Raw genomic sequence first — 116932 nt, 5'->3', positions numbered from 1 at the left:
CTGAAGCTCACTTTCCTTCTACTAGAGATAAGAGAGTTTGCCTGCATTCATCTCCAAGATCCCATGAGGGAACCAGTATTGTAGTACAGTGCTGGGATCCCATATGAGCATTGATTTGAGTCCTGGCTGTATCACTTGTGATCAAGCTTCCTGATAATGGGCATTGGAAACCAGCCAATGACAGCCCAAGTTATGGGCCCCAGCTACCCACAAGGGAAACCCAGTTGGAGGTCTTAGCTCCTGGCTTCAGCCTGGTCTAGCCCTGGCAAGTGAAAGATCTGTATATCTCTCTTTTTCACTCTGTATTTCAAATAACTAAAATACATGTTTTTTAAAAAAATTCCCATCCAGGAAATATTTTATCATTAAAATATAGTTCTGTTCAATGGCTCATTTTTTAACCCATCTGCAAAACTCAATGAAATGTAATGGGAAACATTAACTCATCCAATTTGGAGGTCAAAGCTAAAGAAATTTTAACAATATTGTCATTGTTATGAGAAAATTAAAGGTCTGGGCATTCAATAAACCCATAGCATAATAATGCTATTTCAATGGGAATGGAAAACTACAACCATGATTAGGGGCACTGTGTGGATGAGAGTTAGAAGTGGCCAATACTAATACTTATGGCCAGGTGAACAGGAAGATGGCCTCACCCAACTATGATGCCAGTTGAACCACACAAATCTGGCCTACCTGGGGGTAGATAGGAGGTAAATTTGCTAATCTGCGAAAGAAATCACTTCATTTTGGAGTATCAGAGCACATGAGAAGTTAGAAATGCTGGGAATTCATTGTGCAGGCCCTTGTCTTATCACTTCCATCTTATTGTGATTCCCTTTTATGAACTCCCTTCAAGCTCTAAATCCTGACTCAAGAAAACCAAGTTCATCCTTGTTCATGACTGGTACACAGATGAATCAGTTTCCCTCAAGGAGACCAGAAAAGTGCTTTCAAGAGGGATTGTGTTTGAGTTCTGGGACTCCATTGCTGGTATGTGTCCTAACAATCCACAAGGCATGCCTTTGCTCTCAATGTGCAGATGGCCTCGGTGACAATGGAATGTGCATTTGTTAGAATGGCTTCCAAGTCCCAATCTCAGTTCTGCTCTAATACCAGTAAACATGATGGGCCTTGCTGTGACAAAAATAAGTGGTGCTTCCAAAGCTTCCCTTCCCTGGATCCTACTCCTGCTTCAGTGAGCTGACAGTGTGTGTGTGTGTGTGTGTGTGTGTGTGTGTATATATATATATATATATATATATATATATATACTAAAATTAGGGCTTTATGATAGAGTAAAATGAACAGAATACAATGTCTCATGGAGTCAGGAAAACCTGAATCTAAATCCCCATTTGACAACTTACTGGCTGTGTGACCTTAGAAGTCTCCCGTTTCTCCATCTAGAAAATGAAGGTAGCATCAGTACAATTTTTCCTTGATTTGGGGAATTGGTTCAGGTCCCTCTGCTACCTAGCAATCGCACATATCCTATATACATACTCCCATATACTTTAAAACAGCTCTAGAGTATTTATAATACTTCATACAGTGTAAATGCTCTATAAACAATTGTTATGCTCTAAAACCTATGAAACAATGGCCAAAGACATTTCGTTTTCATGTTTTTTTCTGTTCTCAGATGGTATTCAGCTAGATTATGATCTAGAGCATGCACCTGGCAAGTAGTCCATAAGAAAACCACTCAACTCTATCTCTACTGACTCCACACACCTGTCACCAACACTTCACTGTACCCCTCCCTTGCCTTGTTTCATCCTACAGCTGCCTCGAAATGGAATGGAAGGCATGGCACAGCAAGGCAGGGCTGATGAACACTATTCTGCTGTTCATTTGGTCAAGAAAAGATTTCTCAGAGAGGAGTGTTTGGACTAACAGTTAAGATGTCCATATTAGAGAGCTTTGGAAATTGTTCCATCTTAGTGCTAATAAAAACCCTGGGGGCAACAGGTGATAGTTTGAACACTTGGGCCCCTTCCACCCACATGGGAGACTTGGTCTGAGTTCCTGTACCCTGATTCCAGCCAGACACAAGCCCAGCTTCAGCCATTGTGGACATTTGAGGATTGAACCAACTGATGAAAAACTCTCCCATGGTCTCTGTCTCCATGTACCACCACCCCAAATAAATTAATTTTGAAAAAAAATTCTGAGAAAATTGTCATTTTTTTCTAAGCCTGATGATGTTGACATTTTACACCCAGCCTGTGGGTAGGGCTGTCATTGAACTTCCAGCTCTAATCCTAGTTATCCCAAGCCTACAGCTGATCATGATCTCATCAGGGGCCTTTTCCATAGCAAACAGGGCCCTGAACTAACCTAAAATATTATGAAGCTTCTCTGCTTTAAATCCAGCAGTGATCTTCCAGCACCTTCACTTGTGTGTGTCTTCATCCTGGACCTTTCCCAAGGCACACATGCAAATTCTTTTCCCATCAAATCCTTTCTGGAGATTATCCCCAGAGTCCTTCCTGTCTGATGCTGCAAAAATCCAAATCTGTGCCCCCTGCCCTTGACAAACTCTATGCCTTCCTTTCCACTCCTATAGGCATAGGGCTTAGTCTGATGAGCTGGCTAACAGCTAAAAGTTGTGATGGTATTAGGGGTATGGGCATACAGTTAATATAATTATCTTCTCTGTCTTCACACAGTAGCTCACAGATAAAGACTTTAAAGGCCCAGGTTCAGGTCCCCACTGGGCAACTCAACAGTGAATTAGGCAGTTTTCCTTACCTCCCTGGACCTCCATTTCTTCATCTGGAAAATGGATGTTATTCAAGTCCTTACCTCCTGGGACTGGTGACTGTCAATTATGTGGTGCATGTGAATGGCTGACCCAGTGCCTTGAATGAAGTTGGGTCCCAAATATTACCATTGATTATCAATATGACCAAAAACAAAGAGTGAACATGTGAGATACCAACTAGGGTCCTACTAGTATGAAAAGTAACTTCTATTCATTCCATAACGTCCTCATGAATAGCTGAACACTCTCACCACAAAGCAGTAGAGAATTGAGTTTGTTGATCTTTTTGACCACATCACAGCCTACCCCCATTCCTTTGTTCTACATATCTATACACATAAAGTAACCCTGAGACCAAGTTTTTCTCCTGGTTAGGGCGGTCAATCTTGTCATAGGTTGTCCCAAACCCTCAGAGAAAAACTTGAGCCATAGTAGCATAAATATAAACAAACAAACAAAAACTAAATCACAGTGGGCTACAGAATTTAGCAGGGCCAGAAAGAAGGCTGCTGCATGAGAAGTGATGAGTTCCAGAAGCAGGAATACCAGCAGCATTAGCACTTCAGCCACGGGAAAGAATAGATGGCTGATAAGGATCCCATTCCTCATCCATTCCACCTGTTCCCATCTCACCTCAGGATATGAGAAGCAGGTGTGTTTTATGAGACTAAGAGATCAGAGACAAGAAAATGGAAAAAAAATTTGAAATTATTACCTATCCTTTGAATCTTAATGCAATTTCTCACAATTAATGATTTAACATTGACTTCTTTTTAAAAATCCAAATTATTTTCTACTCTAAAAAATTTGTTTCTTCCCATGATGATGGCTACTGCTCATGTGTGTTCTAATCTTGTTCACAATGAACCTCATGTGCATCCCTTCCAGAACTTTTGGTTTTTGGCCCTCTCAGTTCTGTGCACATGCAGATTATCAGAGAGACAGAGCTTGCACGGAAGATGATGGACACTAACACACATCTGATACCTTCTATTTGTCACCATGGGTACTACACCCAGAGGCAGCTCAGGCCTGCTTAAGGGTGTCAGAGAATGAGGTATCTAGACCCTTCCCCTACAGGTGTCACCCCTTCTCCCTCTGATCCTTCAGAAATAAGGGACTGGACTTCTGACGGTGTCAATGGATGCCATAGTGGTCTATTTTACCTGTAACAGAGAATCCAATTATTGTGCACAACTGGTGAGAATTTAGACAATATAACAGTTCACCGAAGAAATTAAAAATAAAATTACCATATTATTCAATATACTGGATACATGGATATTTCCAAAAGTTCATGGAAAATGCAACTAAAATTTAAGTCCATTTTTATGGAAAATTTTGAAATCCATGAAAATGAAAGATCATCAAAGTTCATAAAACATGTTTGATTTCATTCAAAGAAGCATCATTAAATCATTTCTTTGATACTCAAAAGCAAGATTAAAATAAACAAATTTAAAATGGCAAAAAAGAGTTTGCATGGATTTCAAAATTTTTGCACCAAAATAAGCATATTTTAATTCAGCTTCTCAACAAGTATCTTGAAGTATCTTCATATAGTAAAATGAATGGAAAGCAAGGACTTAAAAAAGATGTATACATTTATGTGCACATAAGCATTATTCACATTAATCAAAGGTAGAAGCAACCTAATTTCCTAGAAATAGCTGTGTGAACAGACAAGATGTGGTCCATCAATAAAACTGAATATTAATCAGCATTAAGAGGGAATTTCTGACACTTGCTTCATCATGAGTGAACTTAAAGTCATGCTAAGTGAATAGGATGGTCACAGAAGGACAGATATGGTGTAACTCCTCTTCTATGAGATCTCTAAAGTAGTCAAATTCATAAAGACAGAAAGCAGCATGGGGAGGAGAGAAGTCACAGAGACAAGGGTGCAGAGAGCAATGGAGAGTTAAATTTCATTGCTGAATTTTAATTGTATGAGGAAAAATGTTCTAGAGATGGATAAAGGTGATGGCTGTGCAACAGTATGAGTGTAGTTAATGCCACTGAAGTGCATATTTAAAAACAGCGAAAATAAGAAAGGTACCTCCTTCTTTGATGGCCCTGTTCTTTCCACTGGGATCTCATTCACAGAGATCTTTCATTTAGGTCTTCTTTTTTTTATGAGATCCCAGTGGAAAGAATGGGGCCATCAAAGAAGGAGGTACCTTTCTCTGAAGGGAGGAGAGAACTTCCACTTTGACTATGACCCTATCGGAATAAGATCAAAGTCAGCGAACTCTAAAGGCTTCCATAGCCCTGGCAACTCATGACTAGAGCCTAGGGAGATTACTGATGCCATGAACAGGAGTGTCAAATTGTTAAGTCAGCAACAGGAGTCACTGTGTACTTACATCCCATTGGGATCTGTCCTTAATGTGTTGTCCAATGTGAAGTGATGCTATAACTAGTACTGAAACAGTATTTTTACACTTTGTGTTTCTGTGTGGGTACAAACTGATGAGATCTTTACTAATTATATACTGAATCGATCTTCTGTATATAAAGATAATTGGAAATGAAAAAAAAAAAACCTGGTGTTAAATTGGAAATGGCATAGAAAATTAATTAATTAAAAAAAATATTATGTAGAATGTCTGTCTTTAATGTGCTGTACACTCTTATTTAATGCTATAACCAGTACTCCAACAGTATTTTTTCACTTTGTGTTTCTATATGGGGGCAAACTGTTGAAATCTTTACCTAATATATACTAAACTGATCTTCTGTATATAAAGAGAATTGAAAATGAATCGTGATGTGATTGGAAGGGGAGAGGGAGTGGGAAAGGGGAGGGTAGTGGGTGGGAGGGAAGTTTTGGGAGGGGGAAGCCATTGTAACCCATAAGCTGTACTTTGGAAATTTATATTCATTAAATAAAAGTTTAATTAAAAAAACAGCTAAAATGATAAATTTCATCATGTGTATTTTAGAATTATTTCAAAGAGGGAGAAAAGGAAAACTTAAGGCAAATTTGTCAAAAAGGAAAAGGAAACTTTTGGCTCACAACTCTGAAGTCCATGTGTGGGCCTAGCTGTAAAACATTATGATCCAGCTCTCAAAATCAAATATGGTATCTATATCTTGACCTTGCATTGCCTAAGGAACCTTGGGATAAGGGCAGCCCCCAACACTGTCAGACCTACACCGCTGCCACACTCAGTTAAGCAGGAAAGATTCATTTTCCTTTTTGGCTCAAACAGGATGCTATCACATCCCTCCCCATTACTTGAAATGCCAATAGCCCTTATTACACAATTACAGAAATTAGCCACTCTGGCAAGAGCATAGAATGCGGTGATAAGCTTGGACTCAGTGTTGGGGCATATCACAAAGGCTGCCATCACAAAGCACCATACTCTGGTGATGTGCCCCAACGCTTGGCTGGGGGAACCAGCCACATTTTACTATAGAGACTATGAGGGTGGGAGATGATGTTCCTTAGGCCAAATGGAGATGCAGTTTCCAGAAGGAGAGAGAACAGAAACATATTTATCCATTCATTCACTCCATCATTTATTCAACATTTCTTAGTGTTTTGTGGCTCAGTCATTGGACTTAATGTGGAGATGAAAGATGACCATAGCCAGGGCCTCAGCTATCCCTGGAGAAACATAATCTTGTGCAGGATGACAAAAATATGTAGGTACTTCAAAAACTTGAGAGGGATGGCATTTGGTATAGTGGTTAAGATACTGATTGAGATGTCCACATGCCATACCAGAGTGTCTAGGTTCTAGTACTGACTCTCCACAAGCAGCAGCAGACATTATGGTATAATTGGTTGGGAAACATGAGTTGAGTTTCTTGCTCTGCTTTTAGCCTGGCACAGTTCCAGGTGCTGTGGGCATTTGAGCAGTGAACCAATAATTAAAGATTGGTCTCTCTCTCTCTCTCTCTCTCTCTCTCTCTCTCTCATTATCTTTCAAATAAAATAAATTATTTTAAAGTCAAGGTAAAATGGTACTATATGATTTGCTCCTCTGAGTTGCCAGTTTGCATCTGAGAAAATGGCAAGAATGCCTTTATGCCTGTTGGTTTTCCAGGGCTGCCATCACAAAGCACCATACTCTGGATGGCTGCTTACAAGACACATGCATTGTCTCCCAGATCTGGAGTCTGCAGGTCTGAGATCATGCTCAGCCAGGCTGGCTGTTTCTGAGAACTGTGAAGGGCAATATGCTCCAGGCCTCTCTCCTAGTGCCAGGTGGGTTACTGGCAATCTATGGTGTCCTTGGTTTATAGACACATCCCCCTGATCTCTGCCTTCACTTACACATTGCATTCTGACTGCCTATGTCTGCCTACAAGTCCATTTCATAAGGATGTCATCCATATCAGATTGTGACTCACCCTGCTCTAGTATAACCTCACCCTAACTGATAACAAATGACCTTCCTACAAAATAGTAGAGTACTAGAGGTCATAATTTCAACACAGAACTTCAGGGTTAGGGGGCACAATTCAGCCTTGGCAGTGACTTTCTCCTGGCTGATTTATCATCCTTGTTTCACACAAATTTGAAAAAAGGAGATCGAGAAAGAGGAGCATCTCCTTATGTTGCTAGACATGACACAGAATCTACCATGTCTACAAGTGCCCTAAGCAGACTCGAAAGCTTCTAAAGATTCCAAATAGGCATTAAGTCTAATTACCATGACTGTTACCTTTAAAAAGCAGGGACAGGCATTTATTCTAGTGGTTAAAATGCCTATTAAGACAGCTGCATCCTATATCAGAATGCCTTAATTCCATTCCCAGCTTGATCTCCTCACTACAGCTTTCTTCATATGCAAATCCTGGGACACAGCAGTTGATGGCACAAATACTTGGTCATGGCCACCTACATTGGAGAAACAGATGGAATTCCTGGCTCCTAGCTTTGGATCAGCCCATTCTTGGCTATTCCACCTATTTTGAAAATGAACCAGGGCATAGGAGAGCTCTGTCTTTTGTCTCCTTTATCTCTTTCTCTCTCTCCCTTCCTGCCTTCTCCTCTCCCTCTCTCTCTCCTTCTCAGGTAAATAAACAAAAAACAACTTTAAAAATTAAAGAAGGCAAACCATGTTAGGGCTAAGTAGACAAAGAAATTGTCACCGAGAGTTGAAGGTACTTCCCCAATTCCAGGTGAAGAAGATTAAACACTCTTGTCCGTAAGGACTTGCTCTGCTGTACACAGCTCATACATGTGAATAGTATACTCATACATACATAAAAGACAGACACTTTTTCCTTAAAAGCATACACAAAAGGTTACACTTATACCTTTAATTTTAAAAACTGAGAAATTCCAATGAATTCTTCTAATATAATGGGTTGTTGTGTATCAATTATGGGGTACCTGCATCTATTTTTGAGCCCACTTTCTAAATAACCATTCTCTCATTAAACAAGCATGCTTCCCCACCTCTCTTCCTTTATCTTGACATTTTCCCTTAGCATGAATGCCTTCCCCAAGTCTCCTGTCCTCATCCAAGTTCCTGCCACATATCCTATCCCAGAAGAACCTGCACAGTCCAGTGCACCTCTTCAGGGCAACAGTGGTCTTCATCACATAAGCATCGCAGGGTGCCAGCAAATCTTTACCTTAGAATATCTGTGATTTCCCAATGTTTGTTAAGGTTGGGTTTTCACGTTCACTTTTTTTGTTTATTTGAAAGGCAGAGTTACAGAGAGGCAGCGGCATAGAGAGAGAGAGAAGTCTTCCAATTGCTGGTTCACTCCCCAAATGATCGCATCAGCAGGAGCTGGGCCAATTCAAAGCCAGGAGCCAGGAGCTTCTTCCAGGTCTCCCACACAGGTGTAGGGCCCTAAGGACTTGGGCCATCTTCTACTAGTTTCCCAGGTGCATTAGCAGGCAGCTGGATTGGAAGTAGAGCACCTGGGACTCAAAATGGTGCCCATATGGGATGCTGGAACTGCAGGCAGCAGTTTTACCTGCTACAAAACAATGCTGGCCCCTCATGTTCACTTTTTATCCTTTGAGCTTTTTGAGATTTATTGTGGGTTTTGTAACAGTTCCAAAATACTTGTTATTTATGTAATCCAGTGAAAAATTCCTTTTAAATTATGTTTTAAAATTTAAAATTTTGCTAAGGTTTTAGACAACAATCTGTGTGGGTGCAAACTGATGAAATCTTTACTTAATATATACTAAATCGATCTTCTGTATATAAATATAATTAAACATGAATTTTGATGAGAATGGAATGGGAGAGGGAGCGGGAGATGGGAGGGATGTGGGTGGGAGGGAAGTTATGGGGGGGAAGCCATTGTAATCCATAAACTATACTTTGGGAATTTATATTTACTAAATAAAGTTTAAAAAAAAAAGCTTAAACACACAGTGCTCCCATAATCACCATTTATATGTTGATAGGTATTTTCCAACTTGTCTTTTATTTCTGTTGCTTTATATTGTTGTAATCACCTACACTTTTATTGCCTCCTAGATGACACTCAGCACAGAAATTTGATTATTTTTTCATATCATCATCATATTTAAGAGCTGCATGATCAGGGCCACTCTACCTTCTTATTTAGTTTGTGTAAAACACAAAATGCCCCAGAAATGCAGAGTAGGGTTTTTGAAAAGTTGCTTTCATCATGCTCATCAAAGCACACATCCTGCCTGGTGTGAACTAAACCTTCACAGTGGGAGTGGCAGTTTTTTGTTGAATGAAGATGCTGTCCACATGTTGAGATATTTGCTTTTGAGTTGTCCAGGTGCAGGTGATGCCTTACTGAAATTCCTCTACTGAGAGATGGGGCTTTTCTCAGGTGAACAAAATGCTTTCCACTAGCAATAGACTTTTGTATGGATATACCTCAAATAGGCACCCATATGTGTTTATCAGTTCTTTCTTAGGAAGAGAGATCAGCATTTCCAATGCAATGCTTTCTGGATTCTAAGTTATCTTGTAAACAGTCTTCATAGGTCTTTCTGGAGTAAAGAATTTTAAAAAAGAAAGTACCAAGGAACTATAAGATTGGATAATGCATTGTGGAATATGAAGACTAACAGCAATGAATTCTGAATTATAAAAATCAAAAGATATTATTGTTCTCTAGGAGGACTGAATAGCTATGGTTTCCTTACTCACTTTCCAGGGCCATTTGAGGAAAAGGGGTGCAAGGTACTTGTATTCAGTAATCCCCTCTAACTCTGTTCTTGGTATTCCAGAAGGAGTGAGTATAAGAAAAGGTTTTGGCCGGCGCCATGGCTCAATAGGCTAATCCTCTGCCTGTGGTGCCAGCACATGGGGCTCTAGTCCCAGTTGGGGTGCTGGATTCTGTCCCGGTTGCTCCTCTTCCAGCCCAGCACTCTGCTGTGGCCCGGAAGTGCAGTGGAGGATGGTCCAAGTCCTTGGGCCCTGCACCCGCATGGGAGACCAGGAGAAACACCTGACTCCTGGCTTCGGATCAGCGTGGTGTGCCGGCCGCAGCGGCCATTGGAGGATGAACCAATGGAAAAGGAGACCTTTCTCTCTGTCTCTGTCTCTCTCTCACTGTTCAGTCTGCCTGTCAAAAAATTAGAAAAAAGAAAGGGTTTTAAGGAAATGAGATTGAATAAGAACCTGAAATTTCTTGGTTGCAAAACTTGGAAATTTCATCCATAAGTGAGTTATATCTCCTTTTTCATCTCATATTTAAATAAAACTTGAGAGAAAAATACAGCTAGGTTTATCCTAGTGAAAGTAGTGGATAAAATCTCTCCTACCCCCAAGGGAAGTCCCCAAGCAGAATGGGAGTAATTCATCCAACTTTTGCTCCCTGGTTTACAGCAACCAACAAATGGTTGCTAATAAAATTCAGAATTCTCAGTTAATTTAGGATTTCAAACAAATAACAATGTTTTGGCACAATTAATTCCCAAATATTGCAATGAAGAACACAATAAAAGGTATTCATCATTTATCTGAAACTAAAATTTATTTTTTAATTGCTAAATCATGTGAGAATGAAAGAAATAATTTCCTTATAGTTAAATAAGGGTGCACAAAACAAACAGATAAAAACCTGTCATTGAGGGGTGCTGTTGCTGTGGCATAGCAGCTAAAGCTCCCATCTGAAAGGCTGACATCCAATATGGGCACCAGTTCACATCCTGGTCACTCTGATTCTGGTCCAGTTCCCAGCTAATGGTCTGGGAAAAGCACTGGAGAATTACTCAAGTGTTCAGGGACTTGCTACTCATGTGGAAGACCCAGAAGACAATCCTGGCTCATGACTTCTACCTGGCGCAGCACCAGCCATTACAGTCATCTGTGGTGCAAACTAGTGGATGAAGGTCTCTCTCCCCTCTGCCTCTGTGTGCGTATGCATGTATGTGTGTGTGCTGTGTCTCCCTCTCTGTGTGTAACTCTGCCTTCCAAATAAATGAATAAATATTCATAAAAAGATATCTGTCTTTGTAGTGCTCAGGATCTGGAGTTACTTCTATTATCCTTCAGCCATAATATTGCAATTCTTACCTGAGAATTAACCTATTTTTGCAGGGTGTCCAGATAAGAAAAAAAAAACACATCTTTTCTCTTATTTTTTGTTAGGTGACCCTTAAATTTCCTGTGTCCTGTGTCTGGATCTGTGTCTGCCTTGAGTGATGTAAAGGTAATGGGCTCCTGTGCTAAGAAAATTCACCAGCAATAACCACTCTGCAAAAGTACAGATGATAAAAGCAAAATCCAGAGGGAAAATGATTCTCTTAGCTTAGAGGCCTGTAAACTGCTCCTTATTTGCTCCAGAAAATGTTTTCTGAAACAAATGTGGCTTATTCACCTTGTAGTTCACACACTTTCTTCAGGCTGAAGGGGGACAACTTTTATTAATATCTGCTGTGTGCCAAATTGTTTTGACATTTTTTGATAGTCTACCTACATAACCTCTGCCTGGGGCCTAATTGGACACCCTGTCTGAGTTAGGTACCTGAGTATCCAACATAACCTGTGCCTACTCCCATCTTTGGGGCCTTATGTGTGCACATGAGTATGAACTCCTTCTGTGTACTAGACACATAGCCATGCAAACACATGCTTCTGTGAACATCTTTGTGTAACAGGTGCATATCTATGTGTACATGTTAAGGTGTGGGAATGTTTGTATGCCAGACACACATTCATGCAGGCCCATGTGCAGGTATAGGTTTGTGCATTCACATGTGTCTGTGTGTGAGGTCCTTACAGGTATCTGGCACACATCCAGGAAAATGCACATGTGCTTGTTGGGATGCCTTTGTGTAAATGCACACATATGTCTGTGTATGTTCAGGTGTGAGCACTTTTATGTACTAGGCACACATCTGTTTACCAATCACTTTTACTCACAGCAAAATCCCAACATCATTCTCAATGTGATGCCACTACTATGCACATTTTCTAGATAAGAAAAAAACAGAGTGTTAGCCTAAGTTCCCTCAATTGTAGAGGGAGGAAGATGATCCCTAACTGTCCAACCACTTAAGCCTTAACTGTTGAGCCCCAGTGTAGACTACCTCATTGTAGACTACCCCACACAATCACATAACTAATTAAATCCAACAACACTTCAGAAAGATCATTCACCTAGACCAAGTGGGAATGATCCATGCTATGCAATGATGGTTGAACATTTGCAAATGATATATGTGATAACATCACATTCACAAACTGATGAACAAAAAACATAATATTATCTCAATAGATACAGAGAAAGCATTTGATAAAATACAATACCATTTCATGATAAAAACTTTTATAAAACTGGATATAGAAGGAACATTCCTCAACACAATCAAGGCGATTTATGACAACTCATATTCAACATCTTATTGAATGCAGAAAAGTTGTAAGCATTCTCACTAAGTCCAAAACCAGACAAGCATCACCATTCCTGTTTAATATAGTCCTGTATGTGTTAGCCAAGGACATTAGACAAGAAAAAGAAGTCAAAGGGACACAAATTGGAAAAGAGGAAATAAAGTATCCCTATTTGCAGATGACATGATTGTACATAACAGAGATCCAAAAGACTGCACTGAGAGACTATTGAAACTCATAAAAAGAGTTTCATAAAGTGGCAGGATATAAAACTAACACACAAAAAGAAAGCCTTTGTATACACAAACAATGCATTGGCTGAGAAGGAGTTTTTAAGATCAATTCCATTCACAATAGGTATAAGGAATTAAATACATTGGAATAAGTTTACCCAAGGATGTCAAAGATCTCTACAATGAAAATTACAAAACACTAAACAATGAAATAGAAGACATAAGTTGAAAAATGTTCAATTTTCATGGATTGGAAGAATTAATATCATCAAAATGTTCATTCTACCAAAAGCAATTTACAGATTTGATGCAATCCCAATCAAAATACAAATGAAATTCTTCTCAGATCTAGAGAAAATGATGATGAAATTCATATGGAAACACAAGAGACCCCAAGTAGCTAAATCAATATTATATAAAAAATCAAAGCTGGAAGCATCACAATATCAGATTTCAAGACATATTACAGTGCAACTATAAGCAGAACAACCTGGTACTGGCACAAAAACAGACATATAGAGCAATGGAACAGAATAGAAACTCCAGGAATCAATCCACACTTTAACAACCAATTTATCCTTGACAAAGGAGCTAAAATCAGTCCCTGGAGCAGGGACAGTGTCTTCAAAAAATGGTGCTGGGAGAACTGGGTTTCTGCATGCAGAGATATGAAACAAGACCTCCACCTTATACCTTACACAATAATCCACTCAAAATGTATCAAAAACCTAAATCTATGATCCAATACCATCCAATTACTAAAGAACATTGGGGAAACTCTATAATGCATTGGCAAAGCCATTTTGAAAAAAAAACATGGAAGCACAGAGAATCAAATACAAAATTGGCAAATGGGACTACATTCAGCTGAGAAGTTTCTGCACTGCAAAAAAAAAAAAAAACCCTCACCAAAGTGAAGAGACAATTGATATGATGGGAGAAAATGTTCTCAAACTATGCAGATGATAAATGGTTAATAAACAAAATCTATAAAGAGCTACAGAAATTTAACAACAACAAAACAAACATTCCAGTTAAGAAATGGGTGAAGGACTTGAACTGGCATTTTTCAAGAGGTAATTCAAATGGCCATCAGATACTGAAAAAAAGGCTCAAAGGAAGTGCACTGTGGCAAACAGGTGAAGCCACTGCCTACAGTGCTGGCATCCCCTGTAGTGCCAGTTTGAGTCCTGGCTGCTCCACTTCCAATCTAGCTCTCTGCTATTGCCTGGGAAAGTCATAGAAGATGACCCAAATGTTTGGGCCCTTACACCTGTGTGGGAAGAAGCTCCTGGCTCCTGGCTTCAGATTGGCCTAGCTCTGACTGTTGCAGCCATTTGGGGAGTGAACCAATGGATGGAATCTCACTCTCTCTCTCTCTCTTCCTCTCTCTCTCTTTTTCTCTTCCTCTCTGTAACTCTGCCTTTCAAATAAACTGATACATCTTTAAAAAAAAAAGAAAAGAAAAAAGGCTCAGGGTCATTAGCAATTAGTAAAATGCAAATAAGACCACAATGCAATTTCATTTCACTCCAGTTCAAATGGCTGTCATACAGAAATCTAAAAACAACAAATGCTGATGAGGATGCAGGATAAAAAATGTACCCTAACCCAGTGTTCATTGGAAGGTAAAGTGGTCCAGCCACTGTGGAAGACAGCATGTATATACTTCAGAAATCTGAATATAAATCTATCATATGATGAGGCCATCCCTCTCCTGGGAATTTACCCAAAACAAAATAAATCAGCATATGGAAGTGTTATCTTACCTACATGTTAATTGCAGCTCAATTCATAATAGCTAAGACATGGAATCAACCCAGATGTACAGCAGCTGTTGATTGGATAAAGAAATTATGGTATAGAGTACCACTCAGAAGTTTAAAAAAATGAAATCCTGTCTTTAGCAACAAAACAAATGCAACTGGAAGTCATTATACTTCATAAAATAAGCCAGTGCTAAAAAGACAGATATAATGTGTTTTCTCTGACCTGTGGTAACTAATATAGTATCTATAATGTAATCCACTGGAGTGAAATGGTTATGTTGAGATTTGATGATTGTTTATAGCCCTGTCTCTTCTGTTGAGGAACATTTTTTTATTTTACACCAATTGTTGAACTCCTTATTTAATGTAGGATTAACCTTATGAGTATAAAGTAAACTGAAAATGGATCCTGTAAAAATTATGAGTTGGAATAGCAGAGGTAGGAAGGAAAAGGGTTGGAGTATTGGTGTGACAGAGGATAATGTGGGGTGTATCACTAAATTTCTAAACCTGTATAGGATATGCATGAAACTTTGGTAACTTAAATAAGATTTTTTTAAAAAAATACAAAAATATGTAGGTTTTGCTGGTGAAGGTTCTTATGGAGCAGCTGAAGCAACCATGGACTCCACCAAGGTCAGCAAGAGGCTGATTACAGGCTCTGCATAGCAGAAGCTTTCAGAGACCTGCTGACCACAAAGTTCCCTAGAAGCAAGCAGAAATAGATGTTGATGGCTGGGGAAGGTGGAAATAGTTCTGCTTCCCAGGAAAATGCCTCTAAGACTTCCAAACTGAAATCAAAGAGGGATGGTGATAGTTGAAATGGCAAAGAAAAAGGAAAAGGTTCACCTAACTCACAAGGATCCATGGACAAGCCATTAGGGAATTGGGGATGGTGAAGAGAGATATCTTCCATCTGCTGGTTCATTCCCCAAATGACTACAATGTTCCAGGGATGGGCCAGGCCAAAGCAATTATCCAAGAGTTCCTTCAGGCACACTAGTAGGGAGCTGGATTGTGAGTGGAGAAGTCACAGCTCAAACTCCCATATGGGATCCCAGTACTGCAGATGGTGGCTTAACCAACTGTGCCACAGCACTGGCCTCATGGAACTACATTTTTAACTCCCTTTCCTCATAGCAAATGCCGGCAAGCCCCAGGGTCTCCATTTTGGGCTAGCTAGTGAGCCTACAGCAAGACTGTTCCAATGATTAAGTGGGCCCAGATCCCTTAAACTAACCATACTTTTCCTAACAATGATGCTTTGAATAGATGTGTACAGTGTATGTGCACTTTTCAAAGTCAACATCCAAACCTAGAAATCATATGTAAGTATGCCGTTCTCTAACATAGAATCACTCAGTAAGTTTTATGAGATGTTTCTAATATATTGTGAGTCAAGTCATGATCTCAATTTCTGTAATGTTACCTGACTGATTCAAGATACCATTACTCTCTGTTGCAGAACTTCTACTGTCTCCTTTCTGTGTCTTAGCATTTACTGTTTCTATCCTACTGTCCAGTCTCAAGAACAAGTGATCTCTTCAAAACATATGTGACAAATAAAAACACCAAGTAGAACACCTTCCAATAACTTTTCATTTTTTAAAAATTTTCATGTACTTACTTGAAAAATATATTATATTTTTTATTTTAAAAAATTAAAATATAAGCATCATATATATATTATGAACAATGAGGATTTCAAAATTTTTGTGGAGAATGAAACTAAAAGGTAAGTTTATTTTGGTGCTAGAAAACTGGAAATTTATGTATAGAATAACTTTTCCAAAATTAATGGAATGTATATTTTTGAAAAACGATACATTCATTTCAAGATTTTGCACAGAACATAATATATTTGCAGGAACCATAGCCATTTCGCAGACATGTAAATGGTAGCTGATATGTTGTGATTGCCTGCTCTTACAAGATGTGAAGAATTTGTCTCTAATGTTTGAAGCATTAATTTACCAACCACAACAGGTGTGTTTTAGGCACAAGAATGGAAATACATGTAGACTGTGATGGCTACAGTCACATAGGAATGGTGACACTGGGAAGTGGCCAGGCTCTGCATGTATAGGAATTGGAAATTTATGAGGGAATAAATAGGCTTCAGATAAATAAACACTTAGAGTAAACTTATAGCTTCTATGAATATGTTAGAATAAAACACTAAAAATCAATCATTATAGCTTCCTGATCAAGAATTAAAAAGAAAAAGGAAACCTGAAAGTATATAGAAGAAAGGTATTCAAAATGATAATAGCAGATATAAATGAGATGCTTTTCAAATACCACAAACCAGGACATATTTTTTAAATGTTAACAAAATTAACATACAAGTAAAAGTAATTATAAATACAAATGGAAAAGTAACACTAATATCAAGTTTAAAGAATTAAAATAATTCTTCTAGATAATATATCCTTGTCAGAATGCTAGGAGATATTTGTGATAGTCTTAGGTGTATTTGACGAGAAGTCAAAATTCATTATATATTGAAAACCAAATTCCCAACAACACAAATATAACATAAAATAGGAAAACTCCTACTTAAAACAAACAAGTTGAATCACAACTTGAAAAATAGCAAACAACCAATAAAAAATTTATAGAAGAAAAATTTCAAATCTAGAATTATAAAATATTCCAAATATTTAAGAAAGAAAGAAACACATCTATGTTTTCCACACATATTCATAGTGGAAATAAGCAGATTATTTTAAAATTTCTTTTGGAAAGCCAGCATAACATTGATGAGGATGCAAGTTGACCAGAACTTGAAATACAAATTAAGTATCCCTTTCATAAACAATTAAATATATTCTTAGTAAATATTAGGTTAATAAAGGAAATCACATATGAAAACATAATTAATAACAAGTGAGATGTAATAAAAATTTCAAGAGCTGTTAATTTTGGTAAACAAGCCATGTAAATTTTCCAGATAGTTGATAAATTCAAGAAAATTGCATGATTATTTAAATATTGAAAATAATTTTAATAATTCAACATCTAGTTAAAAAAACCTTCTAGCAGTATAGTAAAAGCAATGGTTTCCTTATTCTGATCGAGATTGTTTAAAAGGATCCTATAACAAACAACACAATTAATACAAGATCATTGAAACCTTTTTTCCTGTAAGTAAAGCTAGAACAGGCTTCCTCCACTATCTCCAACTTCTTATCAGAAAAGTAGTGGAGGAAAAAAAGGAAAAAAAAAATAACAAAGTAAAGATCAATTTCTAAGCAATATATGGTCAATATATTGGGGATATTTATATAGATTGTCCATAAAATCTAAAAACAAATACAATTGCTGTATGAATTTATCAGATTGCTGGAAAGATTAATATATAAAACCCAATAGATCACCAACTACCAGCAAGAAACAAATAGAAAATATGAAAGATCAACAGGCAGAGTAGAAAACAAATATTGACAGAAAAAAAGAATTAAATGTGATATCTTTACGCATTTTTAAATCAATATTTAAAAAGCAACACAAACGACCAAAAAGAAAAATGAAGAAAAATATGAGGGAAAAGAGAGGCCCATAAGCCAAAAGACAAAATTCTAGCTCACCTGAAGCAGGTTACCGCAAGCTCCAGAAACAATCCGCCAGGGAGGACAGCAGGACACAGGACGACACAGCAGTGGCAGCAGGGAGGTGAGAGGCCCTCCCACAGCAGGGAGGTGAGAGGCCCTCCTGCACAGGGAGCAGGGCCCAGGAGGGGCAGTTTCCCACCTGCCCCAGGCCTCCACTCCTGCTGTTTCCATCCACACAACCTGAGTTTAGGGCGTCCCAGCTATGGAGGATGCTGATTGGCTGCGTCGTTTGTGACGTGTCGTTTGTGACGCTCATGCAAACTGTCCAATCAGGGACGGCGACATCCAGGAGTCTTGACGCCATAGTCGTCTGTCCTACAGTTCTGCCAGTGTGCCAGGTCCTAGGAGATGGCGCCGCTGCCGCGAGGCTCCCAAACCAATCAGAATCCGCCGCTTTCCACCTTCACTGACGGTGGGGGGCTGGAGGGCAGCGACGCTGGACACCTAGGAAGCTGACCACCACGACACGGTGAGTGTGTGTGCCCGGGTGTCTGGGGGGAAGAGGAGCCACTGGAGCTGCTGAAGGGCCAGGAAGACGCGGGCCTCCCAGAGGTCATCTCTGGGATCTGTGGGCACCATACTGCCGCAGATTCAGCACTTTTCTTGGTCCCCGCTGACCCTGGGTTGGGGAAGACTGGCGCCGGATACCCCCGACACCCTGGGCCTTCCCTGCTCACAGAGACTTCTCATCCCTGGAGCCATCCCTGGGCAGCTGTGTAGCGGCAGCCCCGCATCTCCCCAGGTGTGCAGTGGGGCCTGAGCTGTCACTAGGGAGGCTGTGGGTTCTGTGTGTGGGGTTCATGCGGGACTTGAGCTGTCCTAATGCGGCCCTCAATTCCTCCTTCCTTCCCTGTTAGGACTTGATTCCCCCCAGTTTTCTAAATACGTGTGCAGCAGGGTCTTGTCCAGGATGCTGACCTCTTTGCTTAGCTGTTTCTAGAGGGGTCTCTGTTTTCCGTTTCCAGTAACGTAGTAACACAGATTAGATAAGATAAAAAGAGAAGTGTTGTTTGACTCTGGGTTTTTATCCAGGTTTTAGAGAGGCAGGAGGGCCTGTAATTTGACACTTGGCTATTATCAGCACTTACAGGCTCCCTTGACAGGCTGTCGTCTGTATTAACACTTTCAAAATAGAAATTTTGGCTACTTAAATTTATGAGTGTTTTAAAAATTTTGCTCCAAGAAAGCCTTTACAATCCCGAAGATATGTCTAGCTTACTGTTATTTTGAATTTATATTTTCATATAGGAGCCTATTTCTTTTTGCTTGTTTAAATATTGCAAGATTGTTGGAGTATAATTGACAGAATGTGCGTATATTCAAGATATGAAACCTGATGTTTTATATGTGAGGGGATTTTCAAAAGTTATGAAAAATTCAAATTATCTTTTAATCCCATTTTTTCATAAACTTTTTGGAATCCTCTTGTACATATACAAGAATCATTATGAAATGATCAGGACAAGGTAACATATCCATAACCTTACATTGTTACATTTTTAAAGAATACATAAGATATTAGCAAGTTGTAAGTAATAGAGTATTCTTTTAAATACTGTGTTGAATATTTTGAATACTATGTTTAAGATCTTGAATTAATTTATCTCATAACTGCAAATGTTTTCCCATTTCCTTTCCTCTGATCCCCTGACAACCACCGTTCGTTCTTTTCTGTGATTGTGATTTTCTTAGATTTCATACAGTTGAGATTGTGTGGCAATTATCTTTTAAGGCCTTATTCCCAATAGCCTAATGAGCTATTCCTATTTTTGGATCCATGTTTTGACAAAATGGTAGAATTTCCTTTTTAAGGTTGCATATGATTCCTGTGTGTGTGTGTGTGTTTCTGAGTATGTCACATTTTCTTCATTCATCTGTTGACAATGTGGTTATTTTCACATTTTGTATTTGTAGATAATGAATGCAGTGATACCGGTATTTCTTGGAGATACTGATTTCCTTTGGAAACAAATGCAGTTGTAGGTTTTTCATATGTTCTATAATTAATTTGTTGGGAGTCCTATGCAGTGTTTTTGTATTGGATATACCAATCTTTATTCCCACCAATGATTTATATATTCCCCTTTTTCCACATCTGGTCTAATTTATCTTTTTATTTTTGCATAATAGTCATATGTGCAGTAATAACCATTGTGGTAATTAGCTTTGTAGTCTTGAATAACAGTGTTGAGACTCTTTTCAGTTACCTGTTAGCTACTTGTTTATGTTCAGTGGAAAAACTTATCAATACTTTGTGCATTTTTATTGCAATATGTGTTTTTGAGGTGTCTGTGTTCCTTCTATTGCTCCCTTAGTCAGACTGAGGTTTTCCATTATTCTATTCTTTGGGTTATCTTTTCAGTTTTACCTTTAGCATGCAGAATGCTTTTTTGTTACTTTTTTGTAGTCTTAACTTTTGTTTTTGTCACCTGTGCTTTTAGTGTCACATCTAAACAATCATTGTTGAGATTAATGTCAATGAATTTGCTCCCATTTTTAAGGAGTTTTAAATTCTCAGATCTTGTATGTAAGCCTACCCTTTAAGTTGAAATTCTTGCCTGGTGTAATAAAATAATATTATATTTCAATTTTTCGCATGTGGAAGTCCGATTTGCCTCCATTTCAAATGTCATCACAAAATAATGAGTAGCCACTTGGCAACTGTTGTATCACTTGCTGGACCAGCACCCCAGAAGATGTGCCTCTGATTGCACAGGAACTAGGCAAAAAGTGTCAGAGTCCAGTTTTTCCCTAATCTCACTCATCCCCCAAACCCATCTTGCTGTACTGCTGTTCCCTGTCTGTAGTAAAAGACTTCAGAAGTGAGCATCCAGGGAGAGAGACACATGAAGTCTAAAGGATCACTCAGGAGTCTACCACTGGTTCATTGTCTGTGTTGACAGTACCTATCTGCCCTCCAGCTACTACCTAACATCCACCTGTAACACTAAGTGGATTCCTTCCTTCTGAATGTTATACAAGAGGAAGATGCATCATGAGGCCTCACATTTGCAATTGAACTGGCCTTGTCAGGGTTATTGTAATATCATAGATCTACACCAATGGGAAATTTCAGTACCATGTTGTAGATTTTTCTCCATCCTCTGTGTATGGCCTTTCTTGTCTTCTCTCCTTCCGCTTTAAGAAGGCATGAATAATAATGGAAACATTGGGGACTGATTAGCCAATTAGCCCTGTGACTTATCTAAATTACTTAAGCTTTAAAGTTTCTAAGATTGGGCTGGTGCCGCGGCTCAATAGGCTAATCCTCCACCTGTGGCACCGGCACACCGGGTTCTAGTCCTGGTCAGGATGTCGGATTCTGTTCTGGTTGCCCCTCTTCCAGGCCAGCTCTCTGCTATGGCCCAGGAGTGCAGTGGAGGATGGCCCAAGTCCTTGGGCCCTGCACCTGCATGGGAGACCAGGAGAAGCACCTGGCTCCTGGCTTTGGATCAGCACGATGCGCTGCAGCACGCCAGCCACAGTGGCCACTGGAGGGTGAACCAACGGCAAATAAAGACCTTTCTCTCTCTCTCTCTCTCTCTCTCACTGTCCACTCTGTCAAAACAAACAAAAAAAAGTTTCTAATATTAGTTGTCACAACATGTAAAATGCCCATGATAAAATGATTTATTTAATAAGTTTGCTGTGATAATACTCTGATAAGTGGTGTGCTGTGGCTTGGGGTCCACATGCCTTCATCAGGATCACTAGACTGTCCTTATTTTGCCACCTGACAGAAATGTTAGCTCTTGGTGGTCTTCTTTTGAGTTCTCTCCTAGGTATCATCTCCATATCACCCATGATTCTGTTCTTCTGAGTGGATACTATGCCTAAAGAATGAAAAATCTTCTTTTTACTTGAAACTCAACTTTTTCTGAAGGGGCATTGCAACCTCAGAACTTTTTGTGAGTTTAAATTAAGCTTGTATTGTGGCTTAATCATACCTAAGCTTCTCATTTGCTGATATACTTTCCTCTCCAGCAAGTCTTTTCCAATATGTCTGTTGAAAATTCCTGTGTCAAAGTCTTTCTCGTCTAAAGAAAGAAGGTTAAGAGAATCTCAAACTCTTACTAGCTGCCAGATAAATTTTTGTTGTTATTTATTTACATATTTAATTAATTATTTAAATTCAAAGTTGAGAGAGAGAGAGGGCAACAGGGAGAAAGATTGATTTTCCATCTGTGAGTTATTCCTCAAATTTCTGTAATGGCCAAGACTGGATCAGGCAGAAGCCAGGAGCTTCTTTTTGGTCTCCCACATGAGTGCAGGAGCCCAATAACTTGGTTCATCTGCTGCTTTTCTAGAAGTATTAGAAGGGAGTCAGATCAGAAGTAGAGTAGCTAGGACTCAAATCAGTGTCCATATGGGATGCCTGCCCTGCAGATGGCAGATTAACCTGCTCTGCCACAGCACTGGCCACTCTTGTAACTCTTTAGAGAATAAAATAACTTATTATAAGAGATTTTCTAGGATATTCATCACACACTCACACTCACACTCACACACACACACAGGCACACACACAGAGAGAGAATAATTCATAGTTGTATCATGAGTAGAGGGAATAAAACTATCCCAAATTCTAAATAAGAAAAAATGGTTGTTTGACATTTAAACATTATTTTATTAAAGTGTGCTCTAATTAGGTTGCTCCAGTGAAAACTGAAGCTTGTTATTTAATGATTGATTCTCTTGAATATTGTGATTTTTGTCTCTATGTGTTTGATTGTTTATGTTAGACATTTCTTTCCTATAATAAAACCCAGTTTCTTATATACATGATGAATTGCTTTTTTTGACTCTCATTGTTACTTTCATAATGTATTAAATAAAATTTTGTCAGATGCTTACTATTTGTGTGAAAATAGTGTCTTTAACAGTCCTTCTGTATGACAAAGTGTGTTTCTAAATATTTATTTCTCAAGGGCAGCCTAAAGTTTCATGGGAGAAATTGGAAAAGGTAAGTCAATACACAAGTTAGCCAAAAGCTACTATACTCAGTCCAAACTTTGATTATCATTTTGATATATTTGATAGGGATCTCATAAAAAAATTCCATACACTAAGTGGCTTAAAATAAAAAAGAACGGCAGAGAGAGAAAAATTTAAGAAAAAAACCCACAGAATTTAATGTCTTAGAGTTATGGAGCCTTGACGTCTGAGATGGAGGTATCAGCAGGGTGAGTTTCTCTGAAGGCTGGGGTGGTGAACTGGATCTGCATCTTCCTGGCAGCCTTGGGCTTGCCTTCATTTTCATATGGCTTTCTCCCTATATGTGTGTCTGCATCCAGACTTTTACTTTTTACAAAGATGCCAGTCATTCTGGTTCATAATACTCTCCTGATGGCCTTGTTTTGTCATGATTACATCTGCAAAGTATTTATTTCAAATAAGGCCACATTCTGAGGTCCTGGTGTTGGGACTTCAAATTATGAAACTTTGGGAGAACACAATTTAAGCTGTAACAGTAAGATTATGTCCTCTCCACCTCTAAAGATGACTTTTTCCCACAAATAGCACTTTAAGGAACAGAATATTATTAACTTATGATACACTCTCAGATAAGAAATCTCATCTTTTTTAAAAATGGACTTCATTGTCAAACTTTTTAATTGTGAAATAATCAGCAACCTCAAATGTGTGTATTAGTGTGTTGTGTGTGTGTGTGTGTTTATCACAAAATCATTTAGTTATTCATTTTTGCAGCGCCATCTTAAGGAAATCTAATTGTGCATCATTTCAAGATAACTTTTTTTAGTATTTCTGAATTTTGTGGAGCTCTAAATTTGCCTCTGCCTTTTGAAAGCTGACATATTTTCTTTATTTCTGTTCATTGATATCATCTTCAATTTACATTTCCAGGAAAATTTCCTCTTTTAATGTAATTTTAATGGCCTTTTTTGGTAATGTTTCTTTTATCTTCTATAACATTAGTATAGTTTCTAAAATATATCCATTTTTCTTACAGTAATGAAAGTATTTTGAATTTTATTTTTAATACCTTGACACTTTTGCTTTTTTTGTCTTTGATTTATACCTATCATCTCTATTAACTATTTAAGTTTTCAATAACCCAGTTTTAACCATTATTTACATTGTAAAACTGATGCTTTCTGGTTTGACTTTTGTATCTTGAAGTTATCAATATTTGGTAACTTGAGGTGGCAATATTCAAGTACATAGTTTTACAGAAGCACCTTAGGGCATGTGATTGCCTATGTAATCATTCACCATTTCCAGGAAATATGTTTCTTACCTTTTATGGATGCATATGGGATTCTAAATATTCCTTTAATTTTGAAGGTTAAAGTAGTTGTAATTGTTCTTAATTTCCCCTTTTTAAAATTAGTTTCATTGGTCTATTTTTCACTCATGATACTTATGTCTATTTTTCAGTCTGTTTCTTCCACTGAGTTAGTCATTACTTCTCACTTAACCACAATATATTTTACGTCATAAATCTCCATTTTTTTATTTTTCATCTTGTCTTTGAGATTACCACCACATCCTACTCTAAGTTGCACTATTGTTAACCTGCTGCAAATTTGACTGAGTTTTTACTATGAGATCACAAACTCCATCAAATTTCCTTATCGTGTCCTGACAACTACCATGAACATGTATTACCGAGGCAACTTAGGCCTGCCTGATAATTCAGACTTTCCATATTAATACATTTTAACTTATCTGAATTTATCTGAGACTATATTTAGCATCAATGTATGAAAGTTTAAATAGAATACATCCAGACACTGGCTTCTTTAATATTATGATGCTAACTGGTTTGATCTTTGACTTACATTTCATAGAAACTTTTTCCTTCATTTTCCTTTATAAGGTAATTGTAGTTAAGTAGTTCTCAGCCAGTTCCTTACATCTACTTATTGTTCTGTTAATTCTGCAAAATTACCCAGTGTTTCATAACATCTACTTCCTTATTTAATATTTTGGTTTGAGTTTTTAACTGTCACCTCCATAAATTGTTAATATCGTTTTTAAGCAAATCTGAGTATGTGAATCTCAGGCCATCTTATTTCATTTTTCATTATGAAGATGTTGATTGACACAATTTTGTTTAAGTTCTAGGAACATTCATGTACAATTTTCATATGCATTTTAGGTAAATGTGGTCATTACCACCCTTTAGGGTGTCATATTTCTTGGCAATTGTAAATGTTTATAAAACTATGAGATTAATTTTGACATTTTTGAGATTGTCAATAGATTAGTTCTAAATATGGTTATCTTATTATTCTAGCAGATGTTTATTTACATTTCATGGAAAAATTAATGTTTTATTATAATTGTAATAATCTAATTGTTCTTTATATCTATGTGTAATTATTTTATCACAGGAAATAAGTTGTTCTCATAATAATCACAACATACTTTATTATGTAACACCTACACTTATAGTTTATTTTTGTATCTGAGTTTATAGCTAACACCAACATGTCTCTTTAATACTGCATTGTAGGCCAGTAATAACACTGTGAATGCATGGCCATCCTGATGATTATTTTAATTATAAGTTCATCAATTCCATCAAAATATTACAATTTTTCAGAGAAATCTAAGCTCATCTGTTCATTCCTTCCACATAATAAAATTTTATTTCTTTCTGAGTTTTTTGAGAATCTTCATTTATTTTTGATTTTTGAAAGTTTTAACAGAATAGTTCTAGATATACTCATCTTTTCTTCAATATCATTGTAGTAAGTCATAAGATCTTTGGTTTAGTTTTCCTCAATTATTTTTTTAATTTTGATTTTTTTTCTGGGTAGGTTTATTGGCCTATTTCACACTAACTTCTTTTATATATCCTTTTTAATTTTTTTTTATTTTCCACAGGCAGAGTGGACAGTGAGAGAGAGACAGAGAGAAAGGTCTTCCTTTACCGTTAGTTCACCCTCCAATGGCTGCTGTGGCCGGTGCACCACACTGATCTGAAGCCAGGAGCCAGGTGCTTATCCTGGTCTCCCATGTGGGTGCAGGGCCCAAGCACTTGGGCCATCCTCCACTGCACTCCTGGGCCACAGCAGAGAGCTGGCCTGGAAGAGGGGCAACCGGGACAGAATCCAGTGCACTGACCGGACTAGAACCCGCTTTGCAGGCACCGCAAGGCGGAGGATTACCCTATTGAGCCACAGCGCCAGCCCCTGTTATATATCCTTTTTTACAATTATGATTCTTCCAAATGATTAATTTCTCCCCAGTAATTATCAACTTTTTTTATTTCATAAAACATCCATGATTTCTTAACATATCATTGATTTACATTTCCTAGAAAAGTTTTTGTTTGTTTTCCCCTTTTAATATAATTATTATTGGATATTTTTCATCTCTTTCTCTGAAACTGGCTTATTACTCGACTGTTGGTTTTAATAAACCACTTATTTTTTTCACAGTAATCACAGGATGTATAGAATAGCATTTGCATTCACTTACCATTTGTTTTTGCCTTGGAAATTGTAACCACTTTTGTGTATCATAATATCTAGTTTAAGCTAATCCTGGTACTCAGAGGCTGCCAAGCATATATGTTGGCTTTTTCCTTATATATGTCATAACCTCCCTGAAATTATGTAACCCTATCTTTGCAACTTCTATGAATGCAATTGTTCAGATAAAACCTAGGCAAGGCCAGGTCAATCACCCTGTCCAGACAACACATTTTGCAGATATTGTTGATGATTTTTTGAGACTTTGTTTACCTTTTAATTTTGAAACTGTGTACATAGTCACAGATAATGGAAACTTAAGGTTTTTTATGCATTTTTATTGTTTTTTTCATTTATTAAACTTTTATTTAATGAATATAAATTTCCAAAGTACAGCTTATGGGTTACAATGGCTTCTCCCCTCCCATAACTTCCCTCCCACCCGCAACCCTCCCTTTTCCCGCTCCCTCTCCCCTTCCATTCACATCAAGATTCATTTTCAATTCTCTTTATATACAGAAGATCAGTTTAGTATATATTAGGTAAAGATTTCAACAGTTTGCCCCCATATAGAAACACAAAGTGAAAAAATACTGTTGGAGTACTGGTTATAGCATTAAATAAGAGTGTACAGCACATTAAAGACAGACATTCTACATAATATTTTTTTAATTAATTAATTTTCTATGCCATTTCCAATTTAACACCAGGTTTTTTTTTCATTTCCAATTATCTTTATATACAGAAGATTGATTCAGTATATAATTAGTAAAGATCTCATCAGTTTGTACCCACGCGGAAACACAAAGTGTAAAAATACTGTTTCAGTACTAGTTATAGCATCACTTCACATTGGACAACACATTAAGGACAGATCCCAATGGGATATAAGTACACAGTGACTCCTGTTGCTGACTTAACAATTTGACACTCCTGTTCATGGCATCAGTAATCTCCCTAGGCTCTAGTCATGAGTTGCCAGGGCTATGGAAGCCTTTAGAGTTCACTGACTTTGATCTTATTCCGATAGGGTCACAGTCAAAGTGGAAGTTCTCTCCTCCCTTCAGAGAAAGGTACCTCCTTCTTTGGTGGCCCCGTTCTTTCCACTGGGATCTCACTAACAGAGATCTTTCATTTAGGTCTTCTTCTTTTTTTTCCTTTTCCATGATATCTTGGCTTTCCATGCCTACTTGCTGACACATTGTTCTCTGGTGACTGTCGCCAGAGAGGGGACTCCGGACGTGCGTTGGGGACATGGGGACAAAGTGGGCTTCCAGTGGAAACTTAAGTTTTTAAAATATATGTTATTGATCTTGTTTTAGATTATTATTATTTTTATTTATATAAGGTGGGCAAATGTCTTTATTTAAGAAAATAGTGATACTTCCCAGCCTACCCCTCCCTGCTGCCCACATTCTCACCCTCCATTCTCCTTAATTTCTTATTCTTTATTTTAATTTTTACAATGTCATGTATTTTGTTTATATTATACTATTTACATTAATCCTCCTCTTCCTAAGTAAAGAATTCAACACATAGTAAGACAAAAAAAGAGTTCAACAACAGTAGAGACAAAGGCTATTAACAAGAATAAATTCTCAAAATATCAGTTATACTCATACACATTATTTTTTATACTCTCTTAGTATACACACAGAGGAATATTACTCAGACATAAAAAAAGAATGACATCTTGTCTTCTGCAACAAAATGGATGTGATATGAAACTCTTATACTTATTGAAATAATCCAGTACCAAAAAGACAAATAGCAAATATTTTCCTTTATCTGTCAGAACATCAAATATGAATAAAAATTATAAATAGAGTGTAAAAAGGACAGATTAAAGCAGAGAGAGTGGTGTATCCATCCACTTGTTTGCCCTCATAATTTCCATAACTACTGGTATTCAGACAGCCCAAAGCTAGTAAAAAGAACTTTACTCAGGTCTCTCATATGGATGGCAGAAAACTAAGTACTTAGTACCTCCAAGGTACATTAGCAGTAAGGTGGATCATTAGAGCTAAACAGAGGAGACTAAAGCAAGGCACTCCAATATGGAAAGAGGAAATCCCAGACGATGAATAAATCCACTGCACTACAGCAACTGCCATTTGGCATCTTTAACTTTGTAATAGGTGGCATGATCTTTGGTTCCTAAAACTCTAGAAAAATTTATTATTTTATATTCATTTGTGATGTAATTGTGATTGTTTCAGCCAATTTGCCTATATCTACATTTTTCATTATTTCTCCCTCCAATTATTAACTTTTTCTCTCAGTAATAACAATAGTTTTTCATAACTGCATGTCCTTTTAAATCCTTACTTTGTTGATATATCTTTAACTAGTACATATATGCAATATCTTAATCGAAGCCAACCCAGAGCCATGAAACTGTGGATTACTTGGCTAGTATTTTGATTGTCAAGTCAGCAACTGAAAATCTGGTAGGTTTCCTGGAAACTGCCATTTGCACAGCTTCATGGAGATGTTAGTCTACTGTGTTCATTCACTATATTCAGGTAACTCTGGATGTTTATGGAACTCTAAGTTTGCCTTTGATTTTAAAGCTTCTCTAGTATAACTCTAGACATTTGAATTTATTCTTTCTATGTTGTAAAATCTGGCATGGTCTTTGTTTTGTTTATGTTTCTGAGATGTTTTTGTATTTTCCAATATTAATGTAACTACTAACAGAAAGTTCCCTATACCTGCTTTTAATACCACCATTGTCCCTTTCAAAAAGCACTTCTTGGTTCTTGCAGTAATCACATTGCATCTGATTCAATAACATGTGCATCCCTTTTTATTATTGTTTTTTTTTTAGTCTATTCCTGTAACCTGTGTATATCACCAACATCTTAGAAAACAGTAGTGATACTGTGAATCTGTGGCAGTCTTGGTTTCCATTTTCATTGTGACATCATCAGCCCATTCAAATTTCTGATCTAAAGTAATTTTAGTCTTTAACACTCTTCTTTAGCCTGCCTTGATTTTTATGACTCCAAAGTTATCAAGAAATTTTCCAATATGCATCTCTAGATACAATTTATCATAGAATTATTCCAGTAGGTATAATGTCACTTTTTATATATTCATTGTTTTTACTTTTACATTCACTTCAATTTGAATTTAATGCTTTCAACAAATTCCATCATATCTACTTTTAAAGATAATTTATAGAATGTAAATTAACCTTTGGTTTTAGAAATTTTATAAAATGTAGTTTGAGATTTTAGAATGATTCCTTTATTTTTTAAAGTGGCTTGATCATTCCTTGATGCAAGGTATGGGAAACGTTCTTCAGTTTTCTTTCTTCAATGTAGTGAAATATTTTCCATCAAAAACTCATATATGTTATTGTTTATATCACATTTTCAAGATTATGCTCATAATAATAACATAAAATACCTAATTCATGAGCATTAACTTTTTTTTATTTTGGAAGATTTTGCCCATGAAAAAATTCTATGTGTACATAGCATTCATCAAGTACAGCCTTTCATTAAAAATGGGAACTGTATTGAGGTCTTGGGGCCATAGGACTTCATCAGCAGGTTGACCTGTGGGGGCAGAGCCATAAATGACCTTCATCCTGTGGCATAGGTTGAGTATGGCTGCATTTCTCCTTGGCACAATTGAGAGCATTGGGATGTGGATGAGTGTAACACTTGGACAAGCTGGCATAGGGAGAGCTCAGTGATGCCACCTTGCAGGAGGGAATCTTTCTGGATGTTGTAGTCTGACAATGTGGAAATCCTCAAGCTATTTGCCTGCAATTGTGAGGTGCATTGGTCAGGTGAGATGTCCTCTTTGTCTTGGATTTTGGCTTTGACATTCTCAGTGGTGTCACTGGGCTCACTCTCGGGGGTGGGGGGTTGTCTTGCCTGACATGGTCTTCAGAAATATTTGCACCCCTGCATCTGTGGAATTACTTGACTGCTTCATTGATGAGAAAAGACCATTCAGTATTTGAAAACTGTTTCCTTCCCAGGGTCATACAATTGACATCCATACCAGTAATACACCTGTTATCTTTCTTATTGATCCACTGTGAATAGGTACCTTTTTCTTCTCCAGTGCTTTTCAGATTTTAAATTTATTTCTGAGCTTATGCAATTTAATTGATCTGCCTTGGCAGTGTTTTGTTTGTTTTTCCATCCTGTTCTTGGAGTACAATGAGCAGTCTGGAACTATGGATTTATAATTTTTTGCAAATTTTAAAAATTTGTATATAATTTCTCAAAACATCTACCTGACCATTTCAGAGATCCTATTTAAACATATAATTGGGATGATGCTCTCTCCATCCTTTTTAGCCTTCTCTTCAAATTTTGTTTTGATGATTTATATTGCTGTGTTTTCATGTTCACTCACCTTTTCTTCTGAAATGTCTAATCTGTACAATTTCCACTGGAGAAATTACTCATTTCAAACATTACAGCTTTTCCCTCTAGAAGTTTGTCTTGGTTCTTTCTGCATAATTGCTTTGTGTATACTTCTATATAAAATTGTGATACATGTATAAAAATATTGTAAACCCATCATTAGTATTGCTGCCTGCATTTTTATACATAAAAATATTTGTCTCTTTTGCTGATATTCTCTACCCTTAGCAAATTTTCTGAGTGATATTAATGTCTTCGCCATTCATGAGCACTTTGTGTCTAACTGGATTTGTTGCTAAAATATTAGATAACTCTCAGTCCAAATGGGTGAGTCAGCTCACTGGAAAGATGATTCAGCTGGGCAGACTTCTTCCTGCAGTGGCTCCGGCTACATATTTAGGCCCTTTGTCTGACCACAAGGTTTTAAATAAATGTGTAGTTCATAACCTAATAATTTCATGGCTCTACAAACATGTCTCAATGTAGCATTATGTATCTATATTCAACTGTGTATGAGTTAATAATGATGTCTTCAACACTGATCCTTCAACCCATGTATTTTCCTGGGGGTTCCCTTGCTTAGTTATAGAATCCCACTCCAATAGTGACAATTCTCATTACATTTAGTTATTCCACCTTGGAACATATTGTTAACTATCTCAAAATTCTGAAGCTGCTCCTGTGTTGGTAAATTCTTCCTTACCTAAAGTACAGTGCTGTTGTTTGAGAATGAGAGACTCCAATCCATTTATGTGGGTTTTTTTTTGCAATGATGTATTTATTTGAAAATGAGAGAGAGAGAGAGAGAGAGAGGGAGAGAGAGAGCAAGAGAAACAGAGAGATAGACACACAGAGAGATTTCTTTCATCTGCTAGTTCACTGCCCAGATTATTTCAATGGCCAGGACTGGGCCATGCTGACTCCAGGAGTGAGGAAATTCATCCCAGTCTCCCACATAGATGGAATGTAATAAACACTTATTTCAAATTCCACTGCTTTTCCCAGTCCATCAACAGGGAGGTAGATCAGAAGTGAATCAACTGGAACAAGAAACTGCCAAGATGGGATGCTAGTATTACAGGTGGTTGTTTACCTTCTATGCCACAACATGGGCCACTCTGCTCACTTTCCTAATCACCCAAGTTAGCTCCACTAATGTCTCCTTAAGTGAGGTTTTAGAATTTAGAACATAGTTTAGATCCCTCCATCACATTCTGCATACAGTTTCTGAATTGCCTAATGTTCTACATTATTTTTCTTTAATTTATAGACTTCAAAGTCCTATATATTTGGAAAAGCACATGTGGCAATGTATCCACATCATATTATCCTATAGTATAAAATCAATTCTCTAACAATCCACTGTGATTAACCTATATACATCGTTCTCCCATAACTCATAGAAACTATATTTTCTTATATCTTTCCCATCTTTTTAGTTTCAGCTTTTCAACTGGAGGTATACATTAATAGTTCCATCAGAATTTATGTGACATGATAGCCATTCCCTTTATTCTTGAGCAGACTTATGTTGTATGGGTATCACAGAGATTGTTTTATATGCACCTATGGAAGCATATTGATGACTTCCTATTCTTGGTAGAAATAAAGTGGTAATGAGAGGTTGCATGCCAGTTTTCAAACATCTGAGTAAATCCCTAGCTACATAATTCCTTGATCCTCATTAAAGACTCTAAAATCTATCTAGGAAACTGCTAACCTGCAGGTAGGCATTTGGCACATTGGTGGAGACATTACTTTGGATCCTCTCATACTCATCCAAGTTCTGGTGTTAAAGCCCTGGCTCCACTTTTGATTCATCTTTCATTTTAGTCCACTGGTAGGCAGCAGGTAATGGTTCATGGAGTTGGGTCCTTGCCACCAATATGAGAGTTCTTGATTGAGTTTCCTGCCCCTGATTTTGGTCTAGCCCAGCCTTAGATGTTTGGGCATTGGATTTGAACTAGCAGTCAGAGAATCTCACCATCTCTCTTTGTGGCAGTGTCTCCTTGCATTTCAAATGAATATTCTAAATAAAAGACAACTTAAAGTAGTAGAAATTGTCTAACTGAAGTCTTCAGTTGCTTCGCTGTATTGCATTTCCACCAGCAGTGAATATGAGTCTTATTTCTTGCCAACTGTTTGTCAATGATTAAATTTTTCATATATGTAATCTGTATGCAGTGACATCAGTGTGTTTTTCTTTTACAATTTTCTGATAAGCTATGATGGTTAGTATTTTTCCAGGTGTTTATAATCATTTATAGATGTAATATAGTATGCCTTATTGGATATTTATTCCTTTTCAATTGGGATGCTTTTTATAGTTTTGTTTTAATGATTATATTTTAGTTAACTGTCTTTTATCTCAATAATGACATATCTTTTTTTAGTTGTAACATATCTTCACATCAACAGTGTCATTGAAAAGCATAAAATATGTAACTTTCACACTTCTTTTTTGTTTAAATATTGTACTATTAGTATTACACTGTAATTTAATTATCACACCCAAGCTCATCTATTTCTTTCTATGTAGATGTTTTACTGTTTTGTATTTTTTTATTTAAGGATATGATTAACTTTGAATTACATTGTGTAAAGTCTGTAGCTATGATCATTTTTGTGTGTACTGCTATTCAAATATTTAAGGTAGATATTTTTATATTCTTCAGATTTGTTTTGGAAATCACTGAAGTCACTTAAACTGAGTTGTTTCATTTCAAGAGTTAGTTTTATTCTGCCTTAGGTGGTTCCAGGTCACCATAACATTATGAATTTTTTTAACCTTTATAAGGCAATTATTTCTTAAATTAAATTAAAATTAAATTAAAAAATTTTCTATGCCACAAATTGAAGGATTCTACCCTGGTTGGAGAGAACAGGCTCTATGTCCATATGCAAACTCTGGTATGTTACCTGTTCCCTGTGATTCCTTGGATGGTTTTGTCCCAGTCATCAGCTTGTTTCCTTCTGCGCCTGTTCTGATCAGTACTCAGCTGAAATGTTCCAGGATAACCCTGCTGATCTGAAGCCTGAAGCACTCTCTCTCTCTCTCTCTCTCTCTCTATATATATATATATATATATATATACTCTTTCATTTGTGGGGGTGACTATTTTAAGCCTACTGTTTTATTTCCTTATTTAAAATTTTCTTGTACATTTTGGATAATACATGTATTCTTTTATCACATATATATTTAGTGAATATTGTCTCCAAGTTTTAGACATCCTTCCTTTTTCCTCTACATTTTTCATTTTAAATGAAGTCCAGTTAACAATCATTTATTTCAGATCATGCCTTCAGTGGTGTATCAAAAGCTCAGCAGCATGTATTCTCTTATACTATTCTCTGGTAGGTTAATAATTCTGTCTATTTAAGTTAATTTTTATGAAATATGTAATTTGCATCACATCATGTTAGATGTCTAATTTTTGTAGCACTATTTGTTGAAAGGCTATCTCTGCTCCATTATATGTCTATATTCTTTGTCAATGATCTGCTATCCATACTCAGACTATTTCTGATTCTCTTGTGCATTTATCTGCCTACTTATTATTTCACCAATATTGCACTTTCTTGGTTAACTTTCTAGCATTTACTGAAGTTGTAATTGCTGATCCTCCTAGTGTGTTCTGCTCTTTCACTGCTCTGATGGCTATTCCGGGACTTTTGATTTTCCACATTGAATTTAGAGTCAGATTTTAGTTCAACTCACAAAATAAGTTGAAATTCTTTTGATTGGGATTGTGTTCAATCTAAATGTCTAGTGAGGAAGGACTGATAATCTTAATGTTACTGGGTCTTCTTGCCCATTACCATGGAATGCAACTCCAACTACTTAATTCTTCTTTGGTACTTTTCTATAAAGGTTTATAATGTTCCTCATATAAATGTTTTACATATTGTGTTATACTCTACTGACTTTTATATAACTTATAGAATCATACCAGTATATATTTTTAGGGGATATATGAAAGAAGGGCAATGTAACCTCTACCAAAAGCCTTCAGATGAGGGTGACTCTGGAGGAAGTCTGGAGACGAGACTTTGTGGCAGCTAACACCAGGATAGTCCAGGATGTCATTCTGGGTGCATTGGTGAGCAGAGAGCTTTGATGAAATATAAGACATATTTCAAGAGTTAGGCCAGGAATGTTTTGGAATGGATGCAAAGAGGCTGAATTTGGCTTGTGGGCCTTAGACTGGCCAGAGCTTTTCAGGCTTTCCAGATCACGGTCCTGAATAGCAAACTTTGTGAGCCCTAATGCATGAATGTTGATATGTACATCTGCTATTTACTAATCCATCTGCATATATTAAAATATAAGTTATTTCTTTTGTAAAATAAAAAAAATTCTTCATCTCAAATGGCAGCCTTGTGTACCCTCTGGGAGACCACTCATCTTGGCCACCTTGGGCTGAGGAGAAGAAGATCATGGAATCTACTTTCAAGAAAATTCCTACTTATGGTCTCTGGAGGCTGATAAAGGATGGAAAACAGAGGAGTGATTCAGGGGTTGCTGACTGAAAAAGATGGACAGTAGGAATGAACAGTTCCACCTTACAGAGAGATCAAAACTGAGGCCCAGGAGGACTACAGGGTCATACTTAAATCCACAAAGTGCCACAGGCTGATTTGATGTGGCCTGAGCATGTGTTCTCATCTGCTGCACAATGCAGAGGAAGTGACCTTGTGAGAGCTCTTTGGCTGCAGATGGCCTGACCCTGAGCAGAGACAGGACTTTTCCTGTGTAGCTGTCCCCATTCCAGGGTCCTCCGAGGGGTCACAGAGGACCCACATGAATTTACAAGGAGCAGATGCAGTTGTTCAGTCTGGAGAAGAATACAAGAACTATGTTTTCAACTTGAAGCTACTCGATTACTGCTCTAGGAAGCCATCTTATGTGTCTCCAAAGGCAGATCTATAGTGCACAGGGTCACAAGAGAGGGTCTGAAGGAAGGGTTTCCAAGAGGATACATAATCCATCATCGGAGGTGTATGCAGAGAGCCCATGTCTCTTTGGCATCCAAAATTATTTCCCCAAAGCATCCTGAGCCCACAGTGGGTACTTGGATACCACTGAATGGGTCTGACGGCATAGATATTGCATTGGGGGGATCTAGACACTTCCTTTGTTCATGAGCTCATCAGCCCTACAGGCCTTATCTCTACCCTTACCCTCTCTTCTTCACAAAAGTCCTTAATGAGGAGGAACAGGCAGAGCCAGTGAGACAGGCTGGAGACCCTACAGAAAAAGAAAGTGGTACTTTCAGAGATGTTAGCAGATCATCAACACTAATAGTGGGCCAGTGCATAAGGAAAGGGGGAGATCAGAGGTAGGGGGTGAGGCTGCTTGTCTCTGGCATCCACAGCACTCAAACTAGTAGTCCCTAAGTGCCAGAAACAAAAGAAAGAGGGCCCAGCAGATAAGCTGTTCCACCTGGGGCTCTGTTTCCAAGTCAGCCCAGGACCACAGGTCCTTGGGAACCAGTGGATGTGTCACAGACAAGGTCCCGCTGCTGGAAGAGGCAACCTCCATAGGCTTATTTTTCCAAACAGACCAGCTGAATGGTCACAGAAGTAGGGAAGAAAAGCCAGGCATTTTAAAAAATATAAGAAAGTACTTAAGTCCAGGACTCAGTATCACCTCATGGGCTTCTATCCCCAAGAAGTAGACAACACAACCATATGAAGGAGGTAGAATGACAGGAATCTGTGTGGTTGGGGTGAATGCAGCTGATTGAAGGAGAAGCAGCTCTGAAAGGTTTAGGCAAACCACTTGTCTCAGTATTTCTGGAAAATGTTGACTCTTGTGTAATTAAAATATTTTGGAAGGGCCAGGGAGTCAGCCAAGTATAGGGACTTGTGGGGAAGAAAATTTAAGCCCCACACATCTAGGACTCATCCTTTGAAATCAAACAAGCTCCATCACTGGGCCTACACAAACATTGGGCAATAGAGGAATTGGGACAGCTAAACTGAAGCATCAACAATGACTAACACCCTAGAAGGAACAAGGCATGGGCCAGCATGTTCTGCACTCAAAATCAAAAGGCAGAGAGCATTTCCAATTTTAGGAAAGGCAAACTGAGGCAGAGGGGAGGGAAACACAGTTTGTAGCCCATAGTTTCTAAGCAGAACTCACAGAGAAGTCTCTCACCCTTTTCCCCTTTCTACAGAGCCACAGGAGAGGCAACTGCCAGCATGTAGGGAGAGGACTGACCCACACCACACATCCCCAGGCCAGGGCTTACTCCAGGGCAGGGATATCTCTTCCCCCATGGGCACCCATTTCTCCATTGAAAGACACTGGTTCCCCAGATCCTCACTTAACTGACAGACCCCAGGAACACCCTGAAGAAAAGTTCCCTCTACTCCCATGCCCAAGACACACCCAGCTCTGGGAATGGAGCTGTGCTCATTTTACACCAGATTATCTCACAGTTGTTGTCAATACTGAATGAACTAAACAGGAGAACACATTATCACTTGGGAGCCATGAGGCAGTACCACTATCATAAATGCACCAAGGCCACACCAGGGAGGAGCCCACACTTTGTCCACACTATGCCATTGACTGCCAAGCACACACAGTATCCTCTGGGTTGTGCACTGATCCTTAACCATTAGTTTTTGGTGCTTCACTGAATTCCACTTCCAATCCCCGTGCATGGATTTAGAGGCTACAGAGCAGAATGCAGTGGCAGCTAGTGTGAAGGTGGTGTTGCAGTGATGTCACTAGACTACTTTTGCTTGTCTCTTCCTCTCTCCACCACTCCTGTCTTTAAAATAAAATTTTTTTAAAGATTTATTTTTTTGAAAGTCGGAGTTACACAGAGAGAGGAGAAGCATAGAGAGGGAGAGAGAGGTCTTCCATCCGATGGTTCACTCCCCAATTAGCTGCAATGGCCAGAGCTGTGCCAATCCGAAGCCAGGAGCCAGAAGCCAGGAGCTTCTTCTAGGTCTACCATGTGGGTGCAGGGGCCCAAGTACTTGGGCCATATTCTATTGCTTTCCCAGGCAATAGCAGAGAGCTGGATTGGAAGTGGAGCAGCCAGGTTTCAAACCAGTGCCCATATGGGATGCCAGTGCTTCAGGCCAGGGCGTTAATCTGCTGTGCCATAGTCCCAGCTCCAAAAATAGCTTTTTTTAAAGCTTTTAAAGATTTATTTTAGAGATAGAATTATAGATAGAGAGGAGAGACAGAGAGAGTGGTCTTCCATTCACTGATTCACTCCTCAGCTGGGCTGATTAAAGCGAGGAGCCAGCAGTTGCCTTCATATCTCCTATGTGGGTTCAGGGACCCAAGCTTGGGCCATCTTCCACTGCTTTCCCAGGTGTGTTAGGATTGAAAGTGGGGCACCAGGACAGAAAACAGTACCCACAGCACAGAGAGCTAGACCAGAAGAGGGGCAGCTGAAATTTGTAACCCATATGAGATACTGGTACTTCATGCACTCTTACCCTACCACAGGTGCCAGCTCCATCAAAATTTTTATTCTAAAGAAAGAGTGAAAGGCCCTCATCCCACACTACAACTCTTCTTCTTCTTCTCAACTCTCTGATGTGTGAGGGAATTAGAACCACTGCTCCATGGAGCCCAGCCATTTAGGGCCTCCCCCTTGATTTCCTTCTACACCTGAGCAATCCTGGGTGCCCCCACACTTACTGTCTACACCCGTGCACATGTACACATTCTTTCTATATCCAGGCCTCCCCTATGCATCCCTTCTAGACCCAGGAACCCTGACACATCCCTTCTACACCCTGATCAACTCTAATAACCCTTCTACACCCAGATGACCCTATGTATTCTATCAACACTGGGGTGTCCCCACACATCTTTTCCACACCCAAGCACCCCAATGTACCCATTCTATCCCCTAGGCACTCCAAGGCTTCTTTTCTACATCTGAGTGCTGCATTTAACAATCTACACCCAGGCCTCCACCACACATCCATTCTACTTCTGGGCTGCATACCTCTCTTTTTCACCTCCATGCAGCTCATCTACACCTAGATCTTCCACATGATAGGTGAGATCACTGCCACTGTGTGTCTGTCATCTCCAAGTTCCTCAGCACTTACAGCTCAGCAGCAAGGGAAACCTGTAGACTTTCAATCAGAGCTTGTAGGAGCTGTGGGCAGAGCAATGTACACTCTGCTGTTTCCCAGAAAAAAAAAGATAGGCTATGGTCATGTTCTCATCAAGCATGAATTGGACCATTATGCTGAGTCATCAGCAGCTGTTCAGGCTCCCCCCAAGTGAACTCATACCCTGGGTTGACCCCAGCATAGTGCTTCTGCAGAATTGGAGAGAATGGCTCCACTTATGTTTTGTAGGAAGCCTCTCCAATGGATGTAGCATTGAAAACAGAATCAACGTGCACATGGTAAACAATATCTACTGTAGGGAGGAATTCTTGTTGGTAGAACAAGCCCTTCCAAAAATTGTGTGATGTCTGTATCAGGATAAGATATAGTCTATGGGTGGATCATCTTATAATGGATGGATTAATTGTAATTTTGCTTTGGGTGGGCTCCTCTTGGGGATGGATTATGGAATTTAAACAATGTCACAACTGTGAAGATCTAGCACAAGAGTGTGGTAAAATTTTTTGATGCCAGGGTTTTTTTTTTTTGACAGACAGAGTGGATATTGAGAGAGAGACAGAGAGAAAGGTCTTCCTTTTGCCGTTGGTTCACCCTCCAATGACTGCCACGGTAGGCATGCTGCGGCCAGCGCACCGCGCTGATCCGATGGCAGGAGCCAGGCGCTTATCCTGGTCTCCCATGGGGTGCAGGGCCCAAGGACTTGGGCCATCCTCCACTGCACACCCTGGCCACAACAGAAAGCTGGCCTGGAAGAGGGGCAACCAGGACAGGATCGGTGCCTCGACCGGGACTAGAACCAGGACTGCCGGCGCCGCAAGGCGGAGGATTAGCCTAGTGAGCCGTGGCACCAGCTAGATGCCAGGGTTTTAGCAGTACCTTTCAATGACTTCATAGCTTGTGAGTCCAGGTAAACGATCACTTTATTTACTGGGGAATGAAAATGACGGTTTCAGTTCCTCCTACACATTATACCTAAATTTTTACATCAGTGTCTTTAATGAAACTATGTATTTCAAAGAATCTTTATCTGAAATAGAGAAATTAGCCCTACAAACACTTGAAAATTGTGATCATTAATATTTATTGCAGCTCAACAGGAAAGATTAAAGTTTTAAAAATGCTTTACTCGATCCTCACCAAGACACATTGTAATTAAACTCACCACAGTGAAACACAAAGAAAAGATCCTAAAATGTGCAAGAGAGAAACATCAGACCACTTTCATAGGATACCCAATTAGACTCACAGCTGACTTCTCTTCAGAAACCCTACAAGCGAGGAGGGAATGGCAAGATATAGCCCAGGTACTAAGAGAGAAAAACTGCCAGCCCAGAATATTATATCCTGCAAAGCTCTCATTTGTGAATGAAAGTGAAAGACCTTACACAGCAAACAGAAATTGAAAGAATTCATCGCCACTCATCCAGCCCTGCAAAAGATGCTTAAAGATGTGTTACACACAGAAACACAGAAACACGGTAACCAATATGAAAGAAGGTAAAGGAAGGAAGCCTCACAGCAAAAGATCACAGGAAACCCAAAAATGGTAGGGCAAAGTTACTACTTATCGATAGTCACATTAAATGTTAAAGGCCTGAACAATCCAGTTAAAAGACACCGATTGGCTGATTGGGTTAAGGAACAAAACCCATCTTTTTGCTGCTTACAAGAAACACATCTTTCTAACAAAGATGCACACAGATTGAAAGTGAAAAACTGGAAAAAGATATACCATGCCAACAGAAATGAAAAAAGAGCGGGCATAGCCATCTTAATATCAGATAACATAAGTTTTATCACAAAAACTGTAGGAGAGACAAAGAGGGGCACTATATAATGATTAAGAGATCCATTCAACAGGAAGATATAATGATTATCAATGTATATGCACCTAATTACAGGGCACCAGCTTATTTAAAAGACTTGTTAAGGGACTTAAAGGGAGACTTAGACCCCAATACAATAGTACTGGGGGACTTCAATACTCCACTCTCAGAGATAGACAGATCAACAGGACAGAAGATCAACAAGGAGACAGTAGATTTCAATGACACTATAGCTCAAATGGACCTAACAGATATCTACAGAACATTTCATCCTACATCTAAGGACTTTACATTCTTCTCAGCAGTACATGGAACCTGCTCTAGCATTGACCACATACTAGGCCATAAAGCAAGTCTCAGCAAATTCAAAAGAATTAGAATCATACTATGCAGCTTCTCAGACCATAAAGGAATGAAATTAGAAATTAGCAACTCGGGAATCCCTAGAGCACGTGCAAACACATGGAGATTGAACAACATGCTCCTGAATGAACAATGGGTCAGAGAAGAAATTAAAAGAGAAATCAAAAATTTTCTGGAAGTAAATGAGGATAACAGCACATCATACCAAAACCTATGGGATACAACAAAAGCAGTGTTAAGAGGAAAGTTTATATTAATAGGTGCCTACATCAAGAAATTGGAAAGGCACCAAATAGATGAGCTTTCGGTTCATCTCAAGGATCTAGAAAAACTGCAGTAAATCAGACCCAAATCTAGTAGAAGAGAAATGATTAAAACCAGAGAAGAAATCAACAGGATTGAATCAAAAAAAAAATTACAAAAAATCAGCCAAACGAGGAGCTGGTTTTTTGAAAAAATAAACAAAATTGACACCCCACTGGCCCAACTAAAAAAAGAAAAGACCCAAATCAATACAATCAGAGATGAAAAAGGAAACGTAACAACAGACATCACAGAAATAAAAAGAATCATCAGAAATTACTACAAGGACTTGTATGCCAGCAAACAGGGAAATCTATCAGAAATGGACAGATTTTTGGACACATACAACCTACCTAATTTGAACCAGGAAGACATAGAAAACCTAAACAGACCAATAACTGAGACAGAAATTGAAACAGTAATAAAGGCCCTCCCAACAAAGAAAAGCCCAGGACCAGATGGATTCACTGCTGAATTCTACCAAACATTTAGAGAAGAATTAACTCCAATTCTCCTCAAACTATTCAGAGCAATTGAAAAAGAGGGAATCCTCCCAAATTATTTCTATGAAGTCAGCATCACCTTAATTCCTAAGTCACAAAAAGATGCAGCATTAAAAGATAATTACAGGGGGCGGAGCCAAGATGGCAGATAGTGAGGACGTGCGCTGTAGTTTGAGAAAATAAAGTTTCATAAAAGTGGAAATACTGTAGCCTCAGGAAAAGACTCAAGAAAAAAACTACAGAGGAAATGCTTCTGGATCTATTGGATGTGACACAGTGGACCTACAGGGAGCCCACCACGTGGAAACCCAACCACGGGAGCCGAGCCACAGAATCTCACCAGCGCGGGAACAAACGGAAGGTAAGACAAAGACGTCAGAAACCTGAGACATTGGGGGGAAAAGGCAGAGGCCTCTCTCTTCACTCACCGATCAAAACAAAGAGCAGGCACCATTTTACATATGTAAAGCACCGCCAACGAGTTCACAAACTCAGTAACTTTGGAACTTTGGTGAAACTTGAGAACACATTGAGGGCTGCATAAACTCTTTGTATGGTCCCAGGGGTAGATCAAACGAATACTCACAGAGGCCAGATTTCAACTACCCTCAATTCCACTCACTGGTGCCTAATTACTTCCCAACTGAGTCAAAAAAGAGAGAGAGAGTGATCCAGCAAGGAGCAAGGGAGAGAACAATCTGGGTGAGTCGCTTTTTGCACAGCCTTAAACCAGAAGAATCAAGCAGAGCTCTCTGGCCACACCCATCACAGCCTCTAAGGATCCATCAAAGCAGACAGTCCACTTAGAGGCATAGTATAACAAGAAAAAAACACCACAGCCAAAAAAAAAAAAAAACCATAAATTATCTCCAACAAGCCAAACAACAAGCATAGAAACCGAGGTAACAAGAGCAAGGAAGACACTATGAGGTCCCCAAATGAACAAGACACACCAATTCAAGATTATGTGTTGGACCTCTCAGTTGTAGAGATGCCCACTTGCTCGAGAGGACGCCCAAAAATCCAGACTCCAGACCAGTTGATGCAAAAAGCATGAGGTATTTATTGTACGTTTGCGCAAACGGGCCCCCACCTAAGGCGGTGAGGAGCCCTGAGCGGCAGTTTCACACAGGTTATATAGTCAACAAATTAGCATATGGGATTGGCCGGTTCGGAGGGACAATTAGCATACCGGAGAGTGCTGAGGAGAGTGCTGAGGGAACCAGCTGAGGAGAATGCTAAGGAGAGTGCTGAGGGAACCAGCTGAAGAGAATGCTGAGGAGAGTGCTGAGGGAACCAGCTGAGGAGAATGCTGAGGAGAGTACTGAGACTCTCCGAAGGGGGAGTGGCAGCTCTGCTCTGGGCATGCCTAGAGGTTCTCTAAAGGGGATAGACTTTTCCTTCCCAGAGAACGTGCCCGCTGGACCCTGGGGAACATCTAACCTCTTAAGAAGCCCCCGATATCTGCCCAGGCCTAGTTTCTTGTCCCTCTCCCCCATAAGGGTCCTTCAATGAAGATGAAGAGACAGAGGAATGCAAGAAGCAGATCTCAAAAAATTGATAAGAATATTAAGAAGTTCTCAAAAACAAATTCTTGAACTACAGAAATCCTTAATGGACAAGATAGAAAATCTCTCTCATGAAAATGAAATATTAAGGAGGAATCAAAATGAAATGAAACAACTAGTAGAACAAGAAACTGTGATAGTGACAAAAAACCACAATGAAATGAAGAACTCAATAGACCAAATGACAAACACATTAGAGAGCCTTAAAAACAGAATGTGTGAAGCAGAAGAGAGAATATCGGAATTAGAAGACAGAGAACAGGAAAGGAAACAGGCCAACCAAAGAAAAGAAGAGGAAATTAGAAATCTAAAAAATATTGTCGGGAATCTACAGAATACTATTAAAAAACCCAACACTCGCGTTCTAGGAGTTCCTGAAGGCATGGAGAGGGAGAAAGGATTAGAAGGCCTTTTTAGTGAGATACTAGCAGAAAATTTCCCAGGTTTGGAGAAGGACAGAGACATCCTAGTACAGGAAGCTCATAGAACCCCTAATAAACATGATCAAAAGAGATCCTCACCACGACACATCGTAATCAAACTCACCACAGTGAAACACAAAGAAAAGATCCTAAAATGTGCAAGACAGAAATGCCAGATTACTCTCAGAGGATCGCCAATTAGACTCACAGCTGACTTCTCTTCAGAAACCCTACAAGCTAGGAGAGAATGGCAAGATATAGCCCAGGTACTAAGAGAGAAAAACTGCCAGCCCAGAATATTATATCCTGCAAAGCTCTCATTTGTGAATGAAAGTGAAATAAAGACCTTTCACAGCAAACAGAAATTGAAAGAATTCATCGCCACTCATCCAGCCCTGCAAAATTTGCTAAAAGATGTGTTCCATACAGAAACACAGAAACACGGTAACCAATATGAAAGAAGGTAAAGGAAGGAAACCTCACAGAAAAAGATCACAGGAATCTCAAACCATATATTAGAAAAAATCTTTGGCAAATGACAGGGCAAAGTTACTCCTTCTCAATAGTCACATTGAATGTTAATGGCCTGAACTGGCCAGTTAAAAGACACCGATTGGCTGATTGGGTTAAAAAACAAAACCCATCTTTTTGCTACTTACAAGAAACTCATCTTTCCAACAATGACTCATACAGACTAAAAGTGAAAGGCTGGAAAAAGATATACCATGCCAACAGAAATGAAAAAAGAGCGGGTGTAGCCATCTTAATATCAGACAACATAAACTTTACCACAAAAACTGTAGGAGAGACAAAGAGGGGCACTATATAATGATTAAGGTATCCATTCAACAGGAAGATATAATGATTATCTATGTATATGCACCTAATTACAGGGCACCAGCTTATTTAAAAGACTTGTTAAGGGACTTAAAGGGAGACTTAGACCCCAATACAATAGTACTGGGGGACTTCAATACTCCACTCTCAGAGATAGACAGATCAACAGGACAGACGATCAACAAGGAGACAGTAGATTTAAATGACACTATAGCCCAAATGGATCAAACAGATATCTACAGAACATTTCATCCTACATCTAAGGACTTTACATTCTTCTCAGCAGTACATGGAACCTTCTCTAGGATTGACCACATACTAGGCCATAAAGCAAGTCTCAGCAAATTCAAAAGAATTAGAATCATACCATGCAGCTTCTCAGACCACAAAGGAATGAAATTAGAAATTAGCAACCCAGGAATCCCTAGAACACGTGCAAACACATGGAGATTGAACAACATGCTCCTGAATGAACAATGGGTCAGAGAAGAAATTAAAAGAGAAATCAAAAATGTCCTGGAAGTAAATGAGGATAAAAGCAAAACATACCAAAACCTATGGGATACAACAAAAGCAGTGTTAAGAGGAAAGTTTATATCAATAGGAGCCTACATCAAGAAACTAGAAAGGCACCAAATAGATGAGCTTTCAAGTCATCTCAAGGATCTAGAAAATCGGCAGCAAACCAGACCCAAAGCTAGTAGGAGAAGAGAAATAATTAAAATCAAAGAAGAAATCAACAGGATTGAATCAAAAAAAACATTACAAAAAATCAGCCAAACGAGGAGCTGGTTTTTTGAAAAAATAAACAAAATTGACACCCCACTGGCCCAACTAAAAAAAGAAAAGACCCAACTCAATAGGATCAGAGATGAAAAGGGAAACGTAACAACAGACACCACAGAAATAAAAAGAATCGTCAGAAATTACTACAAGGACTTGTATGCCAGCAAACAGGGAAATCTATCAGAAATGGATAGATTCCTGGACACATACAACCTACCTAAATTGAGCCAGGAAGACGTAGGAAACCTAAACAGACCCATAACTGACACAGAAATTGAAACAGTAATAAAGGCCCTCCCAACAAAGAAAAGCCCAGGACCAGATGGATTCACTGCTGAGTTCTACCAGACATTTAGAGAAGAACTAACTCCAATTCTTCTCAAACTATTCAGAACAATCGAAAAAGAGGGAATCCTCCCAAATTCTTTCTATGAAGCCAGCATCACCTTAATTCCTAAGCCGGAAAAAGACGCAGCATTGAAAGAGAATTACAGACCAATATCCCTGTTGAACATAGATGCAAAAATACTCAATAAAATTCTGGCCAATAGAATGCAACAACACATCAGAAAGATCATACACCCAGACCAAGTAGGATTTATCCCTGGTATGCAGGGATGGTTCAATGTTCGCAAACCAATCAACGTGATACACCACATTAACAGACTGCAGAAGAAAAACCATATGATTCTCTCAATAGACACAGAGAAAGCATTTGATAAAATACAACACCCTTTCATGATGAAAACTCTAAGCAAACTGGGTATGGAAGGAACATTCCTCAATTCAATCAAAGCAATTTATGAAAAACCCACAGCCAATATCCTATTGAATGGGGAAAAGTTGGAAGCATTTCCTCTGAGATCGGGTACCAGACAGGGATGCCCACTCTCACCACTGCTCTTCAATATAGTTCTGGAAGTCTTAGCCAGAGCTATTAGGCAAGAAAAAGAAATTAAAGGGATCCAAATTGGGAAGGAAGAACTCAAATTATCCCTCTTTGCAGATGATATGATTCTTTATTTAGGGGACCCAAAGAACTCTACTAAGAGACTACTGGAACTCATCGAAGAGTTTGGCAAAGTAGCAAGATATAAAATCAACAGCCTTTGTATACACAGGCAATGCCACGGCTGAGGAAGAACTTCTAAGATCAATCCCATTCACAATAGCTACAAAAACAATCAAATACCTTGGAATAAACTTAACCAAGGACGTAAAAGATCTCTAAGATGAAAACTACAAAACCTTGGAGAAAGAAATAGAAGAGGAAACCAAAAAATGGAGAAATCTTCCATGCTCATGGATTGGAAGAATCAATATCATCAAAATGTCTATTCTCCCAAAAGCAATTTATACATTCAATGCAATACCCATCAAGGTACCAAAGACATTCTTCTCAGATCTGGAAAAAATGATGCTGAAATTCATATGGAGACACAGAAGACCTCGAATAGCCAAAGCAATCCTGTACAACAAAAACAAAGCCGGAGGCATCACAATACCAGACTTCAGGACATACGACAGGGCAGTTGTTATCAAAACAGCATGGCACTGGTACAGAAACAGATGGATAGACCAATGTAACAGAATAGAAATACCAGAAATGAACCCAAACATCTACAGCCAACTTATATTTGACCAAAGATCCAATACTAATCCCTGGAATAATGACAGCCTATTCACTAAATGGTGCTGGGAAAATTGGATTTCCACGTGCAGAAGCTTGAAGCAAGACTCATACCTTTCACCTTACACAAAAATTCACTCAACTTGGATCAAAAACTTACATCTACGACCAGACACCATCAAATTCTTAGAGAGCATTGGAGAAACCCTGCAAGATATAGGTACAGGCAAAGACTTCTTTGAAAAGACCACAGGAGCACAGGCAGTCAAAACCAAAATTAACATTTGGGATTGCATCAAATTGAGAAGTTTCTGTACTTCAAAAGAAACAGTCAGGAAAGTGAATTGGAAACCGACAGAATGGGAAAAAATATTTGCAAACTATACTACAGATAAAGGGTTGATAACCAGAATCTACAAAGAAATCAAGAAAATCCACAACAACAGAACAAACAACCCACTGAAGAGATGGGCCAAGGACCTCAATAGACATTTTTCGAAAGAGGAAATCCAAATGGCCAACAGACACATGAAAAAATGTTCAAGATCACTAGCCATCAGAGAAATGCAAATCAAAACCACAATGAGGTTTCACCTCACCCCGGTGAGAATGGCTCACATTCAGAAATCTACCAACAATAGATGCTGGAGAGGATGTGGGGAAAAAGGGACACTAACCCACTGTTGGTGGGAATGCAAACTGGTAAAGCCACTATGGAAGTCAGTCTGGTGATTCCTCAGAAACCTGAACATAACCCTGCCATACAGCCCAGCCATCCCACTCCTTGGAATTTAGCCAAAGGAAATTAATTTGGCTAATAAAAAAGCCATCTGCACATTAATATTTATTGCAGCTCAATTCACAATAGCTAAGACCTGGAACCAACCCAAATGCCCATCAACAGTAGACTGGATAAAGAAACTATGGGTCATGTACTCCATAGAATACTATACAGCAGTAAGAAACAATGAAACTCAGTCATTTGCAACAAGATGGAGGAATCTGGAAAACATCATGCTGAGTGAATTAAGCCAGTCCCAAAGAGACAAATTTCATTTGTTTTCCCTGATCGGCGACAACTGAGCACCAAAGGGAAACCTGTTGAAGTGAAATGGACACTATAAGAAACAATGACCTGATCAGCTCTTGTCCTGACTCTAGATGTACAATGTAATACTTTATCCTTTTTAGTATTTGTGGTTGTTGTTGTTGTTTTTGTTGTTCTAGTACTAGTGGTTGAACTCTGTAATTAACACACAATTATTCTTAGGTGTTTAAATTTTAACTGAAAAGTGATCCCTGTTAAATCTAAGAGTGGAAAAAAGAGGGAGGAGATTTACAATTTGGGACATGCTCAATCAGACTTGCCCCAAATGATGGTGTTAGAAATGTGCCAGGGGATTCCAATACAATCCCATCAAGGTGGCATGTACCAATGCCATCTCACTAGTCCAAGTGATCAATTTCAGTTCACAATCGATGGCTCTCATAGGTCAAAGAATCATAGGGATCACACAAACAAGACTAGTGTCTGCTAATACTAACTGATAGAATCAAAAAGGGAGAGAAAGATCCAACATGGGAAGTGGGATACACAGCAGACTCATAGAATGGCAGATGTCCTAAACAACACTCTGGCCTCAGAATCAGCCCTTAAGGCATTCGGATCTGGCTGAAGAGCCCATGAGAGTATTGTAGGCATGGAAAGCCAAGATACCATGGAAAAGAAAAAGAAAAAAAAAGAAGACGACCTAAATGAAAGATCTCTGTGAGTGAGATCCCAGTGGAAGGAACGGGGCCATCAAAGAAGGAGGTACCTTTCTCTGAAGGGAGGAGAGAACTTCCACTTTGACTGTGACCCTATCGGAATAAGATCAAAGTCAGTGAACTCTAAAGGCTTCCATAGCCCTGGCAACTCATGACTAGAGCCTAGGGAGATTACTGATGCCATGAACAGGAGTGTCAAATTGTTAAGTCAGCAACAGGAGTCACTGTGTGCTTACATCCCATGTGGGATCTGTCCTTAATGTGTTGTCCAATGTGAAGTGATGCTATAACTAGTACTGAAACAGTATATTTACACTTTGTGTTTCTGCGTGGGTACAAACTGATGAGATCTTTACTAATTATATACTGAATCGATCTTCTGTATATAAAGATAATTGGAAATGAAAAAAAAACCTGGTGTTAAATTGGAAATGGCATAGAAAATTAATTAATTTTTTAAAAAAATATTATGTAGGATCTCTGTCTTTAATGTGCTGTACACTGTTTTTTAATGCTATAACTAGTACTCCAATAGTATTTTTTTACACTTTGTGTTTCTATATGGGGGCAAACTCTTGAAATCTTTACCTAATATATACTAAACTGATCTCCTGTATATAAAGAGAATTGAAAATGAATCATGATGTGATTGGAAGGGGAGAGGGAGCGGGAAAAGGGAGGGTTGTGGGTGGGAGGGAAGTTTTGGGAAGGGGAAGGCATTGTAATCCATAAGCTGTACTTTGGAAATTCATATTCATTAAATAAAAGTTTAACAAAAAGAAAGATTTCTTCACTAAACATACACTTCATAGAATTATCTTAAAATACATTATTCGTTACTTAAATACATTAATATAACATCTGAAAACAAGTTTGCTACCTGCCATTGATTATAGTTATCAGAAGTATTAAGATGTTGTCACAAATTTAAAACCAAACATTGTTTTGTCTCTGAAGTGATTTGTCAGGAATAATGAATAATGAAATTCTATAAGAGATGTTTGGATAACATTTGCCTCATGGACAATTCATAGCAATATACTTATTTATCTCTAGTTGTAGGCTTAATATTGAAGTTATCATTTTTATGGCAATTGTGATAATACAAATGACCACAAACCAAATAATAAAATAATTGGAGTTCCTATACTTTGAGAAAATGGATAGCTTCTCTGTTAATGTACCAAACAGAATTTTTCCATACTAATTTACTAGAAACATTTCAAAAATATTTCTTTCAATTTGGGGAGAGGTAAAGTAATGAAAAAAATCAAACTTTCTGAAAATTAAAGAATTTGCTTTTAATTTTTTTTATTTTCTGCCTCATCACCAATATAGTTCTTTAATTGGATGTAAAAAAGTCGATTCAGAATGTTAACATTTGTTGACCACTAATAACAGAGTAGGGGCAGTGAAGCATCATTAGCCCAATAAAATTTACAAGATTTCAGTCGTGGGGAAATCAGGGCTCTTTCTGAATTTGGTTAGGGAAATGTGTTCTTATTTTATGTGGAGCTGTCCACTTTTGGTATTATTTATTTTAATATACATTTTACAGTTTCAGCAGAACTCAGCACTAGGAGTGTCTACCTTGTTCTTTTGGAAAAAAATCTGACTAATTTTTAAGAATGGGGTATCAATATTGTTTCCTTTTCTCAGTTTTGAATATAGTGTGTCATTCTGTGAAAACAGCCTTGCCAGTGTACTTTTTGTTTAGTTTTGCTTTTAAATGCAAACTTGAAAGTTTTGCTTATAAAAAATGACCTTTATGTTTTTCCATATGATTGGCAGAGCTTTTACCCAGTTATCTTTATTGTATAACAATAAATCTATTCAATAAATATTAACAAATGCATTAAAAGTGCAAATAATCACTATGGTATGCTTGCTGGTTTTATTTATGATGATATATTGATCATCTCTGTCAGGTACTGTTCTAGATATGTCTATTGGAAAATATGATTTCATTTCTCAAAAAGGCAAACAAGTTAAAACCCTTCTGAAATTATGAAGTCACCCTCTGATAACTTACTGATTCATTTCTTGATGTCAAAATCAAGAAACCAATTATCTGTTTGACTTGGAGATATTAGGCCCCTGCGGTACTATGAGGAAAATTATTTAGTGCCTTTCAGCTAGTGAAATGATGATTGGTGGGTCTGTTTGTTGAAAAAAAAGTGAGGGGAGAGCACACATTTGCTGTAAGGTTGTATCTATCTCAGTGGAAGTAGTCATTTCAGCCTTCGGAATTAATTCTAGAATTTAATGATAACTTTAAGTTTGCATAAGAAGTGGTTAGTAAGAAATTTATTTACCTTATTATATAAACATAAGACTATGTTTTAAAACCTTCTTTCCCAGCCAAGATACTCTTTTTAATACAAAATGGGAAAATATTCAATACAGTGTCTCCTTTTGGAGGCTTCCTATAAGTGAAAGCAGATTTGTGGGGGATGAATGGGTTTTGAGAAACTTCCTTGCTTCAAAGACAAAACCCACATTGCCTTCTTCTGTCCCTAAAGTGCCAGACCCAAGCTACTTTTAAGAAGCTACTGTACTCCACCTGCCTTGGATGAAGCAAGCAGCCCCTTTGCTACCAGAAGTCCCCAGAAAAAGCATGGGCATTTTTCATGGTAGAGAGCAGCCCTTTTGAATTCTGCAACTGCAGGAGCTCTGGAGCTCTACTTGCTTGCTATGTATGATATAGATAAATTCCCATGGCCTCATATGGCTGGTAACCAGTGCATATCACACACAATTCCAGAGTACCAGAACTAAGGCGGCCTCTTCTGAGACTCTTACCACATGGTGCTGGAAGGCAAGACAGTGCATCATTTTTGCATGCCTTGTAGGCACAAAGAAAAGTTCTCTCCACTATCTGAAGCTCTAGGATTGCTGCTGCTGGTGTTAAAAACCCTGGAATAACACTCATCTGTGGGAGTTAGACAGTCCTACCTATTTTTTATGCTTCTGGCTGGAATTCAATCCCTGGAATAATTGGCAGTCAACCTGAGAGACCTGGATAAGGACCCCACTGTATCCTGTATCTCCAGGGCTGTCACTCTGTGTACTGTATTTCAGAGATTCATGTAAATACACCTAGACCCTAGGGAATGGAGCCTATAAGCACTCCAGTGCTCCAGACCCAGATCTGCTGATGTGCAACCTTCAGCATAAATTATATTCACCCTGTAGGACTCGGGGAATGTCTGCTTAATATTTCACAGACTTGGGACTTGAACACATGATGCTAAATTTCTTGGTATTAGGCTAACATATCAGGACCTGGGGAATGTCTTATCCACATAGTATAGTAAAAAGGCCATAATTTTTGCTGCCACAACACCAGAAATATTCATATTTTCCTGGTAGAAAAAGGTAGCATGACCAGAAATCTGGATACAGACATCACAAACCCCAGTATGACTGACAACTCTAGGGACTAAGAACCTATGGAAGCTCATGCCACTTTAAAGTCATACTGTAACATCCACAAAAGGCTGAAGAACAGAAACCTGTGGCACAGCAGACAATGCTGACACTAATTACTAATGAAGAAATCAAGTCTCAAAAACTTCAAAAGATTGAAATCATACCATGTACCTACCTGCTCAGACTGAAATCAGTCAAACTGGACATGAATAATAATAATAAAAGGGCACTGGAAAGTTCACAGGTACATGAAAATTAAACAACATGACCAATGTATCATTTGAAAAATTAAAAAGAGGTCAGAAAATTTCTTAAAACAAATGAATATGAAAACACAACATATCAAAGCATAGAACACAGCAAAAGCAGTATTCAGAGGAAATTTTATAATGACAAGTGCTTACATTTAAATTTGAAAGATCTTAAATAAATGGTCTAATGCTGCATCTCAAAAACCCAGAAAAAGGGGCCAGCACTGTGGTGCAGTGGTTTAACACCCTGGCCTGAAGTGCTGGCATCCCATATGGGCACCAGTTCAAGACCCTGCTACTCCACTTTCTATCCAGCTCTTCTTCTTCTTTTTTTTTTCTTTTGGACCGGCAGAGTTATACAGAGAGAGAGAGAGAGAGAGAGAGACAGAGAGACAGAGAGAGTTATAGAGAGTGAGAGAGAGACAAAGGTCTTCCTTCCATTGGTTCACTCCCTTAATGGCTGTCACAGCTGGTCCTGTGCCGATCCGAAGCCAGGAGCTTGGGTACTTCCTCCCAGTCTCCCATGTGGGTGCAGGGACCCAAGCACTTGGGCCATCCTCCATTACCCTCCCGGGCCACAACAGAGAGTTGGAATGGAAGAGGAGCAACCGGGACTAATACGCGGTGCCCCAACCAGGACTAGAACCTTGGGTGCCTGTGCCACAGGTGGAGGATTAGCCAAGTGAGCCATGGTACCGGCCTCTATCCAGCTCTTTGCTATGGCCTGGGAAAGCAGTAGATGGCCCAAGTCCTTGGGAACCTGCACCTGTGTGGGAGACCTGGAAGAAGCTTCTGGCTTCAGATCGGCACAGTGATGGTCATTACAGCCAATTAGGGAGTGAACCAATAGATGGAAGATCTCTCTCTCTCTCTCTGCCTCCTCTCTTGCTGTGTAATTCTGACTTTAAAAAATAAATAAATAAATCTTTTTTAAAAAAAACACAGAAAAAGAAAAACAAGCCATAGGCAAAAATTAGCAGGGCACAAGAAAAAACAAATATAAGAAGAGACATAAATTAAATTGAAACTAAAAGAATATTAGAGATATAAAACAAATAGCTGGTTCTTTAAGAAGATAAACAAAATAGAAAAGCCTTTATCCAGAGCAACAAAAGAAAGAAGAAAAATCCTCAATAAATAAAATTTGAGAAGAAAATCAGACATTACAATTGATACTACAGAATATGATGAGTCATAAAAAGCTGCTATGAACAACTGTGTGTTAACAAATTGAAAAGCCTCAAGTAAATTCCTGAATATGTGTAACATATTAAGATTAAACAAGGAAGGTATAGAAAATATAAATAGGCCATAGGAAGAAATACTACTGAAGTAGTAATTAATAAAAGTTTCCCATCAAAGAAAGCCCTAAATTCTATAAAACTTTTAAAAGGAATAACTCAAATATTCTTCAAATTATTGCAAAATATTTTAGAGTATACAAAACTGTAAGGGGCCAGCACTGTGGCAGAAGCAGGTAACCCTGGCCTGAGTGCCAGCATCCCACGTGGGTGCCAATTTGAAGCCTGGCAGCTCCACTTCAGATCCAGCTCTCTGCTAATGGCCTTGGAAAGCAGTAGAAGATGGCCCAAATCCTTGGACCCCTGTACCCATGAGGAAAACCCAGAAGAAGCTCCTGGCTCCTGTCTTAGGATTGGTTCAACCCTGGCCATTGCAGACATTTGGGAAGTGAACTAATGGATGGAAGACTCTTTCTCTCTTGCTCACTCTCGCTTTTTGTATTACTCTTACCCTCTCCCCCTGCCTCTGTGTAACTGGCTTTCAAGTAAATAAATATTTTTAAAACAGAAAAAGAAAACTATAAATACTCTTCAGAAAGCTGGCATTACCAATACCAAAACCAAAGACACAACACAAAAAAATAAAACTACAGACCAGTATACTTGATGAACATAAATGCAGAAGTTTTCAACAAAACACTAGTAAACCAAATCCACAGCTACACCAGTGATTATACATAATAGTAAGTTTGATTTCATCTAAAGATGTAAGGGTGATTCAACATTTGGAAATCAAAAACCTCATAAATCACATCAACAGAATGAGGGAAAAAAATCATGTGAGCATTTTAACAGACACAGAAAGCAGTTGATAAAATCGAATATCTCTATAATAAAAAATCCTCTACAAATTAGGTTAAAAGGAACATATCTCAAAATTATAAAGCCTTTACAAGACAGACCAACAGCTACTTTTATACTGAAAAATATAAAGCAGAAATCACTTCTTTTCAAATACGGAATGAGAAAAATGTCCATTTTTCACCAGTCTTATTCAGTATATTGTTGGAAGTACTAGCAAGAACATTTTGGGAGAGAAAATAAATAAGGTAATTAAAATTGGAAAGTAAATATTAACTTCCACATGCAAAGGAGAACAAGCAGTTTTTGTGTCTCTGAGTCTGGCTTATTTCACTCAATGTTATGTTCTCTATTTTAAGCACCCATTTTGCTACAAATGACAGGATTTCATTCTTTTTATAGTTGAATAATAGTTTATTGTGAATATATATCCCATTGTCTTTATCCATTCATATTATTAAGCATATTTGGTTGATTCCATATTTTGGTTATTGTGAACAGTTCTGCTATAAACATGGTGGAGCAGAATCTCTTTGATACAATGAGTTTAAATATTTTGGATAATACTCAGTGTTGGGATCATTGGATCATATGGAAATTCTATTTCTAGATTTCTAGGAAATCTCAATTTTTTTTCTTTTTTTTATTTGACAGAGTGGACAATGAGAGAGAGAGACAGAGAGAAAGGTCTTTCTTTTTCCCTTGGTTCATCCCCCAATGGCCGCTGTGGTCTGCGCACTGCGCTGATCCGAAGCCAGGAACCAGGTGCTTCTCCTGGTCTCCCATGCGGGTGCAGGGCCCAAGAACTTGGGCCATCCTCCACTGCCTTCCCAGGCCACAGCAGAGAGCTGGACTGGAAGAGGAGCAACCGGGACAGAATCTGGCGCCCCGACCGGGACTAGAACCCAGAGTGCCAGCACCACAGATGGAGGATTAGCCAGCCGTGGTGCTGGCCCTCAATATTGTTTTCAATGGTGACTGTATAATGTACACTCCTTATAACAGTGTATAAAATTCTACTTTTTCTATATCTTCACCAGCATATTAATGCTCTCTCCTTTTTGGATAATATTCATTGTGATCAGGGTGAAGTGATATTGATTTGCACTTCCCTGATAGCTAACATTATTGAGCATATATGTGAGAGTGTGTGTGTGTGGGTGTTGATCATTTGCATTTATACTTTTTAGAACTGTCTATTCAGGTCCTTTGCTCATTTTTTAAAGATTTATTTATTTATTTGGAAGAGTTACACAGAGAGAGAAGAGGCAGGGAGTCAGAGAGAGAGGTCCTCCATCCAATGTTTCACTCCCCAGTTGGCCACAATGTGTTTGCCATTCTGTGCCAATCTGAAGCCAGGAGTCAGGAGCATCCTCCAGGTCTCTCACATGTGTGCAGGGGCCCAAGGACTTGGGTCATCTTCCACTGCTTTCCCAGCCAATAGCAGAGAGCTGGATTGGAAATGGAGCAGCTGGGTCTCGAACTGGCATCCATATAGGATGCCAGCACTTCAGGCCAGGGTGTTAACCTGCTGTGCCACAGTGCCAGCCCCTCTTTGCTCATTTTTAAACTGGATTGATTTTTGAGTTACGGATATACTCTCATATTAATCCTTTGTTGGAGCTTGCAAATATTTTCTCCCAATTTTTCAGACTTCTCTTAACTCTCTGATTGCTTCTTTTGCTGTGCAGAAGCTTCTGAGTTTGATATAAATTCATTTGTCTAGTTCTTCATTTGTCAGTGTTTTAGGGGTCTTATCCAAGAAGTCATCATGTTACACAAATATCTTGAAGAGTTTCCCCCTATATTTTCTTTCAGAAAGTTCAGAGCCAGAGATTCAAATCTTAAATTTAGGTTTTTGATCCACCTTGAGTTCATTTTGTATATAATAAGAGGTTAAAACCACACACACACACACACACACACTTTAGTTTTGAAGAACTGTTTATTGAAAAGACTACCCCTTTCTTAATGTACATTCTATGGAACTTTGGTCAAAAATCAGTTGCCTGAATGCACATGAAGTAATTTCTGTACATTTTATTTTCTTCCATTGATCTATTTGACAATTTTATGTTATTACTGAAACTTTGTAATATGTACTATGATGCCTCGACCTTTATTGAAAAATGAAATGACACAGATTACTAGGTACAAGATCAATATAGGGCTTGGCATTGTGGCATAGCATATAAAGCTACTGCCTGCAAAGCCAGCATTCCAAATGGGTACCAGTTCAAGTCCTGATAGCGCCATTTCTGATCCAGCTCCCTGCTAATAGCCTGGGAAAGCTGTGGAAGATGCCCCATGTTTTGGACCCCTGAACCCATGTGGCAGACCAGAAGTTCCTGGTTTCTGGCTGGCTCTGGCCTGGCCTAGTTTAGTTGTTGTAGCCATTTGGGAAGTGAAGCAGTAGATGGAAGATTCTCTCTCTCTCTCTCTCTTTCTCTCTCTCTCTCTCTCCTCTTTCTCTCTCTCTCTGTAATCTGCCTTTCAAATTAATAAAGAAAAAAATTAAATTTTTTTTATTTTTTTATTTAGTGAATATAAATTTCCAAAGTACAGCTCATGGATTACAAAGGCTTCCCCCCACACACAACTTCCCCCCCACCCGCAACCCTCCCCCCTCCCACTCGCTCTCCCCTTCCATTCCCATCAAGATTCATTTTCAATTCTCTTTATAAGTAGAAAATCAGTTTAGTATATATATAGATTTCAACAATTTGTCCTCCCATAGCAACACAAAGTGAAAAAATACTGCTGGAGTACTAGTTATAGCATTAAGTAACAGTGTACATCACATTAATGACCGAGATTCTGCAAGATATTTTTAAAAAAAAAAAAAAGATTATTTTTCTATGTAATTTCCAATTTAAAACCAAGGGTTTTTTTTTTCATTTTCAATTATCTTTATATACAGAAGATCGCTTCAGTATATACTAAGCAAAGCTTTCATCAGTTTGCACCCACACATTACCACAAAGTGTAAAAATACTGTTTCAGTACTAGCTATATCATTACTTCACATTTGACAACCTATTAAGGACAGATCCCACATGTGACGCAAGTACACAGTGACTCCTGATGTTGATTTCACAATTTAACACTCTTGTTTATGGCATCAGTAATCTCCCTAGGCTCTAGCCATGAGTTGCCGAGGCTATGGAAGCCTTTAGGGTTCGCCGACTTCGATCCTATTCTGACAAGGCCATAGTCAAAGTGGAAGTTCTCTCCTCCCTTCGGAGAAAGTTACCTCCTACTTTGATGGCCCCGTTCTTTCCACTGGGATCACACTCGCTGAGATCCTTCATTTAGGTCTTCTTCTTCATCTCTTTTTTTCCCCAGTGTGTCTTGGCTTTCCATGCCTAAAATACTCTCATAGGCTCTTGAGCCAGATCCGAATGCCTTAAGGGCTGATTCTGAGGCCAGAGTGCTATTTAGGACATCTGCCATTCTATGAGTCTGCTGTGTCTCCCCATTCCCATGTTGGATCCTTCTCTCCCCCCCCCTTTTTTTATCAGTTAGTATTAGCAGATATTAATCTTGTTTGTGTGATTCCTTTGACTCTTAGGCCTATCAGTGTGATCAGTTGTGAACTGAAATTGATCACCTGGGCTGGTGAGATGGCATTGGTACATGCCACCTTGATGGGATTGTATCAGAACCCCCTGGAACTATTCTAACTCCATCATTTGGGGCAAATCCAATTGAGCATGTCCCCTATTATACATCTCCTCCCTCTCCTTTTCTCATTCTTATATTTAACCAGGATCACTTTTCAGTTAAGCTTTAGACACCTCAGAATAATTGTGTGTTAATTACAAAGTTTACCAAAAAAATACTAAAATAGATAAAGTGTTACATTGTACATCAACAGTCAGCACCATAGCTGATCAAGTCACTATTTCTCATAGTGTCCATTACACTTCCACAGGATACCCTTTGGTGCTCAGTTAGTTGTCGCCGATCAGGGAAAACAAATGAAATTTGTCTCTTTGGGACTGGCTTAATTCACTCAGCATGATGTTTTCCAGATTCCTCCATCTTGTTGCAAATGACTGGGTTTCATTGTTTCTTACTGCTGTATAGTATTCTATGGAGTACATGTCCCATAGTTTCTTTATCCAGTCTACTGTTGATGGGCATTTGGGTTGGTTCCAGGTCTTAGCTATTGTGAATTGAGCTGCAATAAACATTAATGTGCTGATGGCTTTTTTATTAGCCAAATTAATTTCCTTTGGGTAAATTCCAAGGAGTGGGATGGCTGGGCTGTATGGTAGGGTTATGTTCAGGTTTCTGAGGAATCTCCAGACTGACTTCCATAGTGGCTTTACCAGTTTGCATTCCCACCAACAGTGGGTTAGTGTCCCTTTTTCCCCACATCCTCTCCAGCATCTATTGTTGGTAGATTTCTGAATGTGAGCCATTCTCACTGGGGTGAGGTGAAACCTCATTGTGGTTTTGATTTGCATTTCTCTGATGGCTAGTGATCTTGAACATTTTTTCATGTGTCTGTTGGTCATTTGGATTTCCTCTTTTGAAAAATGTCTGTTGAGGTCTTTGGCCCATCTCTTAAGGGGATTGTTTGTTTTGATGTTGTGGAGTTTCTTGATTTCTTTGTAGATTCTGGTTATCAACCCTTTATCTGTAGTATAGTTTGCAAATATTTTTTCCCATTCTGTCGGTTTCCAATTCACTTTCCTGACTGTTTCTTTTGAAGTACAGAAACTTCTCAGTTTGATGCAATCTCAATAGTTAATTTTGGCTTTGACTGCCTGTGCTCCTGGGGTATTTTCCAAGAAGTCTTTACCTGTGCCTATATCTTGCAGGGTTTCTCCAATGCTCTCTAAGAATTTGATGGTGTCTGGTCGTAGATGTAAGTTTTTGATCCAAGTTGAGTGAATTTTTGTGTAAGGTGAAAGGTAGGGATCTTGCTTCATGATTCTGCACGTGGAAATCCAATTTTCCCAGCACCATTTAGTGAATAGACTGTCCTTACTTCAGTGATTGGTTTTGGATCCTTGATCAAATATGAGTTGGCTGTAGATGTTTGGGTTCATTTCTGGTATTTCTATTCTGTTCCATTGGTCTATCCATCTGTTTCTGTACCAGTGCCATGCTGTTTTGATAACTACTGCCCTGTAGTATGTCCTGAAATCTGGTATTGTGATGACTCCGGCTTTGTTTTTGTTGTACAGGATTGCTTTGGCTATTCGAGGTCTTCTGTGTCTCCATATGAAATTCAGCATAATTCTTTCCAGATCTGAGAAGAATGTCTTCGGTATCTTGATTGGTATTGCATTGAATGTATAAATTGCTTTTGGGAGAATGGACATTTTTTTTGACAGGCAGAGTGGACAGTGAGAGAGAGACAGAGAGAAAGGTCTTCCTTTTGCCATTGGTTCACCCTCCAATGGCCACCACGGTAGCGCGCTGTGGCCGGCACACAGCTCTGATCCGATGGCAGGAGCCAGGTGCTTCTCCTGGTCTCCCATGGGGTGCAGGGCCCAAGGACTTGGGCCATCCTCCACTGCACTCCCTGGCCACAGCAGAAAGCTGGCCTGGAAGAGGGGCAACCGGGACAGGATCAGTGCCCTGACCGGGACTAGAACCCGGTGTGCCGCCGCCGCAAGGTGGAGGATTAGCCTAGTGAGCCGCGGCGCCAGCCGAGAATGGACATTTTGATGATATTGATTCTTCCAATCCATGAGCATGGAAGATTTCTCCATTTTTTGGTTTCCTCTTCTATTTCTTTCTCTAAGGTTTTGTAGTTTTCATCTTAGAGATCTTTAATGTCCTGGTTAAGTTTATTCCAAGGTATTTGATTGTTTTTGTAGCTATTGTGAATGGGATTGATCTTAGAAGTTCTTCCTCAGCTGTGGCATTGCCTGTGTATACAAAGGCTGTTGATTTTTGTGCATTGATTTTATATCCTGCTACTTTGCCAAACTCTTCGATGAGTTCCAGTAGTCTCTTAGTAGAGTTCTTTGGGTCCCCTAAATAAAGAATCATATCATCTGCAAAGAGGGATAGTTTGAGTTCTTCCTTCCCAATTTGGATCCCTTTAATTTCTTTTTCTTGCCTAATAGCTCTGGCTAAGACTTCCAGAACTATATTGAAGAGCAGTGGTGAGAGTGGGCATCCCTGTCTGGTACCCGATCTCAGAGGAAATGCTTCCAACTTTTCCCCGTTCAATAGGATGTTGGCTGTGGGTTTTTCATAAATTGCTTTGATTGAATTGAGGAATGTTCCTTCCATACCCAGTTTGCTTAGGGTTTTCATCATGAAAGGGTGTTGTATTTTATCAAATGCTTTCTCTGTGTCTATTGAGAGAATCATATCGTTTTTCTTCTGCAGTCTGTTAATGTGGTGTATCACGTTGATTGATTTGCAAACATTGAACCATCCCTGCATACCAGGGATAAATCCTACTTGGTCTGGGTGTATGATCTTTCTGATGTGTTGTTGCATTCTATTGGCCAGAATTTTATTGAGTATTTTTGCATCTATGTTCAACAGGGATATTGGTCTGTAATTCTCTTTCAATGCTGCGTCTTTTTCCAGCTTAGGAATTAAGGTGATGCTGGCCTCATAGAAAGAGTTTGGGAGGATTCCCTCTTTTTCGATTGTTTTGAATAGTTTGAGGAGAATTGTAGTTAATTCTTCTCTAAATGTTTGGTAGAATTCAGCAGTGAATCCATCTGGTCCTGGGCTTTTCTTTGTTGGGAGGGCCTTTATAACTGTTTCAATTTCTGTGTCAGTTATGGGTCTGTTTAGGTTTCCTACGTCTTCCTGGCTCAATTTAGGTAGGTTGTATGTGTCCAGGAATCTATCCATTTCTGATAGATTTCCCTGTTTGTTGGCATACAAGTCCTTGTAGTAATTTCTGATGATTCTTTTTATATCTGTGGTGTGTGTTGTTACGTTTCCCTTTTCATCTTTAATTGTATTGATTTGGGTCTTTTCTTTTTTTAGTTAGTTGGGCCAGTGGGGTGTCAATTTTGTTTATTTTTTCAAAAAACCAGCTCCTCGTTTGGCTGATTTTTTGTAATTTTTTTTTGATTCAATCCTGTTGATTTCTTCTTTGATTTTAATTATTTCTCTTCTCCTACTAGCTTTGGGTCTGGTTTGCTGCTGATTTTCTAGATCCTTGAGATGAGTTGAAAGTTCATCTATTTGGTACCTTTCCAATTTTTTGATGTAGGCACCTATTGATATAAACTTTCCTCTTAACACTGCTTTTGTTGTATCCCATAGGTTTTGGTATGTGTGCTGTTATCCTCATTTACTTCCAGGACATTTTTGATTTCTCTTTTAATTTCTTCTCTGACCCATTGTTCATTCAGGAGCATGTTGTTCAATCTCCATGTGTTTGTACGTGCTCTGGGGTTTCCGAGTTGCTAATTTCCAACTTCATTCCTTTATGGTCTGAGAAGCTGCATGGTATGATTCTAATTCTTTTGAATTTGCTGAGACTTGCTTTATGGCCTAGCATGTGGTCAATCCTAGAGAAGGTTCCATGTACTGCTGAGAAGAATGTACATGCTTTATGTGTAGGATGAAAAGTTCTGTAGATATCTGTTAGATCCATTTGAGCTATAGTGTCATTGAAATCTACTGTCTCCTTGTTGGTCTTCTGTCCTGATGATCTGTCTAGCTCTGAGAGTGGAGTATTGAAGTCCCCCAGTTCTATTGTATTGGGGTCTAAGTCTCCCTTTAAGTCCCTTAACAAGTCTTTTAAATAAATTGGTGCCCTGTAATTAGGTGCATATACATTGATAATTGTTATATCTTCCTGTTGAATGGATCCCTTAATCATTATATAGTGCCCCTCTTTGTCTCTCCTAATAGTTTTTGTGGTAAAATTTATGTTATCTGATATTAAGATGGCTACTCCTGCTCTTTTTTCATTTCTGTTGGCATGGTATATCTTTTTCCAGTTTTTCACTTTCAGTCTGTGAGCATCTTTGTTAGAAAGATGTGTTTCTTGTAAGCAGCAGATAGATGGGTTTTGTTTTTTAACCCAATCAGCCAATCGGTGTCTTTTAATTGGATTGTTCAGGCCCTTAACGTTTAATGTGACTATTGAGAAGGAGTAACTTTGCCCTATCATTTTTGGCTTTCCTGTGATCTTTTGCTGTGAGGTTTCCTTCCTTTACCTTCTTTCATATTGGTGACCACGTTTCTGTGTTTCTGTGTGTAACACATCTTTAAGCATCTTTTGCAGGGCTGGACGAGTGGCGACGAATTCTTTCAATTTCTGTTTGCTGTGAAAGGTCTTAATTTCACCTTCATTCACAAATGAGAGCTTTGCAGGATATAATATTCTGGGCTGGCAGTTTTTCTCTCTTAGTACCTGGGCTATGTCTTGCCATTCACTCCTGGCTTGTAAGGTTTCTGATGAGAAGTCAGCTGTGAGTCTAATTGGGGATCCTTTGATAGTGGTCTGATGTTTCTCTCTTGCACATTTTAAGATCTTTTCTTTATGTTTCACTGTGGTGAGTTTAATTACAATGTGTCGTGGTGAGGATCTTTTTTGGTCATGTTTATTAGGGGTTCTATGAGCTTCCTGTACTAGGATGTCTCTGTCCTTCTCCAAACCTGGGAAATTTTCCGCTAGTATCTCACTAAAGAGGCCTTCTAATCCTTTCTCCCTCTCCATGCCTTCAGGAACTCCTAGGACCCGAGTGTTGGGTTTTTTAATAGTATCCTGTAGATTCCCAACAATATTTTTTAGATTTCTAATTTCCTCTTCTTTTCTTTGGTTTGCCTGTTTCCTTTCCTATTCTCTGTCTTCTAATTCCGATATTCTCTCTTCTGCTTCACCCATTCTGTTTTTAAGGCTCTCTAATGTGTTTGTTATTTGATCTATTGAATTCTTCATTTCATTATGGTTTCTCGTCACTATCACAGTTTCTTGTTCCACTAGTTGTTTCATTTCATTTTGATTCCTCCTTAATATTTCATTTTCGTGAGAGAGATTTTCTATCTTGTCCATTAAGGATTTCTGTAGTTCAAGAATTTGTTTTTGAGAACTTCTTAATGTTCTTATCAAATTTTTGAGATCCGCTTCTTGCATTTCTTCGATTTCATCATCTTCATAATCTTGAATTGGGGTGTCTTTTTCATTTGGAGGCATTATAGTGTCTTCCTTGCTCTTGTTGCCTTGGTTTCTACATTTGTTTGGCATCTTGGAGGTGTTGCCAAAGAGCTCTGATTCTTCAGTGTTGCCTAGGCTAAGGAGTTTGTTTTACTTATTAAAGTAAGTGGTCCCTGCTCTGTCTTTCTGGGGTTTGTAAGGAGAGTGCAGAGAGAGGCTAGTGTCCCAGCTGGTTCCCCCTTTTTTTTTCTTCTAGTCAGCCTGGTGTAGCTCCCCCTCCCCACCGCGTAAGCTCCAACCACGGTCTAACCTTCATGGCCAATGTCTCCCGGTTACCTTTGCTTCCAGCGCCGGGGCTCAAATTCTGTGGGTGGGCTGTGTCCATGGCATGCCTCCGTGCGGGTCGGGTCGGGTCGGTGCGGTGTGGCACAGCTGGGCGCTGCTAGGTGCGGCTCAGCACTGCTAGGTGCGGCTCGGCAGGGCTCGGCTCGGCGCAGCGTGGCAGTGGGCCACCTTACTCTCCCAGTAGGTCCTCCGTGTCGCATCACTAGATCCGGAAGAGTTTCCTCTGCAGTTTTTTCCTCTGAGACTCTTCTTCAGGGTACAGTAACTCCACCCTTGTTTAAATTTCTTTTCCCAAACTGTTGTGTGCGCCCTCACTCTTCCGCCATCTTGGCTCCGCCCCAAAAAATTAAAAATTATTTTAAATGAGATTATCTATCTATCTATATAAATGGAATTGCTATGTACAAAGAAGACACAAATAGGAAACAAATTTTTTTAACTTTTATTTAATGAATATAAATTTCCAGTGTACAGCTTATGGATTACAATGGCTTACGCCTCCCATAACTTCCCTCCCACCCACACCCCTCCCCTCTCCCACTCGCTCTCCCCTTCCATTTGCATCAAGATTCATTTTCAATTCTCTTTATATACAGAAGATCAATTTAGTATAAAGATTTCAACAGTTTGCACCCACATAGAAACACAAAGTGAAACATACTGTTTGAGTACTAGTTACAAATAGGAAACAATTTTAAAGGACACAGACAGACTAGAAAATGAATACCCATAAGAGAAATGAAACAAGGAAGGACTAATCTATGTAATATCTTCAAGTGTTATTTTAAAAAATCTACAGTAATACATAATTCATATCAGTTTTTTTGACAAAGATTTTAAACGAAGTTTGAGAAAACATTGTATTTTCATCAAATCTGATACAGGCATTTCTTTTTGGTGATTTTAGCTCCCACATATAAAGGAGAAGCTGTGATATTTGTCTTTCTGTGTCTGTCCAGCATGTTTTTGTTTTTGTTTTTTTGCTCAAGTTTACTTTGGCTATCCTGGGTATTTTTTTTCATACATATTTTTGGATTGTTTTTCTACCTCTATAAAGAATGTCATTGGTATATTGATAGGGATTGCACTGAATGCATACTTAAGATGCTATAGATTCTTAATGATAATAAATCTTACAATCCATGAGAAAGAAATATCTTCACCCTGATTTCTTCCATCAATATTTTATAAATTTTATTGTAGACATCTTTCATTTCTTTGGTTAAATTTATTCCTAAATATTGGATTGTGTTTGTGACTATTGTGAATGTGATTTCAAATCTGATGTCTCTTTCAGTGAGATCATTATTAGTACATAAAAATCCTACTGTTTTGGTTTGCTCCCTTTGTAACTGTGATTTCACTGAACTGATTTATAAATTCTAACAGCTTTTTGGTGTAGTGCTTGGTTTTCATCCAGGTACAACTTCATGAAATCTACAAATGTTGATTTTAAAAGCTTATTTATTTATTTGAAAGGCAATTACAGAGAGGGCAGGCCTGGGTCAGTCTGAAGCCAGGAGCTAGAGATTTATCCAAGTCTCCAACATGGGTTCAGGGGCCCAAGCACTTGGTCCATCCTCTGCTGCTTTCCCAGGTGTATCAGTACAGAGGTGGATCATGAGTGGAACATCCAAGAATCCAACTGGTGACCATATGGGATGCTCATGCTCCAGGCAGTAGCTTTACCCACTATGCCACAGAGCTGGTCCTAAATATGGCTATTTTAAATTTCAATTGACAGACTCTGCACTGTGTGAAAGAGATAAAAGGAGTTTGGATTAAGTTTAGGAATATAGCTGTGGTTCATTAATTGTGGTAAGTATAAATGATATGAGATATTATTAGGGGATAAAGGGTATGGGGAAATTTGTAGTGTACCACAAAAATCTTAAGGGAAAGATGTCTGTATCTGGAAATATTCTATTAGAACCTTTAAAAATCAAAGATAAATTTAAATTCCACAAAGTCCAGAAAGAGTAAAAACAAAAAAGCTTGTAAATTATGAATTATCAAATGAGTCTAAGATATTTTTTAAAAAATATGTGTAAAATATGGCAGCAAGGAACAGTTGTAGCATTGTGATGAAGTTGGGGACCCCATAATAACAAAGCAAACCAAGATGGCCATGGGATTCTACTGCTAAGATTGATTTGCACTAGGATGTTAATATACAGGTATTAGTATTAACTACAATTTATAAAACAGATGAAAAAGCATGAAGATGATATGAAATAAATAAATGCTGATCACTTTGAAAGATGTGAACAGTTTCGTAGGAGCAATATAGAGTGACCAACAGTTATAAATGAAATTGTTGAAAACTAAACAATTACAATATATTAAGAAGGATTATAAATTAAAATTTTTCACAAAATTTAAATAAAAATCCACATCAAATACCATTATAACCATGAAGGAAAAGTGTCAGTAACTTGAATTAAACTATTGACACTTTCAGAAATCAAAGATAAATGTCATAGTTCTGGAAAAATTCATAATTGCCATCAAATGTGATACTTGGAAAAGGAGAATGACCAAATTTGCCTAAGAAGTCTCTGAAAAATTGTATACATGAAAATTGTCAGAAAAACTTATGCAATTTCATGGCCATTGAAAGTTTCTTTAAAAACAAAATACAACCAGTATGGCCTCAAGTTCACAGTGGTTAGATTAGCTTTAAATGGGATACCAAAGATACATGTGGGTGATATAAGCTCAAACACACACACACACACAAAATAAATACATAAAAAGAGGATCTAGGTGTTATGAAATAAAATACACTGTGACCAGGGTAAGTAACAATTGTTTTCTAGAAGTAATAGCAGAATGACAAGCAAATATGAGGGAAATTACTGGAAATGATAACAATTACCTTAAAAAAGGAAAATTCAAAAATTTTCACGAAGTATAAATCAAATGAAGATCATACACTTATCAGAGAAATCTTTAAAATAAATGGATTTTTAACTCATTCTATTGAAACTTTCATATATTAATGGGAAGTTTAGAATTCCATGAAATATAAAAAGAAAAATGTTACCTGAAAAGAGTGACTATCATGTGGGTCTAAGATGTCTCTGAAAACATGTGTGCATGATGGTTGCTAGCACAACTTAGAGAATTTTCATGGAGTTCATGACCTCATAATGAACACTTAACCAACATGGCCATGAATTCACAGTGGCAGGACTGGAATACACTGGGATATTAAAGAAAAATACAGGTGATGGTAATCTTAAAGACAGTAATAAAAATATGTTGGATTTTTATGAAATAAAATATTATTACTGTGAGTAGAAATGAGCAATTCAGTAGAAGCCATAATAGACAGACAAATAGATATTGGGAAAGCTGATGAAAAATAGACTATTATAATACATTAAAAGAGAAATATTTTTTAAAAAACAATAAAATTATAAGTCAAAGATTGTGCTGTTTATTAGAATTAGCTCAAAATATGTTAGCTTTTAAATCTAGTGAAATTTAAAGTTCCATAACAATCAAGAAATGTACTAAGTATATTACCTGCTACTTGTGAAGACTACATTGGACAAAGATAGCCCTGAGAAATTTCATATTTGAACATCATCAGGACAACTTATAGAACTTTGAGGAAGCTGATGACTCAGCTTCACAGTGTAAGTAATGCCTTCAGCTAAGATACTAAAGATGCTCATAAATGATATGTCTAAATTCAAAAAAAAAGAAAGTTTAAAAGTGATACACACCTTACGATATAAAATATATTGTCATTACTGTGAAACGAAATCAGTAGTTTGGTCAGAACAATAACAAAGTGACACAGAGATAAAAGGGAAATTGCTGAGAAGTAGCTCATTATAATTACATTTAAAAAACAACCTTTTCTGTAAATGTAAATTAAAGATGGTATCAATTAAGGGAATCTGAAAATTTGCCAGTATTTGTAACTAGTCTTTCACTTTTTTTTAAAGATTCATTTATTTACTTGAAAGAGTTACACAGAGAAAGAAGGAGAGTCCGAGAGAGAGAGAGAGGTCTTCCATCTGCTGGTTAACTCCCCAGTTGGCCACAATGGCCAGAGTAGCACCAATCTGAAATGAGGAGCCAGGAACTTCTTTTGGGTTTCCCACGTGGGCCATCTTCTTCTGCTTTTGCAGGCCATAACAGAGAGCCAGATTGGAGGAGGAGCAGCCTGGACTCGAACCTGCAGCCATATGGGATGCTGGCACTTCAGGTGGTGGCTTTACCCACCATACCACAGCACCAGCCCCTGCCACAGCTTTTAAAGCCCAAAGATGAGGCTTGACAGTGAAGTCCAGCAGAGAACTCCAGACATCTGAACCTTTCCTTGGCTGTGTTGGAATCGCTTTAAGGAGACATCAATGATTCTGCCAAGTATGAGATGTTTACATTTCAAAATGGAGGTGTTCAAATTTTATGCAAATACCCTGAGATTGTCCTGCAATTCAAAATGCAGCTGCTGACAGGGAGACAAGTCCTCTGCGACCTCAGGCAAACAAAGGAGAGTGGAAACACAGTGTCCATTAATGCTCTGAAATTCTGTCAATATCAATTATTCAACAACAGTTTCTTTTTTCCTATATAATTTGGACAGTTCTCATACCAGGTATTACTTCTACAAACTATCAATTTTTGACCCTCCTCCTTTTCAAGTAGAGATTATCAGAGGAGAATATTTGCATATTTATGAATCACAAGCTCTGTTGCTGGGTGAAGTTCGGGTTACCCATAGGATGTGCATCTTTTGCGGTAGTCTACATTTTTGAATGCATATTTATTTTTTGGCTTGCAAAAGAGAAATATCAATCAAGTGTGCAAGACCTGAATAGTGAGTACATGCTCATAGCAGCAGTGAACACAGCTAAAAAACCTACACCAACAGAACTCTCTGGCACCTGGGCATGGCACGTATTGGTCGGGTCCCCTCAACTTGAAGTGAGAGTCCCTTGTTTTCTCGACTACATAGTTCGTCTTGACTTGATTGAACCACATCCATCTCCTGCTCATGTTTTGTTCATTCTGGACCAGTGACTCTAAAAGCCAGCAAGATTTTCACAGATTTCCTTGGTGCTGCTGCTTTCTCAGAATAAACACCTTTTTGCAACTAGCTTTATAGAAAGCCCATCTCATATGCACTCAACAAACAGACCTCACTGGAAAGGAATCCCTGTGTCTAGGCCTACTTTTAGCAATGCAGTAAAACAAATGTCTTTTTTTTTCTTTAAAGCACAACCAGCGCTGTGGTGTAGCAGATAAATCTGCCACCTGCAATGCCAGCATCCCATATGGGTACCGGTTCAAGTCCCGGCTGCCCAATTTCCAATCTAGCTCTCTGCTATGGCCTGGAAAAGCAGTAGAAACTGGTTCAAGTCCTTGAGCCTCTAAACCTATGTAGGAGACCTGGAATAAGCTCCTGGATCCTGGCTTCGGATCAGCTCAGCTCTGGCCATTGCAGCCATCTGGGGAGAGAACCAGCAGATGGAAGACCTCTCTCTCTGTCTCTCTCTCTCTTTCTCTGTCTCTCTCTCTCTCTCTGCCTCTGCCTCTCTGTAACTCTGGCTTTCAAATAAGTAAATAAATATTTTTTAAAAATACTATCAGGAACGTTCAGATACATAGTAAAAATGTGATTGAGTGTTTAAGTTAATCAAGTCTCCTTGATTTTGATTCCATTACTTGAGCTCCGGGCAAAAACAGAAAGTAGGGAGATATTAAATCAAGTAAAGCTGTAGAAGGGCTTCTGAAGAAGAGAAAAGATTACATGGATAAAATAATCTAATGAAAATCTTCCTGATAGCTATGATTTTTGTCTGACTTTAGTACCTTCTCACTAAAGTATGGACAGGGCCAAGAATAAAGCATTGATTTACTGGCCCCAGAGCCAGAGATAATAATCTGAGGATCAAAAGAAATTGGCAATGTTTTTTCCCAACACCAAACTTCTATTCTTACATGATCACCATTTTCCAACACACACACACAAATACACACACACACACTCATTAAGCTGAAAAAGCAAAACTTGTTTATTATAAAGAAACTTTACTGTTGACTTTCAGAATGTCTTTTAATTTATTCTATGGGGCTTCCCATGTCTGTTCATGAAATTTATGGTAGAGATGATGTTTTTCTAAATTAACAGGTAATCAAAATATACCATTGGCACATCTAATCTTAGTAAAATAATAAAAACTTTCAATAATCAAAATTATAGCTACCTTCTTTTCCAAATTCAATTCTAATACAGGCTGACCATTTACAGGAGAAATGGGATGTGACAGGTACCTGCAGATAATCTGATTTACTTAAGCTCTCTCTTCACTTACTATGCTAGAAAAGATGGTAATTCACTTGACTTTTGGCATCATTGGCACATTCTAGTCAGGTCTATGGGTCTAAGATAATCTGTATCATCTCTCCTGTGCACATGGACCACCAATGTTCCATGACATAAACTTAAGCAACAATTGTTCTTATGGACTCTAAGAATACAGATCACTTAAAAAGCCATCTCTTTGTCATTCCACTTTCAAAACATGTGGCAAATCAGTCTTGGGCATGAGTCAGATTCAAGTCCGACATGGCAGGAGTCACTAATTATGCTCTCCAGATAATCTTCTGAAAGCCCCTCTCTCGTGATTCATATGAAGGGAGTTGCATCCTGACTCCTTCCCCTTGGAAGTGTGGTGTGATAGGACACTTAGCACAGTAAGCTAGTCTCTGTTTTTTTTTGTTGTTTTGACAGGAAGAACAGTCTGTTCCCTGACTCATACACTCCCAATCCTTTATAAACTTGACATGGATAAGTATCTTGAAAATCATGTAACTCAAATATAAGTTGGCTGTAGATGTTTGGATTGACTTCTGGTGTTTCTATTCTGTTCCATTGGTCTATCCATCTGTTTCTGTACCAGTACCATGCTGTTTTGATAACAACTGCCCTGTAGTATGTCCTGAAGTCTGGTATTGTGATGCCTCCGGCTTTGTTTTTGTTGGACAAGATTGCTTTGGCTATTCGAGGTCTTCTGTGTCTCGATATGAATTTCAGCATCATTTTTTCCAGATCTGAGAAGAATGTCTTTGGTACCTTGATTGGTATTGCATTGAATGTATAAATTGCTTTTGGGAGAATAGACATTTAGATGATATTGATTCTTCCAATCCATGAGCATGGAAGATTTCTCCATTTTTTGGTTTCCTCTTCTATTTCTTTCTCCAAGGTTTTGTAGTTTTCATCTTAGAGATCTTTTACGTCCTTGGTTAAGTTTATTCCAAGGTATTTGATTGTTTTTGTAGCTATTGTGAATGGGATTGATCTTAGAAGTTCTTCCTCAGCTGTGGCATTGCCTGTGTATACAAAGGCTGTTGATTTTTGTGCATTGATTTTATATCCTGCTACTTTGCCAAACTCTTCGATGAGTTCCAGTAGTCTCTTAGTAGAGTTCTTTGGGTCCCCTAAATAAAGAATCATATCATCTGCAAAGAGGGATAGTTTGAGTTCTTCCTTCCCAATTTGGATCCCTTTAATTTCTTTTTCTTGCCTAATAGCTCTGGCTAAGACTTCCAGAACTATATTGAAGAGCAGTGGTGAGAGTGGGCATCCCTGTCTGGTACCCGATCTCAGAGGAAATGCTTCCAACTTTTCCCCATTCAATAGGATGTTGGCTGTGGGTTTTTCATATATTGCTTTGATTGAATTGAGGAATGTTCCTTTTATACCCAGTTTGCTTAGGGTTTTCATCATGAAAGGGTGTTGTATTTTATCAAATGCTTTCTCTGTGTCTATTGAGAGAATCATATGGTTTTTCTTCTGCAGTCTGTTAATGTGGTGTATCACGTTGATTGATTTGCGAACATTGAACCATCCCTGCATACCAGGGATAAATCCTACTTGGTCTGGGTGGATGATCTTTCTGATGTGTTGTTGCATTCTATTGGCCAGAATTTTATTGAGTATTTTTGCATCTATGTTCAACAGGGATATTGGTCTGTAATTCTCTTTCAATGCTGCGTCTTTTTCTGGCTTAGGAATTAAGGTGATGCTGGCTTCATAGAAAGAGTTTGGGAGGATTCCCTCTTTTTCGATTGTTTTGAATAGTTTGAGAAGAATTGGAGTTAGTTCTTCTCTAAATGTCTGGTAGAACTCAGCAGTGAATCCATCTGGTCCTGGGCTTTTCTTTGTTGGGAGGGCCTTTATTACTGTTTCAATTTCTGTGTCAGTTATGGGTCTGTTTAGGTTTCCTACGTCTTCCTGGCTCAATTTAGGTAGGTTATATGTGTCCAAAAATCTGTCCATTTCTGATAGATTTCCCTGTTTGCTGGCATACAAGTCCTTGTAGTAATTTCTGATGATTCTTTTTATATCTGTGGTGTCTGTTGTTACGTTTCCCTTTTCATCTCTGATCCTATTGAGTTGGGTCTTTTCTTTTTTTAGTTGGGCCAATGGGGTGTCAATTTTGTTTATTTTTTCAAAAAACCAGCTCCTCGTTTGGCTGATTTTTTGTAATGTTTTTTGGATTCAATCCTGTTGATTTCTTCTCTGATTTTAATTATTTCTCTTCTCCTACTAGCTTTGGGTCTGGTTTGCTGCCGATTTTCTAGATCCTTGAGATGACTTGAAAGCTCATCTATTTGGTGCCTTTCTAGTTTCTTGATGTAGGCTCCTATTGATATAAACTTTCCTCTTAACACTGCTTTTGTTGTATCCCATAGGTTTTGGTATGTGTGCTGTTATCCTCATTTACTTCCAGGACATTTTTGATTTCTCTTTTAATTTCTTCTCTGACCCATTGTTCATTCAGGAGCATGTTGTTCAATCTCCATGTGTTTGCACGTGTTCTAGGGATTCCCAAGTTGCTAATTTCCAACTTCATTCCTTTGTGGTCTGAGAAGCTGCATGGTATGATTCTAATTCTTTTGAATTTGCTGAGACTTGCTTTATGGCCAAGCATGTGGTCAATCCTAGAGAAGGTTCCATGTACTGCTGAGAAGAATGTACATGCTTTATGTGTAGGAGGAAAAGTTCTGTATATATCTGTTAGATCCATTTGAGCTATAGTGTCATTGAAATCTACTGTCTCCTTGTTGGTCTTCTGTCCTGATGATCTGTCTAGCTCTGAGAGTGGAGTATTGAAGTCCCCCAGTTCTATTGTATTGGGGTCTAAGTCTCCCTTTAAGTCCCTTAACAAGTCTTTTAAATAAGCTGGTGCCCTGTAATTCGGTGCATATACATTGATAATTGTTATATCTTCCTGTTGAATGGATCCCTTAATCATTATATAGTGCCCCTCTTTGTCTCTCCTAACAGTTTTTGTGGTAAAGTTTATGTTATATGATATTAAGATGGCTACGCCCGCTCTTTTTTCATTTCTGTTGGCATGGTATATCTTTTTCCAGCCTTTCACTTTCAGTCTGTATGCATCATTGTTGGAAAGATGAGTTTCTTGTAAGCAGCAAAAAGATGGGTTTTGTTACTTAACCCAATCAATCCAAACATCTACAGCCAACTTATATTAGATCAAAGATCCAAAACTAATCCCTGGAATAAGGACAGTCTATTCAATAAATGGTGCTGGGAAAATTGGATTGCCACGTGCAGAATCATGAAGCAAGATCCCTACCTTTCACCTTACACAAAAATTCACTCAACTTGGATCAAAAACTTACATCTGCGACCAGACACCATCAAATTCTTAGCATTGGAGAAACCCTGCAAGATAAAGTACAGGCAAAGACTTCTTGGAAAATACCCCAGGAGCACAGGCAGTCAAAGCCAAAATTAACATTTGGGATTGCATCAAATTGTGAAGTTTCTGTACTTCAAAAGAAACAGTCAGGAAAGTGAATTGGAAACCGACAGAATGGGAAAAAATATTTGCAAACTATACTACAGATAAAGGGTTGATAACCAGAATCTACAAAGAAATCAAGAAAATCCACAACAACAGAACAAACAACCCACTGAAGAGATGGGCCAAGGACCTCAATAGACATTTTTCGAAAGAGGAAATCCAAATGGCCAACAGACACATGAAAAAATGTTCAAGATCACTAGCCATCAGAGAAATGCAAATCAAAACCACAATGAGGTTTCACCTCACCCCGGTGAGAATGGCTCACATTCAGAAATCTACCAACAATAGATGCTGGAGAGGATGTGGGGAAAAAGGGACACTAACCCACTGTTGGTGGGAATGCAAACTGGTTAAGCCACTATGGAAGTCAGTCTGGAGATTCCTCAGAAACCTGAACATAACCCTACCATACAGCCCAGCCATCCCACTCCTTGGAATTTAGCCAAAAGAAATTAATTTGGCTAATAAAAAAGCCATCTGCACATTAATGTTTATTGCAGCTCAATTCACAATAGCTAAGACCTGGAACCAACCCAAATGCCCATCAACAGTAGACTGGATAAAGAAACTATGGGACATGTACTCCATAGAATACTATACAGCAGTAAGAAACAATGAAACCCAGTCATTTGCAACAAGATGGAGGAATCTGGAAAACATCATGCTGAGTGAATTAAGCCAGTCCCAAAGAGACAAATTTCATTTGTTTTCCCTGATCGGCGACAACTGAGCACCAAAGGGAAACCTGTTGAAGTGAAATGGACACTATAAGAAACAATGACCTGATCAGCTCTTGTCCTGACTCTAGATGTACAATGTAATACTTTATCCTTTATAGTATTTGTGGTTGTTGTTGTTGTTTTTGTTGTTCTAGTACTAGTGGTTGAACTCTGTAATTAACACACAATTATTCTTAGGTGTTTAAATTTTAACTGAAAAGTGATCCCTGTTAAATTTAAGAGTGGAAAAAGAGAGGGAGGAGATTTACAATTTGGGACATGCTCAATCAGACTTGCCCCAAATGATGGAGTTAGAAATGTGCCAGGGGATTCCAATACAATCCCATCAAGGTGGCATGTACCAATGCCATCTCACTAGTCCAAGTGATCAATTTCAGTTCACAATCGATGGCTCTCATAGGTCAAAGAATCATAGGGATCACACAAACAAGACAAGTGTCTGCTAATACTAACTGATAGAATCAAAAAGGGAGAGAAAGATCCAACATGGGAAGTGGGATACACAGCAGACTCATAGAATGGCAGATGTCCTAAACAACACTCTGGCCTCAGAATCAGCCCTTAAGGCATTCGGATCTGGCTGAAGAGCCCATGAAAGTATTGTAGGCATGGAAAGCCAAGATACCATGGAAAAGAAAAAGAAAAAAAAAGAAGACGACCTAAATGAAAGATCTCTGTGAGTGAGATCCCAGTGGAAGGAACGGGGCCATCAAAGAAGGAGGTACCTTTCTCTGAAGGGAGGAGAGAACTTCCACTTTGACTATGACCCTATCGGAATAAGATCGAAGTCAGCGAACTCTAAAGGCTTCCATAGCCCTGGCAACTCATGACTAGAGCCTAGGGAGATTACTGACGCCATGAACAGGAGTGTCAAATTGTTAAGTCAGCAACAGGAGTCACTGTGTGCTTACATCCCATGTGGGATCTGTCCTTAATGTGTTGTCTAATGTGCAGTGACGCTATAACTAGTACTGAAACAGTATATTTACACTTTGTGTTTCTGCGTGGGTACAAACTGATGTGATCTTTACTAATTATATACTGAATCGATCTTCTGTATATAAAGATAATTGGAAATGAAAAAAAAACCTGGTGTTAAATTGGAAATGGCATAGAAAATTAATTAATTTTAAAAAAAAATATTATGTAGGATCTCTGTCTTTAATGTGCTGTACACTCTTATTTAATGCTATAACTAGTACTCCAACAGTATTTTTTTTCACTTTGTGTTTCTATATGGGGGCAAACTGTTGAAATCGTTACTTAATATATACTAAACTGATCTTCTGTATATAAAGAGAATTGAAAATGAATCATGATGTGATTGGAAAGGGAGAGGGAGCGGGAAAGGGGAGGGTTGTGGGTGGGAGGGAAGTTTTGGGAGGGGGAAGCCATTGTAACCCATAAGCTGTACTTTGGAAATTTGTATTCATTAATTAAAAGTTTAATAAACCCCCCCCAAAAAAAGTAAAAGAAAATCATGTAACTCATTCCCCCCTCCTCCTCATGTAAGAACTAGATCGTGTTTTATTCTCTCACCTTCAAATCCTTTGTCTAGGGCCTCAGCTAACTAACATAAATAGGGAGTCTCATTTTAAGATTCTGTCTCATGTGGTTCTAAAACTGCCTCAAATTCAAGAAGTAAGGGAAAATAATTATTTTTTATTAAATGAGGAAGACCAAATGGTGACAGGTGATTTTTTTTGAGAGGCAGAGAGACATATAGACAGGGAGCTCCCTTTGATTGGTTCACTTTTTTTTTTTTTTGACAAGCAGAGTGGACAGTGAGAGAGAGGCAGAGAGAGAAAAGTCTTCCTTTACCGTTGGTTCAACCTCCAATGGTCTCTGCGGCCGGTGCGCTGTGGCCAGTGCACCGCGCTGATCCAAAGCCAGGAGCCAGGTGCTTCTCCTGGTCTCCCATGTGGGTGCAGGGCCCAAGGACTTGGCCATCCTCTACTACACTTCCGGACCACAGCAGAGAGCTGGACTGGAAGAGGGGCAACTGGGACAGAATCCGGTGCCCCGACCAGGACTAGAACCCGGAGTGCCAGCACTCTGCTAGGTGGAGGATTAGCCTATTGAGCCACGGCGCCAGCTTGGTTGGTTCACTTCTAAGATGTCCTGACAGCCAGGGCTTGGCCAATACCAAAACTAGGAGCCAAAAACCCAATCTAGAAACCTTATGTGGGTGGCAGGAGCCCAAATACTTGAGCCGTCACTGTTGACTCCCTGGGTCTGCATTAGCAGAAAGCTGGAGTCAGGAGCCATAGCTGGGCATTGAACTCAGGCATGTGTGGAACATGGGCATTATAAACAGCATCTTAACCTGGGCTAAATGCTTGCCCTATCAGCAGATGATTTGAAGATATTTACAGCTGAAGTGAGAGCACCATTTGACCTGTATTCACCTATCTCAAAGTTTTTATTGGCAGCCATATGCTCATCTCTGTAACAATTAAAAATGTGGTGGAGTTGATGATTTTCATGTAGCAAGGATAAAGGCTCAAATCCTAAGAAAATAGATATGCTACTCTTTTTTCACAAAACCAATAATCTTACTTCCACAGAGGACTCTCCTTAGAGAATCTGCAGGTCAAGAAGAACTCAACGAGAGGTATATCTGCCTTTCTGGGAATATTATCTTAGGGAACTCATAGGCTATTAAGAAATAATTAACATCAGATAGGTCAAATAATAGATTTTCTATCAAAGAAGATAGTGGCTCCCGGAAAGCCCCAAATAAAGTGACTCTATGTAGAATGAAAATCAGGAGCTGATTTTATATCAATAGTTTTGTAATATGGAGAAACAATCTAAAATAGAGTCTGCCGGGTTTAAAAATCTCTAGAACTCTGAATTTTGTGCTTAATGAGAATCAGACTTTGACTTCCACAGCATTTTGGTTTGAAATTCCTCTGGAATATCAGAAATCTTGGTATTTCAATATGACCCTTTCCCATTTCCATGAACATCAGAGACACGCTAGCTACAACACTGTGGAATGTTTTCCCTGTAATTTGCTGATTTAACATGTTTTTGCTTGGCATTTTCAAATTTTACTTTTTCTTTTGCCATTAACTATTTCTAGGGTAGCTTTATAAATTTAAGTTTGGGTATTTGTGCAAGATTTACCTGGTAAGAAAGAATAATTTCTAAAAACTACATTTTAATAAATCTTATCAAAGTTCAGAATATGTTAGGATGAAACCATGCACAGTTTACTTTGTGGATGACACTTTTCCTTCATACACATAGAAAAAACTATATAAACTTCACAAATTTGCTTTCAGAGGGCATGTTAAAACTAAGAGGTAGCATTAACTTAAAATTCTTGGTGGAAGTCAAACCTTTATCATGTAAACATATTTTCCTGCGTAATTTCATGAAAACTCGTTTATTTATCTTGTTAATACTACGGTCCAATATAACTTTATTTCTAAATTCACTTTTACAAGCTATAGCTTTTTGCAAAGATAATAGCAGGAAAACATTTATAAACCATAGATTTTCATAAATTGGACCCAATCAGATGTTTAGTAGGAATAGTATTATCTCCAGTTTTTACTCTCTTTAAAAAAAAAGCACTGGAACCTTTCATTTTGTTAATATTAAAAAAGGCCAATTTCTTAGATTCTGTGTCCTATGGACAAGACAAGCTGAAAGAACCTAACTCTGCTTCCTTTTGGTTCTAACTTCCCACTTGTGTATGTATATTTGAGTGTGTGTTCACAAGTATAAAGAAATCATTATTTTTGCAGCTTCTGGCCTAAATGCATTTTAGTCCACTTGCTATAATTCAATTTACTTCCTTCTGAAAATAGTGCCTCAGTTGCAATCATCTCCTTAAAATCTCCATGCAAGCGCCGGCGCTGCGGCTCAATAGGCTAATCCTCCGCCTTGTGGCGCCGGCACACCGGGTTCTAGTCCCGGTCGGGGCACCGATCCTGTCCCGGTTGCCCTTCTTCCAGGCCAGCTCTCTGCTGTGGCCAGGGAGTGCAGTGGAGGATGGCCCAAGTGCTTGGGCCCTGCACCCCATAGGAGACCAGGAGAAGCACCTGGCTCCTGCCATCGGAACAGCGCGTTGCGCCGGCCGCAGCGCGCCTACCACGGCGGCCATTGGAGGGTGAACCAACGGCAAAAAGGAAGACCTTTCTCTCTCTCTCTCTCACTGTCCACTCTGCCTGTCCAAAAAAAAAAATCTCCATGCAAGCAAGCTTAGTTAATAAATACAGATTAATATAGCTGAATACCAGTTTCCCCCTTAAGCCCACTTTCTCAGAATATTATCATCTGATTGGTTTACGGAGAGAAGAAAACAACAATAAGGTTGGGAGGGATGGAGACAGTGGTAAAATGACAATAAAAATAGCAATAAAAATGCTAGATATAGCATCTGTTTTTTGCTTAGCCCGTTGAGCTTGACAGTTCCTGATTTATGCTATAGTCCATGTTTGAACAGATATGAAAAAGGGAAAGGTAAAAGAATGTCTATGTGAGATATTAAATAGTGCAGGAAAAATAAGAGCTGTTATTACCCTGGCAAGGAAAAGAGAAACTCAGTGAAATTTCTTTCCACAGATTTGCCTTTGTGATCTGCAAGGTGCTGTTCCTCTGCTTACATTCCATTACTCTGGCAATGCGCTCCTGTGAAATAAAGATTATTAAAGTGCATATGATTATTTTGCTGCTGAGTGAATAAGACAAGCTGCTTCTGAAATGCCTTATCAGAGGAATTCAATTTTAAACCAAATTGTGTTTTTGTCTCCTTCTAGCTTTCTCCTCCCTCCCCCCACTTCAAATAAAACCATCATCTCCATGGTTACCTCATGATATTTTGTTACTCATTGACACCCTGAGTATTTTAAGCTTTCTTTTAATTTCATGAACCCATTTTTCCCATTTTATTATAGCTTTAGTCTATTTTCCAGCTATCTACCATCTGTTTGGAAATCAGTATGCAATGTGTCTTTGACTTGATTTTTATTATATAGTAGTAATAAAAGTAATGGGTTCTGAAATAAATATAAATACATATATTACCCACTGGATATGCAATATTTGAGCAAAGGATGAGACAAAGAGCTAAGATATAGCATAAGGTATATAATGTGAACATATTTTCCTGTGTAATCTTATGAAAGTTCATTTATCTTGCTAATACTACAACCCAATATTTCTAAATTCTAAATTTATTTATTTATTTCTAAATTCATTTTTATATGCTATACCTTTTTGGCAAAGATAATGGTAGGAAAACATTTATTAACCATATATTTTCATAAATTGGCTCCAATCATATGTTCAGTAGGCATTTTCTTATTGCCAGTTTTCACTCACTTTTAACCAATCTTTAGTCTCTTGGGTATTCCCCATCCCGCACCACCCTGAGGTGACATTATAGAGATGGGAAGTTCTATAGTTACATTGATAGTCACACTTTTGTTGCCTGATACTTCTACATTTCTATTCAGTTAAGTAAGATAGTAGAGGAAAGATTCTCGCAAGTCTTCTTCTCTATTATTAGCCAATTTCCTGAAGAGAGAGTGATAACAGTTTTGCTAGAATTATCTATTTGATTTTATGGGAACCTATAGTTTTAGCATATACACAGTTCAAGCAAAGGCCAAGCAAACACAAATTGGCAATGGTTAGTGTGCACTGTTTTCATGCTATCTATGTGAAAAAGTTATTTAAAATCTTTTAAAATAAGAGTTAAATCAACTGAACAAGAAGTGAAAGAAACAGGAGTCTGTTCAGAAAAAGGCAAATTTCCAACAGAAGCTACACCAAAGACTCCTTATGCATCTGTACCAGCCTGGAGAAACTTCATCCTACACTGCTTGACAAAGAATGGTGGAGACAGATGACAAGATAGCACTGTATCTACCAAGACTGACTATAGAACATTTTTCCACTACCATAAAGCACTGGCATGTAAGCAGATACTTTTGTATAAAACACACACACACACACGGAATATAGTACAGTGTTGATATTCTCAAAACACAGAATGTGAATCTTCACCTGTTAACATTAATTTTCAGGCCTTAGCAAGTACCGTACATACCCTTACAATAATAAATCAGGCAAGCCCCTGGTTTATTATTTAACTACAAATTATAATCATTACTAAGAAAAGGCATTGATATTTAACTAGTTCTAGAAACTCTAAGCACAAGCAGAATGCTGTATCACTATTTCTGATGAAGCAAATCAAATTTACTATTATACATCAGATCTTTGGTATGCCACCAACATCATGGAACTCATGGTTGTAATTCACTCCCAGCACTGCCCAGAAGGTGTCACCACAGCCTCACTGGCTTGAATGACTTGGGGACTTGTAGGGAGTAAAAATCAAAGGGGGGAAAAGACATAAAGAAAAAAAAAAAATCTTCATGCAAACAAAGGAAAACAAAACAACTACCAGGCAGTAACATTTCCAAATAAAGAAACCCAAACACTTACCACATGCTAAAACTATAAATTTACTATGAGAAAATAAGCCTCCACTTGTGGATGTAATAGAATGAGATTCAAGGAAGGTGCTACTTGAGATAGTCATTTTATGGAAAGTAAACAGCAGGTGATTAATGGGAAATATTCATGTACAGCAACTGATCCAAATTTCTCACCTAAACTAGTTTACATCATTATCGCATCCAGTTTTCTAAGCTGAATTGCACCACATGAAAGGGAAGATAAGAAAGCAGCTGGGAAGAGATAGAAGGAAGGATCAAAGAACATAAAACACAAAGTCTTGTATTGAGAAGCTGCACCAATTAACTCCAAATTACCACCAAAGTCAGAAAAGATGAGCCTTGAAGGAAAAATATTTGTTGCTGCACTGCATCTTGCTTTAGTGGGGTGTCGTCACTCATGTAACTTGCAGCTAAAAGCCATCCCCTTTTAAGGACTATGTCTTTTAATCTCTGCTCTTCCCCCCCATTAGTTTAATTAAAAGACAATGAACCTTTTAAAGTAGTCAAATGGGAAATATAAAATTGCACCATCTTATCAAGTCTTAAGATATTCCTATTCTCAAAGCATGAGAAGAATCAAAAAAAAAACATACTTGACACTTTATTATATTCCAGTCCCTCTGTGCCATCTCTTCATCAGGGTTCTTGGCTGGAATAGCTATTTGAAATCATAAAGGCAATTCAATCTCAGACTGAGTCAAAAATTTTAAAAACAATGGTTAAACTATACCAATCTGATGTATTATCTTGAGCACAACAAATGATTTTTTAATTTTTAAAATGGTATTTTTGTAAATCTGTATTCTTCCTGTGTTTAAGTGACACAGTTCTAAAAATTAATGGACTTCCTTTTCAAGGTGTTATTTACTCAAATATGTGATAGTTTTAGAGCAAGTCAGCTAAAATAAACTTAGTAAAATGTTAATGGTTGATAAGCAGGCCTAAATGCTTAGCTTTCCTCCAATTCCATAGCCCAAATCTATTAATTTTGGCAAAGGGCACCAAGAAATATCCATGCCATTTGAAATGTTCCATGGGAGTCTTTAAAAATGAAGGTCTTGTCTACTCTTTATAGACATTAAAATGCTTCATCCCAAAGACCCTTTATAGCAAATTGCAAACTGTTCTGTTTTATCTGCTTTAACAGGATGAAGGGCTGAACTGGCCCTAGAGAAATGGGATACAGAGTCTGAGTAGCTCAAACTTGAGATTTCCAATAAACCATCTCCACAATTAGAGGAAAGGCATAGAGGAAATTCATTTCTTCAGAGTTGCAACCCATGAATAATTATTCTATACTTCCTTACTTATTTCATCACTAAAAATCTAACTAAAATCATATTCCTTCAATGTTTCACTCCAAGCTAATACAAAAGCTCATTATAATCAGCCTAGTAAAGCATGCACACATATCCTTTTTATCACCTGACTGTAATATTCACTATCTTAATTCTTGATTTCTTGCAAACTTAAATAAGCACTACTCATACAGTCATTATTTTTCTTTAAAATTTATTATTTTATTTGAAAGGCAGAGTCCTAAAGAGAGAAGAGGAGAGACAGAGAGAGGGAGAGGGAGAGAGATCTTCCATCCTCTGGTTCACTCCCCAGATGGTTGCAAGAGCCAGGACTGAGCCAGGCCGAAGCCAGGAACCAGAAGCTTCTTCTGGGTCTCCCATGAGGGTATAGGTGCTCATGTACTTGGCCCATCTTCCACTGCTTTCCCAGGCTCATTAGCAGGGAGCTCAATTGGAAGTACAAAAGCTAGGACTACAACTGGCACCCATATCAGATGCTGGTGCTGCAGGCCAGGTATTTAACACATTGAAGTATAGCACCTGCCCCAGTCATTATTATTCTTCAGCTATAAGTCCAATCGCCTAGTATAGGTTGAAAGTTTCCATAGCTTCCTTTTTTCTTACTGTACTAACAATTGCTACTAAGTAAATAATGCGCATATTTTAGTTAGTTAATAATTCAGGCAAGGCATGAGATTTAGGTTTAATTCTTCATCCACAAATTCCTATATCTGGAATGTTGCTAAAACTTCTCAATACACTACTCAATTCAGTAATGACATCTCTCACCATCTTTTACCCTTCTGTAAAGTATATCTGTCTCGTTTCTTGGAGTGATTGCATACACAACAGATACCAAGAGTCTGAAATATTAACTTGGGAAAAATAATGCTTTCCTTTAGATTGCAAATAATTATTGTGATTAATCCAACATTTAAAAAATATACCAAAGCCACAAAATCACAAGCATGCCTCTTTGTAAGTCATCTAGAAATATCATATTAATAAAAGTGGAAGAATGAGGAAAAACAAAGTCTCTCATCACCAACTCCTAAACATTAACAATAGCAAAAATGATAATTTATTAGGAAAAATCACAGAAGTTCAGAAGTTTCTCAAACACATTCTGGAGTTCTATGTTACAGTAAACACAAGCTGAAGTTCTGACATAATGTGGAAATCATGCAGTCTGTTCCCTTCTCTAATTTCTTATTTTTGTATGAAAATATCATTAAAATTGTACTAATCTGTCAGAAAGGAGATGAGATATAATGCAAACTTCTCTCAATTAGAATAGAAAAGCATTAAAAAGTGATTTAAAGCACAGACTCAAATGAGATAGACCTACATTTGAATACTGGTTCTATTGACTACTGACAAGTTCTTCAACAGTCTAAGATTCAAATTATTCTTTTATAAAATGACAATCATATAAACTTTGTAGGGTTGCTGTAATTGAATAAAATAGATAAAATGTCCAGCATAGCAAATGTCATATAGCAAATAAATATTCAACTATTAGTTGAAACTGAAAGGATTTTCCTGTGAGTTGGGGGAAAAATCCACTGGAGAAATATTCATTTCTTAAAAAAAGTTTTATTTCATGGGCAGAGTTACATTCAGAGGGAAAGGGAGAGGAAGAGAGAGAGAGAGAAACGCAGAGAGAGAGAGAGTGCGTGCGCGCACGCGAGAGAGAATATCTTCCATCCTCTGGTCTCAAGAGACAGGACTGAGCTAGACTGAAGCCAGGAGCCAGGAGCTTCTTCCAGGTCTCCCACACAGGGGCCCAAGCACTTGGGCCATCCTCTGATGCTTTACCAGGCACATTAGAAGAGATATGGATCAGAAGTGGAGCAGCTACTCAAAACAGAAAACATTCTATATGAAATATAAAATGGAAAACAAAAAGCATAACCAGGCTCAGAAATAAGATATGAACCTCCATGGCCCAACATAGAAAAAGAAATTCAAAGCAGGGTGTAGGGCTGAGGCTACTGGCATGCTGGATCCAAAGAGAAACAATGGTAGCCAGAGGTGGGGCTCCAGTGAGGTAAGAACATATGTTGCACAGAAATGGGAAGGAAAGAGTACATGGGACATTGAGGGCTGGTACAGGGCTCCTGCTCACCTGAAATAGAGTACAGTGGGGACTGTGGTTGTGGAGCAGCGAATTAAGGCACCCCTTGCAATACTAGCATCTCATATAGGAGTGCTTGGTCAAGTCCCAAACATTCTGCTCCCAAGTTAGCTTCCTGCCAACAGGCTAGGGTAGCAGTGGAAGATGTTTCAAGTGCGTGGGTCCCAGCCACCCATGATGGAAGTCTGGATGGAGTTCCTGGATCCTGGCTTTGGTATAGCCCAAACCTGGCTACTGCAGCCATTTGGGGAATGAATTAAGAAGTGGAAAATCTTTCTCTTCCTCTCTCTGTTACCCTGTATTTCAAACAAACAAACAAACAAACAAAATAAATCTTTAAAAAAGAAAGAAAATACAGTAGCTGAATATGTAAACCAATACCCAGTAATACTCTGGGTTGAACATCAAACTGTCATTATAAAACCTAGGGGCAGGAGTGTCAGGGAACCAGATTCAGGTAATTGAAAAATTATCATAGGGAGTAGTGAACAAAGTCAAATAAAAAGAACACTATGCTCATATAACCTCCTACTCAAAATAGGCCTACAAACCAAAATTCACAAAAATCTAATACAAACAAAGGTATCAGGGCCGGTGCTGTGGCATAGTGGGTAAAATCACTGCTTGTAGTGCTGGCATCCCATATGGGCGACAGTTCGAGTCCCAGCTGCTCTACTTCTGATCCAGGTCTTTGCTGTGGCCTGGGAAAGCAATGGAAGATGGCCCAAGTCCTTGGGCCCCTGCACCCACATGGGGGACCTGGAAGAAGGCTCCTGGCTCCTGGCTTCAGATAGGCACAGCTCCGGCCATTGCAGCCAATTAGGGAATGAACCAGCAAATAAATGGAAGACTTCTCTTTCTCTCTGCCTCCCCTTCTCTCTCTGTGTAACGCTGACTTTCAAATAAATAAATACTTAAATAAATCTTTAAACCAAAAAAAAAAAGGTATCAAGCAGAATGAACAATTGACAGTAAGAAAATTATATTATTCCATGTAAAATTAACTTAATTGAAACAGTCTGACAGGGGCCAGCACTGTGGTGCAGTAAGTTAAAGCCCTGGCCTGAAGTGCAGGCATCCCATAAGGGTGCTGGTTCTAGTTCCGCTGCTCCACTTCTGATCCAGCTCTCTGCTATGACCTGGGAAGGCAGTAGAAGATGGCCCAAGTCCTTGGGCCCCTACACACATGTGGGAGACCCTGAAGAAACTCCTGGCTTGTGGCTTTGGATCAGCACATCTCTGGCCATTGTGGCCATCTGGGGAGTGAACTATCAGATAGAAGAACTCTCTTTCTGTCTCTACCTCTCTCTGTAACTCTGTCTTTCAAATAAATAAAATAAATCTTAAAAAAAAAGAAACCATCTGACAAAGAGTTAAGAGAAGTATATTTACAATGTTTGAAAATATAAATGAAGGAAGAATTTCTGGCCAAAGGCAGAAATTGTAACATCAAAAAGGAAGAATAAAATAAGAACAGGAAGATGTGGGTTAAAAGACGTGAAAATGTAGTCAATGAAATTAACTCAATAACATGGATAAACTCTGGACTTGAATTTGTATATAGAAAATCTTGAGGAATCAGCCAAAATTGCTATTAAATCTATTAAATGAGGTCAACAAATTTGTAGAATATGAGACCATTATGCTGTGCAAAGATCAACTGCATATCAATATACTACCAATATATGGGCTATAATATTTGAAAATTAAGTAAATAATTATTTTTAAAATGGCATAAACAAGAATAAATACATAGAAATAAATATTAAAAGAAAAAGGCATATTTCTATACCTTAAAGTAAAAATGTTAAAAAATCTTAAGAGATCAAAATAAGTGAAAAGATATCTAATGGTTTTCAGTAAACAGAAAGACCTGTTGACAGCAATGCTCCTCAAATTAATGTATAGATTCAAAAGGAACCCTATCAAAATCCCAGATAGTTTCTTGAAAAAACTGACAAACATCCTAAAATTTAAGTGGAAATGCAAGGGACCCAGAATACCCCGAGATATCTTCAGAAAGATGTATAAAGTTGTAGGATTTATATTTCCTTATTCTAAAACTTACTAAAAAGTTACAGTAATCAAGAATCTGTGGTACTTGCCTAAGGATAAACACATAGTTCAGTAAAGAGAATTAAGATCCTAAAAGCACACCCATACATTTCTGGTCAATTGAGTGTCAACAAGGGTGCCAAGATAATTTGATGGAGGAAAGAAAAATCTTTTCAACAAATGTGCTGTGTTACCCACATACAAATAAATGATGTAATCCCTTACCTCACATCATATACAAAATTAAGTCAAAACAGATCAAAGACCTATAAAAAATGCTAAAAGAAAACAGAAGGGGGCTTGTGCTGTGGTGTAGTGGGTAAAGCTGCCACCTGTGGTGGTGGCATTCCATATGGGCACCAGTTTGAATCCTGGATGTTCCACTTCTAATCCAGCTCTCTGCCGTGGCCTGGGAAAGCAATAGAAGATGCCCCAAGTCCTTGGGCCCCTGCACCCACATGGGAGACCTGGAAGAAGCTTCTGGGTCCTGGCTTGGGATTGGTACAGTTCCAGATGTTGTGGCCATCTGGGGAGTGAGTCAGCAGAGGGAAGATCTCTCTCTCTCTCTCTCTCTCTCTCTCTCTCTCTCTCTGCATCTGCCTCTGCCTCTCTGTAACTCTGCCTTTCAAATAAAAAATCTTAAAAAAAGGAAAGAAAGAAAACATAGGGATAATATTATTCACACTGGCATAGGGTATGATACTAAAAGCACAAGCAATAAAAGGAAGACTTAATGAACAGGACTTTATCAAAGTTAAAAACTTTTTTTTTCAAAGGACACCATCCAGCAAGTGAAAAGATAACTGATAGAAACTATTTGAAAATGATATAGCTGAAAAAGAACATATATTCAAAATGTGTAAAGCACACATAAAAATTAACAATAAAAAGACTAAAAATCCAGTTTTAAAAATGGGTAAAAGTTCTGAACAGAAATTTCTCCAAAAAAGATACAGAAATGCCACAAATATATGGAGAGATGTTCATTAATCATTAGTTATTAAGGAGATGCAAACCAAAACTCCAAGATACCACTTCATGCATACAAGGATGTATAATAAAAAGATGCAATAACAGATATTAGAAGGTACACAGAAACTGAAGATTTCAGATATTGCTGGGGTGATTATAAGATAGTGTAAGTATTTTTGTCACTTCCTCAAAATGTAAAATATAGTTATCTTGATCATCCAGATCAATTCTACCCCCAGACATATACCCAAGAGAAATAAAATATATCCATAAAAAATCTTATCCATCTATATTCATAGTATCATCATTCACTCTCACCAGGAAGCAAATAACCCAAATAATGATCAAATGATAACAAATAAATGAAATGTGGTAGTACTATTCTGCAAAAGAAAATAATGAAATACAGGTACATGCTACAATATGAGTGGATATCAGAAATATTGTGGTAAATGAAAGCAGCCAGTTTCAAGAGACAAAGTACAGCATGTTATCATACATACAAATGTTAGAAGGAAATCTATAGAGATAAAAAGTACACTGATGTACTTTTTATATACATAAGCATAAGCAAACTGAATGAGATGGGGCTGTAACAGAAAATGACCCACCAGTGGATACAAGGTTTATTTGGGGTGATGGAATGAAAATGTTCTAAAATTAGATTTTGGTAGTAGTTGTAGAATTCTACAAATATACTACAATCTACTGAATTATATATATACAGGTCATATTTAATTATGGTATATAAACTAGATCCAATAAAATTTTAAAAACTTAAGATGGGGATATAAATAGCTTCAAATGATTTGAAGAACAATTTGGAATATCTAATATATTTAAATATATTGTATATATTGTATAATATATTTAAATATATTAGATAGACCCAAAATTCCATTTTTACCTACATAAAAAGATAAGAGTCTTACATATGAGCACAATGAGGCAGGCTAAACTGTTCATTATATATTCTAATAATGGAAAAAATAGAAATGATAGACATACTGTGATAGTATTTAGAATTCAAAAATGATACACAACATATACCACTTTCAGATAAATAACCATATAATGATTTCTTAGGGATAAAAACCACTAACTTCAGGGGCCAGGGCTGTGGTATAGTAGGTTAAGCCTCTGCCTGCTGTGCCATCATACTACATGGGCACCAGTTTGAGTTTGGCTGAGACACTTTTTTTTTTCAAAAAAATTTTTTGACAGACAGATTTAGACAGTGAGAGAGAGAGAGAGAGAGACGTGGGTCTCCCATGTGGGTGCAGGGGCCCAAGGAGTTGGGCCATCTTCTACTGCTTTCCTAGGCCATAGAAGAGAGCTGGATTGGAAGTGGAGCAGCTGGGACTCGAACCAGAACCCATCTGGTATGCTGGCACTGCAAGTGGTGGCTTTACCTGCTATGCCACAGTGCTGGTCCCCGGCTGCTCTACTTCTGATCCAGCTTTCTGCTAATGCCTGGGAAGGCAATGGAGGATGGCCCAAATATTTGGGCCCCTGCACACATGTGAAAGACAGGGATGAAGTTCCTAGCTCCTGGCTTCGGTATGCCCTAGCTCTGGCTGTTGCATTTGGGGAGTGTACCAGTGGAAGGAAGATCACTCAGTCTCTGTCTCTCCCTTTGTAACTGCCTTTCAAATAAAGCAAAAAATCTTTAAAAAAATACTAAGTTCATGGTGTAACTGCTAAGAAAGGTGATGGGTCTGGTAAGTAATGAATGTTATCCACAGTGTAACATTACTATTATCAAAAATTCTGTAGCAATCAAAACAAAATATTAATTTATTAACTTGTATTAACTTGTCAAATAGGCACTGCTTTGATTAGTCTCCATTTTTCTTTTTAGAGATTAAAATATATTTTAACACACAAACATGCCATGAACCAATAAATTTAAAGTTTCCCCAAACATCCAAGCTGAAAATGATTTTTCTGTTTTTCAGTCAATATATCAAGGGCAAATACTCACTTGAGCCAACATTAGAGTACCACTAAAAGTCAAAGGATTCGTTTAGTCAAAGTGCTGCATTTTTTTTAAAAAAGGTGAAATTACTGTGCATGAATTCAAACACTTTGAAAATCATATGCTCTCTGGCCTTCCCAGTAAAGTGTCACCTGACAAGGTCATTGTTCAAAGAATGTAGTAATTATTCAGGAATGAGGGAGAACATTCAGTGAGGTATTCTCCCTACTGCTTTCTCTGTTGAAATCACAGAAATGACAAATGTAATTAAATATTTTTTAAAAGTTACCTATGAGGTTTTTTTTGTTTGTTTGTTTTGTTTTGTTTTGTTTTGTTTTGTTTTGACAGGCAGAGTGGATAGTGAGAGAGAGAGACAGAGAGAAAGGTCTTCCTTTTTGCCGTTGGTTCGCCCTCCAATGGCCACCGCAGCTGGCGCATTGTGCTGATCCGAAGCCAGGAGCCAGGTGCTTCTCCTGGTCTCCCATGGGGTGCAGGGCCCAAGCACTTGGGCCATCCTCCACTGCCTTCCCGGGCCATAGCAGAGAGCTGGCCTGGAAGAGGGGCAACTGGGATAGAATCGGGCGCCCCAGCTGGGACTAGAACCCGGTGTGCTGGCGCTGCAAGGCGGAGGATTAGCCTGTTAAGCCACGGTGCTGGCCACCTATGAGTTTTAAGTTGGGATGGAAATTATTTCTAACCTTATGAACTTTCACATTACACTGTACTAAAAGAAATCCTTCCAGTTTTCCTTTCAGTATGACAGTTAAATAAATAGGAAGTCTTCACTTCTGACCTTTCATAGCTATTCAAAAGAAGCAATTCTGTTTGCCACTATTCCATTTACCAAAGATAAAAATGAAGCAAGTTTAAACACTAATTCATCTCTTTTCCAAGATTTGAATGATTTAAGAAAATTATTATTACAAAAAAACAAAAGAGAGAGAGGGAGACAGAGGGTAATATTTAGCTCCTAAGCCACAGAAGTTAACAATTTATTTCCTTCTGGTAAGGATGATTTTAATTTCAAAACTAAAAGAAAAAGGTAAACATTATATAAATATAAACATCCACAACTATTATCATTATATTAAAGTTTAACTTCTCAGCAGGCGCTGCAGCTCACTAGGCTAATCCTCCACCTGTGGTGCCGGCACTCCAGGTTCTAGTCCTGCTCAGGGCGCCAGATTCTGTCGCAGTTGCCCCTCTTCCAGTCCAGCTCTCTGCTGTGGCCCAGGAAGGCAGTGGAGGATGGCCCAAGTCCTTGGGCCCTGCACCCACATGTTAGACCAGGAAGAATCACCTGGCTCCTGGCTTCAGATCGGCACAGCACGCTGGCCGTAACGGCCATTTGGGGGATGAACCAATGGAAAAAGGAAGACCTTTCTCTCTGTCTCTCTCTCTCTCTCACTGTCTAACTCTGCCTGCCAAAAAAATAGTTTAACTTATCAGGAAGTATAAGATTTAACTTTTAATAATATAACAAAATAAATTACCTTTTATTGACATGCTCTCCAAGAGGCATAATGAAACAAAATGTCATATTCTAAAATTTTCTAGACTTCAGTTACATTCATCTTAGGGATGACAAACAGGTCTCATGCTGGAAGCCAACACCGAATGAATAAAAAGGACCACTGAGGATACTACATCAGGAAATGTCCCTAGGGCATATGAGTTGATCAGTAAAGTAGTAGACTTTTTAGGGAGAAAAAAGTAGTGATACGTAGCCAAATATTTCCCAAATTGGCTTTGTATCTATAGCTAGGGACAAGAAAAACTATCATGTTTATTTACCCATAAATATATTTAATGATATGTACTAAAATTGGTTTCTGCCAAAATAATCTAAACAAAATTCAGAGAACTGCTGGCACATATCATAAGAAACAAATAACATACTGAGGAAAAAGGAAGACTTTTTCAACCAGAAGGAATATATAGGAATAGGTAGCAGGGCTGGAGGGAACAACATGAGCCATAAAAGGAAGAAACCCAATGATTCAAAATATTATTGCTTAGCTGATCCTAAACAGTTTATATAAGCAGAATCATACAACATGTTTGTGTGTGTGTGTGTGTGTGTGTGAACAGTTTCTTTGATTTAGCATAATGCTTTCAAAATGCATCCTTGGGGGCCAGTGCTGTGGTGCAGGGGGTTAAGCCTCTGCCTGCAGTGCTGATATTCGATTAGGGGTACAGACTTTTGTCCCAGCTGCTTCTCTTCTGGTCAAGCTCTTTGCTAATGGCCTAGGAAAGCAGTAGGATACGGCCCAATTGCTTGAGCCCTTGCACCTGCATGGGAGACCCAGAAGAAGCTCCTGGTTCCTGGCTTCATACTGGCCTAGCTCCGGCAATAGTGGCCATTTGGGGAGAAAACTAGCATATGGAAGACCTTTCTCTCTGTCTCTCCCTCTCTCTGTAACTCTGCCTCTCAAATAAATAAATAAAATCATTAAATAAAATTCATGTTGTAGCATATATAACTTCTTCATTCCTTTTTATGGCCAAATAATGTTTCATTAAACAGATATATTTGTGATTTTCCATACATCAGTTGATGGATTTTTATGTTATTTTTAATTTTTAACATGTTTTGTTGGATATGTTAAGTAATATGATTCTCATTTTGTGTTAGAATTTCAAAGCACATGACAATTGATACCCCTATAACATCTATGAAATTGCATAACAACCATATTTAATTAATTTATTTATTTAAAAGATTTTATTTTATTTTTGAAAGAGTTTCAGAGAGTGGTAGAGCCAGAGGTAGGTCTTCCATTTGCTGGCTCATTCCTCAAATGATTGCAATGGCCAGAGCAGAGCTGATCTGAGGCCAGAGAGCTGGATTGGAAGTGGAGCAGCTGAGACTCAAACCAGCACCCATATGGGATGCTGGCACTGCAGGCCAGGGCTTTAACCTGCTGTGCCACAGTACCAGCCCCACTACCATATTTTTAAAGCTGTTGAAGATGGTGAAAAACCTATTTTGGTACTCAGCAATAAATCCTTAAAAATCAACAATTACTGAGACTAAATTTACTGGCTTAAGTAAAAAGTATCATTTCTCAGGTACTTCATCTGTTACTGAAGAGATTTCACGTTTAGAATCTGTTCCAATAGAGAAATCTGTTCCAATATAGAAAATGTATAGAAGAAGAATCAAATAACTTGTGCAAAAGAATCATTAAAAGTATCAAGAATAGATATATTATCCATATTATAAAAGGAAGCCCCCACCTAACTCAGATCCATAAAAATGGGTATTACCATCAGAAGAAGTTATATTCCTCTGGGATCCCATTTCCGCTCAACATATTGCACAACTACCCAGAACCCACCCTGAAAACATGGCTGATTCTATCAGTTCCTAGGAAAAGTCTTGATATGCCCCTAACACTCTGGCTTGTTTCCCATTTCTACCTCCCAGTATATTTTTGTTCACTGACTACCATGAAAAAATGTGGGAAGGAATACTCGTGTAGAAGTTTTTCTGTAGATATGTTTTCATCTATCTTGGTTAGCATTGCTTAAGAATGGAATTTATTGGGTCATATGTTAACTCATTTTGGAAAACTACTTTCCAACTTGGCTGTGCCATTTTACATTTCCACTAGCAATATATGAGGGCTCCAACTACTGCACACCATTGTCAATGCTTGCTTTGTATTTCTTTTATTTTTTTATTTATTTATTTTTTGACAGTCAGAGTGGATAGTGAGAGAGAGAGACAGAGAGAAAGGTCTTCCTTTTTGCCGTTGGTTCACCCTCCAATGGCCACTGCGGCTGGTGCATTGCGCTGATCCGAAGCCAGGAGCCAGGTGCTTCTCCTGGTCTCCCATGCGGGTGCAGGGCCCAACCACTTGGGCCATCCTCCACTGCCTTCCCGGGCCATAGCAGAGAGCTGGCCTGAAAGAGGGGCAACCGGGATAGAATCGGGCGCCCCAGCTGGGACTAGAACCCGGTGTGCCGGCGCCGCAAGGTGGAGGATTAGCCTGTTAAGCCACGGCGCCGACCTTGTATTTCTTTTATTAACTGTTCAAAGATTATTGATCATTTGTATGTATGCTTTTGAAAACTTCAAAACATTTTAGATTTAAATACAGTGATTTGGTGCTTTTTATTGCTGTGATTCTTTTTTAAAGAATATACTCCCTTTATAGGCCACCTATGAGGTGTATAATGTACAATTAATCTCTTCAGTTCTATGGGTTGTCTTCATTTTCTTGATGGAGTTCTTTGAAGCATAGGTTTTAATTGTGATGAAGTTCATTTTGCTATTTTTTTCTTTTGCCATTTGTGCTTTTGGTGTCAAAGCTAAACACACACACACAGATTTATTCTTATGTTTTCTGCTAAAAAAGTTTTCTAGTTCTAACCTTTAAATTTAGGAATCATATCCACTTTGAAATATTGGTTGAGGTAGGAGCCAAATTTCATCTTTTTGCATGTAGATAAGTAGTTACTCTATAAAATTTATTGAAAAAAAATGTTATTTTCCCATTGAATTATCTTGCAGCACTGCCAGCATTCAATGTAACAGTTTGTTTCTGCAAGCCCATTCATTCATTTGTCTGTCATTATGCTAGACCAGACTCATTACCACAGCTTTGTGATAAGCTTTGAAATTGGGGCACATTGTTAAGAACAACTACTTAAATTTGAATGAAATACAGTTTATTTTTAAATATTAATTTTTAATCAGGCAACAATGATGAATTGTTAGGTCTAATCTTGTGTGTGTGTGTGTGTGTGTTCTTTAGCTTCCTATACACAAATTAGTTTTCCATCTTCTTTTTCTCCCAGTCTGAATGCCTTTTCTTGTTAAAATTCCCTGGCTAGAAGTTCTAGTACAATGTAAAATACTAGTATTTGAGAGTAGATGTCCTCATGTTTTTCCTGATCTTTCTGAAAAGCAGTCTTTCTCCACAAAAGATGATATTAGCTGTGTGGTTTTCATAAAGGCTTTTAATCAGGTAGAGCACTTTTCTGGGTACTTCTAGTTAGTTGAGTGATTTTATCATGAAAGGATGCTGAATTCTATCAAACACTTATTCTATATCTATAATAATCAGGTAACTTTGTCCTTGATTCAACTAATTTGATATATTGTATTAATGGATTTTCAGATGTCAAACCAAACTTATTCCTGACATGAATCCTATTTTGTCATAATATGTTTAAATTATTATTTTAATATTGCTGATTTGGTTTGGTGGTATTTTATTGAAGACTTTCTCATCTATATTTCATAAAGACTACTGGTTAGGAGTATATTTTTATGTTTTTGTCTAGCTCTGGTAAAAGGGCAATACCGGCCTTATAGAATAAGTGGGGAGTGTTCCCTCCTCAGGTATTTCTGGAAGCGTTTGTGAAGTTTTGATGTTACTGTTCTTTAAACGTTTGCTACAATTTCTCAGTGAAGCTATCATGGCCTGGGCTGGTAGGAAGTTTGCTAACTCAATTTCTTTACTTGCTAAACAATCTATTCAGATTTTTATTTCTTCTTCATTCAGTTTTGGAAGTTGTTGCCTTTCTAGGAATTTTCCTATTTCATCTAATTTGGTGGCATACAGTTTATACTGTTGCTTTCTGAATCTTTCCTCTTTGTTTATTTATTAGTGTTGTTTCCACTTTTGTTGACAATTCTTGTAATTGAAGTCTCTGTTTTTTGGGGTTAGCCTGACAAAAGTTCTGCCAAACTGTTGATCATTTTCAAGAATCAAATGAGAGTTTCACTGATTTTCTTTATTATGTTTCTCTTCTATACTTATCTATATCTTTGCTCTAATATCTATTATTTACTTTTCTCATTGTGTTTATCTTGTTCTTTTTATCACAGGTTACTGACATGAAGTGTCTTTTTAAAAAATACAGGCATTATGCACATGTTTCCACGTAAGCACTGCTTGTCTTATAAATATTGCTACATTTGATTTCATTTTCACCCATTTCAAAGTGTTTTCTCTTTTTTTTTTTTTTTGGAAAGGCAGAGTGAACAGTGAGAGAGAGAGACAGAGAGAAAGGTCTTCCTTTTTGCCATTGGTTCACCCTCCAATAGCCGCCGTGACCGTGACCGGCGTGCTGCAGCGGGGACATCATGCTGATCTGAAGCCAGGAGCCAGGTGCCTCCCCTGGTTTCCCATGGTGTGCAGGGCCCAAGGACTTGGGCCATCCTCCACTGCACTCCCGGGCCATAGCAGAGAGCTAGCCTGGAAGAGGGGCAACCGGGACAGAATCTGGTGCCCCGACCTGGACTAGAACCCAGTGTGCTGGCGCAGCAGGTGGAGGATTAGCCTATTGAGCCATGGCACCAGCCTCAAAGTGTTTTCTAATTTCATTTATCATTTTTTAAAGTCACATTGTTTTTTTTTAACTTTTATTTAATGAATATAAATTTCCAGTGTACAGCTTATGGATTACAATGGCTTCCCCCTCCCATAACTTCCCTCCCACCCGCAACCCTCCCCTCTCCCGCTCTCTCTCTGCTTCCATTTGCATCAAGATTCATTTTCAATTCTCTTTATATACAGAAGATCAAATTAGTATAAAGATTTCAACAGTTTGCACCCACATAGAAACACAAAGTGAAACATACTGTTGGAGTACTAGTTATAGCATTAAATCAAAATGTACAGCACATTAAGGACAGAGATCCCACATGAGGAGCAAGTGCACAGTGGCTCCTGTTGTTGACCCAACAAATTGACACTCTAGTTTATGGCGCCAGTAACCACCCTAGGCTGTCGTCATGAGTTGCCAAGGCTATGGAAGCCTTCCAAGTTTGCCGACTCTGATCATATTTAGACAAGGTCATAAAAGACAGAGTGAGGATAGTAACCAATGATCCTAAGAGTGGCATTTACCAGGTTTGAACAGTTATGCAGCATTAAGTGGGAAGAGGACCATCAGTACACACAGGTTGGGAGTAGAGCCATTGGTGGTAGAGTAGAGGTTAAGATTACAAAGGAATGAGGCCCAAGTGCACTAGACAGGGCCTAGAACAAAGGACAGAGTCATTATTAGAGGAGCTAAGAAAGGTGCTGTCTAAGCTACAATTAAGTTTTCTGATTGAGAGGCAAATAGAACCTGATAGAATGGGCTTGATAATAATCTGGTGGGCTTTAGGCCTTGTAAGTTAAGAGGCCCAGACCTACCTATCTCTTCACATGGGGTATATCCTAAGGGAGGTGCGAACCTCCTGGGTGAAGGCACTCTGTTGATTTTCATTACTTGGCTGGCCTGGGAGGAGAGCTGGCCAGGTAAAGGCAGGGGGCATCTCTAACAAGAAATTTACAGTTCTGCCTGCAATGTTGCTGACCCTACTTGACCATGCCCTCAGCTGCAGTGGTCACTTTGGAAGTTGGACTAAGTGAAGGGCTTTTCAGCTTAGAGCCAATAAGATCTGTGGCTCTGACCTGGGCATCCTTCGACTCCAGGGCAGGTCCATTTCCAGTGATCCAACTCTTGGCAGAGCTGCCAGGGCTCTTCACAAGCTGACTTCTGCTGAAGCCCAGGCTTACCACATTGAAAGCCACTGCAGTGGACTGGCCTGTTGGGTCTCCTTGAGGGCAGATCACTGTACAGATCAGCCATTAATAGGCCTGCCACCCATTGCTTCTGATGCCTAGCTTTCTTTTCCTCCTGGTTTGTGTTAAAGCAGACCAGAGGATGCAAGTCAAGGGAGTGCCCGTGTCCCATCTCTAATCTTCGGTGGCCTGAACTACAAGTCTATAGTCACAGGCATGTTCTGTAGTAGTTTTTCTAACGTAGACAATGCCCATGAGGAAAATTATATTCTCACTTTAAAACTTTCTTTCCCTTTGGTCTGAAAGGGAGGTTTTTTCTACTTACTGTATACTTGGCTGATGGCGAAGTGAATCTAGCTATGAGATTATTATTTAAGTTCTTATTTTGGCTATGCTATTGCAGAAAAATGTTAGCCATCTCTTTTATAAGGTCTAAAGATTAAATTGTGCATCCTACAGATTCCTTCATAATAGAATTAGTTTCCTACCTTGAAGAGAATAGAGAAATGAAAGACGAAGTTGGGCTTAGAATAGAGAAATGAGGGAGCAAGTCCTAGATCGCTTGCTGACGATAGCAATATCACATGAATACTTAGCAAACCGTTTCAACCATTAGATAACAACTTAAGAAAACATTTACAGAAGGTCCAATGCCTTCTATAAATTTTAAGAATCATGTATTTGAAAACACCTCTTAAATATCTAACATGGTGTAGTTTGTTTAGCCAGTAAACTTAAGCACAACCATCTAAAATGTTTTTAGTTTCTTTCTACCAACAAGTCTAAAACATATGATACACAGATTCAGGTCACACAAATTAAAATGTATCTTTGATTGATTTTAGCAGCTTAAATTTATGGACAATCTTATCTATAAGCCATTTAAAATAAAACTCTTAATAAAATTTCCCCATGTGGACATACAATATGTACACACATATAATATAGCATAATAGACCAATATAGCAATTTTAATAATAGCTTTTAAAATCTTTAACTCTTTTTGTAGATTGCCAGTTGATTTGAATTGCTTTTTGTTTTTAGTAACCTCAGTTAACCATACTTCCTCTCAGTTGGTACTGTTAATACATTATTGGCTTCATCTGTTTACAGAGCCATCCCAAAGTACTGAATACAATAGAAGTGGCTGGAAAAAGTCCATAGGAACCTATAGGAGGACAGCTAAACACAGAACCAACAACGCTTTAGTTTTATGAGCAGCACATCATATATAACTGTGGATGACAAAAGACTTTAAGTCGCCATGTTTAAAATTATAAACTCATCAACCAACAAGAGGCACTTGCTTACTTCACAGTATTTTTGAAAGCACCTGTAGGATTTTACAAGTATTTAACCCTTTAGGCCTCTGGGGCTTTCTCATTAAGATAACTATCATGTCTAGTAACACAAGATCATTAGACTTTTTAATTCTCAAACATTTGTATTAATAGCATTTTCCATTATAGAAACTTAAAGTCTGGTACCACATCACATCTTGACAGTCCTTCTAATATACTCCAAATAGACTGATTAGTTGGTGTCTCTATAAGATGAGAGACATAGGTCCTTCGATTTTTTCAGTTGGGCCCAAACTGGAAAAACCAAAGTCCAGGATTTACTGGAAATTTTAGAGACCAGATTGTTTGAAACTTTGATTTTTTGAATGCCTGTCAAGAATGCCAAGAAGGCTCAAAATCCAAAATATCTGGTTGAAATAAGATTCCTTAAAATCATGACATAACATAGACCAAATTTGATCATTGTTACAAGGTGATTATTCAAATTTTTGAAAAAAGCACATACTTAAATAACCCATAGCTCTTAATAAAAATTCAGCTGTTTTTGAACAATTAGAATTTAACAGACATCAAGAGAACATAATAGATTACTTTAACACATTGCTTTAACAGAGCATCAGAGTTTAATTCTATGTCAAAGAGAAATTGAGCTTCCTGTGATCTTTTGCTGTGAGGTTTCCTTCCTTTACCTTCTTTCATATTGGTGACCATGTTTCTGTGTTTCTGTGTGTAACACATCTTTAAGCATCTTTTGCAGGGCAGGATGAGTGGCAACAAATTCTTTCAGTTTCTGTTTGCTATGAAAAGTCTTTATTTGACTTTCATTCACAAATGAGAGCTTTGCAGGATGTAGTATTCTGGGCTGGCAGTTTTTCTCTCTTAGTACCTGGGCTATGTCTTGCCATTCCCTTCTAGCTTGTAGGGTTTCTGATGAGAAGTCTGCTGTGAGTCTAATTGGAGATCCTCTAAGAGTAATCTGACGTTTCTCTCTTGCACCTTTTAGGATCTTTTCTTTATGTTTCACTGTGGTGAGTTTGGTTACAATGTGTCGTGGTGAGGATCTCTTTTGGTCATGTTTATTAGGGGTTCTATAAGATTCCTGTACTAAGATGCCTCTGTCCTTCTCCAAACCTGGGAAATTTTCTGCTAGTATCTCACTGAAAATGCCTTCTAATCCTTTCTCCCTCTCCATGCCTTCAGGAACTCCTAGAACCCGAATGTTGGGTTTTTTAATAGTATCCTGTAGATTCCCTACAGTATTTTTTAGATTTCTAATTTCTTCTTCTTTCTTTGGTTTGCCTGTTTCCTTTCCTGTTCTCTGTCTTCTAAGTCTGATATTCTCTCTTCTGCTTCGCCCATTCTGTTTTTAAGGCTCTCTAATGTGTTTGTCATTTGATCTATTGAATTCTTCATTTCATTATGATTTCTAGTCACTATCAGAGTTTCTTGTTCCACTAGTTGTTTCATTTCATTTTGATTCCTCCTTAATATTTCACTTTCATGAGAGAGATTTTATATCTTGTCCATGAAGGATTTCTGTAGTTCAAGAATTTGTTTTTGAGAACTTCTTAATGTTCTTATCAATTTTTTGAGTTCTGCTTCTTTCATTTCTTCGATCTCATCATCTTCATAATCTTGAATTGGGGTGTCTTTCTCATTTGGTGGCGTCATAGTGTCTTCCTTGTTCTTGTTAGCTTGGTTTTTGCGTTTGTTGTTTGGCATGTTGGAGATATTTGGTTTCTTCACTGTGGTGTTTTTTCTTGTTACACTATGGCTCTATATTAAGTGGACTGTCTGCTTTCAGTGGAGCCTTAGAGGCTTGAGATGAGTGTGGACTGAGAGCTGTGTTTGGTTCCTCAGGGTTGAGGGTGTGTCAAAGATGACACTCCCAGGTTAGGTGTGGTAAATCTCTCTTTCTTTTTTTGATTTAAAAGGGAAGTAATTCTGCACAGCTGAACGTAATTGGAGGTAGTTAGCAGGCAAATGATATACCCACAGGAGCCAGAGTTCGGAAGCTCTTTCCCAAGGACCACACAGGGAATCTCTGCTGCCCTCAGTGTGGGCTCCAATTCTCCTGCAGTCTCCCACTGGGTTGCCAAGTTAGATCCTAATCTCCTGTTATTTCACCCCTCCCCCCAGAGTCAGGTTTTTCTGCTAGGCTCAGGGCTGGTGCAGACCTGAGGTCGCCCTGCTTATGAGTATGTCCAAAATGGCGCCTGCTCTGTCTTGCTCGCCTTTGAGAGGTGAGCGGAGAGAGAGAAACTTGTGTCTGTATCAGTCACTTTTTTATTTTTTTCCTATCTCTCTTCTAGTTAGCCTGTTGAACTTTTCCCCATGGAGTTTCAAGCCTTGTTCCCTCTAGCCTCCTCTTTCCGCTTGCCCGCTGGTATCTCGGGCTATTGAGGTTCGGCTCACCTCGCGTTCCAGCGCTGGTGTGTTGAGTCTGCCGCTGGTGTCCCGAACTTGGGCTCCCACGCTCTCCACGCAGGTCCACTGTGAATCACTAGTTCCAGAAGAGTTTCCTCTGCTGTTTCATCCCCTACTCTTCCTTGACCCTGCAGTATCTCCACTTATATTAAACTTTCTCTCCCCCCGGACTAATAGTGTGCTCCCTGCCTATTCTGCCATCTTGCCGCTCTCCACATTGTTATTTTTTATGTTTCTAAATTTTCCTTATTTCTTTCACTTGGTTCTAATTTCATTTCAGTGTGGTCAGCAAACATGTTTTTCATGATTTTAATCATTTAAATTGACTGAGACTTACTTAATAACCAATTTTATAAAAGGACTATTTTAGAGAATAGTCCATGGACTTTTGAGAAGTCTGTATTCTGCTGGTGTATGGAGGATAATTTTTTATTTTTATTTTTTTAATTTTTATTGATGGATTTTTTGACAGGCAGAGTGGACAGTGAGGGAGAGAGACAGAGAGAAGGTCTTCCTTTGCCATTGGTTCACCCTCCAATGGCCGCCACGGGTGGCACGCTGTGGCAGGTGCACTGCGCTGATCCAAAGCCAGGAGCCAGGTGCTTCTCCTGGTCTCCCATGGGGTGCAGGGCCCAAGCACTTGGGCCATCCTCCACTGCACTCCTGGGCCATAGCAGAGAGCTGGCCTGGAAGAGGGGCAACTGGGACAGAATCCGGTGCCCCAACCGGAACTAGAGCCCAGTGTGCCAGCGCCGCTAGGCAGAGGATTAGCCTGTTGAGCCACGGCGCTGGCCTGGAGAATTATTTTTTAATCAGTTCATATTACTCCAGAATTTCCTTCTTCAGCTATTATTCATTATTGAAAATGAGATATGAAGTCTCTATTTGTAACAATATTTATTTATTTTCATATTGTATTTGAAAGGAAGAAGGACAGAAATCTTCCATCCACTGGGTTACTCAAATGTCTGCAAAAGCCAGGCTTAAGTCAAGCTGAAGCCAGGAGTCCAGAACTCAATCTGGGTCTTCCAAGAGGTAGCAGGGTCCCAAGTAATTGATCCTTATCTATTGTGTCATAGGGTATGCATTTGCAGGAAGCTAGAAAATTAGCAAATGAGCTAGACTCAAACCAGACACTCTGAATATTGGATGAGAACATTCAAAGTGGCCAAACAACTGCACCTGCAACTACTATATTTGAATTATCTGTTCTCTGTCTATTGTTGCTTTGTGCAGGCCAGGAGCTTCTTCTGGGTCTCCCACGTGGGTGCAGGAGCTCAGGACGTGGGCCATCTTCTACTGTTTTCCCAGACCATAGCAGAGAGCTGGATTGGAAGTGGAGCAGCTGGGACTCAAACTGGAGCCTATATGGGATGCTGGCACAACAGGAAGTGACTTTACCCTCTATGCCATGGTGCTGGCCCCATTCACCATAGCTTTTTCAAGCTTATTTTCTTACTGTTTGCTCTGGGGATTCCAATTAACATCTTTATCCAAAACAATCTGACCTAGATAAAAACTGAATTAATTTCAACTATACACACAAATTTTCTTCCAATAATTCCTCTGTAGTATTACTGTCATACAAATTACAATTCTATACATTCTAAGCTCATCAACAGATTTCTATAATTATATAATTAAGTATAATTTATTATACTTTTATTTTAAGAATTATTTTTCATTTTTACTTGAAAGACAAAGAGATAACAGAGAGAAATAGAGATTTCTATCAATTAGTCTCATTTCTTGAATGTCCTTAGTAACCATGGTTGGGCCAAGAGTCTGGAATTCAATTCCTATCTCCCATGTTGGTGATAAGGACCTAAGGACTCGAGGCATTATCTTCTACCTCCTTGGGTGTGCATTAGCAGGAATCTGGATGGATACAAAGCACAGGAGCCAGGACTCAAATCAGGCACTCCAATTTAAGATGAGGTATCCCAAGTAGTGTCTTTATTTTTGGACAGGCAGAGTGGACAGTGAAAGAGAGAGAAACAGAGAGAAAGGTTTTCCTTTGCCATTGGTTCACCCTCCAATGGCCACCACAGCGGAAGGCAGGAGCCAGGTGCTTATCCTGATCTCCCATGGGGTGCAGGGCCCAAGCACTTGGGCCATCCTCCACTGCATTCCCAGGCCATAGCAGAGAGCTGGCCTGGAAGAGGGGCAACTGGGACTAGAACCCGGTGTGCCAGCCCCGCAGGTGGAGGATTAGCCTATTGAGCCATGATGCTGGCCCCAAGTAGTGTCCTAACTGCTGTTTCTGATGAAAACTTAGCTGCTAATTTGACTCTGGTGCCCTTGCACAGGATGGTTATTTTTATATTTTGCTTTTAAGATTATATCGTTTTATAGTCTGACTAGGACATCTAAGTGGGAATGTCTTTGTTTTCATCCTATTTGGAGTTTACTGAACTTATCAGATGTATAGATTATTTTTAATCAAATCTGAGATGTTTTCTATCACTATTATTTAAATATCCTATTAGCTCCATCAGTCCTCTCCTTCAAGACCTCTTCTCATAAATATGTCGGTATACTTGGTAGTATCACACAGGTCTCTAAAGTTCTGTTCATTTTTCTTCAATCTTAGTCTTTCTTACCCCCAGACTGGATAACCTCAGCTTATCTACTCTTATATTCAATAATTCATTTTTCTTCCTGCTCAGATATCAGATTGAGATCCTCTAAATAAATGATTTTTTTCTTGAGGACACTTTCCACATTTTATTTACATTTTAGGACTAACTTTAATCTCAAAATCACATATCTATACAAATATTTCCCCTTTTTGTTGACTTCACTTAAGCTTAAATGTGTGGTTTGTTAAGCAAAGAATGTGAACAAATATTTACCATGTCTGTTACATGTAACAGACAGGAACAGCTTTTAACAGAAATGTATTGACCCCCCCAAAACTATTTTTTGTTATAAATAAGGTATCAATATAATCCTGAACATATTTTTATGCTACTAGTAGTCAGCACCCACAGCACTTTAAAATTTAACACAATTTGTGACAATATTCATTGTACCTGCTACTTTAAATAATGTCAACTGCAGCTCTTTCACTAAACAAGATGGATAAAACATGCAATTTCTGTTTGTCCTTATTGGGATTTTTACTTTTCAGAAACACACATTTCCACTGCCATCTCACATGTCTCACCATGCTTGAATCTTGAAAATCTGAATCCTAGTTGGAGCTCTCCAGGTTACTGTTTAAATGACAGTGCCTCAACAAGAGAAAGAAAAATTGTGCTACATTTTTCCTCCTGTTACCTGAAAACAAAATGAGTGTACATACATTAAATATATTACAAATGTCCAGGTCACATATCCCAGCTGGAATTCTTTACTGAATGTGTGGTATTTTGCATTGTGATGTTTAGTCAAGACATTGATATGAGTAGAAGGTTGTTGATTTAAGGCAAGTCTGAGCTTCATTAAAATTAACTGTTGTATGTTTGTTCTTCTGGTGGAGGTAGAAGCTTCATGTTTGCTTTGGACACCATTAGACGTCTTAGCTCTTGAAGTACAACTTGAATGCTATATGCATTTTGCCATTTTGCTACTACTAGTATGCTCTGTGCAGACATCATTCCACTGGTGTTATTTATCTCATTCATATTAATATTCATTATAAATCTAAGTGATGGAGGAGCTTCTGGGTATTTAGGTCCACATTCTACTTTCAGGCTATATATTCTGTTCTCATAATTTGTCCTTGGTGGCCCCATAATCATGCCTGTCCACCTTGTAAGTGTCATATCTTCATCATCTTCAAGGCCCTAGCTAACTGTACCATCAACTACTCCTTTTTGTCCTTCTTCAAGTTCTTCCAACAAGCAAAAATTATGAGGAATTTTAACTCCTGTGGGGATCGCCATCTTCTCCCACAGTCCAAGGCAGCTGCTGCATGCATGGGACAACCACCAAAATGAATTTTTAATTTCAGTTACCATACTTTTAAACACAATTTCTATTTCATTCCTTTTTATAATAGCTATTTTTAAAATTGCTGTTCTACATTGGGTAGCACATTTTTTTTGGCAGGCAGAGTTAGACAGTGAGAGAGAGAGAGACAGAGAGAAAGGTCTTCCTTTTTCCATTGGTTCATCCCCCAAATGGCCACTGCGGCCAGCGCACTGTACTGATCCAAAGCCAGGAGCCAGGTGCTTCTCTTGGTTTCCATGCAGGTGCAGGGCCCAAGCACTTGGGCCATCCTCCACTGCATTCCTGGGCCACAGCAGAGAGCTGGACTGGAAGAGGAGCAACCAGGACAGAATCTGGTGCCCTGACCAGGACTAGAACCTGGTGTGCCGGCGCTGCAGGCAGAGGATTAGCCTATTGAGCTGCGGCGTCAGCCAGGTAACACATTGTTCTTATACTTTTCTGTAATTTTTGGACATGGGTTTTTAGTTCTCTGAAGCTATTTGACACAGTTAATTTGGCCAGCGCATGGGAGACCAAGAAGAAGCATCTGGCTCCTGGCTTTGGATCGGTGCAGCATGCCAGCCATAGCAGCCATTTGAGGGGTGAACCAATGGAAGGAAGACCTTTCTCTCTGTCTCTCTCTCTCTCTCTGTCTAACTCCACCTGTCAAAACAACAACAAAAAGACAATTAATTTAAGCCTATGTCTAGTAAATAGAACACCTGGGCTTCCTAACAAGAGTTTCTGAGGACTGCTTTTTTTTATCTCTGTATTTATGTGCTATATCTTGTTATATTTACTGTTTTCCTTTTATATTTTTTGTTGAAAAATGCACATTATGAATAATATAATATGGCAACTCTAAGAATTACATTCTATACCCACTCAACAGGGCTAGTTGTTGCTGCTGTTTATTTTAGCCAACCTTCCTGGAATATACTTTGTATGTTATCCACTTAAATCTCTGTTAATTTTGTTAGTATATAGCCAATTATTAGACAAAATTTTTCTTAAATTTCTTAACCTACTTATTACCCTATTATTATTTTCTTAAATTTCTTAACCTACTTATTACCCTATTATTATTTTCTTAAATTTCTTAAACTACTTATTACCCTATTAAACTCTGTATGTGCTGACACATGCTTTCATCACTACAAAGTAAACAGCTCTGCCTTAGCAATCACTTCCTGTTTGCACACTCCATCAAGTCCAAACAGAGGTGAGAGTTCTATGGCTGCTCATTTTCTCAGTCTGCAAAAAGCTGCACAAGTGTGTGGCCTTCTAGATCTCTGGGAACATTTAGAAGATTTTCAAAGCCCACTACAGTTATCTCATTTCCCATATTTTCACTTTACATTTTTTGGTCAGCCTTTTTTTGGCCTCAACTAGAATCATTGTCTTGGACAGTTATAATGTTAAACAATTACTTCTAATTGTTTTCAAAAAATAGGACTAGCAGTAAAGTTTTTCTCACAGAGTGTGCACTGAGTCAGGTCAAACACATGTCTTGTAAACACTGCCTTTCCAGGGAGCTGTCAGTCAATTTAAAAAGCAACAGCTCTCTGGGGGTGGGGCTTCTTGGAAGCTCTATCCTCATTTTGCCTTTTCCACTAGCTGCTGGGTTACTGGATTTCACAGCTATTATAAGGCAATTAAAGGGTAATATTTCAAGATTACTATGGAGCTTAGGAAATGAAAATGAAAATAAGCCAAGTTAAAACACCACAAACCTTATTGTTCCTATTGAGATTCAGCATTTTTCTTGAATAACTTCCCATCAGATTGTTGTCATCCTTTGGTTGAATTCCAAAGGTCTCAGAAAGCTGATTTGGATAATATTGCCATGGTTCTTATTGGCTTAACAAATGAACAGCTTATCAGAGGCTCTTATTTCTATATTTCACAAATATTTCACATCATTCATATTTAATGTATTATTTCATGTTTATTTACATTTTATTGCTCCTCTTTGCAATAATAGGATAAAGGATTCACATAAGATACTGCGAATTCATAATTTCATACTACATTCAAATATTTCCATTAATGGGTTAAAAGTTAATTTTTTTTTAAAATTTACCCATTTGAGAGGCAGAAAGAAAGAATGAGAGACAAAGAAAGAGCATGCTCCCATCCCCTTGTTCACTCCTCAAATGTCTGCACCGGCTGGGAGGCCAAAACCTGGAGCCAGAACTCAATCCAGATCTCTCAGTGGGTGGCAGGAATTCATCCTCCAGAATCTGCATTAGCAGGAGGCTAGAATGAAGAGCTAGAGCTGGGAATTAAAGTGAGTTACTCCTATATGGGATACAGGTAAGTTTTTTTTAGATTTATTTATTTATTTGAAAGGCAGAGTTATAGAAGGAGAGAGAATGGTCAGAGCTGGGCTGATCTGAATCCAGAAGCCAGAAACTTTTTCTGGGTCTCCCACATGGGTGTGAGGCCCATGGACTTGGGCTGTCTTCCACTGCTTTCCTGGGCACATTATCATGAAGCTGGATGGAAGTGGAGCAGCTAGGACTCAAAATAATGCCCATATAGGAGGCTGGCACAGAAGGTGCTAGCTTTACCTACTACACCACAGCAGTGACCCTGGATACAGGCATTTTAACTGGCATCTTAACTGCCAAGCCAAATGCTCACTCTAGGAATTTAGTTTTTGAAGGCTTTATGTATTGCAAATATCCTTAGCAAATTATTATATAGGTTGCACTTTCTCCATCTAAGATAAAGCAATACATTATGGTACCATTTAAATAGTCAGGAGAGTGAAGAGGCAACAGACAGAATGGGAAAAAATATTTGCAAACCATGCTACAGATAAAGGATTAATAACCAGAATCTACAAAGAAATCAAGAAACTCCACAACAATAAAACAACCCACTTGAGAGATGGGCCAAGGACCTCAATAGGCATTTTTCAAAAGAGGAATCCAAATGGCCAACAGGCACATGGAAAAATGTTCAAGATCACTAGCAATCAGGGAAATGCAAATCAAAACCACAATGAGGTTTCACCTCACCCCGGTGAGAATGGCTCACATTCAGAAATCTACCAACAACAGATGCTGGTGAGGATGTGGGGAAAAAGGGACACTAACCCACTGTTGGTGGGAATTCAAACTGGTAAAGCCACTATGGAAGTCAGTCTGGAGAGTCCTCAGAAGCTTGAATATAACCCTACCATTCAACCCAGCCATCCCACTCCTTGGAATTTACCCAAAGGAAATTAAATCGGCAAACAAAAAAGCGGTCTGCACATTAATGTTTATTGCAGCTCAATTCACAATAGCTAAGACCTAGAATCAACCTAAATGTCCATCAACAGTAGACTGTATAAAGAAATTTTGGGATATTTACTCTATAGAATACTATACAGCAGTAAAAAAAAATGAAATCTGGTCATTTGTAACAAAATGGAGGAATCTGGAAAACATCATGCTGAGTGAAATAAGCCAGTCCCAAAGGGACAAATATCATATGTTCTCCCTGATCAGTGACACCTAACCGAGCACCAAAAAGGAAACCTGTTAAAGTGAAATGGACACTATGAGAAATGGTGACTTGATCAGCCCTTGTCCTGACTGTTGATGAACTTAATACTTTATCCCTCTTAGTATTTTTTTTGTTTGTTCTACTTAACACTATTGGTTGAATTCTGTAATCAATACACAGTTATTCTTAAGTGTTGAAACTTAACTGAAAAGTGATCTCTGTAAAATATATGAGTGGGAATAAGAGAGAGAAGAGATGTACAATTTGGGACATGCTCAATCTGACTTGCCCCAAATGGTAGAGTTAGAGATGTGCCTGGGGATTTCAATTCAATCCCATCAAGGTGGCATGTACCAATGCACATCACTAGTCCAAGTGATCAATTTCAGTTCACAATTGATCATAATGATAGGTCTAAGAGTCAAAGGGATCACACAAACAAGACTAGTGTCTGCTAACACTAACTGATAGAATTAAAAAGGAAGAGAACGATCCAACATGGGAAGCAGGATACACAGCAGACTCACAGAATGGTGGATGTCCTGAACAGCACTCTGGCCTCAGAATCAGCCCTTAAGGCATGCAGATCCAGCTGAAAAGCCCATGAGAGTATTTCAGGCATGGAAAGCCAAGACACTGTGGCAAAAAAAAAATGACCTAAATGAAAGATCTCTGCAAGTGAGATCCCAGTGGAAAGAACGGGCCATCAAAGAAGGAGGTACCTTTCTCTGAAGGGAGGAAAGAACTTCCACTTTGACTATGACCTTGTCTAAATATGATCAGAGTTGGCGAACTCAAAAGGCTTCCATAGCCTTGGGAACTCATGACAAGAGCCTAGGGGGATTATTACCATAAAGAAGAGTGTCAATTTGTTACATCAACAACAGTAGTCACTGTGCACTTACTCCTCTTGTGGGATCTCTGTCCTTAACTAGTACTAAAACAGTATTTTACACTTTATGTTTCTGTGTGGGTGCAAACTGTTGAAAACTTTACTTAATATATACTAAATAGATCTTTTGTATACAAAGATAATTGAAAATGAATCTTGATGCAAATGGAATGGGAGAGGGAGTGGGAGATGGGAGGGTTGCAGGTGGGAGGGAAGTTATGGGGGGCAAAAAGCCATTGTAATTCATAAGCTCTACTTTGGAAATTTATATTTATTAAATAAAAGTTAAAAAAAGGAATCTCAAAAATATCTTTTAGAGTTTAACCATTGTTTCCTAATTTTAGATTTTTGTTTTGTTTTATTTTCTACTTTCTGTAACAGGACTGCCCTCAGTCTGCATGTAACTTTTATAATAGTTCTTGCAGATTCATGAAGAAGCAGTATATTTTTTTAAGATTTGTTTTATTTATTTGAAAGACAGGGTTATAGAGAGAGGCAGAGACAGAGAGAGACATCTTGCATCTGCTGGTTCACTTCCCAGAGCTACACTAATCTGAAGCCATGAGCCTGGAGCTTCTTGTTGGTCTCCCATGTGGATGCAGGGGCAAGCACTTGGGCCATCTTCTGCTTTCCCAGGCCATAGGAGGATTAACCTACTGCACCACAGCACCAGCTCCAAGAAGCAGTATAAACATCAATCAGTACAAAGAAACGTTTAACCTAATTCATCATTTCACATATTTGTACTTCTTTGTCTTCCCATTAACCTTTGCTGGTTTTATGATTACATAATTCTTTAAATGCTGGTTAAACAGGAATGCTTAAAGCTTTAAAAGTTAACACTCTTAAACATTTTTTGCCTTTATTCCACTGCAGAATAATATTTTTATTCCTACTTTGAGTTTTGTTCTGTATCATGTCTTATGCTAGAAATACTTAAATGATGTGAAACAATGCAGGACTAAGTTGAACTTCAGCTGGCCTCTGTCATTGTGATGGTGATACATGTCATTAGTTGCCACTTCTTCAGGGTGATCTATAGTTTGAAAACTAAGAACCCAAAAATAAATCTTTCAGAATCATCTAGTTCTGTAAAACTGACATTGTTTGTTGGTTATTGATCTTGCCTTTTTTCTTTAAAACAATATCCTTTCTCTGATCCCTTAAGAAAGCTGCACCAAATCATTTCCCTGTTGCTTTCTTGGTACTTATGAAAATAGAAGTTTTTATTGCAGGGGTTTCAGCTTGTATCTTTGTTATGAATGATGCCTTTTTATATTTATGAATATAAAATTCACTTATGAATAAACTTGATAATGGAAACAAAATAAATCAAGTGCATGTGTGTCCTTGACCATGTTTTTTTTTTAACAGTATTTTTTTTATTTTTTTTAACTTTTATTTAATGAATATAAATTTCCAGTGTACAGCTTATGGATTACAATGGCTTCCCCCTCCCATAACTTCCCTCCCACCCACAACCCTCCCCTCTCCCGCTCCTTCTCCCCTTCCATTCACATCAAGATTCATTTTCAATTCTCTTTATATACAGAAGATCAATTTAGTATAAAGATTTCAACAGTTTGCACCCACATAGAAACACAAAGTGAAACATACTCTTTGAGAACTAGTTATAGCATTAAATCAAAATGTACAGCACATTAAGGACAGAGATCCCACATGAGGAGCAAGTGCACTGTGGCTCTTGTTGTTGACCCAACAAATTGACACTCTAGTTTATGGCGCCAGTAACCACCCTAGGCTGTCGTCATGAGTTGCCTAGGCTATGGAAGCCTTCCAAGTTTGCCGACTCTGATCATATTTAGACAAGGTCATAAAAGACAGAGTGAGGATAGTAACCAATGATCCTAAGAGTGGCATTTACCAGGTCTGAACAATTATACAGCATTAAGTGGGGAAGAGGACCATCAGTACACACAGGTTGGGAGTAGAGCCATTGGTGGTAGAGTAGAGGTTATGATTACAAAGGAATGAGGCCCAAGTGCACTAGACAGGGTCTAGAACAAAGGACAGAGTCATTATTAGAGGAGCTAAGAAAGGTGATGTCTAAGCTACAATTAAGTTTTCTGATTGAGAGGCAAATAGAACCTGATAGAAGGGGCTTGATAATAATCTGGTGGGCTTTAGGCCTTGTAAGTTAAGAGGCCCAGACCTATCTATCTCTTCACATGGGGTATATCCTAAGGGAGGGGTGAACCTCCTAGGGGAAGGCACTCTGTTGATTTTCATTACTTGGCTGGCCTGGGAGGAGAGCTGGCCAGGTAAAAGCAGGGGGCATCTCTAACAAGAAATTTATAGTTCTGCCTGCAATGTTGCTGACCCTACTTGACCATACCCTCAGCTGCAGTGGTCACTTTGGAAGTTGGACTAAGTGAAGGGCTTTTCAGCTTAGAGCCAATAAGATCTGTGGCTCTGACCTGGGCATCCTTCGACTCCAGGGCAGGTCCATTTCCAGTGATCCAACTCTTGGCAGAGCTGCCAGGGCTCTTCACAAGCTGACTTCTGCTGAAGCCCAGGCTTACCACATTGAAAGCCACTGCAGTGGACTGGCCTGTTGGGTCTCCTTGAGGGCAGATCACTGTACAGATCAGCCATTAATAGGCCTGCCACCCATTGCTTCTGATGCCTAGCTTTCTTTTCCTCCTGGTTTGTGTTAAAGCAGACCAGAGGATGCAAGTCAAGGGAGTGCCCGTGTCCCATCTCTAATCTTCGGTGGCCTGAACTACAAGTCTATAGTCACAGGCATGTTCTGTAGTAGTTTTTCTAACGTAGACAATGCCCATGAGGAAAATTATATTCTCACTTTAAAACTTTCTTTCCCTTTGGTCTGAAAGGGAGGTTTTTTCTACTTACTGTATACTTGGCTGATGGCGAAGTGAATCTAGCTATGAGATTATTATTTAAGTTCTTATTTTGGCTATGCTATTGCAGAAAAATGTTAGCCATCTCTTTTATAAGGTCTAAAGATTAAATTGTGCATCCTACAGATTCCTTCATAATAGAATTAGTTTCCTACCTTGAAGAGAATAGAGAAATGAAAGACGAAGTTGGGCTTAGAATAGAGAAATGAGGGAGCAAGTCCTAGATCGCTTGCTGACGATAGCAATATCACATGAATACTTAGCAAACCATTTCAACCATTAGATAACAACTTAAGAAAACATTTACCAGAAGGTCCAATGCCTTCTATAAATTTTAAGAATCATGTATTTGAAAACACCTCTTAAATATCTAACATGGTGTAGTTTGTTTAACCAGTAAACTTAAGCACAATCATATAAAATGTTTTTAGTTTCTTTCTACCAACAAGTTTAAAACATATGATACACAGATTCAGGTCACACAAATTAAAATGTATCTTTGATTGATTTTAGCAGCTTAAATTTATGGACAATCTTATCTATAAGCCATTTAAAATAAAACTCTTAATAAAATTTCCTATGTGGACACACAATATGTACACATATATAACATAGCATAATAGACCAATATAGCAATTTTAATAATAGCTTTTAAAATCTTTAATTCTTTTTGTAGATTGCCAATTGATTTGAATTGCTTTTTGTTTTTAGATTACTTTAACACATTGCTTTAACAGAGCATCAGAGTTTAATTCTATGTCAAAGAGAAATTGAGATTACTGTGATCTTTTGCTGTGAGGTTTCCTTCCTTTACCTTCTTTCATATTGATGACCGTGTTTCTGTGTTTCTGTGTGTAACACATCTTTAAGCATCTTTTGCAGGGCAGGATGAGTGGCAACAAATTCTTTCAGTTTCTGTTTGCTATGAAAAGTCTTAATTTCACCTTCATTCACAAATGAGAGCTTTGCAGGATATAATATTCTGGGCTGGCAGTTTTTCTCTCTTAGTACCTGGGCTATGTCTTGCCATTCCCTTCTAGCTTGTAGGGTTTCTGATGAGAAGTCTTCTGTGAGTCTAATTGGAGATCCTCTGAGAGTAATCTGACGTTTCTCTCTTGCACCTTTTAGAATCTTTTCTTTATGTTTCACTGTGGTGAGTTTGGTTACAATGTGTCGTGGTGAGGATCTCTTTTGGTCATGTTTATTAGGGGTTCTATAAAGCTTCCTGTACTAAAATGCCTCTGTCCTTCTCCAAACCTGGGAAATTTTCTGCTAGTATCTCACTGAAAATGCCTTCTAATCCTTTCTTCCTCTCCATGCCTTCAGGAACTCCTAGAACCCGAATATTAGGTTTTTTAATAGTATCCTATAGATTCCCGACAATATTTTTTAGATTTCTAATTTCTTCTTCTTTTCTTTGGTTTGCCTGTTTCCTTTCCTGTTCTCTGTCTTCTAAGTCTGATTATTGAGACATGAGAGTTGACCCGCACCTTTTGTTCAGTCATGGAACCTGGTTTCCTTTTACCATGGAATTGTCTTACTTGGAAACGTTGATCCTGATGAGAGAGAAGATGGTGCCAAAACTGTCTTCAGATGATGCGCTCAAATTTTCTACCTCTTCAGGGCTGATATTTCTAACTGAACTGCTGCCTATGGTGTCTTTTGGAAAGCTCCTTCAAGGGTGATTTTCTGTTAATTTTTAACAAATTTTTAAATCATGTTCTGCTATACCTCTTCTGTTCATATACAGCAAAACTTCAAAAATTACCAGCTTTGGTGAAAGGTCAAATTAGATAATTTGGAACCAGGATGATAATGGTTTTTCATCTTGACTTTTATTATATTTTTAAATCCTAACATAAAGTGAATTTGACTGGCAAGGCAAGTAGCTATTAGGGAAGCGATTTGATATTTTTAAAGAATTATCTGTACTTTTTTTAATTGAAAAAATATAGAAATATATGTAAAAAATGTAAGACAAGCGTACTGAATGGATGACATCCTAGGCTTTTCCCTCCCTTTGTTTTTCTTTTAGCAGCAGGAAAATAGTTTATGCCCTCTCCGCATTACCTGTAACAGTTAATTTTCTAATGTTAATTACATTGTATGTTTATAGTTCTAAGCTTACTGTTGAGCATATGTTGGGAATAAAACTACACAGCATTACTTGAAAAATTAATAATGTGTCCCAGCTGTTTTTTCTGTCTTACTGTGTAACATTTTTTGAAGAAGGTCTTAAAGCGGTGGTGCTGCCATGAATTTTGTAAGTGCATCTGGAGAGAAAAGATTCACCAGGAGCACAACTGCAATCCAGTGTATATAGATGGCTGTATACACATGCACATATTACACTTTATCTTAAGAAGAAAAGGCATTTTAAACATTGAAACATTATAAACATGTAAACTCAAAATTGCTTTATGCACCATGATCTCTGGTGTATTTTGCGTTCATTTTAAATCAAACTATTGGTTTAATGTTAACCTCTGCTTTAGAATTCTTTAAGTACTGTTGATGGTCCAGTAGAGTGACTCAAGCTGGATGATAATTCTGCCACTGGATCAAGCACCTGGCATTGAATAGCAGACACTCAAGAAGTGGATGAACTATGTAATAGAAAAGTATGGTTTAAAGTGTCTAAGTGAAAGCTAATCTATATAAGTATTAAAAAATAATGTTTAAAGTTCTCTATTTTCAGTTGATAAGTCTATGATAAAGCTATTGCTTATTCAGTTCACCTTGTGCAGTATACCCTTACCTTGTTCATTCTAGAAACATACTTCGATGTCACCTATCAAAGAATTGTCCCAAAAAACTGTTGTTTAAATTTTTTCTTCTTTTTCTCAGCCAACCTAACTCAATGTAATTCACTTACTGCACTGCTCAAAACTAATTAAAAGCATGACATTCCAGGCTGCTTTGTATTTCACTATGGAATCTCTAGGAGAGGCAAAAGGCCAATATCCCTTTGAAAGACAGAATGAAAAATAACTATACATCACCCACTCCTGAAAGTGGGCTGATATGAGAGACCCCAGGATTCTTAGATTTCTCATCCAAGGTGGGGGAAAAGTCCCTTGGGCCACAAATTCTTCTCTAGCTCCATAAGTTCAGTCATGTATAATGACTTTTGAAAGTCTTAACCTTCTCTACTGTGCAGAGACTATACAGAGTATGTACAGTCAGCTAGACTCTGACACATCCTAAAATTAAGCATCATCATTAAGGAATCCTTGCAGGTTTGAATGTTGGTTTTTCCACTTCTTTTTTAAAATTTATTTATTTATTTATTTGTCAGATAGAGTTAAACAGTGAGAGAGAGAGACAGAGAGAAAGGTCTTCCTTCTGTTGGTTCACCCCCCAAATGGCTGTTATGGCCGGAGCTACACCAATCTGAAGCCAGGAGCCAGGTGCTTTCTCCTGGTCTTGTTATGCCCAGTTCAGTTGTCCCCAAAGACCACCAAGGAGCCGATAGCGCTGTAAAGCACACGAGAGTTTTCTTACAGCTCTGGGCCTGGACTCTCAATCAGCACTGATGCAGTGGGTCTGAAGTGAGAGCCTCAACCCTTCAGTTAACAGGGTTTTTATAGGGTTTTCAGAGATATTCTATACATTATGGTACCATTTATCAAATCATCTCATCCAGCGGGAAATCAAAAGGACATCTCTTAGAATTGATTAGTCCATCCAGTGGCGGGAACGGACCTACTAAAGGTGGTTGGATGGCTTTGGGGCTGATGCCTTTTGAATTGATTGGACAAAGCATAGGGTCTGAGCTGCTAGGGTATACGTGCCAAACTGCAGGGTCTCAGGAAGCTATTAATGACTTTATCTGCCCTGAGAAGACACCAGAAACTAGGTATTTCTCTGTTATCTGCTAATCGGCTGTTGCTAGGAGAGTTTATCACAAGGGGAGTTCATTTATTTACTTTTAGGAGCTTCTGGCTTAGGGTTCAGGGCCTGGTCAGACCCAAGTTACAAGATGGAGGCCTAATTTAAAATAGTTACACCTTGATCCAGGCTCAGGTCTCACAGTCTCTCATGCGGGTGCAGGGCCCAGTGACCTGGACCATCCTCCACTGCCCTCCCAGGCCATAGCAGAGAGCTGGACTGGAAGAGGAGCAACCGGGACTAGAACCAGGTGCCCATATGGGATGCTGGTGCCTCAGGTGGAGGATTAACCCAGTGAGCCACAGCACCAGCCCCCAGTTTTCCCACTTCTTAGCAATAGCATCTTGGGAAATCTGTTCTTCTTCACCTGTAAAATAATAATAATCATACCTACCATTTAAGCAAGAATGAAATAGGGCAACATATCTGGCATATCTGGCATATCTGGCATGTCATGTCTGGCATGTAATTACTCAGTACTAGCTTGCCTTTATTACTACTATTGTCCCATCAGGCTAAGTCCAATGGGCCACACTTGAGTTTCTATACTCTGAGCCTATAATGCACACAATGCAGTCTCAGACATAATAATGTCCTCTGTATCCCCAGAGTGCTCTGGACCTCACATAGTGTAAACTATATCCAAAAGGATTGTAAAAAGTTCA

The 116932-nt window shown here is 38.5% G+C and overlaps 2 pseudogenes; one reads left to right on the top strand and one right to left on the bottom strand.

The window, feature by feature from the left end:
- Positions 1–18543: 18543 nt before the first annotated feature.
- On the top strand, positions 18544–69426 carry LOC133754947 (inducible T-cell costimulator-like; annotated as a pseudogene).
- Positions 69427–104620: 35194 nt separating this feature from the next.
- On the bottom strand, positions 104621–105064 carry LOC133754957 (ubiquitin-conjugating enzyme E2 variant 2-like; annotated as a pseudogene).
- Between the last annotated feature and the right edge of the window lie 11868 nt (positions 105065–116932).

This window comes from Lepus europaeus, unplaced genomic scaffold (assembly GCF_033115175.1).
Source record: "Lepus europaeus isolate LE1 unplaced genomic scaffold, mLepTim1.pri SCAFFOLD_34, whole genome shotgun sequence".
Lineage (NCBI taxonomy): Eukaryota > Metazoa > Chordata > Mammalia > Lagomorpha > Leporidae > Lepus > Lepus europaeus.
This window is presented reverse-complemented; position numbering and strand designations above follow the sequence as displayed.